The sequence below is a fragment of the Falco biarmicus genome, chromosome 8, assembly GCF_023638135.1.
Source record: "Falco biarmicus isolate bFalBia1 chromosome 8, bFalBia1.pri, whole genome shotgun sequence".
In the NCBI taxonomy this organism is placed as follows: Eukaryota; Metazoa; Chordata; class Aves; order Falconiformes; family Falconidae; genus Falco; species Falco biarmicus.
Window position 1 is genome coordinate 37,757,658 of NC_079295.1, and position 144,179 is coordinate 37,901,836.

General features: G+C 40.7%; 2 protein-coding genes across 2 annotated transcripts; one reads left to right on the plus strand and one right to left on the minus strand.

The window, feature by feature from the left end:
* The first annotated feature begins 5,836 nt into the window (after positions 1–5,836).
* SPOPL (speckle type BTB/POZ protein like) lies at positions 5,837–43,346 on the plus strand. The gene is made up of 11 exons (XM_056348925.1): positions 5,837–6,042; positions 23,107–23,241; positions 23,401–23,522; positions 23,773–23,924; positions 27,845–27,972; positions 32,428–32,605; positions 32,700–32,755; positions 34,356–34,478; positions 36,692–36,834; positions 36,917–36,970; positions 39,082–43,346. Exons 2-11 carry the CDS (start codon positions 23,164–23,166, stop codon positions 39,224–39,226), a joined length of 1,179 nt encoding a protein of 392 aa, XP_056204900.1. The 5' UTR covers positions 5,837–6,042; positions 23,107–23,163; the 3' UTR covers positions 39,227–43,346.
* Positions 43,347–60,635: 17,289 nt separating this feature from the next.
* NXPH2 (neurexophilin 2) lies at positions 60,636–101,396 on the minus strand. Its single transcript, XM_056350016.1, has 2 exons — positions 100,858–101,396; positions 60,636–63,413 (listed from the first exon to the last, which is right to left on the minus strand). Exons 1-2 carry the CDS (start codon positions 100,909–100,911, stop codon positions 62,670–62,672), a joined length of 798 nt encoding a protein of 265 aa, XP_056205991.1. The 5' UTR covers positions 100,912–101,396; the 3' UTR covers positions 60,636–62,669.
* Positions 101,397–144,179: the final 42,783 nt, after the last annotated feature.

Genomic DNA, 144,179 nt, shown 5'->3' on the forward strand with positions numbered 1-144,179 from the left:
CCTCTGAATGCATCTTACCAATTTTACCTTCATTCAGTGAAGAATCTATTGATTCTTCTGTGAATCCACCTGTATTCTCCCTGAGCCAACTGAATCATGTTCAGATGCTGGTTTTATCTGAATTTATAAATGATGATGTTTGGAGCCCACATAAAATTCAGAACTTCATGCTTGTTCTTCCTTCTATGAAAGTGACTTTTAAAAGCATTTTAAAAGTTACTTGGTATTTAAATGAGGAAAATATTATGCATTTGGCTTCATTATCAAATTTATAAGTATAACCCACAAAGCAAAATCCGCTCTTTATTGTTGCTTTCTGGTATAAAAAGAAGTTTCCACACTCTCTGAAACAAAACGTCTGTAGAAGTGTATGCTCCTTTGTGTTTCATTGCTCTTTGGAGGGTGGCAGGGAGTAGAGGAGGAAAGAGTTGGCATTACATTTAAAAATACAGGGGTTGATTTTACTTCTCTTTGGGAAAGGAGAGGAATGCTGATTTGCAAAGAACTTAAAAGAGGCTTTATCACCCTCTAGCAAGATCTGAGAAGAATCTATGAAATTCACCAAAAAAAAAATATATCTTTTCCACTAGAGACTACTATAAAAATTTTACCACATCCAGGAATGTAATTAGTTTCCAAGTTACAGCCTGGGAAACCATATTTCTAAAGAAATCTGAACAAAGCACAATGGCTGTTGTAGTTCTTATTTTTAATTGTATACACAGCCAGCAGTACTGATTCCTCTATTTAGACTGCCTATCTTTTCCCATTATGAAAAAAAAATCTCATTCTACACATGTGCATGGGGGAAAGGGTTGCTTAATTTGAAAGACCTGTAAACATGCCATGACTGCCGCAGGGAACATGAACTTGAAAGCAGTAGTAGCTGCCAGGTATGTGTCTTATTGAGCATATCAAATAATACCACTGGTTTGCACTCTTAGTTGTGATCCTCAATGACACTGCAATGGCAAAGCGAGTAAAGTAGAAAGAACCTGGGACACAGCACACAGTTATACAGTCATAGTTGTGGAGTTCTACTAAATATGAATGAATTCAACAATTTGCACATGCATGAAGGATGAATAAGGAAAAAAAGTGGAAGATTTGTAGGGGTGGATGACTGAGAGGAATCTGGGAATTTTTTGGACAAAACCCTGGTGATAACATATTAAAAGAACACTAAGGAGGAACTAACCAAAGATGGTCAGCAATTTTCAGTCCGCCATTCTGTGGAAAAATTAATGCCATGTAGTGCTGCAACCAGTCTCCAGTGAGTTTTCTCCCTGATATGACACATAGGAAGATAAGATACCTACTCTGAAGTCCCGACTATCTATTTTAAGATGTAACAGTGAATAGAGCAAACACAGAAAGATAAACTCATGGAAAGGAGCATGACAATACAAAGCAAATTCTATTTAATAATTCTTTTTTTAATGCTTTTAACCTATAAGCTTCCCTTGAACTAAAATGTATTGCAAAGCTAACTAAAACTGTCAGAAAGGTTTGCCTGTCTTGTAAAGTTAGAAAACTCAAATGTTTTCACATTTTCCATGAAAATCTTCTAAGTGTTTATTTATTTGTTTTTAATGGAAAAACAAAGGGAAGCTCACACAGAACAGCTGCTGAGCTCAGGCAAAGACTGAAAGTCCCAAGTTCAAGTCTCTGCTAAAATTAACGTTTGTTTATACAAAGTACAAGCAGGGAACGTTCTAAATGAATATCAGCCAGTAGCTTGGTGGTTAAGGTTTTATCTGTGATACGAAAGACAGGAGATAAATACTTACACAAAATCAGGAAAAACAGGCTTGAACAACTCACCCAACACTGGTAGGCTCTTCACTATAGCCACTGGAACACAGTTAATTCATACAATGTCACCCTCCGCCCTCAGAAGAAATTGTACCTTTCCTAAAATCCTTCTGCCAAAACTAGCATATATTTTACAGTGAATAGTGCTGGTTTCAAAACATTGACCTTTTCAAGTGAACACCCATTCTGTTGAAACATTACTGAATAATTTTAGACTTGTATCACTAACTTTTAAGAAATGAGTTGCTTATTGCAGCTTAACAGGTTTTATTATTTTCCTTTTCAGGAAGAAAATCTAGAAGGAAAATATAAAAAGAAGTTAAGGTGGAAAAGTCAATCTAAACTGGGTAATGCCTTAATACCCTGGATTTTCAAATTCTAAAAAGCAATTCAAATTCTGAAGCCACTATATTATAAAAAGACTAAAAACTTCTCTGCTGAAATCCTACATGCTTCTAAAACTGTCTGTAAAATCGTGAGTCATAACAGCTAGATCAGGCTTTGCATTTACTTAATGCAAAATCACCCAAACATCTTGGCAGTACATTTGCAATGTTGTCTGCTTGCTCTTTTAAAAGTAAATAGGGTAGAATAAAATAAGATATTACAGTTTTACCATGATTCCTCCAGAAAGAGCTCTCATTTGGATGACAGGAAAGGAAAACAGAAAGCATGTGACACTAACACAATCTTGGGTAGTTTGCCATCGACTTTTTCTAGCATAAGTTAGTAAAAACAATTAACTTGACTAAATAAGTACATGAAATTAAATTCTTGTCTTGAATTTCTTTCAGAAAGCTTACTTTAGTGATATAATACTGTTGTGAAACTTGAAAACATACTGCAGCAATATGCTTATGCATGTCTGTATGTGCAATGCTTCCTTTCACCAAAAAGATCTCAGAGGGGTTTACAACAAATCTGTAATTCCAATGCATAATTTCACCACTGAAATATGGCTACCTATTGGGTACAGAATGACTTCCACTTGTAACTTCACCTTGCAAATCATTTAAATGCATATTTATATATGCTACTACTTCCCTTAAATCTGTGGGACTGCTCATATGCCTAATACTGAAAACAACCTATTCTACAAATTCTGAGAGTTAACATCATCATGTACAGTAGCTGAATTCAGACAGTTCACCTCATATCACAAAACAAGGGTGAGGAAATCTGGTCAATAACCTAGAATATATTCTGTCTTTCAAATAGAAGCACAGGAAATACGGTGTTCAATATACAGCAGACAGAATTTGTATTTTGAAGGGTTTATCTAATGTGAAAGTCCCTGAAACTTGATCACCCTGGAAAGAGGAAAGACTGTGTTGCCTGCCCAGACTACAGCACTTAAAATCTCCAAATCCTAATCCTTTTATGTTAATATGTTATATTATAGTAGATAATATGTATATATGTATATATAATATAGTATGTTAATATGCTTCCTTATTCTTTCTAGGAGCATCCTTAGGTGAAATTATTTGATAAAGAAACCCCTAAGAATTGTTAGGTAACATGTTTGAAAAAGCCAGCCCTCAAGAAGGGATCCAGATTGACTGTAGTAAAGGCATAGTATCAGGTGGATTAGATGATTGTTGTGAGTCCCTTCTGACTGAAATATTTACTGTGTTGTGTTGTATTGTATTCTATTCTATTCTGAGGATTTCCCAATGAAGGATGGCACCACCACAGTGCAGTGGAATTGTGGCTCTGTCCCAGTGGACACACTACACATCTTCAACAGTGTTTTTCTTCTTTTGGCTTTAATCTCTTTTTAGACAATAAATTTACATAGCATCTTTCCCTGAAAAGCTTTGAAAACTATTGATACCCCCAAGTTTCTGCCAGAAAGTAGCGTAGATTTTAAGAACATATTCCTGTGGGGCCTCCAGCCTAGTTTGAGAAAATACAGTCTAGGGCACTCACCCTGGACCTAGGAAAGTTTTGTCCTTCCTCCGGTCTCTGCCACAACCTTTGTTCCGCAAGTGTGTTTAATCATTTCACCCTGTCTTGTTTTTCTCTAGGATTCTCTATCCTGTCTAATTAGATTACAAACTGTTTGTCTCATATGTTTTGTAAAATGTCTGGCATAAAGGGCCACTTATCTCAATTGACCCACTAAGTGCTGCCATAATGCAAATAATACTGATGCATCCTGACATGACAGTATTTCACCTTAATGTGATACAAAAGGCTGGTACTATACGGTGTGCTTTAATTTAGCACTGAGAGGAGGAATGAACTCAGGGTACAAAAATGGGAATCTAAGGGGGAATAGCAGGGAAATGGACTGAGCAGTAGATTAAAAGTACAGGAGAAGGAATTAAATTTCTGTTAAAACCAGCTGGAGACACAGGATCTGGACAATGCTAGTTGCTTTGCTTGGCAGCCATTCACAAGCCCGTCTGTGACATTTGCCCCCAAATCCCCCCGAGAATATTATGTATCTGAGGGTGAGCAAAAGAACTTTACAGCCCGAGGGATGCATGAGCTGTAATCTCACCTTTTGTCGGCTGACAAATACGCATGTGTTTTTCACAGCTTCTGTTAATGATCCATCTTTGCAGACTTTATCTCTAGAGTGGGATTTAAGCGAGATGGTAGTTAGTTACTACCTAGGAACATTCACTTGGCTCACTGCTTTTCCTAAGTGCTAAATTCTCTATTTAAAGCATAAGATTCTCACTAGACTCTTCAGTTACAACTAAGAACACATCCCTGATTTCCAGTAGCACAGACCGAATTCTGCCTTGTGAATGGACTTCACTACCTATTTGCAACAGCATCTCCAAGCCCTGAACGATTCAGCTCATAATACCAAAAATCCTGATCAGATGATCAGGATGTTCTACTCGCCTCATGCAACCCACAAAGGTATATACTGCGTTTTCTTTTAAGTAATGGGCCATATAAAAGGTAACAGCCCGTCCAATCATCCTGTTCAGCTAAATGGAGTAAGCCCTGGCTGTGGCTGTAAAGCTATTTCCTACAAGGTCTGGTATGAAAAAGACTCCAAACAAACAAAAACCGCTGAGCCATCTGAAAATACAGCGCAATGTTGGACAGGTTCCTGAAATAGGTCTGAGCGAACTAGTAATACCAAAAGCAGTATGGCCCTGTCAGTGCAGTTTTTCTCTGCCGGATGAATTATCCAGGGCTCTGTGCCTCACTGATGCAGTTGTATTGATTTTGAGACCTTGCTAGCTCAGGTACCCTTATGCAGCACAATGCTGTGTATATGTATTCTTAGCGTTCATTCACAAGGGAGGCAATTAAGGTGTCACTGAGTCTTAATTGTCTCCACGGATTATATTTTCCTTAAAGCCCTGGTCCTTAGGAAAACAAAAAGAAAACATGTTGCTCAAGTTTTATTTCCAACCCTCCACGAAGAAGTTTGCGGTACCGTACGTGGAATTTACCATTATAACATCATTTATTTTTAGAAGCAACGAGGGAGATACGTCAATGACTTGGAGAAATTCCTTCCACCTGGGCTAAAGGAAACGGATCTGGCGGGCAGCGCTCGGCAGTGCTGGGCGGCGATGCTGGGGGGCCGGAGTCCCCGGGCCGGGAGCAGGCCTGCGCCTCAGGTGAGGTGCTGAGCGCCCAGCGCCGGCGCTGCACCAGGGGAGCGCCCACGGAGGGCTGCTGCTCGTCGGCTCCCAACACCTGGGAGCAGATGGAGCTCAGGGGTGTCGTTTTCAGGTTAATTTCATCAGGAGAAGAAATAAACACATTTAAAAAAGGGTCCTCAGAAGCCCCAGGTCCGCCCCGCGGCGTGAGGCAGCCGCTCAGCGGGGCTGATGGCCGGGCGCTTGCTTCAGGGGAGCGCCCCCGACCCCCGCGACAGGGCAAACCGCTGGGCGGCAGCGCCCGGCGCCCCCCTCGCCCGGAGGCGCCCCGCCCCAACGGCCGCCCCCGCCGCCCCGCCCCGCGCGCCAGGCCCGGATGGAAGCGGCGCGGCGTGAGGCGTGACCCCTCCCTTCCCGGAAGCGCGGCGGCAGCGGCGGCAGGAGCGGCGGCAGCGGGGCCGGACGGGAGCCGCGAGGTGCCGAGCGTGAGGGAGGGGCGGGCAGCGGGTCTCGGCGCGGGCAGCGATGTGGCTCCGCCACCGCCCGGCCTCGCCGCTTCCGCCTCCCGCCGGGCGCCGGTGACCGTCACACCTTCCTCCGCCCCGGCAGTATGAGCCCCGCCGCGCCGCCCAGCCAGCGCCGCGCTCCGGTACGTACCGCCCCGGGCCGGGGGTGGGGGGGGCCTTTGTTGTGCTGGGCCCTGCCCGACGGGCGGGCGCGGGTCCCCTGCCCGAGGCAGCGGCCTGCGGGGCCCTTCCCTGTGGCGGCGGGCAGGCCGCGGGGCAGCGGCGGGCGGGGGCGAAGCCCCCTCGCCCGGGGAGCCGGCCCGGCGCGCACGCACCGCGGCGGGTTGTGGCGGGGGGCGCTTCCCCGTATGTCATCCGTACGTTGTGGCGGGCCCGCGCCGGGCTGCGGCAGGCGGTGGTGCCACACAGCCCGTCCCGCCCGTCTCCCCGCGCTGCCGCCTGCCCCGGGAAGGCCCCGGGGGGCTGGGGGGTGGCTCCCGGCCCCCCCGGCTCGGCGGGATGCTGCAGCAGCCCGGGAGTAGCGCTGGGGAGCTCGCGCTCGCTGCCTGCGCGCGGCGCGCACCATTTTATACGTGGTCAGGAAGTGGAGTTGGCCGAGGCTGGATTTCACCTGGTGATGTCATCTGCTGAGGGCTGCGTCACAGCAGGGCTGCTGGAGGGCAGAGGTAGTTGAGAGGGAGCATAAAGGACGGGAGAAAAGCAAAACAAAGGAAACGCGGGCGCTCTTGATGAGTTCGCGATGTTTTGTAAACTGCGGTATGCTAAAATCAACAGTTTATTTTAAAACGTAGCTTTATCTGGGGAAGATATTCTTAACTTGTTTTCTGAAGTGGTGTTAAAAGTTACAAGAATAGTATTATGAACAAAAAGCATTGTTTTAGCCTCCTGCCAGGAAGAACAACCTGTGAGACTTCAGCTGGGTCATTCCTTATTCTTATCAGTTCTGCAGAACGCGTTATTTTGATATCCCATATGGTTAGAAGAATTTGTGCCACAGTGATGCTGAAGCTGAGCCTTTTGTATGACTGCCAAGGCATTTTGTTTAACTGTTAAAAAAAAAAAAAAGGTTTAGTTCCTTTTTCTATTTTTACTAAAACGGGTGTTTTTTCTGGAAATAAAAATCCCTTTTCTAGAGGGGTCATTAGCAGTCACTGTCACTTCTGAAAATATTTTACCTGGCTTCTCTGTCTGTCTGAGCCTTCTGGGATGTGTGACTAGGGCAAACATAAATTTTTGCAAAGGATTTCCAGCGTGTGTCTACTGCATAACATTTTTCCCCTGCTCTGTAAGTGGCTATTTGCTCAGGAAAGGGAAAATAATTTTTAAACAATACGCCTTTTGTATATAAAGCTGCAAACATGGCAGGCTTTGATACATCACCAGAAACTACTTTTAACTCTCTTCTGGAAACCTGAGATTTTAAATATCCAGAAATATCCTTGGTGTTATATTGCCTTGAAACAGCTTTCTGCCAAACTTTCAACTTTGGTACGTTGCAGTCTGCTTTTAAACTGTCAGTGAAAATAAAGAATTACATTCTGAACCTGCATAGGCGTTGGAGCTACTTGTTGCTATTAAAAACTTGTCTATGCAATAGACAAATATAAAATGAATTTGAAAAGCCACCAAGTTTTTTCTGGCTTAATCACTGATTCCAACTGTGAATGCATATGGCTTACAGTTCTTGGATGTTCAGTTGAAATTAAAAATTATAAACCTGCTTTTTTTTCCTCTATATGATGTGCTTATCTGTTGAGTTTTGTGACTTTGAAAGCATCTAAACTTAAATTGACAGTGGAGATAATTAAATCATTTGTCATTAACAGCATAAGTTAGTGGAAAAGAAATACCTGAGGATGGTAATAGGCGGTGTAGTTAAGGTTTGTACATAGATCTCATTGACTTATCTTTTTATTCATTCTTCCTTGGTTTTCTGACTGTTTGTTGTTTTCTCACTAATTCATATACAGTCTCCACATCTGAACTGTATCTGTGCACTTATTTCTCCTTACGTCTTATGCTCTTGTAGAAATTATTGTAGTTAGACATTTCTCCTCTTGAATTTGTTTCTAGGTTCTACTCGGAAGTAGGCTTCTGTGTGTCTAGCATTACAAAACTACCCCATCCCATTTGTTTTGGCTTAGTGTTCCCCCCCACCCCCACCCCACTGATAAATGGATATATCTGGGTTTTTTTCTCACTGTTTTTGTGACAGGCTCATATGCTATTGTAGGTATTTCTGTCTCTGTAAAAAGCAGTCTACAGCATGCTGCCCATCCTGCTTCTTGTGTATTTAGTAAAACATAGTTAAGAGTAAGGAAATCCAGATGAGATTGTTCCACTCATTGAAAGCGCTAACCTGGTACTTGTAATCGTAAAATCCTCTGATCTTCAAAATCCTGTGTCCTGGATCAAAACATGAAGGCTTTGAAAAGTGGTGTGTTTTCCAGATTTTTTTTTTTTTAGGTCTTCTTTCACTACTGATGTTAAGCACTTTGCCTTCGTGGGAGTCATAGTGAGTGCTTCCTTGACTGTCTCCATCAAATCAGCTAATATGCCACACAGTCAACTAATGATAAGGCAGCAAAACGATGTACTGATGATATATCAGCTTGCATGAATTACATTGTTTCAGAGGTCTGCTGGCACAGTGAAGCTGGACGGATGTGCAGCCCTCTCCACACTCTGCAGAGATCATCAGACCGAGGAGGAGCAGTTGGGTAGCCAAATGGGCTCAGTGTTTTGTCATCTATGTCCTGGTCCCTGCATCTTGGGGGTAAAATAAAGGCCCTTGTCTCAGTGGTTGTCCAGTGCTGGCTCTGGCACATCCCAGATGTGCTCTCCAAGAGGCTTTCATACCTTGACTCTTGATTCCCTTTCCTCTCTCTTGGGTGTCCTTCCTTGCTTTGATTTCTTGAGAAACTTTTCAGTTCATGTCTTTCTGATTTCTTCTTGTCCCACCCATATCAAAAGGAGTCTGATAGGAACTGTCCCTTCAGATGGAGGTAGGAAATTACCTCCTTCAGTTTGTGCTCAGTAGTTGGAGGAGAATTGTTGTGGCTGTGTGAGAGGTGGAGGTATTTTAATAGCGGTGATTTAGATGCTGTAGTGGTTACTGAGGGAAATGGTTGCTCGCCCTAGTTCAGCGGGCTTCTTTAGTGTGTATACTATGTTACAAGTTATATGTTGTTTTGCCTAAATGTTTCATTTTTTGGTATGTTGCAGCTATTCAATTTGTGTGGTAAGGCTACATTTTAGCAGGAGTATGTATGTTCGCTGTTGGAGTGAGCTTAAACGGAAAACCCTCTCAACTCTCTTCCATCTTACCCAAGTTCAATAGCTTTCTAATGTGGCTTTTGGTAACCTGTTTTAAAAATATTCTTTGTCAGCTGTGAAGGGGCTTTTTAATGTTCTTTACAAGGAATCACTTTGCAAGCATGTATGCATCTGCCAATCTTGTTGTGATCAGTGTTTGCACATAGCATTTAAGAAATGTAGTGGAAAGTGAGATACTCTTTCAGATGAGTCAGAAACTCATTGGCATGGAATAATCTAGAGAGCTCATATGTACAAATGCCCTGAATTAGATTACTTATCCTTGATGCTGCCTTGTATGTCCCATAAGCCATTTATAATTTGATTTTTGTGAAAAATACTACGCTTGCTGCTTTTTGTCGGCTACTTTTTCTTTCTGTGGAAATCATCAAAAACAAATGACAAACCAGATGTAATATGTTATTTCCAGAATTTGGCAGTTGCTTTAGTGAAAAAAGCTGGTTTCTTTTCCATGCTGCTGCTTCAGAGATTCAGGAAGGACTAAGTGATTTCAAAGTGGACTTCACATAAAGTTGACTGCTAGGAGAATGGGGAAAAGAATTTTTTTTTGTTCTCACCTCTGTAAAAGAAGCTGCTTTATGTACTTGGAACCTTCTTTAAGCATTAGAAATGTCTAGTGTTCTGTCCCTTGATTTCGTTGCTACATATATGGAAAGAGGCTGGTAGGTTTTGTGAGCACTTGCAGTATGCTAGTTTACTACTTGTGTGTCTGCGAAGGGCTTTTTTTGAGACATTTTTTTTTTGATTAAACATCAGATCTCGGCTCTATTTGTGAAATGTGATAAGTATGATTTGAAGCTCTAGTTTGATTGTAGTCTTGCTGTAGGATTACTTTGTAATAGACAGCTGCGTAGCCTTTATAATTAGAGGTACCTTACGAGTTGAGTAGTGAACAGTCTGTCAGTTCCATCCACCTTTGTTTCGGTGACATTTGCTCTTTGCACTATATTGTGACTTGACTTCTGAAGTGGTTCAAAGGTGAATTATCATTTGATGTGTAATTTAACTGGTGGCTTTATAGAAAGAAAAAACAGTTGTGTGCCAGGTAGAATGCAACAGAGTAGCTCTTGGCATAGGCAGTGCTGCTGCTGGTGGAGTAAATGTTTCCAGCTGTTGGGAAACTTCCAGAGTTCATGGGGTGGAACCTTTTATTGTTGTACCTGCCTCTGTTATGCAGTGGAGAGGATCACTGGGTGCAACTTGGGAGCCAAACTTTCTCTCAGCCTCCTTCCTGGTTGTTCCTTTAATTTTTATCCCCTCCCAAGAGCTCACTTACCAGTTGGTCAAGTCCCTTGCAAAATCAATTCATAAGTAGGGTTACAAATGGAGGTGAAGGGAATGGGGGGTGGGTGGGGGAAGTGGTGAGTTACACTTGATTTCTTTCAAATGGCTTGTTTTCTTGTTTATTAAATGTTTGGAAAATTAATTAGACTCTAAAAGGGCTTGAGGTTAACTATGTCAGCTGTTGCTTCCTGAAGAACTGAAATTACATGTAGGTGCAGAACTCATTCCTCTGGTGTCATAATTTCTAGTTCTGTTCCATGTTGACTTTTTTGGAAAACTACTTTCCCCAAAAGTTTTAATTTTCCTGGCTTTCTTTATTCATATTCAGTTTCTAGCTGATGGATCTGTTTTCTCCATCAGCGTGGCCTGTAACCTCTGAAGGACAGCTATTTTCAATATATGGAATTTGAGTAAAAAAATCACTGGTTTAAGTTGGAATAAAATCTCAATACAAGTCATTTGTTGCTTTGGGTGCTTAATGTATTAATCTAATGATTCAGATTAGTTAGCTAATAATTTCTTAGAATTCTTGAGAGGAGGCACTTGTTTACTGTCTGCAGCATGTAACACAATAGGGCTCTGAATTACTTAAACTGTAGACATTACCTCAGCAACAAAAGAGCACTCTTTAGTGGTAGTTTTTCTTAAATTTTAAAACAGATGCATTCCTTGTGAACTGAGTTTAATTTCAGTCACTTGTTTACTTATAATTTTACCTTCAGCAGTTTAGATCAGAACTGTTTTGTAATTTAGGTAAAGTGTTTAATGTAGTTCAGCTTCTGGGATGGGGCAGTATGTAATGAAAATATTAAACTTTAACTCCTTTTTATAAGTGTCAAATGTATCAGTGGTCACACTGATATTTACGTATCAAATTGAGTAACTGTTCTTGTAACAGGACAAAATACAGTCCTTCAAACAATGTTGTGACTGTGGTGTGTGTGAAATCAATTGCAGCAATTACTTGTGTACATCTGGATTTGTGCCTATTTTTAGGTGTTTTTTCACACATTTGGAAAGTTTTGCTTATGGTCTGTATGAACTCATTTAAAGACTTGAGTCATATTACTTCAGTTCTTGAAATGTTATACTAGAAACCAAATTGGGTGAAGCTTCTAGCTTCTTTGGGTAGTTTTAAGTTCATATACATTGCTGCACTGACGAAGTCAGTGTGATCATACATTCTACTCCTCTGAAACAACATACGCCAAACAGTGCCAGACCCAAGAGTATGAAATCTAGTTTTGATGTATTTTTTATCTTCCTGCGGAATATATCAAGGTAGATTTTGCTTGTTACTTATGTGCATATAATAAACTTTTAAAATACAAAATGGCAGCAGAAGGATATTTGTTGCGATGGGTGATATAATTTATAAGAAACTAAAACTATACAGAAGAAGTTTACATCAATACATTTTTGCAAGTTTTGCAAAATACACAGGGCAGGTCATTGATCTGAGGAAAAAGACAGACATTAAATAAATCTAGAAGACTTGAATTAATACTGTTACATCCCATGCGAGGCTTCTGATTAGAGGAGCTCCTGTCTGTCTTATGGCAAAAGATGCCTTATCAGTAATGTTATCCTAAAGTGTGTTTGTTGCCTTGTTTAAAAAAACAAACAACAAAACAAAAACAAAAAAGGGGAGGGTGAGGGAAGCATGATATATGTAGAAGTGGAAGAGAGGCAGTAGCCTGCTCAAAACCTGTATGTGGGAAACCTTGTATCCAGAGTTAGTTGCTATGAATAGTTATATTAATAAGATTATCAAGCAAAATAAACTTTTATTCTGTGGTCAGTAGTTTTTAGTATTTTTTCACAGGCCAGGCATCGTTTTTAACGATTTAAATGTCAGTTGTGTTTGGAAATGTGCCTTCCCCTTCAACTGTGAGACTCCGCTCACTGAGTGGTGAGAGGAAAAGTATATGGCAGTAGCATCATCAAATCTTTGACGCTGAGAAATTACAGTGTCAAAGCCTTCGTAGAGGTTTTCATAGTCACTTGTAAAGATGGTCTCATCACGTGGTGTTAGCTGACTTCTTGATTTCCTGATATTAAATTGCATTTCTTCCTTTTGTTTCTTCTTTTCTGTGAAAGTAATTTTCTGTAGCTGTGCTGCAGGCATTGCACTGTGCTGTGTTTAACGAGGCGGCCTCGTCAGGATGATTCACAGTGGGGTCATGTCTCATGTGGGCAGAGGCAAAAAGCAGCAGACTTGCTTCAGCTCTTGGTCTGCCTCGTTTGACAGCATTGAAGGTGAAACCAAATCTGTTTACTTGCCATAGCCAGTGGAGGCCTTTGCAAGCCTAGCTGTGCTAGGGCATCAGCAAAGCAAGGAGGGATGTTTGGTTTATTCAAGTATAGATGTCAGTGGACAATTGCCTGGGCCGGCTGCAGCCCGTGCAGCAGCTTTCTGGAGTCATGGTAATAAGACAGATGCTTGCAGTAGTAGTTCGTGGTGTGGTGGTTTGTGGTGTATGGTGCCAGCAAGAAAGAGACTCTTGAAGGCAGCTGAAGCAGCTTGTGAAAAGAGTTTGGTGTGATAGAACTTACTGCCTTTTATCAACCCCTGTTGCTTTTGTCAAACAAATCTGCGTAACCGTGCCCAGATTAGCCAGGCCACCCGACAGCCCTATGCCAGCCTGTTTGCCTTACTGTTGTTTTTAAACCTTAGTAAAACAGTCTGCCTTTAGAGGAACAAACTGGTGGCATAAGGAGTCTGGGCTGAGGAGGGGAAAAAATGGGATTGAACATCCTGTTCAACAAGGTGTGAGTAAGTTTTTACACATTCACGCCTTGGTAACTAGGGCTTTTTGTAAGGCTTCGTTCTTCCTATTGTTTTGAAAATAGTTTTAGGCCTCAGTTCTAACCATCAAAGAGTTTACACAGGTTTTGTCAAGTGAGCAGGTGACAAATTAACGTTCATGAGCAAGACAGTAGTAGAGGAGCCTGATGTGGATGGAGTAAGCTGCACTGTCCCCTGGTCCCTTTCCCTCTCACCCTGAGTAAGCAGTCCAGGATTGCAAATGGAGCAGTGAGTTCTGCAGTCTCAACTGCTGGAGAAACAGTGGGGCTTGGTGCTGCAAAGCAAGAAGTAGTTGTTGCTGAGTAGTCTTTCTTGTGAGGAATGAAATGGTTCCATGGAGATTGAAAGCAATAGAAATCTTTTTAATGATCAAACTAATTTTGGAGAAGTAACACTTGTGAGGAAAAAAATGTGAATACTACTTTTGGTCTCAGGACTTAGTGTTTCTAATCCATAATTTTCAAAGTTTATGGCTGCTGAGTTTGCTCAACCTCTCTGTCTAGAGAGTTAAGACATACTTCAAGTTCTTTAGTCTTGAGCAAGTAAGACTGTGCTGTAAGTGGGAAAAGTCAGAAACTGCAGAGGTTTGAATTTATTTTGTTATGGAAAAAGGGATCTTAAACATATTATTTTGAAATTGTTCTTAAGTCCAAAAGTATAAGCAAAACAATATCTGGATGTTTTAAAAACAATAGAGTAGGAGAAATGGTGTACTTGTCTTTGAACTTAAGAAACTGGTCTTTATTGGACTGAAGTTGGGAGTGGACTCAAGGATTCTTTTGTATCCCTGTGATTCTATGAACTTTTAGGATTTTCGTTTTTACATCTGTGGGTGTGAACCTGTTTAGCTGCAGTCTAAGACTGAGATGTCAAGTTTTGCTTGCCTTGATGGCTTTCGTCAGGTCTTCATCTAGCTATGCTTTCAGAGATTCCTGCTTCATGTTCACCAAAGCAAGTGAATATGCAGCTCTACCTCTTGACGTACCTGTCTTTCCTTGGATGTTGTCTAATCAGCTCTTGTGGATGAAATTTAATACCCAGTTCACTGAAATTAGTTTAGTTTCAAGACTATTTGGGTGAACTAGCATTGAATGCATTTAGTCCTGGCAGAATTGAGTTTTGCGGTTTGGAAATTGCGTAGGGTTTTTTTTTTCTCAATCTCCTAGCTTGTAAGCACCAATCTTTTCTTGCACGAAGTATTAATACTCTTTGTGACTGGTTTGGTATGAGGCATAAAACAGGCCTGAGTGAGCTGTGCTTCTCTGTTTCCATGAAGGTGCAGCTGTGTGCACAAATGTATCCACATTTTGCCATTATAGGTAACAAGGTAACAAATGGATGATCAAATCCCCCACCTGGTAACATCTGTGAGTATGAGCTTTTGGCTGCTGAAAGCAGTTGTACCATTTCAGTGTGAATTTGCCAGGTGATAACAATCTGCAGAGGTTAATAAGGACAGCATCATGCTGCGGTTGCTCCATACAACTTCTCTGCAGCAAAGGAAAGCACTTGTCTCCAGAGAGTATAGTCTACTGCTTTTCACAAACCTTATGAATTTAAAGAGAAAATCAAAACGGAACACACCAAACTCTAAATCTGCTGGGGAAAGATATTTTTTTGTTACAGTTGAAGTCAACTTTCTGTTGGCTGATATGGATATTTGTTTGATGTGCAAAAACAAAAGCCAAGATTAGCATTTTCAATTTGGTGAACTCTTGATTGTGTGTAACTGAAGTATTTAGGGAAGAAGTGTCTTCATTTAATATACTTTCATATGCCAGTGATTTGTTTGAGTAAGAGTAATGGAGTGAAACTAAAGAGGGGAAAAGATCACTTTGGCTGTATACCAGGAAAAAAACCCTACAGCAAAAGATTATTCAAATAGAATATCTTTCCAAAAGGAATTGTGGTGGCAATACCCATCTTTTGGGTCCCATAAAACTAGACTGGACAATGAAATTGAAATACGCTGTAAGAAATCTTGCATTTCTTCTGAAGGGAAATGTGTAGGTGACTCTTGTAGGGAATCATCTAGGTTATCTAATAAGGAGCACGATGGGCTTCCTATATTACAGAACAATAATGCGAGGATAGTGCTGAGGGATTTTTATTAATAAGCTCGGCTGATGTAAACCAGTTACAGTTCAGGCTCTGCTGGGCACTAAGTTTTCTCTCAGCTGAGGTGAAATTCAATTTATTTTTCAAAGGCTTAGGTTTGGAAAGAAAAATCAGAGAAAAACCTGAAAAGTACATCTACTCAGCTTTACAGTTGTTACAACTAATAGTATAATCTTGCTGATTGAGTTGCTGACTTCAGTGTTATCAGTTATAGCTACATCACCATCCTCCTGAAAAGGTGGGTGTTTCACATGTGTTGGGCTTTGCCTTACTTGGGCTCTTCTGCTGGAGCCACCTCGAGGATGTGCTTTTAAATTCTGGAGTCTTAGCTGCAGCTATTTTGAGATGGCTCTGACCCCAGCTGCCTGCCCCTGTCTCTGCTGGAGTGTATGTCCCTGGAACAGGGGTGATGGGGGATGTATACATAGTTTCTCAGCTGTCACAGTCCAGGGTAGTATTTTTTTCTTGCTGGGGAGAGGGTTATGAGTTGGCTCATGGTGTGGGTGCTGAAGTGTGTGTGTTTCTCCTGGCTGGGCGGTAGCTTCCAGCAGATCTGGGGGATGGCAAGGGTGAGAGCGTGAAGCATGAAGGAACAGCCAGAGCTTATGATTTAAGCCCCAAAGCTGCTTTAGGTTTGTGTAAACTTGGTTGCTGTTGTGTGGTTCCAGAGCAAACGTGTACTTAAATAAGCATTTCTTAATACTGTGTTCTAAAAAACACCCAAACCCTTCCTTTTAACTGTTGCAGACCCTTTGCTGCTTCTTTAAGCGTCATGGGGTTTCCCTGTGCATAGCCCAGCTGCTGTTCCCTTCTGTTTGCCCTGGAAAGGCAGCATTTTGTATGTTGGAAGTACTACAAATAATGTAAAATGTAGTATGTCCTTAACCTGTAGGTTTTCTAACGTAGGAGAGGTAGATATGGCTGCAGTTGTTTAAGTATTAATACTGTCCACTCAAATGTTGCAGTGATAGATAGGGATTAAAATCAGTAAATACTAAACACTGTATTTAAATTTTCTAGATATATCTTGAGTCTGTTTTCAGAGAAGCAAATGATGATATACTGAACAAATTGGAAAACTGGCTAAGCTTAATAGACCTTTCAAATGTCTGTTAATGTGTTGTGTATCATCTAGCAGAAAACTTAGTTTAATAGTTACCTATATAGGAAATATGCAGCAATTCTTTCAAAAAGATCAATTGTGAAGAGATGCAGATCCTGCAAATTAAGAAAACAATCCTACCTTTTAGAAAGTTCAGACTTTTTTCTACTTACTAGTAGAAATCTTACGCATTTTACCAAGCATAATTGGCTTACAAGACAAAATCTTAAACAGAAGAAGATGGTAAAAAAACATCCAGTTGAAGAGAGAAATTTTAAGTAGGAGATTCAGTGAGGAAGGTAATGTCTCTTCTGTGGGTTTGAGCAGCATTCAAGCCATAGGAGTTTCATGCTATTGGATAAGCATGACCAGCGATGATGGGTGGCTGTTACACAGATCTTCCGTGACCAAGGAGAAAGGGGCATGGCTTTCCTGGCTCTCAGACAGTTTGGCCTTCCTAAATTGATGCTACCTACAACTGTGTGTCACCTGGAACATTGCTTCAGATGGGGTGGATGCAAAAATAACTGTCTTAGGCCTTAAAATGTCTTTCACTTCAGACTTAATTATTTTGGTTTGTTTGTTTTCCTCCATCTTCAGCTTCATAAATGTGTTATTCTCACTTACCCAAAAGTGATTTGTCTCAGTAATTTAGAAACCCAAACTGATTCCTTGAATAAAAAACAATGATATGTAGTATTATGTATAATACTTATTACATAGTTTTATATAAGTAATACGTACTTTATTCACTGGTGATCATTTAATGAGAGGAATGAAATCACTGGCTCTAACTAGAGATGTTTATATTGAGCAGGTTTTTGGAGGCTAATTTTGAGTGGTAGACCTATTCACTTTAGATTTATATATTTTTTTAAAACCCAGAGTTTTGGCTGTAGATTTAGACAAACTATATTTAGTTTCTGAATTACGTATTTACTAGGAATATAAAGTTGGCAGAACAGGGTGTTATTTGCCAGTCAGCATTTGGAAAGTGATCTTTTATTTCAGCCAGTGATGAAATATCGATACTTCAGAGGAAAAAAAGTTGATTCATAACAGCTTTGCATTTCTTGAAGTGTTCAGCCCTGTTCAGGACAAGACTGTCACCATTCAAATGGAATATGACATGCATGTGGGATTTGTTGGTCTGGGCATTTGTTAGGCTTTCCTTAGAGACAGCTAAATAGTATTATCGTTCACTCTTACTAAGTTTCTTTTACATTAACTATTAAATGCTTGAAGTGGTTTGTTGGATAGAGATGTTTGATGTTTCAGCCAGGACAGGCTCTGTACTCTCTTTCTGGGGCATTGTGGAAACTGTGCTGTCATGGTTTGAAAGTGCACCGTGACGTTACTGTTAAATGTTGCTTTGTCATTCAGGTTCTGGACAGGATGCGAGAAGTCTGCACCGCACCAGGCTCCTGTTTAGTTATAGCGTTTGATGAGGTGTTGGAAGACCTATCATGTGCCAGAATATGGACAACCTGGGAGGGAAAAACTGATCCTGGAGGTTCAAGCCACAGGAAGAAGGGATAGAAGAGGGTCAGCAGGAACTGATCATCCAGTTCACAATGTTCTGTCTTGCTCTTGAGGGGGTCACTGATTTGCTTGGTGAACTGATCTGTGGGTTAGGTTCTGGCAGGCTGGATTTGACTTGCAGGGTGTGTTGTATACCCTGCAGAAGACCATTCATTTAGCCATTCCTGCCAGTAATTTGTTGACTGTAATACCTTACTGAAATACAAAGATAAAACATGGCTGTGGTCACTGGCTAACATGCACACCTGCTTATATGCACCTGTTACATTATTATTACTCTGAAAGAACTGTTACGATATAGTTGTTACACCAAGCTTCTGCTCTTAGATGTGAAAACTGGCAAAAGATCATACTAACACTTCGGGTGATTCTTCAAATAGGTTTATGGAGTGTTTTGCAGGTTTATTATTGGGGGAGTAGAAAATGCTGTTTGTGTGTTCATATGCATATGGTACTACTTTAATGAGCTAGCTATTTTTTCAGTGAAAAAGTTGAGGTGATTCCAACACAAGATGTAAGAGACTGGGAATATGTCCTTGTCTAGCTCTAAGAGGTTGAAAAGTATCTAGAATAATGTTGTCAAACATTCGGTTTCTGGGAAGGGAAACAATATGATGAAATTCACATGTTACATTGATGTGTGAAGTAGCTTTGAATATTAAGATATCTTAAAGTTAAGAAAATAGAGAGCTGATACAGCTTTTGATGAAATTCAGTGTAAATACGTTTTATGGGGGCTAGCCCATGCTTTCTTTACAGTCTATCTGCAGGTAGTGGTAATCAACTTCAGATGGCTTGAAGTTTACCACAAGTATTTGTTTGACTAGGAGAGTACTTCAGTTGATTCCTAAATGTACTTAACATTAATTTTTTTTTTTTTTTTTATCTCTGCCTCTTGCCCATTACTGCTCTGCAAGTAGCACTCAACTCTGTGAAGATCCTGATTTAAGAGAGACTGGTCTGTTTGGCAGAGTGATTAGCAGGTGAAACCAGTGTGTTCCTTAAGAGATCTGTAGAAGTAGTGATAAGCTCATCATGTTTGGAGTCTGGGAGTACTGGTTAGGTAAAATACCTTTGAGCTTTTCTTCTGTCTTTTGAAGTAAGACAATGAAAGCAAACTTGCAGAGAGTAAAATCATCACTGACTGCTGCACCACATTCAGTATGGGTATTTCACTTCATTAAAAGAATCAAACAAACAACAAAGGTACTTAACACCCTTTAAAAATAATCTCATTTCCCTTTTGAAAGCCAGAAACTTCTTTTGCCTCATCCATTAAAACTTGTTTTACTGTTCTCAGTGCATGTTTCCTCTGATGGTCAGTGACTTCTGCCTGGCAAAGTGGCCACACTGACTGGTTTGTTAAGCCATGTCCAGACAGGTATGGCTGTGCCTGAAAACTCTGAGGTGTTGCAGGATAATGTTCCATCACCTCTGCTGCTTTGTTCATGATAGCCTGTGGAGGAATAAATGCAGGTTCTAGCATGAAAATCGTCCCTCTAAGTTATTTTGTCCTGCAGATAACAGGCCTGTCTTCCTGCTTTTGATTTAATTCTGCCCAGTCATTCTCAGACTGGTTTTGTGAACTGCAGCTCCCTCTGTTCCCAACCATTTGATCTAATAGGCTGTGGTGAGGGTTTGGTGCTTGAAAAACCTTTCTGTCAGAGCTGATGACAGCGGCTACTTGGTGATTCATAAACATTTTCTCCAAAGTAGTATTTAGTTTTCTCCCTAAACAGAGCACAGTACATAGCTGCACACTCACCCTTGGTTCTGTGTCTGTCTTCTCACCTTCAGTCTACCCTTGCGAGGTCTGCTTGGCCCTGGCAACCGTCAGTGGCCACAGGAAGCAGGCAGGGCATGCAGTGGCCCACTCAGGCTGGGTGTCAGGCCGGGGGCTTCCTTCCTCATATACTTGTGTACTTCAGGATAGCATCTTTGAAGCTTGTGTTCTTTCACCTTGTAGTTTTGGTAAATATTCCCGTGTCCCCACCCAAATCCCGATTAATGGATTAAGTGAGGGGTGGGACGCAGTACTGCTAAACTGCTTCCCTGCTGTTCTCTGTCTTTTGCTATATGTCTGAGCAGAGCATCTAATGCTTTGTTTATTCATTCTTCATTGTTCAGTTTGCTGTTGGTTGGTTTCTTGCTTTTTAAAAAAATATGCATCCAGACATATTAAAAAATAAAAAGGACTGTTCCTCAACACAGGCTTCCAGTATGATATCAAGTATTTAAAGTTACTGCTTTTCTCCCAGTTTTCTCAATCTAAAAATTTGATTGGTTTAGTAAATTCATGCCCAAAAGAGTGAGGTATAAATCTGCTCCTCAAAGGTGTGTCAAGAGCTCATGAAAATCAGTTGTCTGGTCCTAATGCTGTAATGGCAAACTTTACAAAAAGCTGAAGCTGTTCAGAAGGATCTGAAAAGTATACTTGTGTAAAATCATGGCTTCTGTCACAATCTGAGATAATTAAAAGCCATCCAGCAGGTGGAAGCAGCCTCTGAAGTACAAATGCCCTGGGTAGAACAGGTACAGAGACAAGTCAACAGACGGACCTGAAAATAACTACCTTTGCTTAGAGTTAAATTCTCAGTGAATCAAACTGATTTTTAGCTGTGAGACGGGGGGAGCAGCTGACTACAGGTAGTTGGCCTAAGGTCACTGGACACTTTCTGAAGAGGATACTATACAGCAGTTATTTGCAGCCTTTTTCTGTTTAGAGGCCCCTTCAGAGCAAACTTGGCTCGGATCTGCTGTTCCTTCATAGTTACCAGGAGCTGACTGCTCTAATGGACTGAAAGAACCAAGGAACAGGTTAGAGGTGAGACAGTTTTGTGCATCTCATGCAAATGATAGAATAAGGAGTGGGCTGTATTTCTTGGTTTTCACTTTGGAGAACTGAAGAAGAGCAAACAGGTTCAGTAAGGCTGAGGTAAGCTGTTCCAACACTTCCAGGATATGGTTCTTTGTACAGTCCATCATGTGTTTGGGAAACAGCTTCAGTTGTTATCATTGAACAGGATATGCTTCCAGAAATAATGGTAATATAAGTACTAATATTTGCTTTATAAAAGATGGATGTTCACAGGTATCCTTCCTAGGAATTTTACTCAGGGTGGTTCTGTACAGAGAATTAAAACAAACTGTAATCCTGTAAACCAAATCCATGTAAAGACAGCTTCCACAATCCATGTGATTCCTACTTAAAAAAAACACAGGGCAAACAAGTTCCATTATCTTCAAATGTAGAGTGATTGTTTGTTACTAGTTTTCATTTATGGAAAGTACTAATTAAGTATTGAATATTGCCATAAATGATTACAAGTTTCATTTGGGAAAAGTTACTTAGGAGAGACAGCTGAAGTGTATTTGTGATTACACTTTCATGTCCCAATGATCCATATCTTGAAGGAGAACTTATTCAATGATTATTTTTTTTATCTTGTCATAGTAGATCTGCTAATAAAGATCTGTTAACGGGTTTGATTGTATAGCATCTGTGTTCTCATCTGATAAAAACTGAGAAATACTTTTATTTTCAAGGTTTTATACTTTTGTGATTCAGAGCAGTTCCCATGTCAGCAGGCTTTAATGTGGAAGCTAATTCATATTGCGAGTGAGAAACCTACCAGAAAGGCAGGAGTGAAAGCATCTACCAAGGATCATAGCAAGTCACAGAAAAATTGTCCTTTCCATAGGAATAATAAACTTGTTCACATAGTTACTGAGTTGCATGTGGTCTTGCAGTGATGTCTTACCAATGTTTGCATAAAACCTTGTTCCTACATGTTCCCTATCCTGAAGGCAGAGTTCCAACATGATTAGTGATGTGCAATCATATCTTCTGAGTAGGACAATTTAACACTGTTCTATCAGAAGTAAAAAGACCTATATAGTGAAACACTCGGATGTTGCAGGGAGATTGTAGTTTTCTGATGTCACTTTAGTGATAGCAGGAGATGTTTCTGTACTAGGAGAAAACGTTGCCTGGCAGGAGCAATTGTGACTTTCATCTGGTTTGATCAGGGTTCGTTTCACTTTTTAAGCAACTTAATGGAGCTGCTTAAGTGATAAGCTGTGCTCCTGGGAGGAACCTGTCTGAAGGTGACAGCAAACCCTCCCTAAAGGAGAGTCAGCCCAGTAACCTAGAGCTACCCTCTGACAGGCCCACCTTCTTTCACTAGCTGTGTACAAAGGCTAGTGTGAGTAGGCTGACTAATTTCATGTCTTAGCTGGATGTGATTAATCTGGGCATGTGACTCAGTTTCTGATGGGCAGGAGAAATTGTAGTGCTCTGTTAAGTGATAATGGCAAAATGGCTTTATGGGCTATTAAAAAGTTCTTCAGAGTTGGTGAGTTGACTTAAACTGTTTTTCAGCTTTGTGCTTCAACAGGAAACAGGCACACAGTTGTGGTGATTTATAGTTCTTCAGTTGAATCTGTTGGTGTTGAAGATACAAGGCAGCCGAAAGATGTGTGAAGAAAATACTACTTCAAATGCAAATTTCTTACCCTCCCTTGAGAAATCCCAGGGTTGTTTGAATGTATTCTGCTCCCAGGTGCCTAGGTGCTCTTTTAGGACTGAATTATGCCTGTGTGGGCAACTAATACCTTGGTACTAATAACTGAGTGCTTACAAGGCTCTAGTTACTCTTCAAATCAAAGAAGATTCTGAAGAAAGTTATAACATGACTGGAGCGATCAAGGTGGTGATTTGCAAAGGTGATGTTGAATTAATGTCTTTAGTGGTATTGTACGATGCATAAGTGCTTGCTTTTATAAAGTGTTGCATGAAGATTCAGCCTGCAGATTTTTAGTACAAGTGGTCATTAATGTGTGACACCTAGCCTGTCTAAATAGCAAAGGCATCATCCTGTTTTCAAGTTTAATTTTCAGATGCATTGTTTAGTAAACACAGTAATATGGATATGAAAATATTTTTCACCTCACACTTAAAAAGGATGAACAAAATATATTAATTACTTTTTTTAGGAGAATTACTGAAGTTTGAATTGCTATCTTGATACTATAAACCTGCAATAAGTGGCAATGTCAAGGGTTCCTACCCCACCTCCTCCTGGGGAGATGTCCAGTGGACCTGTGGCTGAAAGCTGGTGTTACACACAGGTAATTGCATAAATTCTAATGGCTTTATTTTTTTAGTCAATTATAATTTTTAAAAAAATAGCTAAAATTGAGTTGTGCTTATAGTCCAGCTAGTTCTCATATTTAATGCTTTGATATGTAAGTTAAATTTTAGTGACTTTTTCTACATTTTTTGTTCAGGTTAAAGTAGTAAAATTTTCCTACATGTGGACCATTAATAACTTCAGTTTTTGTCGAGAAGAAATGGGTGAAGTTTTAAAGAGCTCTACCTTTTCATCAGGGCCAAATGACAAAATGAAGTGGTAAGGTCTTTATTCTAGCAACTGCTTTGTTTGTTTTTCACTCACAAAAGCTGGAAAGTTAAATTGCAAACAAATATTAAAACTCAGACATTATTGAAGTTTTGCAATAGGTATGGGTTTGTTCTAATTTCCAAGTTTCAATAGTCCTAACTGAAACATTCGTTTCAATAGCATGTATCATTGGATCTTATAAAAATATTTCTGAATTTGTTCTGGGTAAAATTTAAAGTACAATTTCTGTTTCTTTCAGGTGCCTGAGAGTGAATCCAAAGGGATTAGATGATGAAAGTAAAGACTACCTGTCATTATATTTGCTTTTAGTCAGTTGTCCAAAAAGTGAAGTCAGAGCAAAATTCAAATTTTCCCTGCTGAATGCAAAAAGAGAAGAAACAAAAGCAATGGGTAAGGGAATCTTAATGTATTTCATGTGGATTTGTAAGAATATCCCAAAGAAAATCTGCGTTGTAATTTTTTATAGTTGCGAACAGAAATTAGTATTGAGATAAACTTTAAAATATCTTTTTTATATCCTTTTAGAAACTTAATTAAAAGCCTTGTTCACGATTCATACATTTCTGATCACTGAGCGATGTTAATTCTATCCTGAGCAGTATAAATTACAGCGCATTATTAACTGCTGTCACTCCAGATTCTTGTCACTTAGCATTTCTAGCAGATTATTCCTGCTTCCTGTTAGTACGGGTGTATTTTCTTGTTTCTAGCTACAGTGGAAGTAAGTGTTTGATTTCCATAATTAATTAGGATAAACATGCAGGGTTGTTGGGTTTTTTTAGACACTCCTTTACAATGTTTTGGTCTATTTAATCTGATTTACACTGTAATCAGCTCAAAAACATGAGTGATGTACCCAAGGAATTAGAAGACTTTGAACTAACTGGTAGCTTGATTTAATTGCCTTCTTGGTATGAAAAATGTATGGCTCTTAGTCTCAAACTTGTAAGCACCACCTTCATTGGAAACACATTTTTGGGAAAGCTGGAATCATCATGAAAACACATAATTTAATGCTGGTCTGCACCAAGTTTTTGCTGTTGCTAGTCCTTTATAAGAAGAATCTGTGTACTTTTCTTCCCTCCTCCTACTCCAGGACTTAAAAGATCTTACAGGGTCTGTTCTGTTGCAAGTTCTGAATTTCTTGGAGACATCTGCAGATCTCCACTACTCATACCCAAAGTTCATGCTACTTTCTCCTTACATAACTAGGCCCACTTGTAATCTTTGCAGTAAATCCACAAAACTGAGTTCAAATAAAAATTAAATAATTGGACTTCTCAGGTGGAAAGTAAATTAAAGAAATTGCACTCTGTATATCCTCTTCTGCTGATGGAGCTGGTTGCTTCAGCCCATGCAAATCACCTGGTTCTGGAGCTTATATGAACAAAGGTACACTTCTATACATTTGGTGGATCATGGCTTTTGGCTTTGAGATAGTATTCCAGTCCACTACTGGACTGGTGTATGTAATGAAGTGAAACGGCAGTGTGTGCATCAAAAAATATTTTGAGATAATCACAGTATCACAGAATTATTGAGGTTGCAAGGGACCTCTGGAGGCTGTCCAGTCCAAACCCCGTGCTGAAAGCAGGTCAGTTAGAGTAGTTTGCTTAGGATCTGTCATGCTTTGAATATCTGCGAGGATGGAGGCTCCAGAACTTATCTGGGCAACCTGTTCTATACTTCTGACTGTCTTTTGCCTTAGGGGTTTATTGCTGACTCTTGTTCATTTGCTGTCTGCTAGGACCCCAACTGCCAGTCACCTGTTTCTTCCTGGTCAGTAGGTCTAGCAGCAGACACCAAGCATGATATTACTTGCATGGGGCTGCCGTCTAATCCCGACCCATAAACTCTCAACTGGTTTATCTGTTGCAAGTAGAGCTCTGTGCATTCCTGCAGTTGTCGTGGAAGGGGTAGCTCCCTTCCCTCACCTTCCTGGCATGGCTTCCCTAAAGAGCTTGTACCTGTCCACTGCAGCACTGCGGTCACTTGAGCCATCCCACCGTGTCTCTGTGAGGCCAGGGAGATTGTATCCCTGCAGCTGCACTCAGACCTGTAGTTCCTTCTGTTTCTTCCTCATGCTGTATACATGAGTTTACAGGCATTTCAGAGAGGCACTCCTGAAGAGTATTTGCCAAGTGTTACCTTAAATGCTAAAAATCATAAGGTCTTAAAACACCAAAATCCAGTGGGTAGATGCATCTGCAGCTTTTGCAGTAGTAGCTGTCCTGTATTTGGCACAACAGGAACATTAAACATCTTTTCGTTTTGGGAAATTACCAACAGAAATCTTGATTCTTGGGCTTCCCAGCCATTTGCCATCTGCTTCTGGAGATGCTGTGTTTTTATTTATACAGTATAATGATGCCTGACTTAAGATGTCCTTTGTAAATTGATAATTCATGCATAGACAACTGCTTCAAGTGGTGAAGCTGTGTATAAAACAGGTAACAAACTAACATTTTAACATTATTAGGAGGAAAATATGTGTAGGCTTTTATGCTGCTTTATTTTTGTGGTTTTGTGTACTGAAATTACTACTGATCACCTAATTTCAGAGCGTTCACACTGGTTGTTGCTGATACAGTAAAATCAAAGTCTGCAGAATAAAGAATTGGGCTGAATATAGAGAACACATTTTTGAACCTTTTTAAAATTATTTTGATTTTTCATTCTATTTCTTAAGGTGTGTGAGTTTTTGGCAAGTTGGTAAAAATGTGAAAACACTAATCCAGATGCCAAAAAACCCTAAACAATATATATATATTTTAAATTAAAAAAATGTGAACAGTATTTTACATTTGTTCTGTTGCCCTCAAAGCCCACGCTGCACTTCAGTAAGTGCATTTTAGCTTTGCTTCTGTGCTCTGCGTCGTTTTTTTTGTTTGAATATGTGAGTGTAATAAGGTGACAAGGGTAGAGACACCTCATGCATTCTCCGTTCCTGGGTGGTGGTTCATTGTGTTAAACCCACCCACCCCCAGTCAAAACCTGTACAACATTTTGCTTAATTCTAGTGAAAAACTTATGAATATCATTTTTCCAGCTATTGGCAGTGAGGACAACGTATTTTACATGTAACATACAGAGTGTGTTGCATGGTCAAGTCTGTTTCAGTGATGCTACCAGTTTATCTAGTGTAGAGAACACACTTTCCTGATGCCTAACTTGGGCATTGTAGAAGGAATGATATTTTTAATATGTTCTGTAATGAAAAATACTTGGCTTTTATAACATACTTTGGACTTTAACTTCTAATTTGCTCTCCAGAGGGCTAAAGTATCTATACAGCAAATGAAATGGTGACATCTTTCTCACCCAGCTTTTTTGGAATGAAAGGAAAGCTCCATCTTAGAGAACTCTTCTTGAAATTACCCGCCCTCCCCTCCAGTCTTATTTCAGAAGTATTCTTGCTCTCTTCATTTTGAAGACTCTTTCTAAACATAATTCAGAGTATGATTTATTCTACTTACATTCTCAAAGCTATTCCCAAATAACTTCTTTCCCATGTTTTAGTTCCATGTAAAAGTATATGGTGCTCTTTACTGTGGTTCGGTTTGTGGAACAAGTGGCCACCTTTCAGTGGACCTGCCATGTAAAACAGCTAATCTTACTGAATTAGTTGTGTTTGCACTAATACGACCTTGGAGAACCCTTTGTGGGCTATGAACCTTAGAGCTGGAAGAAAAGGGTTGTGTGATCACATCAAATCTGATGGATTAAAAAAAAATAATTCTCCTAACTATGGTTAAAAGGTAAATATAAATATCTTTCTATGGCCAAAAAAATAGTTTATGTGAAAGCTTTTATTTCTGTTTTGCTTTTTTAATGCTTTTACTGTATTTCAAAATAATTTCAACCTGTGAAACAAGATTTTCTGTTTCAAGAAGAAGTCAAAACAGATTATGACAACTGCAGAAGTGTTGTCAGAATGCATTTGTGATGACAAACTCATTGTAATGGTACTTCCCTGTGAACAATTTCTGTTTTGACACATTGGCATTCTTAAACACCAACTGAAAAACTCCTCTCTTGCTGGATAGTGCCTAAGATAACATTTAAGGAGATGATATAGTCTGAATTGCAAATTGTGCTCTACTGTCAAGTGTTCTATGAAATAACACCATTACAACATTTTAAAAAGTTTTAATTTTGTGGGGTTTCTAAGAGTGTGACACATGATCCAAATGTGTTAAATTGATTCATTTCTTGATTAACACTTAGCCTTAATATAGACTTTAGGTGGTGTTTTGTGTTAAGATTTTTATTTAACTTGCTTTATTTGTGCATAACTATTTTTTTATCAGAAAGCCAAAGAGCATATCGATTTGTGCAAGGCAAGGACTGGGGTTTTAAGAAATTTATCCGAAGAGATTTTTTACTAGATGAAGCTAATGGTCTTCTACCAGATGACAAGCTTACATTATTTTGTGAGGTGGGTATAGGTTCTTAAGTAGTAAACTTTCAAATAAAATGTTTTCCGCTCTAGTAGATAGATGTTTATGTTGATTCAAGCAGTAATATGCTATAAAAATTGTCTTCTGTAAACTATAAATATATTAAAGTACATATTTGCTTTGGCTGTATTGTATTTGTTTGGTTTTTTGGATACATGTTACTAAAGTGTAGTGTAGAAGAAGTCTGAATTGATCATTTATAAACTGTTGGGCTTCTCCATGAATCTACCAGATTAAATTAGAATTGACTGTAGAAATACTTAGTAAAAGGTGGCTGATACATGCTGTCTATAAAAGTACGGTTTTACTGAGGTCACTTTTATTTGAAGTTGTATTTGGAATTATAGGATTGTTTTTCAATATATAAGCAAAAGGAAATGTCTACATGCTGGTTCTCTTAATTTAAAAAAAAAACAAACCTATTTGTCAGTCTGTATTCCTATAATATCATAATTGACATCTTTAACCATTGAACAGGCCTTTCCAGTAAATTAAACACTTCATTTTTATAATAATTGTTAAACATTTTGTTTTTTGAACAAATGCAAGTATCCTGTAGAAGGACTGCTTAATACTGAGAATTGATGTTGAGAGCTGTGGTGTAAATGTAACTTGATGGTGCATTATGGGTCACTTCTACTATATCAGTTACATTGCTAACCTAAATTGTCATATTAAAATTCAGAGAAAAGCTTACTCAGTGTTTAAAAATGGAAACAGAGGAAGTTGCAGTTTAAGTACAGTGTATATTAAATATACATTGACTGGTTATCTTTGGTGCCATAAAGTGATTAGTGACTTAGGAGGATGATAGATGCTCTAACTGCTCCTATGTTTGCTTTGATCTGTGTATTTACAGGAAACGTGTAAAATTGTTTTGGCAAGATTATAATTTAATTATATGTCATTATGCTGTGTAGGAAGAATAATTGAAATGTGGCCCCTGAGACTAGATATTGCAAGTATAGTGCATCTTATTTTCACTTAGACAAGTTAAATTAGCTGTATGATAAATTTGTTATGAGTACAGTTATTTGGATGATAAAAACAGATGTAACAAGTGTGTTATTCTTCTGTAAAGATACTTTTGAGTATTTTCTCATTTTAAGTTTTCTTTGTAATGAATACTTTGATATAACTGAACACTTAAAAATTGTTTGGTTTTGGAAAGAGGTCGCTATCTAATCTTAGAGATAAAGTTTTTAAAAAAATAAATGGAACAAATACTGAATTTTCCAGAAGAAATATTGGTTACGCTTTGATGGTAATCTTTAAATATAACTGTGTTTCCCTACAATGCTTCTCCGTGTTTTAATGTGAGTGGCTTTTGTGAAGTGTTTGACCTACCCTGATTATAAATGCTGAAGGAGGTGCAACATTTGAATGTGCACAGTGAACATGTTAAAATAACTCCTGGCGTGTTTCAAGCTAAAGCAAAAAAAAAAAAAAATTGGAAATAAACATATTTTTTAAATGTTGTTATTTGGATGTGTTCTAGCTCTTCAGCTGTCATTAGAAATAACAGATGTTGGCTGAAGGACCTGTTTCTATAGACAAATCTGAAGTTTTTGTCCTTATAGAACTTAAGTGTAAGTTCTAATTTCTGTGTTTGCCTTCCTACTTGTACCCTGCTTGAAAGGCTGACTTACCACTTCTTTAAAACTATATTGCACTTGGCTTGATTAAACTTGCCAGATAGAGCAAGTATTTAGTAAAGGTCACTGAGTACCAACTGTGCTGTTTGGCTCTTCTTTTCTCCCTGTTGGGTTGCAGGAGGATTATTTGGCCTTCCTTGGCAGCAAAGATACTCCTTCTGTGTTGCTAAACGTTCTTAAGATCAGTTGGATGTGTTCTTGGCTTGGAAGGTGAATGGTTGTTAAATACTTCTTGCAAAGTCAGATGTTGCCACCACCAAGTGACCTATTGATTTAATACAACTTTGTACTTTTATTTCTTTAAGAAAACTGATCTCTTTCACTCATTCTCACTTTCCATATGATTTGAAATTACTGAAGCCTTGCAATTATTTTCATTTGCTGATAGAACAGACAATTCTCTGCAGGATTGTTTTTCCTAGTGAGTACTTTCACAGATCTCTTACTTAGCTTAGGCTGAGTAGTCTAGGGTATCACTTACAGCATCTTTACTATTGGATCACCAGAGATTCAAACCCAAGAAAACGATAGACGTTATCAATGTTAACTGTCATCACACACAACTTGTTCAGGTTCTAGTTTATAGATTTTTATATACCTTTACACGTGAGGGTAGGCAATGCAAACAGGACCTGTGCCCCTAGAGTATGTATGCTGTGCAGAAGCTTCATGTTGGATTGATTCCTAAGTAAATCAGACCTTGTAGGGTACCTGGAAGTCTTGGCTAGACTGCTGTTAGTTTTAGCATCTTCATTCCTGCAGTTTAGTGAAGAAATACCTTCACTCTTGTGAGTGATTTTTATGAACACAGCTCTAAGGTGCCTGAAGTGTAAGGATTTGTGTCAAGTGTTGAGACAATCGTAAACCAGTCACTTTTAGCCGAGGATGAGTTTTCAGTTTGTATGTAGGATAAACTTGATTGGATTTCAGCTTGATTTAAATAAAAAACCTACTCGTTAAGCTTACTGTCAGGACAAGTGAGATGAAATATCAAACCCCTGTGTTTGTATTCAGAATCTTTAAATCGTTATTATCTATAGACAATACATGCCAGGCCACTTAGATGCAGGAGACTTGAACTAAAATCTTGCTTGGCTTATATCCTTAAAGGATGTCTCAACAAATGGTTGTGTTGCACAACTGTCTATATATTAGCCATTCTGAAATAGAAGCTGGGAACATCAGAGATCAGTTTAAGTACTTGTAAAGAATGTGTAGATGAACTTCCTAGGCACTGCCTGTAGCTAACAAGAGGCTGCTCTGCAGACAGCTTGGGTCGTGAAGTTTTAAGAAGCAGAGTTCTCCGTTGGCAACAGAAGACAACTTTGCTAAGCTAAAACTTTGTTGTGTGTATGTATATCTCCTGAAATCACTCTGTGTGTATGAAAACTGTGAAATAGAGTACACAACAGCTCTATAGATTTTTTTTTCAGTGCTGTAAATAGCTAGTCTTACTGTGAAAGTGAAATTTCAGTGCTTTGGGGTATATATATATATTTTTCCCCCTTAAAAGGTGGAAGAACATAAAGGATTTTATTATAATCACAAGGGGGTATGGGATGAAACAGGGCACTAAGCAATGATTCAAATCCCCAAGCTTCTGTCTTAATTGGATCGTCCCCCTCTTCTGATCTGGAGCTTGGTTTGCAGTGCTCCAACTTCTGTGAAGCTTAGCTATGCTATTTTTGCTTTATGCCAGATTTATTCCAGATGCTGTGCCTCAGGAAATCAAACAAAGCACTGATCTTAACAGTGTCAGCATTTCTCTTGAATATATAATCCTAATTTTCTGTATTTGGGAGATGCAGTTATCAAGATCTTGTAGTATGGCTCTTCCTTATGAAGGTTTTATTCTCAGGCATGTGATCTCAGACAGCAGAAGTGAAACTTGCTGGATTCTTCTGTTTTCACAACGTACTGATTAAAATGACTTAGTATGTAAAGATACATGAAAAAAAGAATGCTACTGTCTTTATGTAAAAGACTTGATGGAAAATAATAGCAGTATATTCACTTCAAATGCGCATATTTTGCAGTTTTCTTAACTAGTTCTGTACGAAAATTATATCCTGTGACCATGTGTTTCATTATTGAAGTTACCTACTACATCTTGTATTTCATTGGCTATTATTTCTAAAATAATGGCTTTTAATCTCGTTTGGAAGACAATCACTTGTGATTCCTGCCTCAGTTGGACACAGTAAAATGAAATAATGAAGGAACTATGTTACTTGCACTTAATTTGCATTATCACATTGCACGTTAAATATAAACTTACTGTAATTAAAATTAGAAATATCATACTATTCAAACTTTATGTGGATCTTCACATTTTCAGTGACCTTGTGATCCTGATGATCTGTTTAGGATTTTGTAGTGTATATATTTTAATTACACATGCAAAGAACGTTAAAGTGTTAAATTTATCTCTGAAATAGCATTAACTTGCTTTTTGATCCCACTGGTATCCCAAAACCCATATCTGTCCTTGACTTACTTACTCTGGCATTTCTGTCAGGTGGCATGTGGTGTTGTGCTCTCTCTTTTTGTTTTGGTTGGATAAATACACAATATTAGAGTCTGTATGTAAAGCTGTGTTTGTTTTATGATACTTAAACCAATGCTTTACAGTTTGCTTTTATGGCTCTGGCCTAATGCCAGAAACTGCTGTTTTTTGCTTTGCTTTGGAATTGCTGAAGTTCTAGCAATAGGTACTGTAATTTATTTATTGTTAGCATTCAGTTATGAAGGAGTTGTCTTGCTGTGATTTTCTGTTAGGTAAGCGTGGTCCAAGACTCAGTAAATATATCAGGACAGTCTAATACAAACACTTTGAAGGTACCTGAATGTCGACTAGCAGAAGATTTAGGGAATCTCTGGGAAACAACAAGATTTACAGATTGCAGTTTTTATGTAGGAGGACAAGAATTCAAAGCTCATAAATCTGTCCTTGCAGGTACTTTCTACTTTTGTATTGCTATTATTTTGTAATTTAAATTGCTAAAAGTTTAAAATTTGATTATATTTAATATTTACCTTTCTTGATACAGCACGATCTCCGGTTTTTAATGCAATGTTTGAGCATGAAATGGAGGAAAGCAAAAAGGTAAGCCTGACAGAAAACTTTACCTGTAAATATTTGTACCTTATGAAAAAGGGGAAAGTTGCAGAGATCTTCAAGTATTGCCAGTTGAGGAAGATGAGTACTGCATGGTGGTGCATGAGTGGAGGAGGTACTACTCCTGAACACTCTCCTGTTGAGTTCTGGGGGAGTTTCTTTGCGTAGAAAAAGCAGATAGGGCTGACCATGCAGATGTTCTGGAGGGAGGATTTGTTCTTTCAGGTACTATCTGCCCGAGATCAGTGTTGGTTGGTTGTTTTTTTTTTTTAACATTAGCTACTGATGTAGTTGACCTAGTAATCTCTTCCCCTTTGTGCTTTTATTCCTTCACGTAAGCTGATTGACTTGATTAAGATTTTGCTGTAGTGCATTAAAACATTTTATATGGTAGCTATGACACAAACAATAGGTGAATTATGACTCAAACTAAGCCCCGAGGCAGTGAAGCTCTCCTCATTCACAGTTCCTGCAGGCACTTGACCTGTATAAGTGTTCTGGAAGGGTAGTTACTTAATCAGCAGAGAGCTGCTTCTGCTTTTATGAGGGGTTGTTTGTGTATTTCATGAAGAATAATATCTAAAATGGGTTGGTTACAGGCAGAATCCATGAAAAAGCAAGGGACTGATCAGCTCCCTCAAGGACTGTAGTAGGTGATCATCACTTAGTTACGGAGGCTGCAATGGTGCCACTTGTGTGAACAAATAAATCAGAGAAATATGGTGCTGTAGCACAACAGTGTTTCACTGACGTGGTGTTTTTCTCCGCTGCACTTCTCTAGTCTGGAAACTTTCACAGGTAGAATTGGAATATTGGAAGCATTTTATCGAGATTTTTGGACTGAAAGAAACTTGGACGTGTCACAGCTTCAGTAGTGCAGCCCTACTCCTAAATGCTGTATGTGGTTCAGTGGACAGGGAACCAGAACGTTTACATCTCATGGGCTGATAGATAGCCTGTGAGTTTTGTACTCCGTTCAAAAGTCTGTTGCTTGCTTGTATATCTTTGACATTATTTCCTACTTCATTAGTTGCTTATAGGGAATACTATTAGAGCATGGGTGAAGCACACAATACCACAGTTCTATCAGGACAGTCTTCAGCTACACAATGTCAGCTAGATGTGCTGCTTTGTTTGCTTTTTGGATTCTGAGAACAAAACAGGCTGTGTTGACTCAATTTAAGTCAAGCCAAAAATGGCTCACTTTGTCTGCTGCTCTGACTTGTGATGTTCCAAACACATCATTGTCAAGCTGGAAACTCTGCACCACTTTTAAATATTTCTGAAACTGTGCCTTGAGTTTTATGTACAGCCTGTGCAATAGAGTCCAGAATTAGACATTTCTAGAAAAAAAAGCAGCAATAACTTTTTATTGTTGAGGCTTTTCCAACAGATTTCTGCCTGACTTTAAGAGCTACTGATTTTGATTACTTTTTGCTTAATATGGTTGAATGTTAACTTAAATGTGTAAGAATTTTTGTATGATGGATGGCAAATGCTCGTAGTGTCCGTGCAGATGATACTTGATATGTTCACTTTAAAGTTGTAGCTAAACCAGAGGCTTTTATTGATTATTCTTCTTCACCAGAATCGTGTAGAAATAAATGATGTAGACCCTGAAGTTTTTAAAGAAATGATGAGATTCATTTACACAGGAAAAGCACCAAACCTTGAAAAAATGGCTGACAATTTGTTGGCAGCTGCAGACAAAGTAAGTAACGGACTCCGGTTCTCAAACCTAATCTTTGTAACATTCTTCTAAAATAAAAGTATCTTTTCAGTTTGATATATATTTTGATATTAATATGAAAACCAGATCTCATCAGAAATGGAGAAAGATGGGAGAGAACAGACTTATCTTTAGCAGTAGAAGTCTTATAAATATTTCTTGATCAGAAGTTTCAGATATTAATTATACTTACTATCCAAATTTTTTTATCAGCAATATGATTTGGAAAATTGGTCTCAAATGAAATGTATTCTAGATCTTCGTATTCTTAAAGAGGATTTATACAAGTGTTTGAATTAACTCTGCTCCCTAAAATACTGCTGCTTCAGACATTTTTTGTCTTCCTTACAAATATAGTAATTCTAATCTTTCATAGCTTCTGTATTGGGCTCTTTTCTATTCTTTAAATTGTTGCTCTGTGAAATATTTTTTTTACTATTTTTGAGGTGAGGGGACTTATAACAGCACAGAAATTAAGGTGAGATTATTCCCTTTCATAGCATCATTTACAGTTTTTCTTACACTTTAAAAACTTGACCCATACCTTGGTTTTATTCTTCACTGCTTTAAAACTTGGGTAGAAATTTTAGTTAACTTTCCTCAGAGGGCACACAGTTGTCTTTCCCTGAGGAGGCGTAAGTAGTTTAGAATCTGGAAAATACTAATTTCAGTTTGTGTAATTGGAAACTTTTTTCACTCTCAGTTGAGTGTGGCAATTTGTTAAACTAACTTTGCAATTTCTGCATTGGCTGTGCAGTCATATCCGTAAAACATTAGTGATAAAACCAGCCTATTCTCATAATCAATCTCAATTAAGTCATTTAAGGTAGTGTAAGTCATCCCAGTAGTTAATTTCAAGAAACACTTATTTCTTTTCTGGCAGCTTAATGTGTTCTGTTTTTTGGTGTTTTTTTTGTTTTCATCATCTCTTGACCTGATGCTGCCCTTTGACTTACCACTCTTTTCACCTGTCACTGCCAGCATCTCACCTTCCAAAGCTGATGGTCTTTTGTTAAGTTTCAGTACACTCAAGCAGGAAGGGGAAATGGTGGTGTTTTATGAATGATGGCCTTTATTTAGGGCATAATTGATAAATGTAGAGAATATTATAATGTACAGTTGCATGCTTGTCCACAATACCAGAAAACAAAAATGGTGATCTAGGAGGTCCCTGTAGCTTTTTGTAACAGTAAAAAACTGCTAGAAAATTTTTGCTATTTGTTCTGAATGTGAAATAATAGTAATCTAAGAAATGAGTGTTCTGCATATTACCAAAGGCATTACACTGCTGAATTACCTGGTGGGTACAGATTGTTGCAATTTATATGTATTTACTGTAAGTAGAGGTAACCTGAGGAATACTGTAGTAATAAAATGGAAGTAAAAATGCATAGGTCTAGATAGATGTTAGCCTAATAAATTGAGTTTTCTTAAGTGGTGTTTCTTTGTTGCATGAACAGTTGCTAACACAAACGTGTGACTGGCAATTTGAATATATGCCACTTATGTGGCTGAAATTCTTTTTGGACTTGAAAACTGTATCTGAAAGATGCTAAACTAAATGGGATGAGTAAGATCTCAGTAGAAATGTATACAGCTGAATGAAACCTGTTCAGACCATGGCATGCCTCAAGAAAGCACAGTTTATTCACGCAAATATAATGTGGGAATGCAATTACTCAGTTTTCTGGTAGGCTGTGTCAAGGGTATGGAAGAAATTAAGAAATTCAGATGGGGATGGGGCTAAACTTGGAACAAGGTAGTTTCAAACAGGCTAATGTATTTTCCCTTGGACAGTTTAACAAATACTTTCCATTGTATAATTTCTTGTCTCTTGCTTAGAGATGTAACCCCATCTAATGATGATTTTGATAAAGAGCCCATGTCTGTTCCTTGCTCTTTTTTCCCTTACCAAACTGAAGGAAAAAGAAAACTTCTGAATAAGTTGGTTTTGTTGTTTTATTAAAAGTTCTCTTAGTAAGCATTTGCTCAGTTTGTGTCAAACCTAATGCATTTCTTACCCTTTGAGGACTCATCAGTGCAGCATATTGAATTTTGAATTACCTGTTTGGAAGCAGTTTGTTAAGTGTGGGAGGCACCAAGCATTTTCATGACTGGATCTGTGTTAAGCTGTAGAGATAACGGTAGAAAGAACGAGTTTGAAGAATGATTAGTGTAGTTTTTTCTTTTATCAGTATGCACTGGAACGGCTGAAGGTCATGTGTGAGGAAGCACTGTGTAGTAACCTCTCGGTAGAAAATGTTGCTGACATTCTTATCCTCGCAGATTTGCACAGCGCTGAACAGTTAAAAGCACAAGCAATAGACTTTATTAACAGGCAAGTAATATTTGAGACTCTAAATATATTTGTATTTATGCTTTGTGTACCTTTTCAATATTAGCACAGTTCTCTCTTACAGGTGCAGTGTTCTTAGACAACTTGGGTGTAAAGATGGGAAAAACTGGAATAGCAAGTAAGTTTCCCTACCTCACAATGTTCTGTGCAAACAATGCTAAACAGACTGCAGATCTTAAGAACTGTTGATTCATTTCCACACTGCTGAGGGCAGTCACTGATCGGAAGTAGGCTTCAGCAGATGCTAACCCGGTTGTGATTGTGACTTCCTCCTTAAACGACAGGGACAGTTAACTGCCCTTCGGTGTGAGATCGTAACCGTAGCTGGCTTTCCTTCCTTTCCTAGGGACACAGCAGTGCTGTGAGGTGGTGTCAGCAACCTTTATGAAGGAAACCATTCTCTTGACTAACCAGGTTTGTGGCTGGAGGAGTGACAACCCCAGTGTGGTTTCCAGACTTCCTTAGGTCAATCTGAGCCTGCAGCCTTTCCAAAGAAAGGAGGGCAGTTGCTCTTTTTGCCTTAGGCAACATGTTTGTGCACCTTCCCCCATGCCAGTGCTAGTATTGAGGCCACACAACTGGTCAGTCAGGTCCCTCTGATCTGGCTGAGTCCGTAAGTGCTCATGCCTACACTGGAAATAGGTTGAGAATATGTGGGACTGTAGGACAGATTGCAGCATATGTTTAGAACAGCTCAAGTGAATCATGGAATAGAAGACAGCCAGCTTCAGAATAGCCAGTGGTAGGCTGGAACAGTAAAAGAATAGCAGAGCACTTATTACTTACGGTCAGAATCTCCAGAGAAGTTATAAGCTGTGTTGTACCAGTTAATACTAGTGTTTCTGCTTCTTTTTTTTTTAAAAAAAAAGGCCAGAAACATCTTCACAGGCCTATTGATTAAGCATTACATGGACAAGGAAGTGGGTGGTGGAAGGTAAATAGTAAAATGCCAGTAGGAAAATTAAAAAAGATAAGTCAGAATGCACAATAATGTAAACTAGTTGACATGTTCCTTCTCAAGTGATTTGGAATTTACTGAGCTGAATTCTGCCTTTGGTAATTGGTAGTGAAGATGCTGGTCATTTTAACTTCAGCTAAAGCATCTGCAATAAACCAAAGAAGTAATGTGAGAGGGCCTGGTTTAATTTACTGGCTCTGGGCACCGGGGAGTATGAACTTTGGTTTTGTTTCTTCAGGCACTTACCTTTACTGACTTGCAGCAGAAGATTAAAGGCTTGCATTAGAAATCTGCAAAAGGTTTTTTTAGAGATCGTATAGTGTAGAGGTCAGCTGTTAACTTTATGCTTGACAGTGGTCCTGAAGCAGTGTGAAGGTGCTCATGAGAGGCTTTTGAAATTGCAGGGCCGTGGAAACTTGGGCTTGAGGCATAAGCTGTTGGTTCCAAATTACAAATTGATCCTGTGTCAATGTGGGATGCATCCCAACCAGTGTAATATTCTTCATGTACAGAATGGATTTTATGGTTTTATTCTACATTATTTCATAAGAAAGTAAATACATAGTCTTTAATCACCTGGATGTCAGTGTTCTACTTGCTGAAATCTGTTGTTCCTTCTGTGTTAGTTCAAAATCAACAGTGGCCATTGAAAGTCATTCTAAATGTAGTCCGTTATCTTGTACTGAAGAAAGAGTAAATGTTCTCAAGTATGCTCTACTGGTACTGTAACTGCGAGCTCCCAGTAAAGGGTTCTGTAGTTAGCCAGCTAATCTGTCTTTGTGGCTTTTCTAGTGCATGAACTACATCATTTTTGCTGCAGTTTCAGCTGATTCATCTTATCATCCTTCTCTCTCCCCAAACTGAGCATGCCCTTCTAGGTAATGAGGTTACCGTGTCTTCCCTTGCCTTTTGTCTCTGCACTAGACCTCACTTCTAATTTCCCTCTTATTTTTATTGGTTTTCCTGAGCAATTTCAAGGCAGTTATCTTTACACGGTGCCCAGTATTGGACACTATTTGCTACCTGAGGTCTTGCTGGTACAGAGTAGAGCAGAGTAAGTACCCTGTGTCCTACATGTGATGATATTAATATAACCAAATTGCAATTTGCTGCCTTTGAATGGCAATTTTACTGGCATTCATAAAGCCTAGTGTCTGATAGTGCTCAACTGCTCTTCTGCAGTAGATCTGCCTTGCCTGCTCTTCTCCACTGTGCATTTGTGCATTTGGTTTGTAAAATTGTGTGACCATTCTTAATACTTCTGTTTTCAGCCAAGCAACAGACATAATGGAAACAGCAGGTTGGAAGTCCATGATCCACTCCCACCCTCACTTAGTAGCAGAGGCCTTTCGCGCACTAGCATCTGCACAGTGTCCACAGTTTGGCATTCCACGCAAACGGCTAAAACAGTCATGAAATCTTCCATGAACTTTAGAGAAATTGAATTGACTCTACTCCTCCATGTCCAGAGGTGTTTTCACAAACCATAACAAGAGTTTTTGTTATCCTTGTCCACAGAACAGAAGCTGAAAAAGCCTATTGTTTGCTTTTCAGATGGATAATTTATGGTTTAATCCTCAGCTTTAAATTAGACTGATTACTCTAATTCACTGAAAGGCCTTAAATTATCTTCAATGACTCTCTAGTCCATATAGTTTAATGTATCTTGATTTTTTTATTATTATTTTTAAATGTGCCTTGTCTTTTTGACTAGGCTCTGCAGGATTGCACTAGCTCCATAATGCAGTAAAGTTGATAACTGAAGATTAATTTTTGAAAGGGATCTTCCATTATTTTCAGAAGAAAAGAAAATGATTATAGTTTGGTCCTGTGCTAACTGGAAGGTTTTAACTAGCCTCTCATTAGAAGCACTTGAACCAGAGGCACATCATGTACCCTAGACAAGTGCTAAATATAGGGAGAGCCTGTTTACCTTCAGCAGATGCCTATAGGCTATTTATGGCAATATACTGCTTTGAACATAATTTATTTTTCATTGTGGGGGCAAATATGCAATGGTTTGGCCCAAAAATGTATTTTCATTACAGTTTGTAATGCTTATTGTGTGTGTGTCAAAGCTGTCCAAATGGTAAAAAGAAACACAGAATAAACCTCTTGCTTGTGTTTCTTTACGGTCCATCATTAGTTTACATTTAATGCAGAACTGACCGAGAGGTAAAGAGTTCAATGTGAAAACAGAATAGTGTTGTGTATGGAAAAAATATCCCACGTGTATGGTTTCATAGAAAAGTAAAGGATGCATAGAATGACCAAATGTAAATTGAAGAAATGGGCCAAATGGATTCTGAATATGCACTTTTAACGTGTAACTTTTGTATGTTGTGTGGTACATATATATTTTGCTTTTGATGATAATGAGGTACAGGTAATTGTGGCTTAACTTTTTAGATACATTTTAAGATGCCCACAGCCACATGGGATTTAGTTTTGTTAGAAAGAAAGGCATGTCTTTTTAAGACTCAATTGAAGGTGGCTATTGCAAGCTTTCATATTTAACTAACAGAATATTTTTCGCTTATTTGAAAAAGGCATGTGAATGGTAAAATTTTGAAGGGATTTTTTCCCATCTTGACGGATGTGCACAGCTTCCATTAACACCTAAGGAGGTTATGTGCACATCAAGAGGAATATTTCCCCAAAATGTCAGATGGTATTTGCAAGCAGAGACTTGCTCAGTCTTGCATTTCAGTTATTGTGCTAGCATTGTGGATGGTATTGAAATTCTGCATAATGTGAAAAGGATGAAACATTTGTAAACTGCTTGTCATGGGCCAGTTCCTTATTATATAAATCTTAGCTTTAATATCAACATCCTCAGTGTTTGATAGCTTTGTTTACAATTGGGAGGAAAATTCTGCAGTAGTGCACACTCTAAATGTTTCCTGAGTTATTGCATTGAGTTTACTGTAATAGTGATAATATGCTATATTTCTTTTCTGGGAAGACTTGGGTTTAGCAGTGGGGAATGGGAGGAGATCTCACCTAATTTATAAACATATTTGCATAAGGGTTTTAGTTTCTCTATTAAAAGGAGTTATGCAGGGAGGAGAGAGGAAGAATTTCAGATTTACCATCTTAAAAATCTATCTCCATCCTCATTTCATTAAGATTCACCTAAATTTGCGCTGAACAAAATTTTTAGAGGAAAGAGTGTATAGTTTTATACTTTGGCATCTAGTAAACCATTAGCAAAGATAAATTGGAAAAAACGCCCGGTCCAAGTTTGAAGAATAAAGTAACCTCTAAATGTGCATTTTCTTCTTACCTTCTAACTAAATCTTTGATGGATAAAGTGTAAAATCAGAAACTTTAATAGTATGTAAGGCATCAAATTATATATTTACAAAGATTTATCCTTTTATCAATTTTTAAATATTTATCTAAAATAAGGTCTCGTAAGCATTCTTCACAATAAGATGTAAAGATAATTGTTCCCTCCAAAATAGTGATGTTTTTGCTGCACTGTGTAATGCGTTAGAACTATATATCCTCATACTTATCACTGGTAAAACTTGCAGCTCTGACATACGAAGTGACTTGAATATTTAATGCTGTAATGATTGTCCAGTTCAGCTTGTTCTAAAGTAACAACATACAGTAGTCAAATGGAAAGCTTAGACTTCCATGAAAACTTTTCTTTTAGAAGCTTAATAGCACACTTTGTACCAAAAAATGTCAGACACTGTGCTGTACTATTGTCTTCATCATAGAGTGTCCACTTCTCAAGTCAGGCAGTGTATACCATGCATTAACAGGAAAAAAACCCCACCAACCCAACAAGAATGACAATTGATTTGTTTAGATTTGATTTTATTTATTATGTATGTTTTCAAGGTTTGTCAGCTCTTAAGAAAAAGGTAAAATGGTTGCCATATTCTTAAGTGAGTGCACTAATTTATTCACTGCTTCTATTCTTTAATAACTACATGCAGTGTTCTCACTGGAACGGGATAGCTGGTAATTGCAACCTTCTCCTTTGGATTCAGTAGCTTTTTTTATTCTCCACATCTCAAGAGCTTGCCCTTTAAACCTCAGTTGCCAGTTCTAAGTGCAGCAGATATAAGACTATCTCATACAACGGACAGGTTTTTTTTCAGGCTGAAATCTTAGCGGGGGTTTCTTAGTTTTCTATACAGATTAGGAATATAATGTATGAAGGTGCCATGTTTTGGCTTGCCAACACTACTCCCTCAGATACGTGTGAACCACCGCTTCCATACTTCTCTGGGGAGAACCCTGCATGTGTCCTGTGTGTGCGTGCGCGTGTGTATGACTGTGTGGTGTTTTTTGTCAAGAATGACTTTGACTTTCTAAAAATAAGGACTCAAATTTGCTGTTAAAATGCTACTATGTATTATATATATATCTTATTTTTTTTTCCCGTTTGAACCTCTCCTAAGGAGATACTTTGGGTGGAAGATGCTTCAATAAATCCTTATCTCCTAGTCCATTTACTGCATGCAGAAGTATGAACACATTGTGCCTTTTAGGAAACTGTTGTAATGATGAAGAGAAGATTTAACAGGATACAAGATCTTTTTAAAAGGGATTTTTAAAGGTGAAGGAGAATGCTATTTGATACACAGTTGAGATGGAAAAGTTACAAATTACCCATGTGAGCTCTCTTGCATGTTGATTCTTGCTTCCTAAATTCAGTTTCACTGAGGTAAAAACTACACACAAAATAAGCATTACAGATACAAGTTAAGTAATGGTATATTTTTGTGAAAATGTGAAAATATTTGCTGTTACAAAATAAGTGTATGTCAAAATGTGATAATCATGGACACAAAGTTAGTTTTACAAGTTACTCTAGTTCTGATGTTTTTCTAAACGTTGAGTACTTAGTATAAAATTCACCTTTGCACAGAAGGTCAGTAGAAGATCTACATGGAGATTATGTTCCTTTTAAATGCTCGTGGTAAGATTTCTCCCTTGGGAGAATAAAACTATGTGCAGTATTTGAAACTGTGTTTCATAAAAGACAGTGAATTGCAAATGTGAGGTATTGCTACCTGAAATATTGTTGAATTTTACAGTTGGTTAAAATTTCTAAGCTTAATTGATTTATTTTTTTGTAATTGACAAGTGGAATGTTAACTGTCCTCTTTGTCTGGTGTTGATAGCATATTTAGTGCAGAGTTTAGCTCCTTAGCTAACAAGATACTGACTTAATCTCATAACCTGGCTTCTGCTTACAGTAAATGGACTACGTTTGTAAAGGGAATTCACTATTTCAAGTGTTTTGCAAGGAACTTCACTGTATTTGTAACCTGGTTTTTGAAGGCTTAAGATCAATGAGTCCTATTTTAGAAATTAAACCAGTGAAATAACTTAGACCTGTTTTGGGGTGGAAATGATTAAAGAGAATTCAGATATGTAAACAGTTGTATCAAACCATCCAGCCTTTTTTATCAGCTGATGTTAATGGTGAAATACTTTTTGTACCTTGTTGCTGAAAATATTTTTGCATTTCAGCACATCAAGTTACAATAAAGTTGTTACTTATACAGAATGTGTCTGTGTGGCTTGTATATGTTTGGTTTTTTTTTTTTCCCCCTGTATATGTTCCCAATGGCTACCTTAACCTTTCTCAAAGGAGAGAAGCATTTTATTAGCACTGTCAATCAGTCTAGTGTAAAATATGCTGCTGTCCTTCTGGAAACCTTTCCTGGGGAGGATCATATTGCAGTCTTGCTCTGATCTCCATAACTTTGTTATTTTTTCCATTTTGACACTCAAATAACTTAGACCTCCGAACAGCTTGTAACTTGCCTGAGAAATGACTGCCTTTATACAGACTGTCAGAACCGATGCTCAGTGGGAAGAAGAGTTGATCCTGTGGTAATGAAGATGGGCCTCATGGTTTCCAAGAGATTTGGTTTCTTTTTCCATTTACCATTGCAAACCGTCTTGTTTTTTTTTTTTTTTCTTGTCAAGGAGTATAGGCTTATTGTGACCACAGAAATGTTGCTTGCATTTGTTATGGGAGCAGTGGTATGTAAGAATAATCTGTCTGGGCAGTTCGTGGGGTGTAATATGCTTACCGATACCTTGCGAAGACAAGTAGCGCTACTGATAGGCTGCTCTGTATTTGACTTTGGATGCACCAAACTCCAGAAAACCATGATGCCAAGGTAAGTTTATAAACATGATGCAGGTCATTTGAACACACGCAGTTACCTGTCTTGTGTTATTTAGGCTACGGCAAGAATGTGGCACAGTCAACCACTGCAGTTCTTCCTAGGATGACTTGGGTAACAAATAAGGATACCTCGCTGTCGTCACAGGGCGGTCTTGAGTATCTCAGCACAGCACGTTGCTGTTTTGTGTGTAGGTACATGCAAAATTCTCAATGTTTGCTTAAAACATACATCCCTTAAGTTTCTCTGTAATGATTCAGCTCAAAGTTCCTTGTGGGGCTTATATGAACAATGGCATGACTTACACCTTCCCAGACAGTTTAGTAACCTCCAAGGTAAACGTGACTGGTTACCACTGTGAATGGTAATGAAAATTATTTATTCAATCCCTGAAATCTGAAGCTCAGTTCAAGAATTTGGAGAAGAATTATTAAACTTCACTAATTTGTTGGGTTTTTTTAGAAGGCTGTATTTTTATCCTTCGTCTTCATGAAGTAATTTTTCTTCTGTTTATCTTGTCATCATACGAAAGTTTTCTTTGTTATTCAGCAAAACGGGTTCAATTAGCATTGATTGAAAAAAGCAACTATTTTCCTTCTAAAATGAAGTCTAATAGTCCTTTGTGTGGAAACCAGGCACACAAATAAAGCTTTTCCTCCTTTTAGTTGAATGTTTCTGCTAAAAGGTTTTATGGTCTTAATTTATCTGAATCTTGGTTTAACTAAGATATTACTAGTAACAACTTTAGCAGCTTTCTGAGAATTCTCATTTGAAGTCCAACATACATCCTTCCCTTTTCTTTAGAAGCGGAAAGGAACCTTGGTTGGTAAGATATGCTGTTAGAGTAAAAAGCATCTCTCGCTGTACAGAACTGCCCCTGCCATACGCTGAAGGCATAGTTTGATGTCCTACCGAGTAGTGCCAGCTTAAGCAGTCCCTGTCACTGCCACTAGAAGTATTTCACAGCGCAGCCTGAGCCATCACAGGTGAGAAATACAGATTCAAGTGTGTCCCTGAGCCACTTCTCCAGACATCACAGCTGTTACGAACTAATCATGACATCTTAACTTTATCATGAGAAATACTGATTTTTTTTCTAAGATCTTACCTAACTTACTGTTTTATTAAGTAATTCAGTACACGTAGCTATGTTTATATGGAAGAATAAACCTTGTAATATTAGTGGTTTTCTATTTTTGGATTACTTTTGTTATAATTACTGTTTAAGTTAGCATTACCCATTCCACTACTTGCCACATTTATTAAGTAAATTACATTAATGATCAAACCGCCTCCATTTTATACACAAAACTTTGCACCTAACATTGTGATGGTATGGTAATGGAGGAAGCGCTGTTAATAGCTGTTAAAATTAGTTGAAATTTTGAACAGTTTTATCTTTCTGCAAACTTCTTGGTACTTTTTCCACTAGGGGAACGTGGTTTTATTGCCAATTTTGAAGATTCCTTCTTTATTCTCTGAGAAAGCTGGAAGAAATACAAGTGCAGGAGTCAGCTGAAGCATTTCAGATGCATGATGCAAAGGACGTGCTTTTTCCACTACCAGCACTGCACCTAGGCAAAACCCCCCAACACCCAGACTTCAGCTCTTGACTGTTCAGGAGTGGCTTCAAATGGAGATGGCATTCCAGTGGTTGTCAAATAGGTTGTATTTTAAAGAGTATGTGAAGTTGATGCTTTAAGTGGAACACTGGGTTTCTCCAAAGCCAAGTATAAATAACAGAAATGAGCTTGTGATTTGAGACTCAGGAGGGGAAGAATTTTTTTACAGACCTCCCTTGTCCTTGGCTTGTAGAGAGACTATGAAGAGTGGTTTGACTTCTCAGTTAAAGTATTTTGAAGGAGACTTAGAGCTGTAGCAGCATGTGGTGATCATCTCATAAAGCAGAGAGCGGACTGGACTCCTTTAGAAAACATTACCTGACAGTAATGTTTTGTCTTGCATTCTTAGCAGAATTTGGAGCTTAATAATATTTTTGTGCAGGTACGCCCTTGATTGAAATACAGTGTATATAATGAGTGAAGATCTGTGCTTTGCCAAACTTAGGTATGTTTCATGTGTTGGCAGTGATGTCATGTAGAAAATAAATTGTACTATGTCAAACTTTGTGGCGCTGATCAGAATGGAGGCAATTTGTGCTGCATTTTAAGCAGTTATGGTTTTTTGACTACCCACGTTTTTCACTGCATAGTTGACTGAGCTATTTTGATTAATAAAGGTAAAATTTGAAGCATATGCAAAAAAATTCTAATAGGGTGACTTCTTAAAGCATGGAAGCTTTAACTGCAGGCTAGCCTCCTATTTTAACCTTAATTGCCAAGTAAACTATTTACATCTTTCATCAAGTTGGTAACTTTCTGTAAGCTTTAAAATTTTATGCATTATGTACATTATTTTCTAACACAGCTGTGTTTATCAAGTTTTGAAGTTGTACGACAAACCACCTACTTGCTACCGAAGTATGCAACTAAAATGTTTATCTACGGTGGTCGGCAAAGACTAAATCTTGCTAGGGTAGTCGCACCATCCCCAGGTGAAGACCTGTGATGTTCTCCGTAAAGCCCACACCATATGTTTTAAGAGGAGGGGGGTGAGGAAAGTCTATGAAATTTTGCATCTTGTCCCATCTTGCAGATGGGCTGTTCCTTTCAGACACGTGGGAGTTCTTACACAACCAAGTCTTTGTTTCTCCCCTACAGCAGGACTGTGTTCTATTACAATGGATCAAAAGCCTGTAGCAGTACAGCTTACCTGGGGAGGGTTATCCCAGGGCAACAAATAGAGGGACATAAAATTTGTTTGTCTCTTTCCCTGCTGCTGTTGCAAGGACTGGGATGGGTGCAGGGTGTGCTCACCAAGGCTGAGGTTGCTGAAAGCACAGCTGAAGTTAACCAGAGCTGTTTGATTTAATGGCTATGTGCAGACGAGCTTCTAAGTTTGTCTTACATCTTTGCAATTGCTTTGTAGTTACTCACACTCTTCGCTGTAACCATTAGGACAAATAATGTCAGAACTTGTTGCATGTTTATTGGCTTTTCTGGTCAAAGTGAATTTGAGGCATAGGTGTGGAGCAGTGTGGATGTCTTTTCCAATGTAACTTTTTATTCAAATGCCTCTTTTCTGGTTTGTTTTTTGGAATGTGTGCTGGCACCTCTCAAATAATATAAATAAATACAAAATACCTAATGAATCTGCAAATGCTTTATAATGAAACTTCAGCAAGTTCAGTTTCCCTGATTTACAAAAATGTAGACACAAATGTCTTTTAACAAAAAATGTATCATTTCAGATGTAGTTAGTTTGTTATGCAATTATATAAGGGTTAAATTTTATTCAAGATTAGGAAAATATGAAGTCTTTTACCAGTAATGCTAGAATAGCTGGCATCTACTTTTGACAAGCTGACAGACCAGAGAGCTGAAACTTAATGAATCTTAATGCTTTCTGTCATGTACTTCAATTTTCTCAAATTATTTCTCCAATTAGTTCTAGTCTTTGTAAAGGAATGATTAATGATAATTACTACATTCTTATGCTTTGCATATGCAGGCTTCGGTGTTACACAAATTTACATATTTTTTATTTTTTTTTTAGTATGTGGGCAAGCCAGGTTTGTTATTTCTTTGGGGTGCTGGGGTTTTCCAGACTTTCAGTTCTGTATTTTTGGTTGAACAGGGAGAATATAGTAGATGCATGAGGTAGGCTTACTATGCTTTTTCCATAAGAAATAATGTGGGCGTAACACAGTTCTTGGTTCTTTTCTATAAAGCAGTTTCTTCCCAGCTACCCTTTAGTGGATAGGTAGGGAGTGCAGGGATGCAAAGCTATCATCGGGAGCCTTAACTCATCCTTGAGTTGCATCAGCTTTGGAAAGTTAGATTTGCAAGACTGTAAAACCAGTTCAATTCTGGAGGGCATCTGCTTTTCCAGGGTTTGTTTTGTTTTTTGCCATTTGGGTGGGGTTTTTTTCTTCTCATTTTTAGAGTCTTCACATGCCGTCTTCATGTTGTCGTTCAATTTTATCCTACTCTTAACATGCACGCATAGAGAGATTTATCAAAATGTTACCATCGTATTAGTTTTGTGTTTAAAATCACTAGCATGAGGTTTTCAAAGCCAGTGTGGTGGGTTTTTTTGACTGCATAGGAACTCAAGCTTTTCGTGCTGCTCTGCAGGTATCTAACCTTTGACTCTTAAAGGAAAAAACAGTTTTGGTTTCTGCTTAATTAGTCTTGTCTCTTCTGATACAAATGCTCATCTGGAGGAAAGAGCTGAGATCAAACAGAAGTATGTTCGCAGTAGTAGAAAAAAGGGCAGTAGGATAAAACTTTGTAAGAGATTGGCAGGAAGTAAAGATTCAGTTTGAAGAAATAGAACTTAATATTTGGCAGAATAATCGGCTGAAAGAGATTTGTGCAAAGGAGGTGCCTTAAAGCTACTAATACAGAAAAATACCTTGAGGCTATAATGAACACCATGCAAGATGGAACCTTGCAGAAATGAAGTCAGCATGACTGGTTTACAGACTGGTATCACGCTGAGGTCTGAAGCGACATGGTAAATGTTTGTGTTCCGCTTTTGTTCTTGCCCAAATCACCGTTTGGTTCTAGGTCTTTGCAGCATTTTTCCATGGCTGGGAGAACATGGAGACAGACAACATTCAGGGGATAAAAATCACAAGGAGTCATTTGCATGGTCTGTCCTCTTTCGCAGGGTTGAGAAAAAACGTGTGGATTTAAACAACCACAAGCTGCAAGGTGAACACCACGAGGCAGTTACAGCAGAGGGCTGCCGTAGCCCACATCAGTTAAGGGGCTGAGGGCATGGGATCGTAGGGACTGCCCCACCTCTGCCGCTCTCCTGCCTGCGGGTTAGAGGACGGATATTGCAGATGTTTATTAGGATACTCCGTGGTTGGGTAGAACTTGTAAAAGCTTTTTGAATATATGCTAGGTTGGCTTCTGCTCATAAACTGGTTCAAGTCTCTTGAACTGGTGGTGGTTGCTGATGGTGACCACTGGAATTGGCAGGAATGTAGGAATCGGTCTGTCCAAGCTCTGGGAACCTGCAAGAGTTGCAGGGTCTGCACGTCTGCAGTCGGCATCAATTTGGGTAGCTATAAAAAGGCTACTTCTTTATACATATTCTATTAAAGAAATGGACTGCTTGCCATTTCAACTATTTTTAATCAACAGCTATTTCATTTTAGCTGTCTTGCCACTTGTTTAGTTAAATATATGGTGTTTACTGAGGCAGTGTGCCTCTGTTATATTCACCTCTGAATATTCTGTGCAAATTTTAATTGAACTACTTAAGCAGAATATTGAAACTGGCTCTCTGGAAGAATTATCCTGAAAATATAAATGTTAGTATGGATGTTCAGGAAGTGTTGAGATGGGGGCCAAGCAACCAAGGTACATATTTAGCAGGTGGCTGCAGTTTTCCAGTAAGGTGATACTCTGGGCAGTTAGAAGAAGCAGGTAAAAAGTACAGGTATTTTATGACTTTTAAGAGGAGAAATGTTAAAGGTCTGGTTTGGGGGGGACTTCAAAAAAGTATATCAAATCATCAGCTGTTGAGGATACTCCACGTGGTATAAAACTGAGAGGATTTCTAAGTTGGGCTCACTTTGTGCAATAATTAATTTTCTCATGTTCTTGGTCATAGTCATTCTATGAGCACTCACTGTATGTACTTTAAGTCAGTGCTATCAGCAAGTCCATAATCTTCCCTTGTTGCTTGTTTGCAGAGAGCAAGCTAAATATTTATTCCCAATTCCTCCAGACAGAAATGTGTAGAGGAAGGTGCTGTTGCACTGAGACTGTCTTTAACTATAATCCTTGTTTGTGTTTTAGCATGAATTACAAAAATGAAAGTAAGTTTTCCTGGCATGAATGTTTTTCTTCATTCTTTAAAAACAAGCACACAAACCAGGGCTGGCAGAGACCACGTTGGTAATAAAAATGAGCTTATTTAGCTGTATGTAGAGTTTCCTATCACAGAAACATCGATAGTGCTGGCATAGTTTTGTAAAGTTTACTTGCTGCTTATAAGGCTAAACTTTGAGTGTCAGACCTGGCTTCTATTCCTGCAGACAAAAAGGTTTAGATAAGGGAAATGCCAGTTCTGCGGAGGAGGAAAGCAAAGGGCCTGGCTGTCTGGGTAGAGCTGAAGCATCACTGCTCATCTGCTAACGTCCTTCTACGCTGTTGTCAAAGCTGTTTTATCAGCAATTTTAGCTTAAATGGGGAAGGTGAAGTGAAGGAGGGCATTTGTGTTGTCCACACCAGTGCTCTCCAGCAGGGCTGTGGGAACGAGTGGCTGAGCAGTAAATACTGTATTGGAGCCCTGATCAGTGGTGATTTTCATGGTGCGTATACACCTTGTATCTGGTCTTCAGCTGCTTCAGCTGTCATGTCAGCGCCTTTTTTGCACCTGTAGAAACACTTGTGTTTTTCCTGATCAGTTCTTCGAATGTAATACAAATGTATTTGAGCATGCTGCATCATTGGAGTTTGCAGCTGAACATACCATTGGCTTGATTACAAGCTCCATGCATTTCAGATGAATTTCCCTGAAGTACACTTCGAGTGCGTGCACATGCACACCCAGCAAAAAAGTCCACTGGAGTTTGTTAAGAGGTTGCTCATGCTTTGTTCTTGTCTGTGAGCACTTGTAGGTGGGAATGCCTTCTGCAAACCAGAAAAAGAGCACGGCAATTGCAGCTTGTTTATGTTGTGGGGTTTTTTCTTTTGCGTTTTTGTCAAATATTTGAAATGGAGGACTTGCCAAATAATCAGTGAGCGAGAGTGTGCACTGGTGACGAGTGCTTTTATTTGGAGCTGGCAGGACTTGATGCCACCTTTCCATTGCCAGCCAAGCACTCTTCTTTCCCGTTTCACCTTGAATTTTTTTTTTTTTCTCCCACTCTCCTGGGTAGCAGCTGCTAAGGGAGTGGGTGAAGAGAAATGACGTTATAAAATGGGATTCTGGCTCTGTTGTGAGTGCTGTGGTCAGTAGCCTGTTTCTGAGTAGGTGTATGGCAGAGCAGCCGTGGCTGTGCTTGGGAAGATCTGCAGGAAGAATTCCCAAGGGAGCAGGACCTTTCCTTGGTCCTTGCCCAGGAACTGGGCGTTGATGAGATGTGTGCCCTTCTGGAGCCCAATAAAGGGATTTGAACAAACACACATGAAAGACCCTGCATGTCAAAAATGATATGCACTAAGCCAGCTGAGAAACATTTTTTAATGTTAAAGAACGATTACTTGTTGTTCCTTAAATATGTTGCTACGTTAGCATGCTAGACATCAATATTATTGTCTTCCTAGTTTTCAAAAATAACAAAAGTTACAGAATCTGTTCATTAGATTTACCTTACTTGAAAATCATCAAAGAACCTTTTTTCCTTAAAAATTGCAAGTAGTACATGTTCGAAAATGTAGAAGTGAGGAAAATTCCAAAAGTCAAATCAGCCGGAGGGGATTTTTCCTTGATAAAAAAAAAAGTGAGTATGTGTGAAGGGAAGGAAAGCCGCTCTTAAAACTTCCCACTTACAGCTGTCTGTACTGGTTCATCATTTGTAATGCTCGTTAAAGCTTTCTTAATCATCTCATTCAAATGTCCTGAGTGCAGGAAAATTATTTGAGCAATCTCAAATTTTGAGGGTATGGCCAACTTTTGAGATGCTTAAAACTGTTCAGACTTCCAATCAATGACAATTCTGAACCTGTTGCAACAGCTTTGAAAGCCCTATCGTGCGTTTTACCAACCGTAGTCCCTTGTCTTTGGAAAATGCTGGGTTAGGTGTTAACCAAGCATGTATACGGCTGCTTTCCGTTCGGGAAACGGGCTCTGTGTTGACTCCAGGCCGTTCATAAATCCCTGAGCGTGCTGCACGCTATTCCTGCACTTCACATCTGGCAATGTAAGCAGTACATGTGCAACTCCCTCCAGCCGGGACAGCTCACCTACTTTCTTCCTCCGTGGCAGCGATGCCCTGTGTACCACCTGGGTGTAGTATCCTCTGGGTGGGGTGTAGGAAGAAAGCTGTGCACTTGGCGTTATGTCTGCTACCAAGCTCTCGCTAAAATAACTCTGTGAGTCGGACGGACAGAATGACTGTCCGGCATCTTTTGTTCTTTGCCTGCCTGCTCTTGGGAAGTGTATCCCAGGAGTCATCTCGTATTCTGTGATCATCTGAAGAGCTGCTATTTGTAGAGGTTTCTGCACATTCATGGGGAATCCTCCTTTAGACTTGTTAGGAGGTTTCAGATTGCTAATGTAAGGCACTGCTGATATGGGTTGCCGAATTACCGCTGGGTACATAAGCCAGGGGAGCCAGGCAGGCATGCTGATGGTACAATTTGTTTTCTGAAAACCTTAGTTCAATAGAACATTTCCCTTATTACAAAAACGCACCAGCCAAATACACGTACATCTTTTGAGCTTCAGCATTACGCTTGTGTATCCTGCAGGAGATTAAAACATCAGTCATATTCTCCATATTTCATAGTCCTCTAGAAGCCCCCGGGAAGGTGCCCATGTCTGGTGACACTTATGTCCTGCCAATAAAACAACCCTCTAGAAGAAAGTCTGTGTGGGCCATGCAGCAAGATGTCAAATTAATTGTACTGAAATAATGAGTTAGCACCAAATGCTAATTAAATATTGATGAAAGTCATACTTTCAATTATCTTCATTATGGTGCAATGTTTTATGTAGACATGAAATGCTGGGAATGCGGGCATATATTATCATTAGACTTGTCATATGAAAAATATTAGTTATGTCTCTTCTCTAAAATCCATTTTAAATGCACTGGAGGTCCATGTATAGTAACTTTCTGACATAGTAGATTTTTATTAGGGTTTTTTTGTGTTTATCCTTTTGCTCTCCCCTTCCATTAAAAACCCTGTGAAGCAATCATCTTTAATGGAGAGGCTTTGTAAATACGGGCTGTGCCGCTGCTAGCTGTGGTCTGCCCCCGCAGCTCCTCTCCAGCCAGCACGCTAACATGTGGCCACTGAGATGGGTCTTGCTATGATACTTTTTAACAAGTTTTTGAACTTACTAGCTAAAGTCCTTTCAGTCTTTTTGGTTCCTGAGGAAGTAAGGGATTAGTTTCATCTTATGGATGGAAGGTTTCTGAGCATTTATTCTAATTTATACGGTCCTTCTCTGTTATCTTCTTTACAAGGTTTTCTTTGCTCACCTGAAGTGAGGTGGTGGAGGCTGCAGGAGCTCGTGACGGGTATCTCACCGCAGTCAGGCTACAGGAGCAGAGCTGGAAGGGACAACCTCGAGCTCAGAGAGGACAGCAGCTGTAAGGCACCACAGCAGAGAGAGGGATCTGAGAGCGTGAGCCTTACAGCAGGAGGTTGAGTTGAGGCAGGGGGGCATGGGTAGGTAAGATGTAACCCAGGGTGCTGTGCTTTCAGGAAAAGGGGATGGGAAGAGCTGTTCCTCTCCTCGTGTGCGTTAGCACAGGGGAAAAGGCTTTTAAGCCTAAGAAATTAGAGGACTTTTTTTGGAAGAACTTCATTACGCAAAAACAGAAGTCCAGGACTACATGTTGCTAGGACCTAATTGCCTGGAGAGTAGAGACTAATTAGACGACACGAGTCCCAGGAACAGTCCTAGCAGTATATTGTTTTATATGCAGTTGCCTTTGGGGAAGATGGAAAAACTTAGCACAGGATGCACAGGTCAAACATGCACGGTCGCATGCAGTCTTGTTACTCTCAAGTTCCTTTGAGCTCTTCTAGAAAGACAAAAACTTACTTCCAGAATCTTCCTCGAAAATGCTGTCCTAAAAGTTTTCTAAGCAGCAGTAGGGATTTCTTTTTGATCAGGAGACAGAAGGTATGAACCGAGGTGAAAATGAATCCTTTCTGGAGACTTTGTGGAAGGGAGAAAGCTTGTACAAGGTGCTTGAGTGGGCCGCCTTTCCCAGCTGGGCTGGAGGAGAGGTCTGCTTGCTGTCTTTGAGAGTCACGTAACGGTAAATCTGTGCTGGTCAGGGGGGAAAAGCCCCCCCACCCTTTTAGTGCTGTTCTATTGTCTCTTGGCCGTAGCTGGCAATCTTTGCAGCAGGTGAAGGTTAAGGATGCTTACAGCAATGCCAGCGTGAGGGGCTGGTGTGTGCCTGCATCTGGCAAAATACACCCAGTCCCCAAGAGCGTGAATGCTCCTTGTCACTTCTAAGAGGACTGGCTTTGAGCAGGGGGTGGGTGGGTGACGTAAGATTAGAAAGGAGGGTGCAGCCTTAGTGCCACTGTCTAAGTATAAATTGTTCCTAAAAGATAACTCTGATATTATTCACTGCAGACTATATGTGAATATCCAGGGAGAGGCATTTTAAAATGACGGGTGGTGAAGCGTGGCAGAGCAAAAGGCGCACTTGAGCTGAAGAATAGCTATTACCCAGCAGAGCAGAACCGCAGTACCAGCTGCCGAGAGGGTAATTCAGTGCTCATCATGATTTTCAACCTCACTCTAAACCTATTGCTTTGGAAGCATCCCTCATCTAAGGACAAAGTTTCCCCAGACCATCAGAAAAGAATCTCTCCACATCCCGAGCATGTGAAATTAATGACTGAATATTATGCTGAGAGCCATTTAATTAAAAACACTTTCATTAATAATGCAGTTGGAGAGTGTATGTGTGTTATGTAATTAAAGATAGTACATCAGTAAATGATACTATGCAAAACCAATTCAAAAAATTTAAATGAGTCGGTGTAACATAAGGAACTTAATTCAAGTGGGAATAAAAGTCAATGTGAAATAAGCTCGGTTTTTCCTGGAAGCTGCAATTAATCTGCTTCTGGCAACACAATTCTATACTCGTATTTCAAATAAGGGGCTCTGCTTGTTTTAAAGATAACCGGAGTGGTGAATCAAAATTTCCTTCTCTACTCCTTTTCCAAATAAAGTAAGTATGTCTTGATGCACCGACGAGCTTGGCTGACCCGGTGGGTCTGGGCTGCCTTGCACGCTGTTCGTCTGTGGTGCCCATTTCCCTTTGAGCAACCAGGTTGGGCTTGGCTGTGGCAAAACACTGTGGATCTGGTATTTATGGTATATTTACTTTAAAGCCAGGAGAAGGAAGTGGAAGAGGGGAGGGTATTCCCTTAGGACAGAGCGACCGCCCTGTATGGCATCTCCTCCAGGAGACTGGTGGGCATGGAAACCTCTTGTTTTCCCCGAGTACTTCAGCTAATCCAAATCTTCAGTGATTGAAGTCAGAAACACTACAGTTAAATATATCTGACATGAGAAGTGGATTGGAATTAAGTAGTCTTAAGCACTATATAATAAATAGGCTTGCTTGTCATCTTCAGTACGGCAACTTGAAATATTTTTAATCCTTTGGTTTACCTGCTCAAAAATCTGTATTGAATATTCCATACTGGGAGCCCTGGTTAGCAGCGCCAGCCTGCTCGGCATCGCCTGCCGGTGCGGCGCGTGCTTCAGGTACTCCTTAAAAGCAAATGTGGTGGATGGAGGTGTGTGACTGTGGGATTAGAACAGAGTGAAGGCTCCTCGCTGAGCAGTTCTCATACTAAGCTGAAGCACGCGTGCCCACGTTCAAGTTAAATCAGCTTGACACATTTTGAAAACATGAACTGTTTGGTTTTTTGTTTTTTTGTTTTTTTTTTTTTAAAGAACAGACTACGAGGAAACAATGTGAATTGTTGTTGGGCAAGTAGTAGATGACGCTGCTGTTGCTGTGTCCCTGGGGAAATGCCCGGAGCTGGCTCCTGCAGCAGGCTCTCCTGGTCCACGCCAGCACCCCATCCCTGCACCTGTGGGAGTCAGCGGGTGCTGTGGGGAGCAGCACCCACGTACTGCCCCGTGTGTGAGCAGGGGCGTTTTGTCTGGCTTGGAGAGCCCCAAATCCTTTCCTGTGAGGAGGTACCCTAGAAGAGCTCAGGGTGGGTTGCGTTTCACCAGGGGCTTTTGAAATGTGGACGGAAGGGGATGTAATTGCTGCCCACCCATCTAAAAACCTCATAATTGGGATGTTTATCTAGACCTGGCTGTCATGGCTGCTTAGGTGTTTACCACTTTAGTCACAGGGACAAAACCTAGGCTCGGAGCAATGCAAGATACCTACGGTGATGTTTCCGAGTCCCAGCTGGAGGCAAGGGAGAGTGGTTTGCTTTGGGCTTGCCTGGGACTGTCTGAGCTCTAGACTCTGAAAAATTGATGTATACGAGGGACATATATAGAGTCTGGGCACCTGAAATGCGCCCTGCGTCAGGTTCTGCACCCATCACCCTCTCCCCTGATGTGGCTGGGTGCTAGCACTGTGGATCCATTTAATCACCTCCATTTGGGAGCTGGCAGCATCTGTAGGATTTCTAGAAAAGATCTCAAGTCTTGTTTCCTGGGAAGTAACGTCGGCTATAACAGAAGATACAAACCTGACCAATACTAGAAGATCTAAGCAAACATCTTAGTGACTTTAAGTGGTGGTGGTGGGGTTTGGCCATTTTTTATTTCAGGGCTAATTTAAATAACCTCCAAGTCTCATATTTCACTATTCTCTTTCTTGCCGATTTGGAACCAATTATAATGTATCACCTTCCAGGAAGATCACCAGCTTATGTGGAGCTGTTAAGATAAGGTAGCCAAAGCTTAATTGACTGCATAATGATGAAAGAGCCATGTACTGTCTGGGAATGAGGCAAGAGAATAGAGAAAACGGGATTTGCATCCGAGGGGGCTAAAATGTAGAGCTGCCAAGGGCAGATGCGCAGGGTGATGACTGAAGCACGAGATGCTAGTCTGGGATCAGGCTGCTAAGAAAACTGCCTTGTTTCCCAATGGCAGTTCAAGGTCAGAGGGGCAGGATGAGCGGTGGAATGTCAGACGTTTCAGAGGCAGCTTTTGCACAGTTGTGGCCAAACGGCGTTGTGGCAGTGCTTGCCTGCCGCAGTCAGCTTGTGTCCCGTGGTGTCCTGGGCTCAACCTCTGGGCAGGAGTCCCCAGCCCTGCCTGCTGCCGAGCCAAGGGACCGTGGTCCTCCTGTGTGCCGGCCCGGCGCTTCCCGCATCGCTCCTTTCCCTGTGGCTGGGAAAGGCAGCTGAGCCTTTTGGCTTAAGCAGAGAAATGCTTAGCGTAGTTCAGCTTCCCGTGGCTGGGTGAGGAATCATGGATATGTGTTTTTCATGGGACTCTTTAATGTATTTTCTTCACCCTAACTAGTGGGTTTTTTTCTCTGCTTTAATCTGAGGGCAGAACCAGGGAGAAGTGTCAGTAATGCAGCCAACTGTGTCAAACAGTTTCAGTACCATCAAACGGGAAGGTGCTGATACCTTTTGTGGTCTTGTTTTAGAGTTCTGCCACTCTTTATGTAGGTAGAAATTTTTTTCTTTGCAGTAAACTGTTTCACCCTGAATGTAATTGCTTTTTAATTGAGCTGCAGCTGGTGCTGGGTTTGTGCTGAGTTGGAGACTTAATTACATCTTTGGAAAAGCATTTTTTTTTTGTCATTTACACCCCGCCCCCCCCTTAAAATTTAGTCTGAGTGAGGCTCTTCCTTGAGAGTACCAGCAACTGGAGGCTTGCTGCTGAAAACCTGCAGATATTTTGGAGAGCTGGGATGTGGCGGATGGCAGCAGTCCTGGTAGGCAGGTGCTGCCACACCGTGCCGCTGGCAGCATCCCGTGCAGTATCCGTCATTTCTGATGGCACATCTGAGCAGGCTTTGCAGACCCGTGCTCAGTGACCCTCCAAGTGAGGCGTGGCCTGATGGAAGTGGGATGTTTCATGACAACTCAACTCTTCTGTAAAACCAGTCCCTTGGATCCCTCTGTTGTGGAGCCAGCGTGTTCCTTGCACGTGCACTGAGCTGGGCTACGTAGGCAATAGGGAGCTGCCTGGTGAGATGTGGTTTAACTTCACTGGCTCCAGAGACCTGAATCCACCAGGGCTGTGACATAAACCTGCGATGTTTGTTTTTGTAGACCTGTTGAGGGGGTTACTCTAGCTCCTGGACTTTTGTCTAACATGGTACAGGTGATAGCCTGTAAGTACAGCTTAGTGCCAGTTGCCAATATGTGAGAACTGTCACTTTATTTGCTAGTTTTAAAACAAAAAAGGAAGCAGCTTCCAACGGATGCTTGCAAGAGAGATGGAATGGTAAAGTCTAGTTTTTCAGATGAGACACGCTGCAGCTAAAAATCTACTTGATTGATGTGTGTTTTATTGAGCTACTTAGTATATTGTGACTTGTTAACATCTCTTCAACTGTGCATATTTGAATAGGGACAGTGGTAATGACAAATCATTATTATACTATAAATAAAACATTACCCAGATTATGCTGGTCAACAGAGCATAAAACAAATAGCAAATTCTAATGTCCTTGAATTACATTTTAAAAAAAAAAAAAAAGGCAGCACAGGATTCAGATTCGCATTGAACACCTTTGCCCAGTTGTTGCAACCGGAAAAACTCTCATAGCAAGATTATTCAGGGCTTTGCTCTTCCAGTACTGCCTAGAAAACTTCCCCTAAAAAGAAAATGTAGCACCCCCAGGGAGCTCAGAGCAAACAATGCTCAGCTTTTGGCTTTTTTCGGTCTTGCTCGCTGCCGTAGTACAGCATGGCTGGTTGATGTAAGAGCTTGGGAATTGCCGGGCGAGCGGGGAGCCCCGGGTCCCAGTGCAATATCACCAGCGCCATGATGATGGAGAGGCTGCGGAGCTCATGGCAGGATCTGACCACTGGCTAGCGCTATGAGATGGAAAGGCCGAGGATCCAAAGGATGAAATTCTTGAGGGGAAAAGGAAAAGGAAAAAAACCAAACAGTGTTACTTCCCTGTTCAAGTTGAAATGATGACAAGAGAAAAATACTGACTGCTGGTTCCCGCAGCACCGTACGGTGTGCTGTCTGGAGGAGAAAATCTGATGCTTATTTGTATAATGGATTAGCTTTTTATTGGGATTTTTTTAATATGTATATCCATGGGATGGGGAGAACAACGGCAAGTGTATTTAAGGAGCTTAAAAACGTATTTGCATTGATATAAATGCATACGAAACTATAATGTTGAGATTTGGATTGAAGTATGTCTATTTTAGATTAAGGTGCTGTGGTCATAAGTCATTATTGCCCATTTGGGGCACTTTCAAGAAACAGTATTTCATCTTCAAAATTTTTTATTTTAAAATCTTTTGAATAAGAGTCCTGAGAGGAAACACCATGGAAATTTGAAATTTGTCTAAAAATAGTCAGCTTTTACACAGGACTTTTTTTTTTTTTAAATATGGCCTGTTCTGTGTGAAATTATATCAAATTTAGTTCTCTTTACATGGCCAGTGTGAAATTTGACCTAACAAAGTGTGTCACTTTGGGTCATTGAATTGTATTTGGCTTACCTTGCTAGGTGTAAATAACTTATTAATCTGTTTTTTGATTGTGCTAAGACTGTAAACAGTTTTTTTTTTTTGCAGTGACTTTCTCAAAACTGATCTGAGAAAAGCCCAGCATAATGCTTTCAAGCTAATTTTTAACATATTGTGACTGGAACAAGCGCAGTGGCAAGTTCTGTGGCATGGTGGGTTTGGGTGCCGAGCGTCCCTCCTGCTCCAGGGGGTGGGCAGGAGGAGGGTGCTGCGAGCTTCTCCCATCGCCCCGGCATCAAAGCATGGGAATGCTGGTCAGACGCTGGTGCCAGGGGTTAGTTTCCCCCTGGGAAAACACTCGGACCGTGTTAAAGCAGCCGCTGAGTCTCCTTGGGCTTTTGCTGAGCCGTCCCATGTCGGCCAGGCATGGAGTGAGCCAGGCGGCTTCTCCATTGTTAGGTTTGGGGGCAGGGAAGCTCCTTGGTGGGACTTACTGGTGAGAGATGGCAGCTCTTCCCACTGCTCTGCCAGTTGGAGCTGTGTCCAGGGCAGGATGGGTATGGTCTGGCTTAACCCTCTCCTCCTCCTGCCGTCACAGGCTCCGTTCCTCCGCTGCTCCCCGTACCCAGCGCTGCAGCCATGGCGTGCTGGCACCAGCCCCAGCATCGCTCAAAGAGCCCGAGTGTTGTTTTAAGCCAAAAGCTGCCGGCTGGATGCATGTCTTCGCAGTGTCCAAGAAGCTCAGGTGCTAAACCTGTTGAAATACTTGTCCCTTGATTCATAACAGCTTTTCCATCTGAATCCCCAGGTGGCCCAGGCTCCGAGTGTTTCCAGAGCAACGTTTGGTAGCTCAAGGCCCTGGTTTGTCTTCCTGAGGTCTGGAAACCTCAGCCTGGGCCCTGGCTGGGCCTGGCGCCTGTTGTGCTGAGGAACTGAGCGAAGGCAGGATCGGCAGCAGGCTGCGCGTCTCCCAGCATCTTCCTGCTTGCAAACGTTTTCTAATTTGGAGTAACCTCTTTACTTTAAATGCACCTTGCGTAATTATTAAACAGTTTATGATTCTCAAAACATGTACTTCATTTCTCAGATATCGTGAAACTCCCTTGAACCTGTCCTGCCTGGGCTTGTAGCACACCTCAACATGGTGCGTGCTTAAATATCTCCTAGAAAAAACAAATTCCAGCTGAGGAAAAACGTTCAGTGGTGTGTTGCAGTGCCTTCGTTTTACTTTGTGTCTTTATATAGACAACATTTAAAAAAACCAACCAATATGCTACAAGCAAGTGCCAGATTTAGCAAACTCTCTTTATTTACATACAAATACATGTACACATATATTCTGTATATGTACACATATTTAAGTGTATATACATACATGATTTCCACATACTCTACAATAAATAGCATGTAGGGTTTTCTTTTAATTGCCTACAGTGCTGAGTAAAAATACATGGCAATAAAATCATGGCTTACAGCTAAGTTACAAAAGCACCAACCACTGAACTCATAGCAATAAATCCAAGCTTATATACAGCCAGAACGAGGACACGCTATACAGAATACAAAGTAGACCATCTTGTAGGAATCAACAGTAATAGACAAACTAAAAAACATCATTTAGACCAGGAGAGACTCTGTGTAAAATAAGATGAGGGAAAATATTTAGATTATTGATCAAACTAAACCACACATTAGAATTTGTCACCTAAAAAGAAAAACAAATTAGCCAGTTACTTGTATATTTTTAACAAGAGTAATTTTTTTGTATGACTCTTCACCAAGGAAATCAGAATTAATCTCATGAGTGAGTCCTTCTGAGCAATCATGGTCATTTGTCTGGGTGCACACCCCTGGAACAGAGTATTTTAATAGTACTTTGCTTAAGCTGTAACTTCCTGGACCCTGCACGTAAGTTTGATTGGAGGCAATATAAAGCACTTCCTCAGCCAGCTTCTCCCATGGGACCTGCGACATCAAACTGTCACAAAGGACTGTGACAGCAAATGGGCGGCAGCAGCAGCAGAATCAATACCCAACGAAAGCGTGGGGCGTTGATGCTTGAAGCGGCGGTGCTGGAGCTAACCACCGTGGGCTGTGGTGGGAGCGGCATCTGTCCTCTCGAAGCCAAACCCCAGCTGGACCCTCTGTTGTTACAAGTAAGGGTGGTGGAGGGTTCCTATTCTGTGCCTAGGGGAGAGGCTGGCTGAATATTTTAATATTGATAGTAGTTGTTGAAATCTGCTTTATGAGGCGAAGCTGCACAGATTTGTAGATTTTTGTTCTCTTTATCATTGCTTCTGTTTTGACTTCAGGTGTGCAATGCAGTACTGAGGAGGACAACCAGGTGCCGTTAAGCAGAAAGCCTGTTGTTCAGGTAGCATCCTTATGCTGGCACGTGTTTTTCTTGCTGCAATACAGTGCTAAGAGGGCTAGATAGCAAAATAATTACTTGCTTTTGCTGAAGCTAGACCGTGCTAAAATTCTCAGACTTAAACAGAGATTATCTTTTTTCCAAGGTATATATATTCTCTATCACTGTAAAACTAGTACCAGTGTATACGTAAACATTTGAGAAAAATCAAAACCAGTGGTGACCACAGAAGGAAGAAACGTACACCAAACCTGCTCACCTGGTGGGGCTAATGAACTAAAGCTCATCAATGTCTAATTACATCATTGCATATCCACGGGTAAGAAGTCTGAAGGAAGAACTACTCACTCCTCACTTCAATGAATACGTACAACTACTACAAGTCAAAAATGCAGATTCCTTTTTTTATTTCTGTCCTAGATATAGCACTTTCTCTTCGTGTTTGGACTTGATTCCTTGAGCCCTGTGTGTCTAACATTTTTTAGGAAACTAGTGGAAGAGCTGTTTTATTTGGATTTCGTATATAAGCACCTGGGATTCCACTTCATCATTTGTTCTTTAGATTGTCATCTAAAGTTCCCAGTAAGAAATAGGATCCTGCTAAGTGCTGCCGAATTCAAGTAAGACAACCTCTCTGCCATTGAGTCTAGTGTAAAAAAACCCTGATTTTCAAGATTGATGTTCATTACAGACATAATTTTGTTTGATTTTTGTTATGCATCTGCCTAGTAGTTCCCTTATTGATGACAAGAGCGCTAAAATGCAATGGTCTCAAATGAAAATGATCATTACAGAAATAGTTTGATTATTTACGATACAGCACAAACACAGCTACAGTTTTTAAAGACTTTTTAACCTGATAGGAAAACATATTCTTCTCCAAAAGGTTAATGGAAATGCTTATTTTTGTGACTGATGCTGTATCTCTACCATTACCCACGATCATATCAGCCAGAGGACAAGTATGGAGTCTCACTATGGTAATTATAATCAGGACAGACCTTTTGCACCAGTTTGTAGTCTACACTGTAAAAAGCAATGTAAATGCAGATGACTTTAAATGGTTTGGAACACAACCAGGAGACATGGCTTTGGGTCTGCTCTTGATAGCAGATCTTTGAAGGGTCAAAATTGCACAAGGCAGTTTTTTTAGCGCGGTCTGTTTTTTCGTACTCGATTCGGCAATTGAAGGACTTGGATTCCTTGGTCTCCAGTGTTGACTGTGGGGATGATTCAAACTCAACCACCTTGGAAGGTGGCACCAGGCTTACAGAAACATTGCCCAGACCTGTGGAGTTATGTCGGAAATAAACACTGAAGGTCCCGTTGCCGTGATCAACGATTTTCCCTGTGATCAGGAGGTTCAGCTTAACAGTTTTGATGTTAGAGTGGAAGTCGCCCCATCCAAACATTTTCTTGAATTTCCCAGTTTTTACTATAGGTCTACGTTTAGTTCGTGCGAGAGATTCCTGAACCTCCGTGATGTTGGACAACCAATCCCAAAAGTTTTCTATGCTGTCTGAGTAGGACACTTGGCCGTGTTTCAGTACTGGAGATGGCTTAACAAACAGGCGTAAAGGATTGATGATCCTGGAATGGACCACGTTGTCAACCAGTGTCTCTGCAGCATCCTTGTCTTCCCAATCCAGCACGTCTGTGGCTTGTACGACTTGATTAGCGTCACAAAATACCTGTTTCAAAACAGAAGGAAAGAGTTGTATAAAGTGTGAAAATAAAACAGTCAAGATACAAAAGGAGCCATTAATATTTATTCTCACACCAATAGGGTCTGAACCAGTCCAGTCATGTGGACTACTCTAGTGCGTAATTGCTGCCCCACGAAAGCTCAAGGACTTTACTCAAAATGGCTTGTAGAGAATGCAAAAAGCTCAGTGGAAGCCATCCACTGGGACAAATGGGTAAACCTCTGGTCAGGGGCTGTGATGTGCGAGGGCAGACGGGCACCCTTTGCTCACGGGTGTGTTAGATGAAAACATGCTGAAGTAAGCTGGGAAACCTGAAGAGCAAAGTGGCACCACTGCTAAAAGACGGAGTGAAATAGAGTAGCAGAATTTTCCATTCCCCTTTGTTTTTTTGCCCCACTTAACCTCCCAACTGGTTTAGGCTTGAAAACCCTGTCTTACCTAGCTGCTTCTGGTGGTGTAATTGTGCACCAAAATGTTTATTACACATTTGCCTTTTCGGGTGTTGTCTTTTCCTTTTTTTCCACACTTGGCACACCCATTTGTGCTGTTAGTTTGAGATGGATGATGAAAATGACCATATTTTTGGTGTGTTGGTTTCAGTAGCTAAACTGCCTTCCTAGAAGGCCCAGCCTTCAAGAAGTGCTGAGTGATCCCAGCTGTGCAGCCCATCTCATTTTTCAGAAACATGGCTAGGCTGAGCTAAGTCTAATGCAAAATAGGCTGTAATCAGAAAGCAAGTAACTACTTCTGGTAGTGACAGAATGGTGTTAGTTTCAGAATCAAACGCGCAGGTCTCAGTAAGTAGCAATTTCCAATTTAATGTGGAGAAGCCCATGTGCATTCTAACTGTATGCTCAGAGATGTCCCGTTGAAAATGCAGAACTTGAGTGTATGCGCAAGGTCAGAAGCAGGATCCCTGTTTCAACAGACTAGAAATGATCATCTAACTTTTTCTTGCTAGGTCCTTTAAAGCTTGAATGTAAGTTTTAGAGAACGTGTTTTTAGGGTTTGTTCTGTTCAGGACTGTCTTATGCTATCACCCTAATGTACAAAGAAAAACTTTTCCAGCTGCAATTATTCTTATAAAATGTGTGAACAGAAAGGTGCTTAAAGTGGAAAGAATAACGAGCGGTGCTGTGCTGCCCTCCCACCCAGCAAAAACCAGCTGCTGCCTCTTCCTCCTGGCAAAACGCTGCTCCCGCTTCACCATCGAGCTTGCGGTGCCAGGACCCGGGTGGTCGGCTCCCAGCATTACTGCCATGCAGGATGATGTGTTGACTACCCAGGAGGCAACCGCAGCCAGGCTACGGGGAGGGAGTTTGCCTAAAGCAGCTGAAACACCAGGCACTGACACTGAATTCATGGGGTGGGATTCTGTGCTGCTTGTCTCACTAGGGAAACTGCAGCGCTGGGCTTGCTTTTCCCTCTGCTACTGCTCCCAAAGGCGTCTTTCATGCCCTAGCAGTACTTAGTTTCTACAATATTCAATTGTTACTTCTGTAGTTTTTGATTTTTCGTTTCCTCATCTGGCAAAGATCAGAAACTCTAAAGCCTTTATCTTCCAGCGATAGGCTCCAAACGCGAACCCAAACCCACTCACCGCATCTTCTTCCTCATTAACCCTAATGTGGTAATTAAGATCCAATGTTGAAAGGTGGCCACCACGGCAACGGGCACACCTCGAATGTTGAAAGGCAGCCACGGCTATCGCTAAATCAATCGGCAGCTGGATGGGAATGTAGTGGTCAGGTGTGTCTCTGCAGAAATACGTTAGTTTCTTTTTCAGATTAGAAAGAGGGGGAAAAAAGACAGCAGTGATCAGTCTCAGCCCGAGACCTTGCACGTCAGCTCCCTGCCTCCACGCTACATTTTTTATGGCTGAGCTATGAACCCAGAAAAATAGGAGAATCTAATGGAAACAGTGACAGATGTTTATCTGTACCAGCACAAATAGCGCTGTCATAACGATGCTGGGGGAAGCATCGTTTCCGCTGTGATGGAAAGCTCCTGGTGAAGCAATGTCATGTTTATGCATGGTTCTTCAGCCACTTCTGAGCCTGCTCGCAAGCTCAAAATCAGCTGGGTGATGCTAGGAACAGCTGGCCATCGCCACTGCCAGACATACAGCTCCCCTGCTGCGGAGAAGTCACTCTGTTCAGATGAAACAAGAACTGATGCACACATTCACCCATCCTTCACCCCAAAACTGACCTGAGGCCTTCAGAATCACAAAAAAAAGAGGCTTTGCTGCTGCGTTTCTAGATCCTAGCTGGGACCGGGGGCCTGGCAGTGCTGAAATAGCAGAAACTTTTCTCTGTGTTTGCATGGCTAAATGCTGTGCTGCTGGAAATGCCAAGGACCGTTCAAAACCGTGGGCACCTATAGTCAGTATTGCTGTTAGCCACTGAGCCTGGGGCAAATGGCGACTGGAAATTTTAAGGAGAAATCCATAGAAATCAAGCTGGTTCACAGGGGGTTCTGACTTTTCTTGTGTCTGCACCCAGCTCTGCCTGTCCTCTGGCAAGGGCACAGGAGCGCACACACACACAATTGTCCTTCTGGGCTACTTTTCTTTTGCAATGTTTATTGAAATCCGTGCAATGGCTCTTTGGCTTTTCTCCCCTCTCCTTTTATGAAGAGATCTAGAGGGCATTGAGTCATGTGTTACTGGTAATACTCAACGTATGTCTCTTCAGGGGGCTTTCACTCCAAATGAGATAGCAGAGCATTGCATTCTGAACTGCTTTTTTCAGAAGGCTCTGATATAAAAAGAAGAAATATGTAGGTATAACGTTCGGGATGGCTGAAGGGTGGGAAACAAACGCACGCTGGAACTGGGTGGCTGATTGCATTGATAAGGTATTAGGGCACAACTATTTCAAAACCACGATGGTGGAACTGCAGAGTTGCATCATGCTAAACTACTACTTTTAATTATCTATGTGTTATACCGAACGAGGTGGACTCACAAGATAATGAAATGTCCCGGAGCTACAGTGATGTGAACTATTTGCGTGGTGACGAAACAACTTTCATAATATGGGAACATGAAATCATTAATATGTTGAATTATAAAGTTGTAATATTCCTGTTTATGGCTTCGACAGCAATCACTAGCCACTGTTGAAAGTTGTATCCTACGCTCAACCTGAGCAATTTTTTCCTCCTCCTCTTTGAAATGGTTTGCAGACTGTAGGATGCTCGTCTTGTGCAGCCTTAATTCTTGACTCTGCTTCATCCTACCGCTGTCTTGTTTCACTGACTTCATTATAGGAACGGGATCCAGAGGCTGACAGCATTGCCAGCTCAGTCGGTTGCAGGGAAGGGGACTTTACAGGCTCCGGGTAGTACATTTGTTGTGTTTTGCAAATGTTCAGTGAAATGGTACCTAACAAAGAACCACCTGGTTCTGCTCAGTGCCCAGCGCAGGAGCAGGAATGAGGGTGCATTGTTCAGAAATGTGAATAATATTTGTGCTTTTTTAATGTAAAACCTTTTTTGTGCACGTGCAGATTTGATTTTTTTTTCTTTTTGTATTTTGAATAAAGCTGTCTGCAACATAAGAGAATTGAACTCCAACGCTTCATTTTTCTCTGTACCTTGCAAAGGCCCTTTCCTTGATGACAGCTTTTTGCTATTAGCAAGGATGGGCCGATGCTCTTTGTTCAGCTGTTTATTCATGTTGGTTAGCAATTTCCGGGCAATAAAAAAATCTGTATTAAAAGAATGCAGCACATGCTGGAAAAAAATTACTTCCTCAGCATCTTTCTATTTCACTATAATGCTTCTCTATAGTGGAAAATATTGCTAGCATGGTATTTGAAAAATACTAGCTTAGGGAAGTTAGTGTATACATTTAAATGGATGGCTATTGCTGTAGTTCTTCTCTGCTGCACCTGCATTTTCCCATTCCCTCCAAACCATCAATTTCCAAACAGAAGAAATCACCTAATCTTTTTGCATATTGCAGAGGCTGTAAAATGTCACCCCGTTACCCTAAAGTTTCCATTCGGCTGTAGATATTTTCCAGTAAAAAGCATAATCCTGGACCTGTTGAGAAGTACGGGATCCATGACGTGCCTTGTTGTTTCCTTTTGCTACGTTAACCACAAGCACAGCTCAAACCAAGGATGCTGGCGTTTATATTTATGGAGTTTTAAACTTCAAACCATTGGTTCTTCCTGCACGCTCCTCTGAAAGATGCTGATGGCCCTTCAAAACCTTTCTCTTCCATGGGTGATCCTGACCGTGGTAGGACAGAATAAGCTTAAATAACGTTCCCTGTGAAGTATTTTTGAGAAATGAGCCTGCCTTGATGAGACACCGGTGTCACTAAATGTGATATTTTCTCTAATTGCCCAAATAAATTTGGGTTCATCTGGAAGTTGCTCCCGTGCCTTTCTCTGTGGGCAAGGCACTAAATAAAAGCAGGTGTACCTGTGCAGGAGTTAATTGTTTTGATGCTTTGAGAATTTTATCCAGGTTATTCATCAATCACCAGCAATCATTTCTATAGCTTCACCCCTGCCAGGAATCATTTAAAAACTCTCGGCAATTAGCTGAAATAAATAGGTCTGGTGGGATAAACAGCTCTGAAGCACCATGTAGCCACTCCCTGGTGCTGCTGTGAGCCTTTTATCCCACCAGTGGGGCGGAAGGGGTGGCAGGAGCGAGGTAGTACCCAGTAACCTCCTCCAGCCCCCAGTTTCACCAGTGAAAAACTCATACTGGGGGAGGCTTCCAGTGGTCTCGCTTTCTGCTACTTCTATCCCTCAGGCTGTATCTCATGGGTTTATGTTTGTGTCACCGCTGCAGCAGCCCAGGATACTTCTCTGGCTTCCTTGTGCTAATTTCAGCTCCTTACAAGCTGTGTGCTGCACGGATAACGCAGCATCATTGAGCAGCTGCACAAAAACCTCAGTCTGAAGGGGGGGGGGGCAGGGGGGGCAAGAGAAATAGCTCTGCTTTGTCTGTTTGAAAATTCAACGATTTCAACACATTTATCAAATTTTAAATAATTTATGCCTTGACAGCCCTTACCAATTTTGCAAAGCACACACATTAACCGGATACAATGATCTCATATTAGCTTTTTCAGCATCTTGCACTGGAGCTCAGAAAGATTAATAAAAACTCAGCCCATCATCAATTAAATGGAAAAACATAAAATTGTGTTCCATTATAGCCTTTTTTTTTTTTTTTTCCCAGAAAATGATGACAGGTTCTAATAATTCATCACAACAAGCTGAGCTTGAACTTTACTGATTATTAAATACGTTTTTCCCAAAGGCAGAGGCCATGATGGGTTTTATGGCAGCAGATGTGATCGCTGTCAGGAATGCTTCAAGGAATTCAGGAATTAAGCAACATCTTCTTTCAGCAGGACTGTATAAGAGCCGTGTTTGTTCCATCTAGTCACAGCCTTATTTTTCAGGATAAGCCCGTTTGCTTTCATAATTGTAAGGTGGATTAACTTTCATTTAGCACTGCAGCTTTTCCTGGGAATGAAAGCTGTGAATTAACAACTTGGGGTACCACACACAAAAATCCTTAAGGATGCCTCGATCTTCAGCTGCCCAAACACAAGCTCAGGTTTTTGCTTGGAAACTCTTGGGGTTTGATCCCTTCTCCCAAGCTTTTGGATTTCCCTTGAGGAAACAAAATGGTGCAGGTCAGCCTGCCCCAAGAAACAAGGCATTGCTTTGCACTGAATCAAAAAGAGTTTCATTTCCAGACAGGTCCTGGCACTTGCATTGATTCTGGCTCCCCCTGACCTTGCAGTCAGCTGCAGCCCCCAGCCCCCTCGTGCCAGGGTGAATTAGATGGCAGTAGCTGCAGCAGGTGAAAATGGGGTGTGCTCTGCTTTTAGGCAGCGTGCAACATCCTGCCACGGTTTGGAGTTTGTGGCTTTTCTCAGAAGGTGTATTTTAAATAAGATAAATACAGAGGAGTTGATATAAGCTACTTATGAGAAATTGTTTTTGTAAGGTAAAAAGTGTCTGTGAATACCTGAAGGCCTGACAGCAGGGTAGGTGGCTCTCATACTGGGAAAATAACGAGCTCCAAAGAAATACGACTTCTGTATTTTATTTCAGTTGTGAAGAAAGTGGAACAATGACTTGAGATATTTGAGATGAAGGTGCTGCTAAAACATATTTGGCTGTTTGCTTTACTTCCTGAGCTGAATTCTTCTGCCGTGGTTATGGTGCAGTTGATGAAGGACCCTGAGGTGCTCAGGGTGACTGTCCCCTTCCCGGTGGGTGGCCAACTCCCAGCCAGCCCAGGGGGCTGCAGGCTGCCGAGGATGCTCCTGGTGATGCCACCTGCGTGGCAGCCCAGGCTGACCCGTGAGGGGTCTGTGAGCCTTCCATGTGGCACTAAGCTGGTGGGAGGGAACAGGGATTTACTTTTGCCAAACTTCAAGAAATGAAAGAAATGACAAAAGACATCTAGACATCTCAGCTGGAGGTTGAGAGCAGAGTCTTTGTGTCCTACATGGCTCTGAAGCAGCGCTTGCAGTTTGCAGCCTGGAAGAAAGGAGAGGTGCGAGCAGCACATGGGCAAAAGCAGGACCTGAATATTACTGAAGGTCCTGCCCATTAGCTTGATTAGTTGAACAGCCCCAGTTTCATTATGCATTTGTCAAAAGCTGGGAATTAATTATTTCTCCATGTAAATGAAGAGGCTACACAGAAATTGCCGTCACCATTTACCCATGCTAATGGGGACAGTGGGATTTGAGTATTTGGAAGAGCGGCTGAACCTTGTAATGGAGAGTGCCCTTGCTCTCCAGGCACCCGAAACACTTTCCTACAGTTGTACAACCTCTCCCTTGCTAAACTGTAAATAAATAAATACAGCTCGTTGTTGTGCCTGGCTTTCTCTCTCCTGTGGGTAATGACAGACACTTTGAAATACTCTGGTGCAAAGATAAAATTATATTGGAAACTCAGAGTTCACCTCCTTGATTTCTGTCTCATTTTAAAATGGATCCTCAAGAAAGGCTATGGGGTTCTGCCTGCTGATCGCAGCAAAGATATCCTTTATGGGGGGAACTGCAGAGCAGGGAGTGTGTTGTCAGAAGCACTGCTGATCTCTAGCTGGACGGTGGCAGTGTACCCCGACTTCTCAAAATCCCTCTATCATGTGAGGGAGGCTGCAATTTGTAAAGTTTTAAAGGATCAAACAGCTGTTGCTACTTTCTTTCACTCAGGAAAGGTGGACAGAAATCCCCTGTTCAATAGCTAATATAATTGAATTGCTTTAACAATTTTGTCCTGTCTCCTGTAGTTGAAACGAAAATGACAAGCTGCTTCAGCAGACAAAAAAAGCCTTCATGATCGAACCTTACAGCCCATTAAATTTTCTGCTTGTAAATGTATCCCACAAAGAAATTCCCCCCCTGCAGAGGGATGCTGTACTAGAAGGGGAGTGATCGTTGCTGTACCGCTACATCCTGCCATCAGTGACTGGTGATGGGGCTTCCTCCAAAGCCATCGTGCTTCAGCATCACCGGGAAAGCACCCAAGCGGTGCAAGTGGAAAATGACAGAAAGAAAATGAGGAATGGCAGACTAAAACTATTTATCAATATATTAATTGTGAATATTAATACTTTCTGACATATCATTGTCTGAAAGTCAACTAATCCTGCTAAACACAAGTACACACTTAAAATACCTGAAAAAGAAGTGACAATAAGGGTAAGGTTGAAGCTTTCACTGATGTTTTAGCCTTTCACCTTTCAGGAGTTTCAGACTGTCACAGAAGGCAAGTCAGAAAACACAAATTGGAAACATGAAAGCCAATATGCGACTCAGCACTATTTTTCCATCCTATAACATGGCAAATTCCTCTTCTGCTCTCACGGCAGGTGCGCAGGAAGCTAATGAAGTGTGGTTCACGGCACACCGCTGAAAGGTGCTTTGCCATTTTTCCTCAAAAGATCTGAGAGAGGAAGATCTCTATCTACATCTGTACATACCTAAAGGCTAGGCAAGGTGACAGGTAGAAATCTTTAATGAGAGTATGAGATGATAACATCCAAATAACCCACAGACAAAAATATGAATCTAAAATGCAGGGTATGTTGGGAGAAGTTCCAATTCAGGAGATGATTTCATTGCATATTTTTCAACAAAAGATACTTCAAACTCAGTAGAATATTTTACAGGGGGAAAAATCACTTTAAAATTCTCCAATTTGTGTGAGAAAGCGAAAAAGTATTTTACTGAAGCAGCACTTTAGTAAAGAAAAAAAATTGGGAGGAAGAAGAAGCAGACAAGAAAAGAGTGAAAATTTAAAATAAAGCCTGCAAAGATTTCCTTTTTGAAAAATATATTTGTGGAAAGCATGTGCCATCTTTCCCACAAACCCGACAAGTAGTTTTAGCTTATCTGAAGTGTTCTCTCTCACCTCAATTGGATAAATTGCTTAGAGCATAGATAGTTTTTAAATTATATCCATGCATTGAATTGATCTACCTTTTTGCTGAGAGAACAGAAAATTTGTTCTGAGAAATGCTTCTTGCCAAAAAATGTACACCAGTTCTATTCTGGAAGACTTCACTTCTTTCTACCTGTTTGTTTTTTCCCCCCCTAAATTTAAAAAAGAGATCTTCCAGATGAAAAATAGGTATCTTATTTGTATGTTTGTAGAGGAACAACTCTTATAAACTTGTCTGATATTATCAAGTAGTTTTTCTCTTTGCTGTATGTGAGGCATCCAGCTCCTCTTGAAGGGTGGAGAAGTAACATATATGTAAGCCATTCCGTGAATGATCTGAAAAAAACTGTTGTACAAAAATACCTAATTAAGTTATGATAGATATAAAATGCTTAGGTTTATATATATATATATGAAAATGTATTAAATTTTAGAGAATATTTTTTGGTGCATAACAGGACAGGCAAGGAAATGCTGTCGTGGAGTGGGGCAGTGACCTATCCAACTGGCTAACCGTGTCTTGAACCGTGTTAGAGATCAACTGTCCTTCAGCAAGTACAATAAAAAGGTCATTGAGTCTATGCCATACTAATGGAATAATCTCGATAGGGGGGACTTCTGAAGGACTTCTGCAGACAGATGGCTAAAAGCTGAAACTCTGACTTCAAAAATCAATGTGCATTTATTTCAAGAACAGTTTCTAAGCCCTGTAACTGGAAGGGGTAAGATGAAACCTGAGCTGAGCCTGTGGGTTCCTGTTTGGCAATGGCTTGTGTCTTCTGGCTGTCCGAGCGCGTGTCAAGGCTGTGGTGTGAGGGACGTTGCTTTTGGCAGGGGTCTTCAAGCAGGTACCTCTAGGTTTTTGTTTCTGCTCTACACACAACCCTCTCCCTAGACCTGGTATGACCATGGTGCCCGATGCAAATGAGATCAAGGTAATTGTCCATCTTTAAGAAGAAAACGCAATTCATGTTCTGACAACACATATAAAGGAACTGATTTTCAGGTGGTTTTTGAGTCAATGGCTACATTTCCTTGACATTTAAGCTGCACCCTTGGTATCTATTTTGCACTAAGCTTCACTGGTGCTATGGACATGTATTGTCTTATGAGACTGAAAATGGTGCTTTTGGGATGAAGAGCTGGCATTTAGTTATTTTTAGAAGACATTCCTGTTCTCCTGGAAAGCTTGTGAGATGTCCCAGATGTTTTAAATCTCGCCATCCCACTTGCAGACGCTGCTCATAGAATCATAGAATCATTTAGGTTGGAAAAGACCTTTGAGATCACCGAGTCCAACGATAAACCTTACGCTACGAAGTCCACCACTCAACCACGTCCCTAAGAACAGTAGCATCTTGCATGACCAAAATCTGAGCAAGCCTCCTTTTACTGCAAATTGAAACATGAAAACTCAACTCCTTCGCCAAGACAGCACCTGCTGACCATCCGTCTGTTGAACTTTACAGTTAATAATTTTCCCTTCTGCTTATTTCTTTAATGCCTGGGAGATTTCGCTTTACGTTTGCTAAGATCAGTTCATTAAAATACTAATTTCAAGCTGTAATTATCTGTTGGTGAGCACTGCCGCTTGAACCAGCGGTAGCACTCTGTCGTGGCTTAACCCCAGCCGGCGTCTAAGTGCCATGCTCGCACACCCCTTGGTGAGATGAGGAGGAGAACTGGGAAAAAGGTAAAATCTGTCATTGAGATAAGAAGAGTTTAATAATTGTAATTAAATAAAATATACTACTATTACTACTACTACTACTACTAATGATGATAATACTAAAAGGAAAAGGGAGACCACAAAAAGAGAGAGAGAAATAAAACCTAAGGAAGAGGAGTGATGCACAGTGCAGTTGCTCACTGCCCGCTGACCGATGCCCAGCCGGTCCCCGAGCTGGCAGCCCCCGGCCAACCCCCCCAGTTCATACCCTGGCCATGACGGTCTGTGGGATGGAACATCCCTCTGGCTGGGTCGGGGCAGCTGTCCTGGCCACGCTCCCTCCCGGCTTCTCGTGCCCCTCCTGGCTGGCAGAGGTGGGACACTGAAAGTCCTTGACTCAGGGTGAGCACCGCTCAGCAACAGCTACAACCCAGCGTGGTGTTATCCCCATCCCAAACCCAAACACAGCCTGTGCCAGCCACTGGGAAGAAAATTAACTCTATCCCGGCTGAAACCAGGACACGCTGATACGGTCTCATGCCAGGAGAGTTCACAGTTGCTTGGGTCCCTTGGCATTCCTGGCAGGCGTCACTGCGCACTTGGCTAGAGGCAGGCTGGCAAGGATTTTTTGGGGGGAATGTTTTAAGAATCACAGTTAACCACCGAGACTATTTTATGTGGTAGGGAAAGCACATTAACAGAAAACTGCTGTATCCATTAGAAATGAACCTGATCTTACTGAAGTTGTCATCGAGGTTTTGTGTGCCTTGTAAATTTTAAATTAAAAATCAATTATGGAACAGCCCTTAATCTCCTCTTCAGAGCTGATTCATATTTGGATACCAGCTCTGAGACCCTGCGTGACCTCCCTCCCCGCTAAGTACGACACAGCAAAGGCTGATTTTTCTATCTTCCTACTCACGTGCCATTATTCAATTTTTTACTGCATTATGAAGAAGAGTTTTAATAATCGAGCCAGATTAAATGCATAAAAGGATGCTTCTGACAAGTTAGAAACAGAGAAGCTGTGCATTTCTAGCAGATTTCAAGCTCTGTATTATCACAAAGCGTAAGAGATGATTAACAAAGAAAAATATTACAGTTATCTACTCCCTTTGAGAGTCTAACTAATGAACCTCTAACAGCTGCTGTTGAAAAATCAGTAACACTATCACTATCAATTTCAAGACAAAGCACAGCTGACAGATGTTTGAAGTGATAAATCAGGCTGCACGAGGATTAAAATAACAAGCCCCAAATGGCCTTTAAAAGACAAAGGTGCTGCAGCAAACTATTTTCAGCCACTTTGGATACTGTCAAAAGTTAGATCACTGATACAATTATCTTGCAAAACAGTAATGTTATGAAAAAATCTAACAATGGTGATACTTGAGCCAAGTTTTGAAAAGAACAGGTTTTATAGTCATTTGTGGTTTTAATGGCAGAACTGAGAATGCCGTGCTGCCCTGAATATTACTTCTGGGAACGAGTTATGAAAAGTATGCGCTGGGCTGAAGCATAAAATGTAACTGAATTGCATTCTTGTACATTTTAATTAATCCTATTTTAAAGCAAGAAGTTACATTTTAATAGGCAATGAACACCATTATTTAAATAAGGCGTAAGAATTTTACATTGCTTCACTGCAGGCTGCGTTTCCTAACAACCTGTCACTGATGGGATGGAGATAAAGAGCCCATTCCTGGGAGGTACCGGGTGCTTGCAGACTCTGCTGCCTTTAATGGGAGACAATTGGAGCGAGGGGAGAGCGAGCCAAAACAAATTTCAAGTTTCTGAACTTTATCTCCGCTTTCACTGTGAAGTGCACCTTGTCAGAGCGTGCGTAACTCTCTGCTGGGGCAGAGAGGAAACGCTCAGTTCAAAAAATAGAAAAATGCAGATATTTTCCTGGTACGGCTCCTGGTTTAGGTGGGGTGCTGCGGGAGGGGTGGTAGGATGGGCAGCGATGCCGTGCGGTGCCAAGCTGGTGGGAGGTGATACCCACGCGGAGCTGCCACCTCCCTGGCTGAGCATCACGCTCACACCACGGTTTAAGCACAGTTTAGGGACACCACAGAGATCAGCAGGCAGAGCTCCCAGTGTGAAAGAGCTGCCACAAGCGCTTTCTGTGTGCTGATACCTTGGGAGAGCTGTGGTCAGCCCACGTCCCTGGGCAGCAGCCCTCTGCTGAAGAACCTGTTAACTGGGGCTATTCGGTGACTCTTGGTGATTCCTCCTGAATCCTCCTAGTTGAAGAACGTGTGTGGATGTATCCAAGAGTCCATCAGCTGGGCAGGGATTTGAGGGTGTTGGCTGGTAATCTCACGTTCAAAGCTTTCTTCCAGAAAAACACATTTTGTTGTTTACTTCAAGCATGACGTTCCTTCCAGGAATTCCTACTTCCCACGTGCACTGTTAGCGCCCGGGGAGGGGGACAGTCAGCCCCAAGCCAGCGCAAACTGTGGGAGCTGCTCGGTACATTCTTGGCATGTCCCTAAGAAAAATATTTCTGCTTAAAAGCTTTGCGATAGAAACACGTGGGAATTACAGGAATACACTGGATTGCTGCTGATATAGAGGAAAAAAGTGAGCTAGCGCTCTGCAAGAAGTGTGACATGTTGGGGGTTAGGTGACACCTGGCAGGGATTTGGGATGAAGGCAGGGCTGAAGTCCCTCTTCCTCCTCACCAGGCAGCCGGGTGGAAGCTGGGGCTGTGCTGGGAGCTGCGTGCCCGGTGCCTGCCAGGGGAGCACGTGCTGCCGCACAGCTTTGCTCCTCCCCGCAGTATGCATGGAAGACCATGGCAGTTTTCTAAATTAAATTAAAATCTTTTTCCTTTTCAAACCACTTAGCATGAGGTAGCACACTGGGGCACTTTGAGATATTTTATTGCTGCCTACACACATGCATGCATGCTGCTTTCTTAAATGAATTACTCTTTTAAAGAAGGAAGAATCACTGACTGAGCTGCCTTATTATTAAGTTTTAAGGTGAAACAATATTAGCCTTTGCCTAGCAGCAGCCAGCCATGCCTGCAGCCATTGTGTGCTGTATAATGGTATAGTAACAGTGACATCATACTGTAAGGTCCTATAGAAACCCAATTTTGATCCCTTTTAATTTATTCAGCCATGTTTTCTGTCCTCAAGGAGAGGGAAACCAGAATTCCTTTCAGCCTGAACTTGTTTGCACTTTGAGGATTTGGAGAACAGTTTGAGATTAGTTGGTCACATCTTTGCTAAATTAAAAGCTTTCTAAAATAGAAACATTTTCCTTAGCATTTTTTTTTTTTAGCTATTTATCAGTATAAAAACCAGGTTGTTTTGAGTCATTTTTAAAACAGACAAACAAACTGCAATTGGTCCCATTCGAGACCAGTGCTAGGTACATGAAATGTTAATTATAAAATGAAATTATTGATATGTTTGAGAACCTTTAAAAATTACAAGGTCTGAATCTGAAATCCAGTCACCATGTAAGTTTTAACAGGGCTTAATCAGAAGTTAGTTAGTCATCTGTCCTGATATAATAAATCCATGATTTGGTTTAAAAAAGGAGAAGCGGTGAGTTCAATATCTAGTTCAACTAGAAGAGTGTCACATGTGCCTGGCTTGTTCCCTTTCAGTAATTTACGGAGATATTTAATATCTAAGACCTTTCAGAAAGAAAGGCTTACATCAGATGAAAACGCTACATTCTAGCACAATAGGAGTTAATACAAATTGCTGTCATTTGCATATAAAAATATAATTTCAAACCTATTTGCTCCACATATGCTGTATCTGTATCAAACAAAAAGGGAATGCGTTCAACACATCTTTACATCTTTCAATCTTTCTTTTACTGTGAATTACTGCGCACATAACCACAAGTATTAACTTGGTCTCATCCCATGATTTATTTGATGTATTTCAATTGGCATATAAAGAATAACATTTTCAGGTTATATAAAAGAACTGTACTAGCAGGGTGCTTGCAGTTGGTGGAACAAACATTAAAGGCAGACAAATCACCTGCGGGAGGACTGGGGGTGGGGGAAATAGGACTCTAGCACATTGCTTTCAAGGCATATGTCTAAAACATAACCCTAGAAAATGTACAGTCCTAGAAACAAGACAGTAGGAAGCGTTCTCTTCAGATGCATACTAAAGGTGTTTTGGAGGAAAAGCTGTATAAAAGCAGAACCTTAACAAGCCCTCCCTGTGTTAGCATGAATAGTGCAAAGTGAAATGCAAATATCAGTGGAGAAGTGCTGTAACAGCCAAAGGATCCCAAACCTTTGACTGCAAAACCTTGAAAAGTCTGAATATGAGGTCAGTTTAGACAAGCATTCAGTGAGAAATCTCAGCTCTGTTAACTTGTTTGTCTTCACTCACAGCAGACTTTCTTTTCCCCAGAAGTTTAGGTGATGTCTACGTTACCCACATTCCTCTAACAGCCCCTTTGACTCTCTTCCCTGCTCCTGGACTTGACTATGCATGGTAACAAAACCAAAGTGTTCCTTTTGCACCTTGGTATTAAAATTTCTTTGGGGATTCTTCTTTTTTTCGTTCCCCACTGTCTTGACCTCCTTGGCAGATAATGAATTTGCTTCCAAAATGGATTTTGCCAATTTAAAATCTACTCTGAAAACAGCCATTCTGCAGTAATCAGTTTTCCCTACTTTTTAAAAAGGAGAACAAACCATTCAGAAGGATCCATAATTGCAAGGAAGACTTACAGGTCACTGCTTAATTCATGCACTGTCTGAAAAGGTTTAGTATAAATTTTTTTTTTCATTAAAAAGCCAAATTCTGAGTCTGTATAATAAACTAACCACAATTTATAAGTGAGTTTGGGACTGAATGTTAACAAGTGCCATGAGTAATCTCGAACCCCGAAGAAATCAGGGTTAGGAAGAACAGGTTTTTAAAGCAAGAGATATGAGAAGTAAGCTGATAAGCAGAAGGTACAAGAACTGGTGATACGTAAGTGAAGCCAGGCTTCTTAAAAAGTCATGCATTCCTTCTTGTTTCTAATGCAGGTTTTCATACAGATTGTGGAGATCAAAGAAGGAAATAAATCCAAATGTAACTGCTGCCTAGACCAAAGTTGGTAATAAGCATATGACAGACAAAAAAGCAACTCTGCTGTAAATGTTTTAAACTGCCTCCTGTGGATACAAAAGGTGGTTCTACAGGGACAGGAAGAAATCCCTTGTATTAAAATTGAATGTGCTGCCCTACGTGATCAATTACAAAGATTTGCTGAAGTCTATAAATATGTATGTGCATGACTGAATCGGTAATAAAACTGCGATTTTATAAATCTCTGAGTCTCTACGATGAGGCCAATAAACTGTGTTACATCAAATAACATTACAACTTCTGATCTGTATGAAAGTGCCAGTTGCTCCTGATGAACCGTTTCAGGAAGGGCTTCTTGGTTTGCCCCACCTGCTCACGATGCTGCAGGGATAAGGATGTGAGGACCACAGCCCCATGCCAGTTCCCCATGTGCCTGCACCACCTGCCATTAAACTTAGTCGGGACCAGGCATGACCATCAAATTAGACAGAGTATGTGCGTGGTAGTGTGCTACAGATTTTAGTTCAGAAATCTGTAAATAAATCTGGTTTCCCTGTTCTTCTTGGCTGGGGTTGAAGCAGGGAACCTTCCAGCTCCTGTTTGAGGTGCAGCAGCTCCTTCTGTCCACAAGCCAGGCGCAGAGGAGAGCAGGACGGCTGGGCTCGCAGTGAGAAACAAGGATTATCACTTACACTCAGAGAACAGGAAGCCTGAATACATTACTTCACTGAACAGAGAGCTGATGTTTCCAAATCGTGTTCCAGAAAAGAAAATCTTGGCAGATCTCCTTCCAGTCAGCAAAGGGCAACACCTTATTAATGTAGATAAGATGTATGTGGCTCATGTTAGATGTTGCTTAGGGCTCTGCTGGCTTTCAGCAAAAAATCTGGGTAGTTGAATATGGATCAAAATGTTTAAACAATTCTGATGTGCACTTCATTGCTGCTCAGTACTTGGGAAGAGAGGTCTTCTCAAGGGTGCCAACAGCATGCTTCACTTAGCTGCTTCTTCTCCCTTTGCCTTCATGGTCATTACAAAGGATAAACGTAGCACAGATTGGAGGGAGGAAGAGAGGTCGCTACACTGCTGCATTGCTCCTCTCTCTGGTTTGGGATGCTGCTTGCCTGGCCCCGTAGCCAGACTGTGATGCTGCTACCACTGTCCCTCTATTCTTAAGGTGCGAGCGCTGCTCCTGCTTCCCTGGTCATTGTATTTGTCCGTGGTACCATCCTGCCGGGTGCTGTACGTTGGGAGCACGTCCCTAATTACTTTGCATTAAAGACAGCCAGTCTTCTCTTCTGTGTCCTGGCTTGTCCTGGAAACCCTCTCCTTCCCCGCTATCGGAGAACGGGTGGTCAGGCATGCACGCACAGAGCCAAGAGCATTGCATTTGGAAGAATGTTAGTACTGAAAGGTTAGATAAAGTCTGATGTTCTACATTGAAAGATGTACCTGATTTCCTACATGGTAAGTCCAAAGCTAAATGTACTATACATCTGGGTCATTCTTTGTAATAAATATGTTGCATTTTGCATGACTGTAGGAAGAAAAGATTCCCTACCACAAGTCAGCCCCATGCAGCCATCCACGAGTTTCAATAACAAGCAACTGCAAACCATGTTGGCTGCAGATTTAAATTCTCCTGTCTGATAGCTACAGGCTACATGCAAATAACTGATATGTGTGATTGTGACAAAAGTGAGTTATAACACCAGGTAGTCCTGAGAGACTATGCTCTGTTGCAGGTCAGGAATGGCTAACCACTGCCTTTGGGTTTCAATATTTATATATATTACGTGATAAATGAATGAACAAGATACATGTGTTTTTTAATGCTCCACCCATGACTTCAACCTCTCGAAGGACCAGCGTTCTGAATATAGCATCTCTTATTTTTTGCTGTGGCTAATACTACAGTTCTACCTTGGTATACAGTCTGGGAATTTATAAAACAACCTTGTCAGCTGTGCTACACAAAATACTTCTTAGAGAACCATTCCTTTTCTGATTTCCTTCATGTCTACATTATTTACAGAGCAAACAAACAGAGGGAATCAAATCACACAACCTACAAAAAGAGTGAAAAACAGGGCCTCACTTGCTCCCAGTAGTGAAGAAATGTAGCGTTAAGACTTGAAACTCATTTCCAATTTTCTGCGTTCCTAACACTGTCTCTAAACAGTGCATTATCTCACATACCAGATGTGCGGCAGTATCTAGGTACAACAGGGTGCGATAAGTATGGAATTTCAGCCCTATTTCTTCTTTTATGTTTTAAGTCAGATCCTTACTCTGATTTTAATTTAGTTTTTTGTCTTGTTTTCTGTGTGCTTTGGGGGGTGGGAGACAAGTGGGGAGTTTGGCATTCAATTATAGAAATGGAAAAAGAAATCATCTGGGACTCAAAATACCTTAAGTTAAGAACACAAGAGAAATCAACATCCAAACCTCTGATTTTATTTAAATGGTGTAAAACCAGAGTATAGAAACAACTTATGCTGATTTGATTAACTCCTCTTAAGTGGAATTTGCCCCCGAGACAGCAGTCTCTTGGCTGACACAACAAGCTGCAGCTGGAACTGAAATAAAGCGGAGACGTCTTGAAAGTTATTTGAACTGCTGTCAAATGCTATTCTGAAAATACTATTTGGATATTAAGTAATTGGACATATTTCAATAAATACCTCGGTTGCTTTTGTGTTACTATGAGGTTCACTACTACTACTACTACTACTACCACTACTACTACTGCTATGTTCTGTCTCAGCTGAGAGATGGTGACCTTGTAAAGCAGTTAGATGGTGTTGCAAGAGCATGTTTTTCATGTATAAGTAGTCCTCCTGAAAATAGAGGACATAAAACTTTGCAGCAGGATGAATATAAAACTTGGATTACAGCATGCTAATCTTCTGGTATGTTAGTAGTATTTGGGAGCTGGAAGGTGGGAGTTTGAGCTCAAGGGAAAAGAAACCACAGTGGGGGAACACGAGCTTTATTCTTCAAGGCACATTTTTGTCTTGCTGTTTCTCCAGGAAGATTCCTTTGCCTGCAAGGAGTCATCAAGTGGATTCAAAGGAAACTTCTTGCTGGTTTCCGTGGGCTTTGACTGGTCCTCTATGCCTGATCATCACCTTGGTGCTCATGGCCCTGTAGGTGCGAAGATGGTTTCTGTGGAAGTTGAAAAGGTTTGGTTCTTTGCAGGATCAAATGGCTGCACACCTTTAAAGAAGCCAAGCATGATGCGCAGTGCTTCCAGTCACCACAAATGAATGAGCTAATTAAATTATTTTTTTTGCTTGGTATACTGCATAGTCCAATTAAGAATGCTAAGCCAATCATCTTGAAATAAATCAACCATATTGTTACATAATTCTTTTTAATAAACAGAGATATCATCATATGAACTAGGTTCTAAGGGTGCCAGATGCTCCTAAAAAGGGAGTCTAATTTATTTCATTGATTTTAAGTAGCAACCCATTCATGTGTGATAGCTTTTATCATCCAAAATGCTAATTTTTATCTGAGTTTAAAGTAGTTTTCTGTCTTTCTCATACATAAATGAGAGCACAGAGGAGCTAAATAAGGACCTTCCTTAATTCCCCATCACACAATCACATAAAACTGTTATCCCAAAACGCTGAATAAACGTCCCTTTTAACATAGTTAATAGGATTGCAATAGAAAAGAGGCCAAAAACCTCTCTTAAAATTATTGTACCCAACATGAAGAAAAAACGTACGACCTCCAAGAAGAAAGGTTTTTTCTGAAGAAAGAGCACATGCTGGAGGGTTAGGAGTCTGTAATGAGAAAAGGGGGATGAATTGGATTTATTGCCAGCCCACGGTGCTGCCCAGTAATTGTGCTCAACCCTGGAGGAGAGCAGAGCGTGCCACAGCTGGGGGGAACTGCAACACGCTTGGAGTCTCAGACAGACTGGGAAACCTAGTTCCCTTTGTGAAAAAAAAAAAAAAAAAAGCAAGAAAAAAAAAAAGCTTCCAGGCTTTAGTTGGATTAACATTTTAAGGATACTGTTGAAGGAGATGGGAAGTAGAGATGTTCCTTTCAAATACTGTCAATGACGTAGACTCCCCCAGAGGAAAGCATAAGGCGTACATCTAACCCGGTAATCAAGCAAGACTGTTTTTAGCTTTCTGCCCTTGCTTTATGCTTTTTTCTCCCCTAGAGAAGATTACACAAAACAAAAAATGTTTTGGCTGGTTTTTGATAGCTTCATTGGAGGGTTGAATGAGTCATACAGATGTCAAGGTGTGCAAAGGAGCTTTAGTGGATAGTCCTCTTCTAACCCACCAGCAACTGCTTCCCGAAGAAATTGCTACTGAACATTCATAATCTGCACCCCTCAAAGATGCAGGCCATTGGAACATAAAGGAGAAGAAAGAAATGGGATAACTGAATATTTTTGGTGCACCTGTACCTACTACTCTGATTCATTCCTGTTTATTTTGGACCTCAACAAAACAGCTTTTGCTTTGTACTTGTACCTGGACAGTGATTATTGAAAGCTCTTTCTCTGGATGAAAGTTGAAGGAAACCCCCCTGTGGTTTCCATTTGGACATTAGAGGGTTGATGTGTTTTGCTGTCACATTCTATTTTTAAATGCATGACACGGCACAGGTGTTCAGACTCCAAATCCTTAGCTAAATCTGTCATGTCTCTGCAGCTTGTCAGTACATCAGCTAACAAACCGAGGGGAGAATGAAGTTCCCATATAGTAGAAAACGGCAAATGCTTGACAGTAGTTCACAATAATTTCTCTCCATAGCTGAAAAATATCACTACACTTAATAAATTTTCAGGTGTTATAATTGCCTTGAGGTTCATTTGCCTATCTAGATTTTCTTGATTTAATAATTTACTTACAAGCCCTAAACATGTAGGACACAAACTAACAGATGATTAAAAATGTAAATTGTTTTTGAAGGAGCAAAACTTGTTAGTCTGCCTTGAAATGCAGGCTGGCAGTTTTACCTCTGTGCTTGCTATCCGTAAAAGACTGGCTGAATTCAGAAAGATGAGATTTAAAAAAATTACAAATCATCTTCCTGTGTCTGCTTTAAGCATCTATTTATGCATATATTTCAGCATATATAGTTTTAAGCTATATCTGTGGGTATTGCTAAAATGTAACACAGCAAAGAATATATTTTAAGCAAGCTGGTCTTGAGTTTTTACTCCAAAAATGAGGTTAGCCCACACTAATGCTGTTCTCAAAATTTTTGCTGCATATTACACATTGCTGATGCAGACTTGAGGGAAAAGTATACCATGTGGAAACTATATAGGGATAGAGAAAGATGGAGGAATGAAGCAGTTCTTACAGAACTGGTGCTCCAGTCACCAAGAGAGTGCACCTTGCTGCTCCCCTCTGGAGCATACTCACATGCAAGGAACGTTTCCTTCTGCCTCTACAAGGCCATTCTCTGTTGCAGTGCTGGAGGACCAAACTCAGGACCTAACCTTGCAAGTCAAGCTTAGATCTCCTAAAGAGACCTGAAGTGAACCATCATGTCCTTCTAGTCAATGTACAGGAAAAAAAGGTGAATGACAACTATTCCTTTGCAGATGATTATTTACATTTTGGCTTAATGATCTTTTAGCACCTGTCGCTAAACGAAAACAGTGGTGTCTATCTCTGTGATATAGTGTTGAACCCCAAGGGATGCACTTGATTCTTGCACAACTAAGTGCAACTAATTCAAGACCCCTGAAGTTTTGATTCTATTCCCTACGTAATCCTTACTATCTGGCACAGAAGGGAATTGAGTCAGGGATCCCCTGAGTAATCTGAACCCATAGGTAGTCCACAGGGACGAATAGGTATCATTCAAGGGTACTGAAAGAGCTGGCTGATGTTCTTATGAGGCTCTTCACTATCAAGTTGGAAAAGTTTTGGAGATGGGGGAGGTCCCTGATGACCAGGAAAAACCCAAATGTAGCAACCGTTTTCAAAAAAGGCTAAAAACAATCTGGGAGATTACCAGCTGCTCAGACTCACTTCAGCCCCTGGGGAAATCACAGAGAAAATCCTTTCTAAAGTCATATCTGGGCACATGAAGGGGAAGATGATGACTGGTAATAGCCAGCATAGATTTACTGTGGATTTACTAAATTTACCATGTTTGACTAAACTGATTGCCAAATATTTATCAAAAAACTAGATCTGTGGGTGAGAAGAGAGCAGAGGAATGTCATCTACTTTACCGAAGCTTTTGACGCAGTCTCCCAGGCATCTCTGTCTCTAAGTCGGGATGTTGCTGCCTTGCGAGTGGACTGCTGTTTGGGTGAAAAAGCAGCCGGACTTGGGCTCAGAAGGTAGTGGTTAATGAATTGTACTCTGTCTGAAGGTCAGTAACAATGGAGTCCTGTTCTTCTTTAAGACTATAGACTGAATTCACACAGTGATTTTGTAGGCTTAAATTTTCATAATCACTGTCCTTATTGAAAAGTTTTGACGTAGTTTGCTGGAAAAGAGAGTATAAATAAAAGTAACACCCCCTACCCTCCCAACTAATCTTCCCAAAGAACATGATTTAAACAATTTTGTTTGCTTCAAATTTCATTATAAAGTTATTTTTAAAATATGTTGTCAAAAGTTGTAGCTGTTGGGTTTGAAGAATCTGAAGGAGGGGTGTTATTAAACATGCAGATTTTACACATTAAGGAAAATATAACTTTCGATTCAACAGGCAGTGCTGGGTGCTGAGTATTTAAGTCAGCTCCTTCCTCTCACTATTAGCAGTGTGCTTCTACCCCTCAGGGCCAATATTTGTGCCAGCAGTGCAACATCACCAGGGGGGCGGACTTCCTTCACCAGGTTAAGCAAACATGGGTAGCAGAAGAGACACTGCTACTGCCTTCCTCCACTCTTCCAGTACACTATCTTTCCTTCATCAGAGAAATGCTTGTGCCAAAATGCAGGATACGATCCATTTTTAGAAAAAAAAAAAAAAATCCTAGCAGCTTTATTTTTTAAATATGATGACTCAAAGTTGGTTATCTGAGCTACAGGCTTGGAATGGCAACACGTAAATTCATTTAGCAATTAATTTCCCTTGTTTCAAATGTACACATTCCTTGAAACAGAAGTCGTATTTGCATGGTGTGGTAGACTTCAAGGACAGCTTTCATTTGCTAACTTCGCAGGACATCGTCTTACAGATATATATACTGAATGTGTCATAGGATCAGATGTTCTTCCTTGCTCGGTAATACAGCTAGACACAGACTGCGTCCTATTTGAGTGGTCCATAAGACAGTGAACTTCTTGAATAAATGACCTAAAAGTGTTTTGAAGAAAACGGAGGGGTTTTTTTTGCCTGATAAGACTTAAAAGTATCCCAGTGCAGACATACGATTAGAACCATGTCAAAGAAGAATGTATCTCAAAACAATTTTTGAGAATTGTATTTACATCTACGAGGATAAAAAAAGATTAATTGTGATCTACTGACTTAATCTTTCACCCTGCAGATGGATGCAGTATTGCAGACCCCACTGCTTCCACACCACAGAGAGGACTCAATCAGCTGGCCCCAAAATTGAGAATGCAATCAGAAAATGAGCAACCAGATTGGAAAAAGACACACATTTATGTACTTTCATGAGTTACATCAATCACTTGCACTTATTTACACTGTCTTACAGAACATTAGTAAATGCATAGAACATTAATATATTTTTACAGCAGTGTAATTTATAAAAGGAAAAAATAGGTACATCTCTGATGCTTCTACTATTAAATTTTGGCTGAGGGAGACGAGACTGTTAAACTACTCACCTTGCATACACTACTTAAAATTGACAAAGTACAGCCTAGGAAAGTTATTCCGGATCTTATCCTCCAGGGTCAATAATTCTATACTTGGAGCCTTCTCTGAACTGATTTGTCTGTATTTCAGATAGGAACACACCTTGATGTTTCTAACCAAATTGATGAATTTCTCCCACACATTTATTGTTCTTATTTCTGACTACTGCAAGAAAAACTAGCACCTTGTCTGGCTCTTAATGGGAAGTTTATCTATTAAAGATGATGACTTGTATGAGAAACAGGTGGTGGTTCCAAATAAAAGGACTGTTTTACAACTACTCCAAATGGATTTCTTCAAGGAGTAGGAAATATGAAGCAATATCAGGTTTATGTCAAAAGAACATGTGATTTTTTTTTTTTTTGTAGCATCTTTCAACAGAAGCTTTCCTTACACTGACAGCTACAAAGGTTGTCGCTGCTTGCAAAGAAACGCGTCCCTCAGGAATTTGTGGGGTATTTCTTTAATCAGAAATTAGAGACTGAGAAAACTACTTTGGTATACAATCTGTTTATGCGTAATTCCTGCTGTTATTTTTCTTTTCAGCTACTACTGTATTTCTCAGAGCACCAATGTGTGCTCAGCCCTGTACACAAAACAGAAGGCACCCTTGAAGAGCTTGCAATGGAAGTAATATGTCAGGGAGACTGGTAATGTTTCTAGCTAGATACAAGAATGTTCTCCCTGAGCTCTGCGCTGATCAAAGTCTCATAACTGTACTTGTCCTACCTTTTGGTGTTATGCTTGTTAACTTGTGCATAGTTCTAATACAGTCATGTAGTTCACATTTTCAGAATATACACACAGCGTCCCATCCTCATGGGCTAACTGCCGACATATGAAAAAGAAAAACAAACCTGCCTAGATAGCATGCCCAGAGGTGGATAAAAAAAATGGCTGTGAAAGCATTGCAGTTTGAAGCAGAAAGAATTTTCCAAGAGAATTATTCAGAACATAATATCTTCCTCCTGTACACAGCTCATTTTCTTCATCTGCAACACTGCCAAGCTCTCTGAGAGTCCTCTATCCTTCGGTGGTGTCTTTTAACCCTAACAAGTTGAGTCAGCGCTGTGGATATCTTTCCATTAAGATGTTCTATGAAAATCAACAGGACAGAGGGAAGAAAAAAAGATGTAAGCTACTACAAACAAACATGACCGATAGAAAAGATCAATGAAGAGGCAAAACTTGCTGTGACATAATGCTAACATGGTAGCTCCTTGAGAAAAAGGTCCCCAGGAACAGGCAAATAATGCCATCTATAGCGAAGTGTCTCAAGAGTGATAGAAAAGAAGATAGCTAAGCATAACAGGAAGGAATTAAGAAAACTTTGTGTATTATATTAGGAAAAACCTACATCACAGGAAGATATTGATAGCTTTTCCTGGTAGCCATCTGCTAAAGAAAAGAACAAAAGAGCAGGGAGAGCTTGAGAGACGGTAAGTACGCTTTTTCCACAGGTATATAAGAGATGCTTAGGTCCTAAACCCCTAACCTCTAAAACCACCGTGAGGGACATACGACCCAAGTAGCCCTTACATTTTAAAAACACAAATTCCCCTGATTTTGCTTTGGATCATGCCTCGCTAAGCTCCTGATCCACGTACGGGCTGTCTTGGGATACAAGTCAAGGCATTCCTTCATTGATTTCTGATGAAGGATCCAGTCCAGGATGTGGTTTTCATGCACCTTTGACTAAGGTCCCAGAAAGAAGAAAAAATGCTTGCAACGATGCCTCCACTGCTTTTTATTTTAATTTAGTTTCTAGTTTCTTTAATCCAGTCTCTCCTTGCAGAAGCAACTACATCTTTTAGTAGGTGTGAGAGAAAAGTCGCTTTCCTGCTTGCACTGAATTTGAACATATATGTCCCACCTCCCACCAAAAAAAACAACAACAAAAACCCCACAAATTTGTACTTATTCTCTCTCTTCCTCCAAAAGGTAGATCCAGGCAGCTTTCAGTCCCTTTGAGGGCAGGGAATGAGCACCCTCCTGTAGAATACTGTCTACCTTGATAAATACGATACTGTCCTGAAAGATGCAGTCTCACTTTCTCTCCTGCTGCACTAATTAGGGGATAAGCTCCGACTTATCTGCACAGAGAGAATGGAGATATTATCACCTATTTATTCATTAGTCATTAAAAGCTGCTCTACCTGAGGCTAACCAGCTTCCCTTAAAAACGCCTGCTAGCCTACTTGAAAGAAGGCATCCCTGCAACCCAGAGGAAGACTGAAGTTTCTGAGAGGGATACATTTGAAGCTGCTGCTCCGTTCTTCTTGGACCTTGCTAGGTGTCTCCCTTGCTTCTGCATGGGGAGCTTGTCTCGTCCTCAGGCACCATGTGCAAACCAGTTGTTTAATTCCAAGCTGTGATATAAAGAACTTCTGTACTATCTTTTAATGACTTTGAATTTTCCAGAAATGTAGAAAAATTCCTGGCCACGTTTAATTAAGATGTTTTTCTCAACTGAAGAAATAAGAAAAAAAACCCCACCTTTATTTGTGTAGGTTTTCTTGCCCAGCTAAAATTGATTACTATTTCTTTTCCAGTTGAGTATTTTGAAGATGAGCCTGAACCAAATTAATTATACGGTAGCCCATGTTTTCATTACAGCCAAGGGTAGATTAAGATGTCTTTTGTAGCCTCTACGTGTCTATATAATAACAACCAAAACCCCGAAATGTGACCACCCAGGAAGTCTTGGTGAACTTCTGATTGGAGTGCAGGTGTGTTTTGGCTTTCGGACACATTTCTGCTTCAAATATTATTTTAGCCCATTTCCTAAGAAAATCAAGCTCCCTATGATGCTGTAGCCCATTAGCTGTACATCAGTCCCACTCATATAATTGTTCAACCATTCTGTGCATTGCAGTTGGATCTGACAGAGCTGCTGACCTCAAGGATAATTAGATTCCTATTAAATAATTGTAGTGGGTAAGAAAGAAATTGGGACATCGGGCACATATTCATAGCAGAGCAGGCTTTAGTAATACCTGCTCACAGACCAGTTTATCTCAATATTCCCGAAATGCACAGAAGGATATTGATATCACTGGTATCGAATAAGTCGGTTAAGTCACCATTGGTTTGCGTTATCAGGACTAGTTTTATTATCTAAATAGAACATAAAGTTGAATCTCCTTCACAGTTACAAGCTTTATTGACATCAATTAAAAATAAATCTAGGAGATAATAGGAACTGGAAAAGACAATCCAATCCATCAAAACCCAAGAAAGATACAATACCTATTACATTTGTATTTTTCACCACATTAATATTGTTATTCCACAAAAAATATAACTGTGCTGTTCATTGAAAGAATATTGCAAACTCACCAGAAGGCAAATTTCTGCAGAATGGAGTTCTTAGTCATCATAAATACAAAGCAAGCTATTTTAAATTCACTCCTTCCCCATTGTTCAATATTGAGTATTAAAACCTGCAACGCTGAACCTTCAGTCTAAGCAAGCTGAGTAACAGATCCCATCCAACATCCACAAAAAGGTTTTGTTAAATAAAATGTGGAGTTTAAATTCCCTAGTTACAGCACTGTTAGGCTGTCCATTGCTGATAATACATAGGTCATGCATATCTGAATAAAAGGATTATGGGGTAAATACCATAAAATGGATCTGACTATGAGGTATGTCATGTTTTCATTCTTACATTTAGAGGCATTTATTTTAAATCAAATAGGTCCTAACTCAACAATTAATTTATTCTCCTGTCAGACACTCAACTGCCTCGGTATTAAGTTAGTTTCAGTTAGGTGCCAGGAACTAGATACTGAATGTTGGTGAGAAGAAAAATACGAAGAGGCTTGAAAAGTGAGATGGGTGAGGATGGCTTTCCCTCTTTTTAAGAACTTTAAGGAAAAACATCAGCTGTGATTTCACCAGAGCTGTTGTAGAAAAAAATATCTGAGATTTTGAGTTCCAGAGGGAAGGAGAAAAAGTGTAAAGAAACAAAACCCCTTCTGTGCCCCCAGAAAAGCAGCTGTATCTCTTGGTCTTCATCTAAATTTTACACACCAGAGCTCACTGCCACAGCAAGACCTTGATAGGAAGAGGGTGTCAGAAGGGAAAAATATGCTTTTTAGAAGAATAGTGTAGCATCTATAGCATCTGTAGTTCTGTAAAACTTACTTGTTTAATAAAAAAAAAAGTATGACAGCCCCCACATCATTTCTTCATTTTCTTTTGCTTTAACATTAGATATCCACTCAGATATTGCCTTGTAACAAATGAGTTTAAAAATGGACAGGTTTAAATGGAAACACTCTAGAAGTACATTATACAACCTAGGGCTCAAAGCCGATAAAGCCTTTGGGTTGATCTACTACCAGAGAGCTTGGACAGACAGCTGTCAGCAAGGGGTACACTAATGGCTATTAACAGATTCTGGAAAGGTAACTCCATCTATTTAATGTTTCCTGTACAAATGCAGTATGTTTTGCTTTAAGTAAAAAAAAAATAAAATTGAAAGCTGGTCAGTAGAAAGGAAGGTTGTCTTTCTACCTGCTCCTGTACCTTGGATCAGGTAGGCATCTCCAGGAGGAACAGAAAAGCAAGGAAGCTGCTGCTTCTCCTGGAGGAACTGAGCATCCTCTGCTTGAAAGAAACTTCAGGAGGATGAAGCAAGGAGGGAGGGAGGAAAAGAGGTGGCAAGCAGCAGCTCATGGCAGAGTGCAGCTCAGAGAAGCTCCCTGAAGGGCCAGAGCCTTCCTTGCAGCAGAGAGCAGACCCAAGCCATGGGAACATGAAGACTGATGGATTTGTCATTAAGCACAGAAGACTGTGCAGTTTGATTAAAAAATGGTTGTTTCCAGTACTCGTAGACTAATTCAATGACTGTAAACTACACAGCAGAAGCAGAATCTGGCATGCAACTGCAGCTGTATCACAGGATTTGTCCCAGCCTGACAAGGAGCTTAACATCAGTATTTTCCTTGCCTTGAATGATGAGAGAATTGAAAGTAGCCAATGGACAAAATTTAATCTGCTTTAAAAGCAAGTGAGGTGCAATTTAGTGAGTGATTCTCAAGTAAGTGGCCCAGGCTAACACACCTGATAACACTTCAGTGGTACCACAGGGACAGAAGTAACATTATCTGCTACGAATCTTTCCATAAAGCTGATTAGCATTTTGTTAGTTTAATGAGTGGAAAACAACACAAGCTTTAGCCTTCTCCCTGGCACAGTTTGCTCAAGAAACTGAAGGACTGGGCTTTGCTTCTCCCTTGCTCCACATTATGTCACTGCGAAAATGTCTCTGTCGCTGGTCAATTAAGATCAGATTCAGTGGCCCTTTTCAGCTGCTACAGTGCTTGATCTTATAAAAAAAAAAGTTTGAAGGCTTGACTGTAATTTAAAAGACAAAAATTTCATCTTTGAATTATTTAAGACATTGCTTCCCAACTTCTTCTATTCTATTGTTTCTGAATATCTTAGAGAGATTTTTATTTGCTTTTAAACCAAGGAGGCTCCAAACTAAAAGCATATTTTAAGAATCCATAACAGAATAAAGTACAAGAAGAATATTTTATAATTATCCCCAAATTAAACATTAAAATGCATAAAATAAGGATTTTAGTTTCTCACATGCAATACTAACTTTCTGACACACATCTACATGACCTAAAACCAGTAGTTGTACAGTTGTTTCTCCTGCATTTAAACCTGGAGGCTGTTCAGACATATGTAGATTTAAACCTTGCCAGTCTGGTCTCTCGGCAAGATTTAGTGGCATTGGCTTGTGCTGCCACATTTGGCTTCCAGACTGGAGTTGGGTTGAACTCTGTGAACCAAGCAAGGAGTACAGTGGAGTTTCCATGTGCTTATGTAGACCGTTGCCTTGTCATGCAACCTCTGTCCTGTAGGATATGAAATAAATATATTTTGTCCTAAAAATATATTGAAATGTATTGTAAAGATGCTCAAAAAGGTTCTTTTTATATTTTATGTTTTCCTCCTCACTTAAGGGTAGGGATAAAATTATTTCTTTGTCATTCACATAATCTCTTTAGTACAAACCTTGAATTTCCTCAACTTCCAAATACGTGGCTCTGAGATGACCAGAACCCACATATTATTTATTTTACTTTAAATACATACTCTTAATTATATGTTTTCTTGTCTTTTGGAGACAAAAGAACCCAAACTACTGCATTATTGCATTAAAAACATAGATATATTAGAATTTTATCTGAGGAAAGCATGTGGTACAGCACTGAAATTTAATTCGAAAATGTGTACACTGCCACCTGAAAAGTAATGGGTTAAAATCCTAAGTGATAAACTATATGAATCAGCATATGGTCATTCACCAGGGCTGCAAACACCTCACAGAAGCCAGCTTCTCCTCTGACAAAGCTCATCCTTGCCTCTGTCTTTGTATCAAGATAGGCCAGTGAAGGAGAGGGTCAGCTCCACAGAATATGCATCTGGTCCACTGGAGATGAAGTTGAGAAATGTGCCCTGAGGCTCTATTTTGTCACATTGAGCCAGCCTTTGTTCCTTTGGTTTCCCAAAATAATGACGGCACATGTGTAACACATCTAGACTATACAGTACCATAAAGTCCAACTACAGAGTACTGTAAAATTACTGTTATGCACCTATTCCTGTACTGCAATTTCTGAAGGTTTCTTCTTCTAACAACCACCCAACTGCTTGGAGTACGGAGAAAGTTCAACTTGGGAATACCTTGTATGATTAGGGCTGCTGTCGGAGGAACACTCACACTCTCAGCCAAAGGCTCGAGAACAAATCACTGGCCATGAGACCATCTAAGCCCCATGGGGAACAGCACTTGCAACTTTACAAACACATGTAATAAACAACAGGAAGCAATCAGCAGGTGCTTGTAAGAAGAAAAGAGCCAGGCAGCCTCTGAGGAAAAAAAATCCTCAAGGTCCCACGTTTTCCCCTCCTGGGATGCTAAGCCTTGTGGTTCCCCATCCCTCTTTGCGGGATGAAAACAGTAGCAGGACCCAGAACTGCTCACGGCAATCACCAGGTTCTTGCACTTGTACAGCCAAAGAGACAGACTGAGTGAGAGCTCAGATCTTCCTTCTTTGCTTGGTTGGAAAAATCCTACTTCCAAATACTCTCCAGTGGGAAGAATAACAGCAGAAGGGACCCACCACGGCCTCTAACATGCAGAATTTGGTGTTACTGTGGGAATATTCCTTGTCACTGTCAATCTGTCCATCCCCCTCCTCCTGCAATAACTGCCCAGGCTCAATCCACCTGCCCACAGAGCTGTTTTATTTCCATCATCTTCCTCTTTCTCATATGCAACCTCTTACTCCCTCCACAAAGTCCCAGTGCTTCCTTTTTTTTTCTTCAGGTCATCCTCAAGCACAGCCAATTCCTTCTCCATCAGAACCATACAAAGCCCTTAAATCTACATCATAACAGAACAAATATAGAAGCACTTCTATGCACAGTGTTTTATTTTCCTAGATAATAGGTACAGTAAGATGAAATTAAGGTTGTGTTTATCCCCATGATTCATGGTATTATAAATACCTGGTCATCACCAAAAAAAGTCAGGAAATTCTCAACTGATCATAAACATGAACCAAACATGATGGATCTAGAGAAGCAGAATTTGGGCATTTAGAGTAGCCTCAGCTCTGCACTGTAATGACACAATAACCATAATTGGTCCCAATGCACATAAAAACTGATTTTTGAGACATTAGATTCTTAGTTTTATTTTTTATTTCTCCCTATTCTTTCATTTTCGCTTCCCTGCTAATAATAGCTTCTATTACTACCAATCGTTTGGAACAAAGAGAAAACCTATCTCAAGAACTACAGCTCTTAAATTCTACCTTAAATTACAGTCAAGTCGTTCAAATTCTGTATTTACCGTAAGCACTGCCATTCCAGGGAGAGCAAAGCATCATACCAGCATTGAAATATCTGCTGCAAGGACAAAACTACTTAAGTCTTAACTGCAGATCCATCTTCATAGCCCTTTATTTCCTCTCTACTCTTAATTTGTTTCCTTGAACCTCTTAACTGCGACTGAGCTTACAGCTGAGACAGAACACGAGCCCACAAGAAGATTCCCTACAGAGAAGGCATTGTCTTCCAAATCCTGACCTGCAGACATCATAGGTTTTGTGTAAGATTCATCCAGAAATTCATCCCACCCCCATCCTATCCCCTGCTCACCTGGCAGAGTGCTGACAACTCCCGTATTTCCACATGGGACCCGTAGCTTTTCCAGCACCCCAAGTGCCTGGTATGTGGAGTCTGGGAGCAGGTAAACATTACGGCTCCAGCCCATGCTCCGTGCTGCGAGGAGTCCTGCCAGAAGGTGCAGACTCCTGGGCTGCAGCCTTATGCTGAGGATCCTCCATCACTTCATTTAGTGTAGGGTGTATCCCAAGAGCATGACTCGACCATGTTGCATGACTCTTCTGCACAGATGCCAGCACATTTTCAGCGCTGTGACTGTACAGTAAAAGTTTCTGAAGTATGAACCACAAGGAAACAACTGATAGTTTAGACGTATATTGATAATCAGAGAAAACCTGCAAGTGTGAGAAGCGCTAAATTGGGGGAAATGCACTCTAAAAGGGTGAAATGTGATTCTCATGGACTTAACAGTAGTGATGCTCTGCTGGAAGCAGAACCTACCTAGCAGGTCCATCCATCATTTTCATTAACTCTGATTCTTCAGCTACCTAAACAAACTACATAAACTACAGCTACAAACATGGGGGGAAACTGAGAATGAAAATGGAATGGGAACAATGAAGGAAGTCAGGGAAATACACACAAACATTTTTAAGATTTAAACTGAAAGGCCAAAGCTGCCCCAAAATAGGATGTTTGGAAATCAAGTTCAGGATGAATTTATAATAGTCACATGAATAGGAACATTCACTTTCCTCTTTTCCAGTTCTGCAAGACTTGATCCAGTAAAAATTCAGGGCCAGTATTTTTGCTTTATAACGGGTAAATGAGCACTAGAAGACAGATTAACATAGCAAATGCACCATCATGCGAGGTACTCATCGCAGCAAAACTCCTCCTTTTCACCTTGCTGCATTTTGTTTTGATACATTGACAAGTATGTGTGAAAGACTCAATGTGACAGTGTCCCCTGAGCACCAGAACAGTTTGCTCTGTTTCTGAGGAAGGTGCAACCCACACCTATGGAATTACAGCTTTTGTCTTAAAACCATTCAGGGTAGACTAGCACTGGTCTTTTCTTATTGCAACTATTTACCAGAAATGCCCAAGAATTACCATGTCTTACTCAGCGTTTGAGCCATGTAGTTTTACACCGCACCCACAGACCACAGGCACCACAGTGACAGTTACTACCCTGTGCTCATTTCCCACCCCGTGCCACAACAAGCAGCCTTTGCTTCTCATACATTTTTGTTTGCTAAGCATTGATTAAAGGTACAACTTTCAACAGCGTAGGAGGAATTTGGTGCACCTAGAGCAGATGTGCACCTCTCTGACACCCTGAATGTCCAGACCAGCAAGTGGTTTCTGCTGCTCCCTTTTGACTCCCATATCCCGGGTTCCTTTCTTGCCGAAACCAAGGCTCAGGAAGCAAAACAGAAAGGTGGGACCGATCAGCGCATCCCAGTTTAGTGTTTGGGCTCAACTGATCTGTTTCAGTTCCCTGTCCATCAGACTGCGCTACCAGTAAAGAGAAGCACTTACAGCACATCTCTGACATGTAGCTCTCAAAACAGTTTACTCTGGCAGAAAATTACTTCCCATGTTACAGATGGGAAGATGTAGATTTGGATTTTACCTGCCATGTGCTAGGGAAGCCCGAGGTATCTAGCAGTCTACTGGACATCAGTCAAACAGACTTGCTGTACAGATTTTAAATAGGTTCTATAGCCTTTCTGTGCCCCAGTCAACCTACAAATAAACAAAAATACCAGTTACCAGTTCCACAGAACTAGGTCAAAAGATGTGATGTAAGGACAAGTTGAGTTTAGTGTTGTGTGGGAGCCTCCTATGTAAACTAAACCTAGCCCTATCTGCCTTTAAGACATAACTCCTCATTCAGGATAATAAATTCCCAAAATGCTGAAACCAGCATTTGTTGAGCTGTCTTCAACTTCAAACTGCCTGCATTCCTTGGGTTACTTATATTACTTTATTACACAAGAACAAGATGTAGGTTTACAATGCCTACAGCATCAAGAAAAATACCAAAATAAACCAAATGAAATGTTGGCCCCAATATATTTCATGACAAAGTTCTCCCTGAAATTAAGGGGGATGGAATTTCATCTGTGTGCTTCAAGATGACCAGAGGGAAGCATTTACCTTTCCAAAACAGACTTGAGAGTTTTGCAAGTTGCCCGTTTCTGATTCTCACTGCAAGGGCATGTTACGCAGACTACATTTACAAGGCTACGAAGACAAAATTAAAGTAGCCAGGAGGAACACACCTCTGTGTTTCTGTGCCTCACATGGTATACATATTTAAATGGAAATGCAGCTTTATTTCAGTTCTCAAGCTATTTCTGCTTATGAAGCAGTATCTGGTACAATAATTTACAAGTTATAAATACTCTTTTCAGCTCGAGTTGTGAAGAACCTTAAATTTTGAGTTTAAAAAAAAATAAAAACCTGTAAAAATTCTGGCTTCATTGACAAACTGTTTTTCATTATTGTTAAAAATTTCAGTCCTTGAGAAGTCCAAGATGAAGAAATTGTCATTGAATTTCATTCATAAGAAATGCTATACGTAAGTCTGGGTAGAGAAAAAAATCTTAAAATATCATATTCGTCTTTTTTCCTAATTATTTCTCCATCTATACAAACACTATTGGGAAAAAAAGAACTGCTTTTGGGGTTTGTGAAATAATTGAATCCTATGGTGATGTTAAAGAGAGCTTCTTGATAGGAACGCTGATGCAACTTTATGTAGCACTCGAAAATACTGCTGTAATCCCCTCTTAATTTCAGACTGCAAAGATACAAGAATAAACAAACAGTTAAGGTGCCCGATTGCTCTGCAGAACTACAGGGCCTGTCTGTGAGTGTTTGTCTGTAACTATACCTTGCCAAGACAAAGGGAAAGTACCAGCTATCCATAGCTGAAGCAAACTCTGCTTCTTGATCCAAAACCAATATACAACCCCCTTTATCTTCCCTCTTTCTTTCTTAAAGGAAAGGCGGAAATGTCATAAATTTTGAAGATGCCATATAAGCTATTTTAAACAATGTTATGAAACATGACATTTCAAAGGTGCAAATTAATAACACAAAAAGAAAATGATGGATACTGATGGCATTTTTTATTAAACAAAATTTCTTTAAAATGACAAGTAATATTCCCAGGGAAGTAGCTGCAGCCCCCTCCCTCTAAGACATTTAAAGCTAACTCAACAAAAAACATTAGCAGGCATAATATAAACCCTATAATCCCAATACTTCAGTCTTTTCAATTTCCTACATGCAGAACTCCATTATTCATAAAGAGATAACTAACAGGGCATTCAGCAATTATGTGACAATTGAAAAAGCTTACTGAAAATTAATAGTAAAGCAAGAGTACCTACTAATGATAATACAACACAATAAAAAAATTTTTGGTCTTCTTATCAATAACAGCACAGACATGTACTGACTGTGCATTGCAAATTAGTGTTTTGATCTATATTGACAATATAAGGTAAACCCAACTTTATAAATAAATACATTTATACAGAAGCAAGTTAGCCCTTAGCCTGAACTCAACAGCAGGCTGTTTAATATACCCAAATGTGCAAAGTAGTTTAAGAAATATACGCGTGCTTATCCTGCATGCATACTGGTACACAATCTATTAATCAAAATAACAATCCAGGAACATGCTACAAAAATTCATCTATATTCTTATTAAGTTAGTACTAAACATGAACTTCTGATTGAATAATATTAGACATAGCATTTAAACAATCACCTAACTAACGCTGCTTTCAGAAATTCAGTGAGATTGCCTGTCATAATCTTTAGCAACTCCTCAAATTTGTGAAGTTTTACAGTTTTTATCCTACATTTACGTATCTTGAAGAAGCAGGTAAGTAGATAGTATTTGAAAGCCAAGCAAGTGTTTTTAAGTCAAATCTAATTTGAAAAAGTACTTCTATCTTCACTAAAATACAGTGTCAAAATATTTTGCATTCTAATGTCTCTGATTTCATAAAAAATTAATATTGCACCATCAGGAAGGGTTTGATGGTAGCATTTCTTGGTTACTAGAATGTTGCTGTACTGCAACGCTGAAAGACACAATTTTTTCTTTCTTGGCTGAAATGCTGAGCCTTTAGTGTTGTATTAATATTAACCACATTGATCTTTGGTTTAACACACACACACACAAAAAAGTCAAGAATTAGTACCACCACTGCCTGCCTGCTAAAACTGCTAATTAGATTCCAGGAAGCCACCAGTCCCTCCAAATACCAGCCAGAGAACAAAGAATAACACAGAGACTTGCATTCAATGCATAACCAGCAGCATGAAATATTTCTCAACTCAATCTGTAATAAGCTGTAACTTTAACCAGATGTTAACCAGATGTTCTGGTAACAGTATGCCAAAATGTATTTACACAACTTGTTAGTAAGAGATTAGTATTAAAAATCATACCTAAAATGCCTCTAAAATCTCATACATTCTCATTTTGCTTCAATTAATTTAAACTAATTTATGTAAGCTGTAAAACTAGTTGACTACAAAACTCTGCTGGTTTGTATACAAAGAATGCAGAAAAAAATGAATACTCCTGGGTGAGCTGAGTGCCACAAGCATCTGAACACCTGCACTGGCTCCGCATGATTTTTGTTTGATTCAAGGCAGCAATTTAGGGTTTTTTTAAGCAGCCTTCACTCAAGGCACGTAAAACCACAGCAAGCAACTTCCCAACATCATCCGTAAAAGATTGTGTAACAGACCTGATCCCTGTTGATACAAGTTTCAATCAATCCCTTTGATATCTGTTTAAAAAAAATAAACAGGAGGGCCTGAGTGAGGTTGTAGGTGTGAGGAGGGAGGGTTTTTATTTCGTTCCCTTCTGCTCAGCAACTTTGTAATCCATTTACCGCTGTCCTTTCCCATCTCTCACCCCTGCGCCTTGTTTAGCTGGAAACTGGGCTGCAAGAATGTGAAGAATGTAAACAGGCTTTTATTGTCCAAAAGGATAGGAGTGTGAAAGAAATGTGTGCCTTATCGCAGGACTGCAGCTCGCGACTTCATTGCTATGATAAAGTGCTGGAGCAAAAAACATTACACGACAAGCACAATCCAAAACCGGATTAGAATTTGACATAAGCTTCCTCAAAAACTAATCAATCAACTCACGCTGTAATATTAGACTCCAGTTCTTAAGGAGGGTGTTTAATCCTTTCAAGGTTTATTACACACTCCCTATTGACTACAGTGACAAACTTTCAGATGCAAGGCAATTGGGGAAGAGAGGCATAACTTTTGCCGCACGAATCGGGGGTAATTATGGGAGTAAAACCAAAACTTCCCCACACACAATAATGTCGATATAATACTTTAATAATATTTGCTCAAGTGAAGATTGCCAAACTCCTTTGCAAATACCGGGCTTTTTCCCCTCCCTGACCACATTAGCAGGAGCTTAGGCCGCTCGTTTGCCCGGCCGCGCCCCGGGGCAAGGCGGCGGCGGCGGCGGGGAGCGCCCCCCGCACCCACCCACCGGCTGCGCTGCGCTCCCCTGCGCTCCTCGGCCGCCTGCGTCCCGCATCCCGCATCCTCATCCCACCTGCACCCCGCGCTGCCCCGCTGCCCCCACAGCAATGCGTAGCCCAACACAGCCGTGTGCGGCAGTTTATTAGCAAAATGAAGCAAGCGCCCTCGCAAGCCAAACTGCCGGGGGGGCTTTCAAAGCGCAGGTGGCTCTGCTTGCGCAGCCGGCTGCGGCGTGCGCACGGGAGGAGGCACTGGCGGACGGCAGAAAACTTTCCCGGAACGGACAGTGGCACCCGCCCGCCCGCGGGACACGGCTCCCGGCACGTCCCCCGGGCCGGCTCCCGGCTCGTGTCCCGCCCCCCGGGCCGGCTCCCGGCTCGTCCCCCCCGGGCTGGTTCCCGGCTCGTCCCCCTCGGCGCGTCCCCCCTCGGGCCCGGCCCCCGGGGCCGCTCGCTGCCCGGGTACCTGCGTGCCCCGCCACCCCGAGCCCCCGCGGAGCAGCAAACGCGCGGGAGCCCACAGACCCCCTTAAATAAGACCCGAACCACCCGAACCGACCCAGGAACCGGCGGCGGCGGCGGGCGCGGCGCGGGCTGCTCCAGTCAGCCCTGCCTCAGCCTGCGGAGCGGACCGCGCCTGCCGCTCGCCCCGCGGGAAGGGCGCCGGGGCCCCCGGGTCCTGCGGCGGGGCCCGGGGGCGCGGGGCAGGGCACTTACGAGGTGGAGGACGCCCTGGACCACGACGAGGGGCAGGGGCCGCAGGTGCACCATCCTGGCTGCCGGTCTAGGAGGCGACTCCCCTCGCGCGGGTCTCGCACATCTCCGCTCCGGGGAGGAGAGGGGGGCAGGACTGAGCGCAGGGACACGCCGCCCCGCTTGTCCCCCCTCACGGGGCGCTGGCAGGCAGCGGCCAGACCCCGGCACTGCCGCGCCGCTCCGCTCCGCGCCGCTCGGCTCCGCGGGCGGCCATGGCGGGCGGGAGGCGGGAAGAAAGCGGCGGGAGGGCGGGAGGCGGCGGCGGCGCTGCCGGGCCGGGTGGCCGCGGCACCCCCCGCGGGGCGGAGGGGGGACCCCTCACAGCCCGCCGCTGACCGGCGTGGCGGCGGCATGCCGGCGGCCGGAGCCCCCTACCCCGCCGCCTGCCATGGTGCTGCCGGGGCGAAGGAGCCGCCCGGCCGAGCGAAGTTGAGGAGAGCTGTTGCGAGGGGCGGCGCGTCCCCGCCGGGCGCTGAGGAGACCCCGCTGCCCCGGGCGGGGCGGCCCTTCCCGGCAAGTTTAAAGACGCGGCGGCCCCTCCTCCGCCCGCCGCCACCCCCCGCCGCCCTGCCCGGAGGGGAATGGCGCTCGGCGGGGCCACAGCCCGGCAGCGCCGCGGGGTTCGCGCCCCTGCCCGTGCCTTCCCTCAGGGAGCTGCCGCCCGGCCCTGCCGCCGGCCTCCCGCCCTGGTGTAAAAGCAGAGACACAGGTGGAGATTCACCCCACACTCGCCGCCCGGGGCCGCTTTCGTGGGGAGCCGCCGCGGGTGGGTCTGGCTCCCTCAGCCGGGCGGGCGGGCGGGCAGCCGCGGCCCGTGTGGGCGCCCTGGGCGTGCTGCGGCCCAGCCGCGAGTGAGGGGCACAGCGGGGCCGCCGGGCCCTGCAGCCCGCCACGGCACCCGCCCGCCCTCGGGCTGCCCTGGGGCACCAGCCAGCTGCGGACGCAGTCCCCTCCAGCGGGTGCAGGGACAGGGTCAGGTTCAAGTGGGCTCCTTGTGTGGGGTCTGAGCGGGGAAGAGCCACCGCGGAGCAAGCTGAGGCGCGGGTAATGGCCTCTGGGCAAGCTGGCAGCCCAGAGGGCGGGGGAATCCGTCTTCAAAGAAGTCACTCAGAGTTCCATCCATTTTAACAACGTGAATTAATTAATACACTCTAGACCCATTTTTGAGATGGGCATGAGAAGCCTGAAACTTTTGTTCATGTGCTTTCCAGCTGCAGGAGTGATGACGACCCTGTAAGACGGCAGCCTCTGAGAGGGAAATGCGGTTCTGAGTGCAGGAGGAGGCCGGGTGGGCCAGAACAGCCAGCCATGGCCAGCACACCTGCCTCCACACAGCCAGGACTGGTGCTGTGGCACCCTTACCGTAACGGATACACCTGCATCGGGTCTGGCGGTGCCGGCATTTGCAAATCGGTAATGCACATGTGATGTGATGGGCAAGCTCTCTGCCACTGGGCTGAAGCGGAGGTAGTGGTTTCCATTTCCAACCCCTGTCTGCCATTTGCAGATCAGTTTCCTCTTAATTGTCAGTTGCTCCATCTCATCTTCTTACCAGCTCTGTGTTCGGGTTACATTTTGACTACCTTTGTGTTTTCGATTGCTAAAATCCTTGCCAGTTTGAACAGTCTTGCAACCCGTTCATTGCACTTGAGGGCAGCCATGATTTTACCAGATAACGATTGTGGTTATTCAATTGTTACATCCTACTGGTTCCTTTCCTAGCTCTGCTGCCATGTGTCTCATGGAATGTATCATGTGGATGCAATCGAGCCACAAATTGCGTTCTCTCATTTGGGTTCAGAAAAGATGCTTGATCTATAGCAAAGCAAACTACATATGAACTGAACAACTCTAAAATGGGTTCATTTGCAGATTCAGAGAAACAGAACTGAATATTGACTTAGTCAATACATTATAATGTAATTCATGCAGTTACTTTTTGTAGCAGTATTTAAAAGTTCTTAAAGTGTTTATCTTAGTGGTCTTGAACCTGTTGTGCTATCATTTGAATTTATTTTTAATATAGAATGATCCGCACGAAATAGGTTAGGATTTACCTATTAGAATTTAAGTCCAAAAGTTTTCTTCACATCCTGGATAAAAAATAGTTAAACGCTGCTATGCGTATGTTTAGTATCGAAACCCTGTATTTTCTATGGCACTGAAATTGCGGTTTTGCACATGTAAATGAACCAGTTGTTGGCTTAACGGTGAGGAAGCCCAGCTGGGCTGGGCAAGGCTTTTGTCCCGAGCACCCTGTGCTGGGCTGAGCGGGGCAGGCAGGGTGTGTCCGGCACGGCGGCGGTCCGGTGCCGGTGCCGGGGCCTTATAATCAATGGAAACATCTTGAGCGCGACCTACTGGTCGCAGGCGGTACTGCCGCCGGGGCCGCGCGAAGGTTTTATTTCCTCGTGACGAATTGCATTATGCAGCTGGGTGAAAAGACTGTTATGCAATTAGTTAGAATTATGAAGACTAAATTCGGATGAAGTATTTAGATAGATCTTTTTTTAAAATGAAAAGCTGTGCTCTATAAATTCAAGGAAAGCTGAATTTCTGTAATTGGCTTTTAATGGAACAATAGTGTTTAAACTAAAGTACTGTAGTTCTATCCTATTAAACACAAACAGACTCGATTTAAATGACATTAACTTTGTCACACAAGCTATCAGAAGCTGGCCTTAAATCATACTTTTTCCAGATTAACTAGCAGTAAATATTTGTAAAGTGCTTTGAAGATGAAAAGCACTGTGCGCAGTAAGTGATAAGTATTATTGTTATTTGTATTACTTCCCAGAAAAGTCACAGTAGTATTGGTTAAGAACAGAATGTAAGGCTTGAGCTTTGCATTCCCTTGCTTTGGCGTGTTACCATGATCTTCAAACGTCATTTAAATAGGGAAGAGAAAATTTTCTGGCCTAATTTTAAGGCACAATAACAAATAGTTGGTTAATCTCAGGAAATAACAGTTGTATGCTGCAGGAAGTAATCCTAATCTCTCTAGAAATGGATTGATGAGCCAGCTGTGGAAAAATTAAACTAAGAATTCAAGGTCCTACTAAACCATCTTGGCTGCTACAAGACAGTGAAAAATATCTGATTAACACATGATCTCTAATGCTTGTGCACAAAGTCAATAGTAACTTTTATCCCTTTATCAAGTGACTTATAAGCACGAAGAAGTAAAACCTGTAGTTAGCATCAAACCCATCTGTCATTCAAGCGCAATTCCATTCCCAAATCTCATTCCTCTGAGTTAATTTAAAATACTGACATCAACCTTTGCTCTTCTTAGCCCTAAGACTCCTGTTTCCAAATATTAGGAACGCTGGACTGGAAAGAGCAGCCGGTGTCATTCAGTCCATCTCTTTTGACTGCAGACAGCGCAGTGTAGGTTCTTTTTGGAAATTCTTCAACGTCGATTATTAAATTAACTAGTTAGGATTGGGGGGAGTCCCACGCCGCATTAGGAAGCTGTTCCAGAAATTCACTCCTCTGGCAGTTGAAAACCTAACTGCTGGATTCCACATTTACTGTGTTTGATACCTGGTTTTATACACACTTGTTCTTTTACAGTCACTGCTTTATCTTAATGAGCTCCTTTTCCTCCTTCTGACAACGCATAGCCCAAAAAATTTATAAGGTGCAGATTGCCTCTCAAATTTTATTAATTATGTGAGCCAGGCAGTCTCTCTCAGGCAATAGAACTCCATTTCCTGTGTCAGTCTAGTAAAACTTTTCTTTTGTCTATTCCCATTGGAATTAATCTTTTTTGAATGTGGGTGAATATCCAAATTTAGAAGTTAGTAGCCTTGTGGAACATTATTAATGCCTAATCTATCTCTGTTGGAAATATACTCTCTGATCCATGGTGTTACTGTATTTTCCTTTTCAAGAATATATCATCACAACCACATTTTCTCTCTATCATTCCAGTTGCTCCAATATGTTATCCAGATCCTTCACACTGCTGACTGCCTACCGGTTCTGTGTCAGCACCATATTTCAATAGCAAGGTCCTAAATTTTATGCTGGAATTGCTAATTAATTTATTGAATAGTAGTGGTCCCAAGGCCAATCTTTGATGAACCTATTATTTAGTTCCTTCCAGACCTTGAATACAACCTGTTAAACCATACCTTACCCTCTTCACAACTTTTTCCTAATCATCTTCTCCAGCCCATCTAATTTTTTCCCACATGACATCCAATCACGTTTTGATTGAACTCCTGATAGATAACTCTATTTCATTTGTCTAGAAAATTAGTTACCTAATCAAAGGCAGGTAATGAAATATTCATCATAGTAGAATGATAGATTATTCTAAAAAAGAAACCATACCAAAACAAAACGCGAACATTGTTTCCAAGACTTTTTTCCTCCTTCAGATTGCTTTCAGCAGCTTTGCATATTTCTAAAGCTCATGTTTGCTGATACTGTGTTTCTGTTCCTTTCCGTAGTCTCAGGGGTAAGAACTGCATTTGCTGTTCTACATGTATACCATCCCTGATTTTACAGATTTATTACAAATATCTTCTACCTGACCTGCAGTTTCCCGTGTTGGTTATTTCAGAATTCTGGAGTGAAGATTGTCTGCCACTGCTTCTGCATCTACGCTTGTCTGAATATATCAACCTTTGGACTTCAGTATTACCATGGGTGTTATAACTTTCACTTCCATTTTCTCTTGCCCTTCGTGTTAGTTATATTTGCCCTAATATTCAGCGTCTTCATTCATATCGAAACCTAAAGCAGGAGATTCATTTGAGGGCACACCTAGACTATCTTTAGTTCTTTTTTCATCCCAAAGAGAAAGTGTCTTCATTTTCTTTCTCTCCGTATACTTTTGTATGAGTCTGAAGAATCTTGGCTACTTTTTCATGTGAATTTTTATGATTCTTACTTTATCACATTTTCTGACCTCTAATAAACACATTAACTTTGGTTATCAATATCTTTGCCATTTTTTGTGGTCTGTGCTTATCTTTAAATATTAATTTTTATCTAGTCATGCCTAGCACACTTGACACTGAGACATTAGGAACTTAAGTTGCAAGCATATTTTTATTTATCCATTAATTTCATTTGAACTATGTGAAGTTTTTTTAAAGATTGTGACAAGTTGATTTTCTGCGATTGGTTTCTCTAAGTATCCTAGCTACACAAATAAGCCTGTTTCAGCTTCCCATTTTTTTGTTATTCCAATACCTAATTGTTTTCATCTAGTCCATGCATATTAGTACCATTGTTTCCCCAAGCAGGATTTGGCAAGCTGACATATTCTGCATCAGTACTCCCAGGTCCTCCTGTTCTTCAGAATCCATGCATCGCTGCCAGAACATTTTAGTTTGTTCTCTTGCTATATGTAATACTTTCACACAATTTTAAAATCTTAATTGTGTTACTTTGTTCTCTAAAGCTGCATTAACAGCAGCACTTTCTGTCTCTGCTATCCATCCTTTTATCTTCTTGGGGTTTTTTGTTCATTGTTCCCTCATTTATCTGAGGTGCTCAGTTAAGTTGACCTGTAAGCTTGGCTTGAAACAGGTTGCCTCTCCACTGGAATTTTTGATCACATTGGTTAATTTGGCTTCCACACACAGTCTTTTTCTCAGTGCAGCTAGTGTACTGGATTTCTCTGTGGTCACTCTGAATAGAGAGTAATACTCGCTACTGCTATTTACTACTCCTGCACTCTAGTTCAGATCCTCAGAGGAGTTCATTACACATTTATATTTAATGATTGGTTTTAGAAGGTTATGTGGGACCACATGGTTATGTGGTTATGAGGTTTTAGAAGGTAATGAGGAATTGAGCTATTTTTCTTCTGTACCCTTTAACTTGATTTTGCTCTTGAAAACCATTTGAAAGAGAGATTAGTCACCAGTACTTACTAACTCCTTTTGAGTTCCTAGAGTTTACATATATTAAGAGAGGTTTAAAAATCCAAGCAAGTGAATTATAACTGTTTACCAATAAGAACAGACACAAAGGCACCTCCAGATCTAATTCTATGGACAAATAGAACCTTTCAATCAAGCAAAACTTTTAGTAGACATGCTGGCAATACAGGAAGAAGACTGGTGAAAGCAGATACTAATTAAAACTGAGAGGTATGCAGCAGTGGTAACAATACATTTTAAACCTTTTTGTGAATAAAAAGAGGCATCTTCAAATCAGTAATCGTTAGTCAAAGTCTAATGCTGGGCAAAATACTTGAGCAAATATTAAAGTAATTGATATAACAAGACCTAGAAGACAGTTTGGTGGCTGATCTTCCTGTTTTTACAAAAAGACTAGACCAAACTTAACATTCCAGCATTATTTTTTTTCCTGATTACATATATTTTCATTAATAATAATATTTTATTATGTGAGGAAGAATTTGCAGGTTTTCAGCTGTAAAAGTCACAAGAAATGCATGTTATTTGTGTGCTGGGTTTTGTTTTGTTTTGGGCTTTTTTGATTATGTATTTATTTATGTATTTAGTTTTGTGAATCAAATGTTTTTTGGTGTTGAGCAGTTCTCATTTAGGGAAGCACTGCAGCCTGTATTGAAGTCCTTTTCAAGAAAGCATTTCAGCATCTGCCAGACTTCACTGACTTTAGTCACCTGTAAACATTTTCAAACAGAGAAACTTTAACGAGCCATACGAGTGACTGTGTCAGGTGATCACATTATCTATTTACTCTACTGTATCCCTATGACATATGTTCCTATGTCAAAGTGCAGGGGATACTCTAGGCATAGATTAATTCTGATATAAGATAGTGCTTTACACTTGGTAGAAATTTAAAATTGTTTAAATTATCTGCATTTTTTATTTTAAAATCTACTAGATATAATATGATTTACTAGAATCATTAAACTTCCAAAGTTTATAAACTATGGCTAGACACGTCAAAACAGGAACATGGAAAATATTTTGGAAGATATCATAATGAGAAAAAGTAATGATGAAAAATCTGCTTTAAAGGAAAATGAGTTCTCTGTAACTAGGTAAAAAGAGCTATTAAATAAAATTGAGTTTAGCAGTCATGCTAGCTAGAGTTACTGCAACACTAAATATTCACATAGTGCAATCACAGCATTTGAGGGCAGAGTGTCCTGGCATTAATACTCTCAGGTGGCTGGTTTTTTTCCCTACCTTCAGAATCTTTAATATATTTTCCTCATCATAAATGGATATATTGTTTCATTAGTTATTTTTTTGCAAAGGAATATTTTATCATTTAGAATGGACCCTGGTGTGAGATTTATTTATGCTGTGGCTACCTTGCTTACTTTAGCTCTAAGTTCTAAAATTGTTTTATCTTCGAAGATCTTTTTTTGAGCATTTTAATTTTTTAACTATTCTTTTCCATAGGATATGAATAAACTAAATCAGCACACATGTACCATGTGGTTTATGTTTGACCCAGGAGACAAGCAAATCTTCATTATGACAAAAAATATTTGCTGTGTAATTCTGCTAAAAAATATCCAACTTAATATTACGAGGAAAAAAAAAGTACAGAGCCATGCTCTGTGATGATGACTGACTTCAGAGATTAGAATTTGCTATTTCATTCATTTAGTATTGAAAAAAGTTTCAGTGAACACTTCCAAATCCACTTCACTTCCACTTTTATTACACTTCTAAGTCACAATCTCTTTCATAAAAAGATGTAATTTTTTTACTGTCAACTTTCATATGAGGAGTGATAAGAAAAAATCTGTATAGATCATGCACAATTACTCAGTATCAAGGTGAACTCTGGCTAGTTCTAAGAGACAACACAAATATAATATTTTAAATGTTTTTTAGAGTTTTAGCAAGTCAGGGATATAAGTAGCTTAAAGAGATGATAACATGCCCAAGTTAACTTTTTCAAAGATAGAGAAAAACATCTCTCTTTTTCCCTCAAAGAGGTCCCATGTAGTTTTTTAAAGTATCATTTTTCTGACCAAATTGACCAAAATGGGTATCTCTTTATTTACATAATTTCCAACTTAAGCAGTGACTTGAATCTCTGATCAAGACATTGTGCTCTGCATTTTTTTTCTTTTTTTAATTTTCCCTCTGTTGTTTTAAACATCTACTCCTTTTACAGATGCGGTAGCCCCTGGAGCAAGCATCAACCCACTACATTCACTTTTAAATTGTGACCCAGCTGGGTTCATAGCTGCTGGGGGAGGAGGGAGGTACCTTGAGAAGGGCAGTACAGGACTGGGGAAATCAACACAACCCTCCTGTTTTATTTTAGAGCCCAGACCAGAACCACTAAGGAGCTTTGGATGAAGCTATGTTTTGACCCTCTGGAGAAACAGCTTCCCTCAGTGGACGAAGAGAATAAGAAAGGCAGAATCTAATTTCCAGCACGGTTATTTTGGAGAAGTGGCAAAGCCTGCTGTGAAGGTGCTCAGTTTGTTCCACATTGAAATAAATCAGAGGGCCTAAGGAGTCTTCCCTGAAACAAGGTATTTTATTTTGTTGCTTTTTGTTTTTCATTTGCTGGGATTTTGTTTGAAAAATCCGTGACCTCTGGAGACCAGGTGCTTGAAATTCAAACAAAAGTGGAGAAAAAAAGAAGCCTGGCTGGAAGAAATTGTTTGTTTGCTGGACCAGAAGCCCAGGGCCACAGCCATGGGTTTGCAATTAAGTTTGCCACATATTACAGTCAATGACGTTTAGCTTTGCCTCTTGCTTTGAAAAACCTGTCTCAATAAGCTGTCTAAAAATGGTATATTGAGACCAGTTGGCTTATCAAAGGATAGGAGCAATAATTTATGAGTGACCTATTAACATTTCCTGTACAAGGTCACACAGCAATTTGTTCTGTGTTGACCTCGGATTTTACTCTACCATCTAGCTCAGGGGATAGATACTTGCATGAAAACTGTAATACAGCAGTGAATATTATGTTACCTTTGAGAGATCTGGAACAGACTAAGATTCCTGTTCTAGAAAGTGCGGAGCAATTAGTTTCGATGGTCTTGAGGAGGAGCTTAAAATTACGTCACTGGATATCATAAATATCATTAGGTCTGATACTGCTGGACTGAAAAGGAGATATTATCCCTCTGCTCACAGGGAGACAAAGCTGTAAACCTGGTGTGACTGGAAGATGAGGAACCAAGTGTTCTTGCTGGTAACTGAAGAGGTTTTCTTTCACTTACAGTTGAAAGAGGCATACATGTGTCTTGTTACATTCATTTTTATCCACCAAGTCTTTAGCAAATGTCACAACTCATTTTTCTTGCTTGCAGAGTTCTGTCAACTTTCTATGGTTGTAAGACTAAGTTGAAAAGACCCATGAAAGCCTCTGCCATCTTTAAAAGTCTCAGAATTAGATAAAGATTTGACAGATTAATTTTTCTTTTCCTTTCAGAGTGGAATCAGGAGGGAGGAAGAAACGAAAATGCCCAGGTGGATGAGAAAGTTAGGTTTCTCAAATCAGAAGACATTTTTCACAAGTGTTACCCAAATTACAACCTTAACAGCTGCCTTTGATCTGATGATTAGTGGAGGTAAGTACTACTGTAACTTTTTAATCAGCAAATTTCATCAATAAAGTAATGAATCCAGGGAAATATGCTTTGTAGGATTAATAATTCATAAAAGATAGCTTGGGATTTCATGCAATCATGCAGTTCCTTCTTTATTCTCAGATCACATAAGGCACATTGTAGCCAGATTGTGAAAAGTTTAGTGTAGCAAGTAGAAATCTCAATAGTGTGTTCAGTATTGGAAGGCCTACAGTGCAAAACTCATTTTAGGAGTCAAAACCATTCGTACAAACAGATAATGCTCCGTGCTTTGCTGTCGGTATCAATGCTTCCAGTCATTTCAAAGCAATAGTGGACATAGGTTTAGGAAGGTGTTATCTGACATATATAGACTCCTTTAAAATTACTTCAGAAAACTTCTAAGCAATCAGGAATTTCTGTTTATTATTTGCGATTTCCACAAGCTTGCAGCATTTGTAACAGTTTTCTAGAAACACTTACCATAGTTAATTTTCTAGGACAACCAATATTCAAGATGAAATCTGTCGATACTAGTGCTTAATACAATGTGTTTGGCAAGACAAACCTTACCGTAAGGACTGAAAGGACACTGGGGCATTAAAAAAATGAAAAATTGTTACAGTGAGGTGGCTTACATCTGCTGTATTTGCCATTTTCCGTCTCTTCACAGGGGTTGAAGTGGCTTTGAAAATGCTTAACTACTTTTACTGCAGGCTTCTTCTCCCCTCTGTGTGTGTGAATATGCAGACCCAAGCTTAGGCCAAATGGTCTAGTTCAGTGTCTGACCTGTAATCCTGAGGTTAATTTATTCCTCTTTAGTGATCAAGAAGAACTGGGAAAAAAATGCTAATGATAAGTTGGTTTACATTTACAGTATTGGAATATTGGAACACTTTTAAAGGTCTGCCAACTGAGAAAAGGTGGAAAACACCAATTTAGCTATTCCACTTAATAAAGCAGTGGGTTTATGCAGTTAGATGTGATTACACAGTAAGACATGGAAATTTTTTCATCTCACAAAAGAGGCAGAGTGCCACAGGTAAGGCTATTATATTAATTGTGCCTTTTTGTTTCTTCCTGTGTTTACCCTGCAGTGTCACATCTGGTGCATGTTGCATAGGCTGCTTATACACAGCAACATTTCCTATGGTGATGCCTTCCCAGAGCGTGCAGGTTCTTATCGATGAGGCCTGACAGTGGTTTATCCTGCAATTGCTCACCAGGGCAGAGACAGTTAGCTACTGCCTCTTTTCCTTCCACTTGTGACTGCCTAATGAGACTCAAAATATGATCAGTCACTCTGCAGTATGTGTTCAGTATTAAAAGAAAATCACTGACTGTAGGCAGGAGGTCATTCAGCATTGCCACTAACAGCTTTTGATATTTCTGCATTAAAACCCAAGCCAAACATTATAGGCACTGAACCATCTGCAGGCATAAGTAGGCTTATTGTTGCTTAACTTCTTAGTGCAAACGAAGAGTCTGTTATGTACTTATATCTGCTTTTGTGTGATCAGTGCTCCTAAACAATGAATCCTCTGCTGCTTTCACTGCTGTGTCAGAGTTGAATGAGATGCAAAGAGGTTCCTTTATTTTATTAAGTGTGTGTTGTTGCTCTCTGCGCCCTCGCAGCAACATGATCTGACAATAAAAGAGACAGCTTTTCATAAGATAATGACAATAGTTTTTTCCAGAACAGCCTGTCATACCTGTAACCCTCCTCCCAGCAGTTCAGCTGTCTGTGATCCAAGACCCAGCTTGCACACAGCATGCTTGTGTAACGCTGGCTTAGACTTCTGAGAAACCTGCTAAACCGATAGAAAGAGCTGCAAAGCCTGCATAGAGCCATGCAAAACAAAAAAAGGTGAAACTGCAGAGATAAGGTTGATGAGAAGGGTATGGTTGGCAGTTCAAGGATTCAAAAGGAAAAACAAACATGGAAAGGCACATGATCCTAAGTAGAAAACAAGGAGGCCAAGGATGGCAACTCTGCGGCACTGAGAATCAGCCTGTCCCAAGGACAAAAAAAGAAAAGCTCACATGATTTGCCTGCCAGGCAAATGTTCATTGGATGTCATCTACGGAGTGGTGAACTTCTCAACCATTGGATTGGTAGCTCGTTAATCCTACCAATCATTTGTGTGTATTTGACTAATTAATTGGTCTGTATTTTTACATGGTGTGTACCCTACTTCCAGAATCTCTTTGTGCATGTTAGAAGTTGCCTGAAGTGACCCAGAGCAGGAGCGTTACATACACAAGAATTTGCCTGCAGGGGAAACCACATCAAATCATGCCTTCTCTTTGCCTGAGTGTGGCTTATATCCTCAGCTGATCATGTGCCCACATTTTTCTTTCTCTGTCCTAATTCCTGCTTCTCCTTCAGGGTGAGGCCAGGTTATTAAAAAAACCCTTCAGACCTTTTCTGCTTAGGCTTTTGAAGTTCAACTGTAGTTTCACCAGTCAGAGCTTCACCCGTGCATCACAGATGGCTTCTGTAGCTGTACTGCCTCTTCGCAATCTAGGTCTGATTTTCATGACTTGGCTTCAGTTCCAAAGCATTGGTGCATACAAGGAAAGAACAAGGAGGACAGATACTTATCTGAAACTTTTCTGGCAGTCTTAGAACTGAGAAATTGTTTTATAAACAGTGACGTGAAACAGTTTTGTGGGAACTTACATAAAGTCAAGGGCTGCCTAATGCAGGCAATATTAGAAAATACGCTATGAAAGACTGGATGAAATCTGAGACATTTTATTTAGCAGTAAAATTATGAAGGATTAAACAGAGTGAAGTATTTTCTCTTTAATGGTGGAGCAGTTCTAAACTTCTAGCTGTGGTGATGCTGGTTATATAGTGCATAACGTGTGAACTGTTTCTACCTCCAGCAGCCTACCACATAAACCAGATTTCCAATAATTTGCCAAAGTTAATGGTTGCCTGGGGCTTCTGTGTTTGTAACGGAGACTTCATCAGAACAGCATGTACTACTGAATCTGGTTGGATTGCTGAACTCAAGGCTGCTTCATTGCCATAATCTTCCACTGATGGCATTTGGCACAGCTGTGGAACCTTGCTGAAGAGGTGGTACACAGTTTACGTTATTAACCTAGAAAAATTACGAGGACAGCAGAGCTAAGGGATGCTTAGAAATTAGCAGTCACATAATCTGTCTCGGGTGAGCCCCCCCGCAACATAATATCAGCATGTCTGAGAAAAAATTCAGGGAACTTTTTAATGATATAAAACTGCTTTTGCTGAAGGTTTGAAGGAAGTCTGGGAGATACAGTCACAGCAGGCTGCCAGAGAGCATTTTGTCCCAGGTGGGTATACAAGACAAGACTAAATCCTTTTCAGACACTGAATCAATCAAGAAAAACGGTACATATGGTAGCCTGGAAAAGCTGAAGGCGAAAACTAGAAGTTGCACATCCACATGAACACAGACAAAATTCAGTATCCAGATTCTTTGTATCCATACACTTATCTAGAAATTCATTCTTTTTCTAATTTGTAGACCCTATTTTTGCTTCCTAATAGTGGGGGTAAGGAGTGAGATTGTGGTTCCCCATAGATTTCGATTTGTTGTTTTCTAACTGCATTTAGGTGTCAATTAACCTAAACATTTGAAGCTGTCTAGATCAGGTATTATTAGCCGCAACTCAATGGCTGTTCTGTTAGCTGGAGGCAGCACAATTATATTCTTGCCTCTGCTAAACTGTGCCTTAATTTCTTGCATGTTTCTAGGTATGGAACTATTTCCCATGTATGACTCAATTGAAGTCAAAATCTGCTTGTTTTTTATGGTATCATAGTTCATTCATACATAAAATATTATTTTTGTATCTATATTATGATATGATACACACACATATATATAGATAGATCACTATATATAGATAGATCTATCTATCTATATCTTTTATATGTATGTGAAGAATCTTCTGCTATGCAAACTCACCCACCCTGCTTTGACAAATACTATACTACTATTAAACCTCTGTTGTGTTAGCCATCTATAACACTGAATGTAATCTTTAATTTTCTAAGTCTACAGAACAACGTATTTCTGAAAGCAGACAAATTAGAGCTCCAGTTCTAGTGGAGCAAATTTTGTGTTCCTTTTGTGCTGAGATACGTTACAACAGAGGTTAAACTGGGCTATAATGTGAGGAGACAGAAAGCTGGCTTGTACTTTAGGGACAGCTGGTGAATTCTGGCATGCCTGCTCATGCACTATTAGCACTATTTAAATATATAATGACATTAGATCCTGTTGCCCCTCTTTTAACCTTATGTTTTTAAGTGCTACTTCAGAGAAGATTCCTCCCTCCCGCCCATATTATGATACATCAAATTTATTAAGACCTGAAGAAATAGAGGAGGAAACACTGGGAAAAGGAAGTCAGGGAGAACATAGAGATTAATGATCATACGGAAAAAGAAGTCATAAAAAAAGAAGTCAGAGGACGAGAAGAGTATTTATCAGAGATAAAGAACTGTGTCATCAGTTGCCATGCTGAATATAAGGTGTGCTTAGAAACTTGAGAAGCAATTGTTGCGAGTAGAATACATTAGGGCAGAGTTAGAAGCTGAAGAAAAGGAAAATCTGTTAGCCTGTGTTTACAGTATTAGGTTGATGCAGACCTTTTACTGCCATTCATCACTATAATTGTTACCATTTAAATTGTCATTACCTTGGGCGGTCTTTAAATCCCATCATCATTTTACTCCATTAATACTATTCATATTTTTACATACTTCTTTGCAGTTCATCTGTTTCAACTCAAAGCAGGCAGAATTTCAAAGGCATATTGAAATTTGGACTTTCTGAGATGGTCTGTAGCAATAACTGCCTGGTGATGCTCTTCAGGAATGAGCAGCTGTTTTCAACTTCTGCTCCTTGACAGATGGACTTCTAGAGACTAAATAATCCAAGGAGCTGCAAGGAGAAGCTTGGGGGAGCACATGCTCCTCCTGACAGGCACTGTCAGTGGGAGCTGGGTAGGGAGAGGCCATGATCTGGGTGCCCAGACCTCAGAGGCTTGAAGAACCCTGTGGCTCTAGCACATGAACCCACCAGGAGCATAGGTTTCATAGTGTTTCCATTGATGCTGTGCACTCCGGCTATCATACCTCTGGTGTGGGAACCATCCAAACTACCCTTACAAGCCCAAACCAAATGGACTTGCTGCTTTAAAAACATGCTTTCAAATGTTAGAAGGTGCTCCTGAGGCATTGTTTTATTAAGATCAATTGTGTGTGGTATGTTGTAATATAAAAACTATATTGTTTGACAGAAGGGTTTTCTTTCACTAGAGTACTGAAGCAGCTGCTACTTGCAGCATGGAGAAAGTGGAATTTTAGCTGCTGCTGAAGGACAGAAGGTGGCTAATGAGGTCATTCCAGGTAAGAAAAAAACGTTAACAATCCAAACCAGATTTTTGTTCCCTTAACGTTTATTTTGAAATGGCCAAGTCATTCTGGCTGTAGCACCAACATGACACTGAGGGTGCATGAGCTGGTTGTTGACTCTTGGCACTTTTATAAAATTACCAGTCAAATAGACTGTTAAGCTGCTATATTGTCAGAAAGTGAAAAAGATATATCCAGGCTCCGTTAATAGGGGTAGGAGAAAGAAGGGTGCCTATACACTGTGAAAACTGTTATAAACACACCCTAAACTTCCTAACCTGAAAGAACCATGTCATATGAATTGAAATAAGCCTTTCCATAGAAGGGCAAGAAAAAATGCACTTTTGTTGTCCACAGCATTTGATATAATTGCTTACTCCTAGGAGCAAACCATGGACTACAAGTGCAAATAGCAGTGCTCATAATCTCAGACCCATTTTGGTTTTGAAAATGCAAAGAATTAGAATTGAGAATGACTGAAATCTATACAAGCTACATACTTGAGTTTTGTTTCTGTTAAAATTATCATATGAAAACCACAGAGTAGTAAAATTTTGGAATTCATTATTTTAAATTTGTTAGGTGTATACTCATAGATATACTGCGGTTGCCTTTTATACAGGTAGGAAGGGAAGAAATTGTTACGTATGTGTGTATATTGTTTGATAGCAGGAAAACATCTTGCGTGGTCAAGAATTCTGAAGAGGCAGGATAGAAGAGCTGGTTCTGTTGCTCGAAATGATGCCCTGAACTGTAGATACAGGGTTGGAATTCTAAATTTACAAACCTTTGAGTATCTGTACCAAGAGATTTCATTCAGCTTATCTCTGCTTTCCAGAAATCTTTTAACTTCTGCAAAACATTAGTTCGAAAAAAACCCAACCCAACAAAAAACCCACAGCACAAAAACTGCAAACCCAAACAACAGACCAAGAATCAAGGAAAACTTCACTCTTTGACTCAGCCCCTGAAGGGCTTCTAAGAGACATGCCTACAGTATTTTGCCGTGAGAGAATACTTCGGGATGTGGGTTTACAGACAGCTGCTCGTTTCTGCCTGAAAGTTCCTTTCCTCAGTCGCGTGTTGCACAGAGCCGGTACGGGCTACGCAGCCACATGCTGCCATCTACTGCCAAAAGGCGCCATAGGTACCCCGGAACAAACCTAACAAATGCCATCAAATTTCTTTTCATAACTTTGCCTTTTAAATGATACGCTGTAGAAGACAACTCAGTAATTGAAATACAAAGTTGAGCAAAAAAAATCCCATCTGTTCAGAATCAAAAAATTGCAATGAAAATGAGTGAAACAAGTGTTATAAATCAGAATAGTATGAAAGTCATCAATATGCAGTACGTAAAATTCGTGTTTCACGTTAAAGGGAAGATAAACCATTTCTTTATGAATAAGTTTCATCTTTTGGTGGGTTGACCCTGGCTGGAGGCCAGGTGCCCATCATGGCTGCTCTCACTCCCCTCCTCAACTGGACAGGGCAGAGAAATTATAATGAAAGGCTCATGGGTCGAGATAAGGACAGGGAGAGATCACTCCCAATTACTGTCATGGGCAAAACAGAGTCGACTTAGAGAAAAATTAATTTATTGCCAATCAAATCAGAGTAGGGTAATGAGAAATGAAAACTAAATCTTAAACCATATTCCCCCTACCCCCCCCTCTTCCTGGGCTCAACATCACTCCAGATTTTCTCTACCTGCTCCCACCCAAGCAGCACAGGAAGATGGGGAATGAGGGTTACAGTCACTTCATCACATGTCGTCTTGGACTCTTCTTTCCCCTCCAGGGGAAGGCTCCTTACACTTCCCCTGCTTCAGTGTGGGGTTCCTTCCACAGGAGACAGCCCTCCACGAACTGCTCCAACATGAGTCCTTCCCATGGGCTGCAGTTCTTCATGCACTGCCCCAGCAGGGCGCACTCCCGTGGGTCACAAGGCCTGCCAGCAAACCTGCTCCAGCCAGGGCTCCTCCCTTCACAGGGCCACAGGTTCTGCCAGGAGCCTGCTCCAGCATGGGCTTCCCACAGGGCCACAGCCTCCTTCAGGCATCCCTCTGCCCCGTCGTGGGGTCTTCCGTGGGCTTCAGGTGGATATCTGCTCCACCGTGGACCTCCAGGGGCAGAGGGGGACAGCCTGCCTCAGCGTGGTCTTCACCCCAGGCTGCCAGGGAATCTCTGCTCCAGCACCTGGAGCACCTGCTGCCCTCCTCCTGCACCGACTTGGGTGTCTGCGGAGTTGTTGCACTCCCTCCGTCTGGCTGCGTTGCCATTCTGTAGTTTTTCCCTGCCTTCTTAAATATGTTGTTCCAGAGTCACTACCAACGTCGCTGATGGGCTTAGCCTTGGCCAGCAGCAGATTCATCTTGGAGCTGGCTGGCATTGCCTCCATTGGACATAGAGGAAGCTCTAGCACCTTCTCACAGAAGCTGCCCCTGTAGCACCACAGCTACCAAAACCTTGCCACCCAAACCCAATCCATCTCTTTCCCCACATGCTGAAAACAAGAGAAACATGCAGCATTTCCCTCAAGTAAGATACTTGAGAATGAAATGGCTCTACAGATCTGAAAGCTAAAGACTGTGCAGCCAAAGGGGACTGTTGGGTGAACGTGTGCAGTAAACAGTACTTAGCGTGAAAGAGATTCAGTTGCAAAAATGACATTTGTAATCCCTTCTGAACCTATCTGACTTCACATACTTGAATGAGTAATGTGTCTTACCACTTTTAACTCTCTCACTCAGTCTCTTGGGACCATGTCTGTAAGGCATGAGGGCTTGTATATGTGCAGTCAACACATCACCTGGGGAGAACGTATAAGCAAAAAGCATTCTTCAGTGATTTTAATGAATTGTTCTGAAAACTGTTTGTCAATGCATGATCTGTTTTGGTTTCCCAGAATGCTATACAACACACTAAGAGGGGCGGCAGGGGGAAAGATACTGTGGTTCTATGAAAGTTGCCGGCTAAATTTTCCTAAATAATTTGCATATGAATGAAGAAATATATGCAATTCTTCCTGCATTCTGATGAAAAAGAGACCCACATACAAAATCCTGACAACTTGGTCATATATCTGGCTGTTGACCATAGAGTAAAATAATTCTATTTTTGACCAAGCTTACCATCTGCTGTTAGTGAGTTGATGTATTTGCATTTGCAGAAGAGGTTATGGAGCTGGTGCCAGGGGGGGTTCCTCCCTTTTTGGTGTCTTTCTCTTCCATCCTTGTTCGACTAAAGAAGAAGAACAATTCCTGTATGATTTCTTATATATTCCCATGGAAACTCAAGGCTACTATGATGGACCAGTTATCCATGGCTGTGTCCTGAACCAGCTTGTGGAGTATAATTGCACAGGACATATGCAGCGGTCAGCAAGCTAACTTGGCTACTACCCCTGTGGATTTCTTTCTATGTGTTTCTGTTTGGAGGTTAAAGAATTTGGCTCAGTGATGTCTAAATGGTGGCAACCTGCTGCCCTCAGACAGCAGAAGTGCATGAACTACCACGGCGCAAAAAGACCAAGCAACCAACAGCCTATTTTCCTTCTCCACCACTTTGGTTCATGGCTTTTCCTACTAGAATTTGACTGTGGGAGTGCCCTGTATAAAGTTCATCACTCTATTCAGACTTTCAGGATAAGGATGAGGGCATGGGAGTATCTGTCCCTACTCTTTGAGTGAAGTCCAAAATCAGACGGCACCTGTTTTCTAGATCTGGATGGGCTACAATCCAAGTTATTTGAAATGTCATGAACAGCTGATCTTGAAGCAAGGACTGTCAAAACACTCATGTTTTACAATCTGAAGTCCAAACAAATAATAATGTTCTGATATACTGAAGCAACAGAAAACTTCCTTTTTTTTTTCCCCTGTTGTTTTGTCTTGAAATGCTGTTGTGAACAGTATCAAATACTGCTGCTTTCAAATTTCCAGTGTATGTTCTGGTTCAGCCATAAAATCAAGCCTTGACTCTGAACCTGCCCTACACCTGAATCCAGATCTGATTACTGCCTCCTGAGGCTATCTCTAATGAAAAAAATGGTAGGAGGTGAGATATGAAAAAGATACAAGCTTGTTCTAAATTAACCTCCAACTAAAGAACATTCTGAAAGAAGCTAAAACCAAAACCTTGTAAGGATACATACATATTTTATGAGTCTTCTGTATGGCAAGATTTGTGTCAGTCTTGCCATAAGGTACAGATCAGCCAGATACAGAAACATACAAGGTTTTAATGCTGTGACCAGCCCTAAATAATTTAAACACAACTTTGTCCTGTATTAGGACCTGTGCTCTCTCATGCTAAATATTCCCTCAGTTTTTGTACATGGCCTCATGGGAAAAAAAGGACATGCAATGGTACTGAAGATTTTATAGAAGTGTTGCTATCCTTTCTGATTTGTGTAGGCAGTCTCTTTGGATCCTGGGTTGGGGGGCTATCTCTGGTAAGAAAGCAAGTTCCTTCTAGCTTTTAATCAGCTTTTAAGCTGAGGGTTTGGCTAAATTTATGGGGCAGAGTATTTTATTGATAGAAGAGCTTGCTAGACCTCTTTGGCAACACTCTCTTTTTCACTTAAAGACCTTGGTGTAAATCTTTTTAATGGTTCAGCTACAAAAAATTTCAAAGAATCTTTCCCCACTTCTTACCATTGCACTATCATCTGTGTAAATCATCTTGCTTACTCATTCTCTTAGCTACTTTAGATTGTTAGTCTTAATGACAGGATTGCAGTAAAAGTGGAAAAAAAGTATTTTAAACTGTCATTAGTCCATAAAACTTTGATCATTTATAGTAAGTGGGAATTAATCTTGGACTTTTAAGAGAAGGGAGAGGTCAGTCAGACCATCCCTACTCAGCATGCACCCATGTGATAAAGCACAACTCAAGGGAAAAATAGAAGGTGGAAATCTAAGTATTAAATGTTCTGAGACTTGAATACAGTTAGTCTGTAAGTTATAAAATACGATATGATAAGAACAAGTACTGAGGGCTTTTTCCTTGAACTTTTCCTGTACTTTACTTCAATGTTGCATATTTTAGAGTAAAAGTTGTTTTAGTGGCACAAAGTTTGATTGCAGTAAATCATTGTCACCATTCAGCAGTTCCTGACATGTAAATGCCATGCTTATTGTAGTACCGAAAAAGGACTTTTTGTTATATATTCTGTATTTGCATTTGTTTTTAATAACTGTGACCATGTGTGGGAAACTTTTCCAGAGTAAATCATAGAATTATAGAATGGTTTGGGTTGGAAGGGACCTTAAAGACCATCTAGTTCCAACCCCCTGCCCCAGGCAGGGACACCTTCCACCAGCCCAGGCTGCTCCCAGCCCCATCCAGCCTGGCCTGGAGCACTGCCAGGGATGGGGCATCCACAGCTGCTCACCACCCTCACAGTAAAGAATTTCTTCCTTATATCTAATCTAAACCTATCCTTTTCCAGCTTAAAGCCATTCCCCTTGTCCTATCATTTCATGCTCTTTTTCAAGGCTCGTCTCCAGCTTTGAGTGTCCAGTGCAGAGAAATCTTCCAATATCATTAGCATTTTTATAGTTAAATCTTTATAAAAGGTTTTACTGAGACAAAAAATTTTCCTTGGGACTTTGTGCTATATTAATATGAACCTCAACCATATCCTCTGTGTTTGCCAAGCTTTATTGGTATTGATAAACTGGAATGCATGACCAGACCTTACATATTCTAAACCCAGGCTTTTGATGTAATTTTAAAGATATATCATTTGACAGATTAAGAGTCAGTCACTTGAAATGTCAATACTTTGCATATGAATTCTCTTTGAACTTTAAGATGAATTTTGGATTATCTGAAAATACAAGTACTGCTGAAGTGTGCAGATTTCATTCAAAACATTTATTTAAAAAACTCCACAGAGTTCAAAGTGCTGCATAAGTATATGGGAATTTGTCTCTTAAAACAGACAGAGATGTATTGTGATCATTAATGAATATAAGTTGTTTTGTGCACATAAGCATTGGGCTAGTAATGCGTGTGGGTTTTGTTGGGTTTCTTTGTTTGAATATATGTATTTTATAGCACATCTGAAGATTCCTTCCTGCCATTCTGTCAAGCATCATTCCAGTTCACTCAGGGACTTCCCTCCCCAGCTCTTTCCAAACTTATGCAAAACCCATTTAGACTCTATTTTTATTGTGCTTAGTTTCAATAAAACCAGATAATTGTGGTAAGAATTTGATCAAAATCTGACTGTCCATTTTAAATGAGTAGAATATAAAAAATACACTGTTCTGCCTCCTACATAGAATAGTCAGGCTGATTTTAGAATACCCTTGCACTTTGCGTAGTTGGTGGATTTGTGAAGTAGTGCGGTGTGCTATTTCGTTGTTCTGAACTCATGCTTTTGTTTTGCTGTTCCTCTTACATGAAAAACAACAAGCTTTAACAGGAGTAACCATCTATGCAAATGGAACAAAATAGCACATGGACTACTTTCCTTAAACATGCTTACATCTTTCAGGCAAATGCAAAAATTGTTCTGAGCAGAAATTGTACAGGGTGTGTACTGTGCTGAAGAGGTTTGCCACATTTTCTCTTTCCCTGGTAATTTATATAAACTCAGGTTGCATAAAAGAAGAGGTAAACACTGGGTAAATATCTTTATTGAATTTCAACCTCGATTATGAATAATGATTTTGAAGTCATAGAACTCAGCTTACAATATATGCATTTCAGAAGGGCTTGTTCCTAGCTTGCTTTGTTTAGCAGCCTTGCAAATAGGTTTTTATTATTGATTTTTGTTGTTGTGTTTTCCTACAAGATTTACTAGATGTACTGGAGGTGTCCTTTGTACAATTTCATTTTCTTTTATTGGTTCCCTTAGGACATCATTATCCTTTGAATAAGCACAGAAAAACTCTGTTCTCCTCCTGTTTGGATTTCTTCCATACTCTTTATTTCTATTTGAACAACAACATTGGTCAGGGAATTCAGAATTAAGACTGTGTTTCACATTCTCTTCCTTGCCTAACTGTGTTGCAACTAATATTGTCCTCAGGGTATTTAATAAAATGAAACAGGAATGCATCCTGACAAAACAGTAGGGCCATGTGTAAGCGGCTGGAATGCATAAGATCACGTATTATGTGAAAGTGTTCTTAAACTCAAAGGAGCTGATAAGAAAAGGTTTGCAGTCAGAATTAGTCTGAGAAAGAAGAATAGGTCAGAATTAAAATAAAGGATCCATAAAGTAGGAGAAAACTCTTTTGAAGTTTATTAGTCTTGTGGATCTCTTCTTCTTTTCTGCCCCTGTCTATCTCCTGCTTTCCATTTGTTAAGAAAATGCCTTTAAAATGAAGTTATAACCCAGTGGTGCAAGCAATTTTGCTTCAGTCATGGCAAAGAGAACAGAAATAAGTCTTTTAGCTTGTTTATTGCATAGGGATGGATGGTTTCTGCTGTGGTTTCAGGAAAAAGAGATATTTAATGGAACATTTTCTACTGACCCTAAGTCAAAGAATTAAAAAAAAAAATAAAAAAGAGAACACAAAAATCTTTAAATTAAAAAGCTCAGTGAGAAGATTTTTTCATCCTCATTGTATTTGTTCTCTAAAGGTTTGACTGCTGGAAAGGGAAAAAAACAATCAAAATTTCAGCTGGAGTAGGAATGAGAGAGAAAAGCGTCAGGCCTTTCCAAAAAAACCCAAACGCAAGCTGAAATGCATCCTCTTAGTGCAGGTTGTAAGGGATAAATTCTGCCTTAATTGCAAGGATGCAAAAAGTCAGAAAACTGCAGAGCTGCTTGAAGTTGATGCATCGCATCATGTAATAGCAGTCAGAATGTGCTGTTGCAAAGGGTCTTTTCTTTGTTTTTCATTTTATTGTTTTTTAATGTAAACCCAATTTACCTCTATTTAATTGTATGCTGCTAGTCCTGGTGTAAGCCATGAACTCTTCACTCTACTAGAAGCACCACAGAAAGACTGAAGTGAGAAGCACTTTCAGTAAAACTATTCCCGTTCCTCTGTTTTGGTATCATGTCAAACCCTTAATGTTTACTTCTTTATTATGCATTTGAGTTTGAATGAGCAGCTTAGTGAGGTTCCATCTGCTCAGTTCTGGTAGAGTCCAGGAGGATGTGAAGGATTGGGTTACAGTGTTTGAATAGCAGTAGATAACTCCAGTACTGTGGCCAACGCTCCTTTCCCTCACTTCATAGCTCTGCAGATCAACTGGCATTAATGCAAGCATTCACAGCTGCACATGGAATATTACAGAAAACATGATGGCTCCATGTTTGCTTGCATATGCTCATTTGCCTACAAATAGGTATAGAGTCTTGTTCTGGTTTTCTTTTTTTTTCTTTTATATTTTCTCTCTTGAGAAAGTTTACAAGCACGGCAAAAGCTATTTTGGTCAGCGTACAGGACTGTTATTTCTGTTTCCATTTGTTTGCATTAAATAAAACCTTTTTAAGTGTTTTCTAAAGACTCACTATGGAGGTCAGACTAATGAATTTGTAGTTCCCAAGTTATTCCATTCAACTTTTTAAAACACAACAGCGTATTTTATCTTTTCAAGACTGAATTTCTCAGATTTATTAGACAAATCAGGTTATCAGACTTTCTTTATTAATGATGACTGTTGGGCATATTCAAGTTGAGAACATCAAGCTTTACTTTTACTTTGGATTCAGTTGCATCTGTTCCTCAACCTCATTGCAGTTAGCTGTTTCGTCTGTACTGAAAGCTTGAGAGTAGTCACCTTGGTAAGTATTCAGTGACTAACTTTGGTGTCTCAATCTAAAAGCCTAAACTGGGAACACAGTTGTCCCATATGATTTAGTGGCAGGATCTAGAATTTTGAAGTTTTAGTCACAGGTAGATTACTTTTAATTTATGCCTGACCACAGTTTATTGCATCCCTGATCCCTATCTCCCTGTTCTCTTACATATTGCTGAAGAACACTTACGTTCTAAATTTTGCTGCAGATTCTCATTCTGTGTTTGATAGCTTTCACCTTTTTCTCTTGGATCTTGAGATCACATTTGATCCTGAAAAGGAAGTAGCTTTCTTTGCTGAATGTTCTTATTTTCATTTTTATTCCCTGTAGCCTCTGCATATTTATAACACCTTTCTGGGGTAGATTTAGCTCAGTGTGAAACTCGTTTTTACCAGCTTTTAATCTTTACTTGAAACACAAGTGCCAGGTATATTTTGAATTTAAAAACCTTCTAAACCTAAAAGATATTTTTGGCCCAGTAATAGCTAGTATTTTCAAAAGGTTAAGCTGCATGGAAAATGTGACAAGATGTACTTATAAAATTAGTGATGAATCTAGCCTGTATAAATTCAGGTTTTTGATGTACATTTTAAATATATCACATTATACAATTTTAAATCAATCGTCTATGTTGGCATATACAACTGGCAGAGATGACAGGCAGCTGCTGGGTCCAGATCTTGTTTGTGATTCTGCAGCCTTTACAGAAATGTCATGGCTGGATATGGTATTTTGTTGTATTAACACCGATGTAAATTTCAAAGAACCCTTCTTCCACTGAAAGAAGGCATGAAGAATATCTCAAAATAAAGTTGATTTTACTATTTTGGACCAGATTCAGACTTAACTGCTGTGATACCTGCCTGAGTCTTCAGCTAGTCTGAAACAGTCAGTGTTGTGACCTACAATATTGAGGGATCTTGGTTGCTACCAACCCAACGATCCTCTACGTGCTACTTTTATTCTGGCAGCTTAATTCAGTTCTTCCTCGGTGAGGAGGATCACAGTCCTCTTTCCTCCCTCTCTGCTCCTGAAGGACAGAGCCACCACCGTGGCCATCAGTGGGGAATCACTGCCCTTGTATGGTCCTAAGGCACTGCAGGTATGTGAGTGCTGGCTTTAACAGAGAAACAGGAATTCAAGTGACAGTTACCTGATTTCATCCTTTGACTAACTTGGCTTTGTCTCATAACACAAGGAGAGCCAGCAAAGTGTAGTTTTGCAGCACGCTGGGACACAATCTAATTTTGGATGGATTCTGTGTACTGCTGCAGGGAGCTACTGAATTGTTGTGCTATCCCTAGTTATATTATTTTGCTTGAGGATGTGCTCAGATTCTGCTTAAACAATAATTAAATTTCATTTGTAGGGGATGACTGAACGTGTAGAAAGACAGATAAAATAATCAAGAACACAATTATTCACAAAATCAATAGAAATTCTAATAATCTTATAAAGTAGCACTTCATTTCTTTCATAAAACTGCTGGGTTGTTTGTATTTCACATTTTTCTTATGTACAGGTCAATTCAATTTGAGGTAATTAAATACACTTTTTCATTCTTATTTGCCTTCAAAGGCTACTGTACGTCACCAATTTATATAAACCACACACACATATTTTTAACTTTCCATACTTGAACAAAGTGTTTTCTATTGAGATTTACAGGGTCACACCCGTGTATATTACTGAATAATAGCCAATTTGTTGTTCTAATCTGTTATGTGCTTTACACTTTTGATTGACCTACAACCCAAATAAGTTAATCTTACTTAAAGATACTCTTGCTGGAAGATTAGAGGCTTGTGTTAAGAAATCAGATTTTTTTCCTATAACTCACAAATGCCTGACAGTCTTTAGAGGAAGTATCACTATTCTAATCTTTTGAGACTTTTTAAACACTGAACTTTATTTAGAATTGTAACACCTCCATATATAGGAAAATCTAAACCAGAGAAGCTCTTAAGTTAGCAATATTAAACCTCCATAGTTTCACTGCAGTAGAACAGATTAAAACTTATCTTTATGGATGTGCTAATGGCACTTAATTATCAGATACCTGCTGATATTGTCTTCATTCACTGAAAGTGAATGTCTAAATGGATTATAGAATATATAAATATTTTCAGGCCATCTATTCATCTATGAATTCATTTCTTTCCACAGGTCTGCTTGCCAGACGAAAACAGGCACAAAAATAAAAGCACATAATGTGATTTCTGCATTTTAATTATGTATCCAATTATAAAACACAGACTTATACAAAGATGAACATATACAAATATATGTATTTTTTTAAAATGAGTTATTAAGCGCCAACTTCTTTAATGAAATGTTGGGGTATGAAGATGAGCAGAATGAATAGTCCAACTAAGGCAATAGACTGTAGCACTGCTGTTACTGTCAGTCACAAGTTTAAAATACTCCTGATCACAAGCCTTTCTGTCAGCAACCTTGAATTAAATTCCACAAAGATCCTAATTAATACAGAAATATACAGTAACCTCGTGAAATTGGAGGTTTGTTACTGTACAAGGGACTTGCTAAATCTTACATTAATTTAAAGATGAACACCCAAAGTTAATAGCTGCAAGTTAGTGTCCATATTGTTATTCATATTATATTATATGCACTAAAATTATTTATTTTGCCAGGGTAAAAAGTAAGACAAACAAAATGAGCCCCAACAAAACTGGATGCATTTATATATTATTTCCTAGATTTCTAACAAGCATCGAAGAGCCATCTGCAGAGGGCTCAGGCACCTTAGAATATTGAATGCTTCAATTTCCTCTCTGTTACTACATCACAGTGCTCAAGGCCACTTCAGTGCCTATTTGTCATGCTTGTAAGCACCTGAAATCTGATTTTTCTTACTCACTGTGCAGCATACACAAACACCAATATAGAAAGATCCATAATGGGATTCTAAGGTTTAGTCAACGTGACACTTAATCAGTACCATGAAACTTTTTTTAGCTATACTTTCATATACAATCAAAACAAGAGATACTATCTTAATTTTCCAGGTGAGACAGAGCTATTAGAAACTGAAACCTATCCTTAAATGTTGAGGCAAATGGAGCTGTAGGTTTCATTTCTGCCCAAAATAGGAGCATAATGGAGTACCAATCTTGAAAAAAATTGTGACTCGGACATTATCTAATGTAATATTCCAATTCTGCGTGACAGATTGACTTGTCAGAGATTCACAAGAAAGCTCAAACCATGTACCATATGTCATCAAGTAGCCACACAGAAGGGGTTTTATTATTTTTCCCTGGTCAGCACGGAGCTCTCCCTTTTTCTTCTAGGCCTGTATGTTGTTCAGCTGCTCTGCTGACATTTGGTTGTGGAACAGCAGTTGTGCGTTCAGGGACCCTCTCAGTGGAGATTGCAGAATATGCTCTTTTGAGTGAAGTTGCTGAAAAGTGTATTTCAATTCTATGTCTTTGGACTGGAAAAAGGAACAGACATACTGAGCAGATCATCTTGGTTCCTGACTCCTCTTCTCCGTGACCTGGTTGCATGGCTGGTGCCTGTTCAGCAGGGATGGAATATACATCTATCAGTATCTTTATGGAAGTAAGCTGGGGGCAGCCACACAGAGGTCATACACTCTGTTCATCACTTCTTAGCTTATGTTCTCCCCTATACATTATTCTTCATTAATTTGATCATGTTCTCAATTTGGAATACACAAAGCTGGTCTCTTACAGTCCTGCTCATTTCAACGCTGGTCAGTTTTAGTGCACTGTTGGTCTAGAAGTACGTACACTGAAGCGTGTCAGGATGTATTTAGTTGTTAAATGCTCGTATGTATTGTCATTTTTATTCAGCATCTGAGTACTGGCAAATTTTTTGTCGATAAAAAGCTTAAGTTCATTTTCAAAGACCCAAGTCTTGTTGAAATTGAAATTAATTTGGGTATTGACAGGTAAGTTCCAGCAATTCCTGACTGTACAGTTTTAGAAGCTGTTTCCCCACCTGCATGTCTTTTCTTGTGGCAGAGTAAATGGCTAGCAGAGCTGGCAAAAGGAACTGGATCTTTAACCACCACAACTAACAGTCTGATGGGTCCTTTGAAACTGCTGTTGATCTTAATCTAGTTTAAGCTATTGTATCAGTTCAGGAACACTGGTACCTCCAAGATTTAACCTGTTTTTGCTGGTAGAGACAGTAACTTTCAGCAGATGGAGGTGGTGGGCCACAAATTCAAAATCACTGGTGCAGGAATTGCTCAACCTTGTCTTTGAACAGCTTTCATTTTCTGCAGTACTTAAACCCTTAAGCTTTCTTTTTCCTTTTCCTTTTTTTTTTTTTTTTTTTTTTTTTTTTTTTTACATTTGGCATCTGTTAAACTACTTATGAAAGAGAACCAGATCTGGAGGGTAATGGAGTGAAATTATTAGCCTTTTAGAATCAGATGATAATTAAGCCAACATGAGAAGATTACTAACTATAAATAATGCCAGTGAAAATAAGTTTGCTAATTCTTATTTACATTATGGCTACTTTACTTTTGGACCCCTTTACACTCTTTGAGGACATAAGATCTTTAAAGTCCATAATGGAAATGAGAATGGGCCTTTTAAACAGTTTTAATTAAAGAGTTTAACCAGCTTAATTAAAGCATTTCAAAAGCTGTGGTGTTTTCCTAACAGCAGTGATTTGTTAAGTCATTTTTCCTATGTATTTCCCACCCTGGGGAGAGCTGGGCCACACGAATATAGGTGAATACACCAAGATGTGAGCGAGAAATAGTTTCTGCACAGAAGAGGATCTGCTTACTTGTAATATGTTAGTGACAGCTGAAATGTGCCATCAATAGATTGTCTCATGTAATGAAGAACACTGCAATGTTACGGCATTTGCTGGAATGTAAAGGCACATCATAACATTCATTATATTTCTGCTTCATCTCATTACAGATGGTAAAATAAGCAGTAACATGTTTTATGTAGCAGAAAAGTAGCCTTTGATTTTTATCCTGATTCTAGCTGGATTCAGCTATATTTAGTGCAGTGCAGGAAATGCCGTGGATCGCTTTTGTTGGCTGTTTCTCTTTGGGTTTGTATTGCTGGCCACTGCTGGTGCTTCAGTGCTCCTGATCTACACTTGGCTAGTCTGGGGTTGGTGCTTAACACCTAGCTGGTATAGATACTGAGCGTTCCAGACTGCCTCTCACATCAGCCAGAAACTCTCACTTACCCTGTTATCTTCCACAGCACCTGTTATTAAAGCCTGTCTTTTCCACTCAACATTTTCTTTGAGCAGTGTGGCAAATAAAAACAACCAGTTGCAGTGGTAACAAAACAACACACAGCAGGGCCTTACCACCCTGCAGCCTGGCTCCTGTTGCCCATGTATATATCATGAATCAGTTTGTTCTACCTCTTACCACGATGCTAAAAATTCTATCGTGCATTTCTGATATGCTCATTACTATATATCCATGTGTTTATCATACACTCAGGCTGCAATCACTAGTAGAACCACTTGTTCTTTAAATGTTACCCTTGAAAATTTCAAGGTTTCCTAACTTCTTCTTATACTACCGCAGGTGTCTTCGGTAGACTTCTATTAGTTAATAAGATACAGATACCCTGTGTCGCTGTTACCTAGTTTGGCATTCACAATCTTAACTCCCTCTCCATCATTTCATTTCCACAGACGCAGTAAAGGCTATGTATTTCTCTACACAAAGTATTCTTTTAAGTTACAATTTTTAACAGATTTTCCACCCACCCCGATGTTTCAGATGGAACTCGGGGAAGTTCTAACAGTTGTAGAAAATAGTGCTGAAAGGGGTCTTGATGAAATATGCATCCTGTGTGAGGTTTACTTTTACTTTTCTTGCAAAGGCTTGTCATGTTTGTGATATGTGACACTTCAAAAATAATTTTCTGCTTGCCATTCTCCATCATGTGTTTGTGCGGTGGATTATTCCTATCCATGTGGAGTACTACATACACTTCTATATTGATATGCATCTTTTTAAGAACACTTATTCTTCTTTCTGAATTAATCTCTAGTTCTAATTCTACCCTCCAAAGCTATCAGCTGTAGATTTAAATCTTAACCCATCACCCAAACAAATCATTAAAGCCTTTTTACTAATTCAGGCCCAGAATAGACATGAGAGGTCCTTCTGATAGAAATAGACCCCTGCCTCTGAATTTCTATTCTTGGAAATCTCCTTTATAGGCATGTTCAGTCCCTCCTTTCTCCAGGAATCCTTTTCGCTCTCCCATTGATATGTATACCTGGATGCCCCTCATTCTCATCTGGAATAATAGATGCTGGCACAGCCCTGAAATATAGATTTTTTCTGTGGGGTCCTTGCATTTTTCAAGTTTTTCTTATTATTCTGTTCTACAGTCTCCCTTTCCAGAGAACCATAAGCTCATCGTTTCATGGAATCATAGGAAAAATTAGACTGAAAAGGACCTCTTGGGTTATTCAATACATCTTCCATTTTCAAAGCAAGGCTGACTTCAAAGTTAAGACCAGACTGCTCAGGGCCTTTGCTCTTCAGGTTCTGAAACTCTCCAAGGAGAAGGCTTCCACAGCCTCCCTAGACAACGTGTTCCAGTGCTTAATCATGTTCATGGTGAGTAACATTTTTCCTTAAGTGAAAACGTAAATAAATTACTCTGTTGCAACTTGTGATTACTGCTGCTTGCCCTTTCATTGTGTGCCTTTTAGAAAAGCCTGGCTCCACCTTCCCCTTTAGCTGTTGCAGGACTGCTGTTAGATTTCTACCTAGCTTGTTTTCTCATCTCCGCTTTAACCACCGCTCTTCCCGTAGCCTGTCCTAGGTGTCATGTTCCAGCCCTCTTACTATCCTAGTGGCTCTCTGCAGTGATTATCATTGCTAAAATTGCATCTTACCTTTGATTCTAATCTAAAGGATTAATTTGACTGAGAATATAAAGTGAGATGATCCTCCCACCCCTTATTTTTTACTGTTTGGTAAAGATGTTATCCTCTTCTCATCCTGCATTTTTTCTCCTGATACAGTGTTGGTATTTTAGATAAAAATGAGCTCTGAGGGTTTGTTTTCTCTACTTCTTTGTCCGGAGACTTCATTACGTTTTGCTGCTTTTCATACCAAAGATGTTATTTCCCTAGGAAAACTTAGCTTTGTGACACCCTTTCAGGATAGAGCACAGCTGTCTGATCTTATCTGGGCCTGACAGATGCCTACCCTTTCTGCCAAGCTCAATTCTCTTCTTGAAAGAATTACCTTCTTCTGTAATCTTTGCATTTAAAAATGATCTGCATACATATGCTTGGAAAGTAGGGTTTATTTTAATAATGTGAAGGAAAGACGATCAGATGTTAGAAAGAGATGCTATAACAAGTAGAATTACTTTTATCACTTACTTATTTCATCACCCATTTCAGTGTAATTGTCTTATTTATATTGGCATCTCCTTTGGAAGAACCGATAGCAATTTCCAAATGTTTAATTAAAACCTCACAATGCTACTGTGATGCGAACGTAGTAAATGGATGTGAGAAGATAAGGCCTTTCTAAAGCCACTAGTATCTTCAGTGTTTTGTTACACTAACGTATTATCTAGCACAAAATAGGGGACACTTTCTTTGGTGCATCATAGTCTACTTGTATCAAATCCATGCAAGAGCTAGACTTCTTTGGTACTTTGGGGAGTTATTTGTTTGCTTTGTTGTTGTTGTTTTAACATAAATTATTAACCTCATCTGGCTTCAGAGATGGTCCAAAAAATTCCAGTGACCCAGTGATATGACTGAGGGGTCAGGAGAGAGAAGCTGGAGCAAGAACTGCCCCTAACTGGCCTTCTGCTGGGGAAAATGTGCAGACATCCATCCTGATTTTCAATTAGGCATAATTTAGGTACCATACCATACAATTGTATGAGGACTTTTCCTAGTTGCCTAAATAATGATAAATATCTAAATATTCATTAAAACAACAACGAAAAACCTTTTAGTTCCCCAGCTCTTGCGCAGTGGCACCATAGTTCTTGCAGACCTGGACAGCTTGGGAGTCTCAAAATAAGACACCAAATACGTGTTGTATGCACTCCTGGCAGGAGAATGAGGGAGGGTTACAATGATCAGAGCATTTGTAAAGGTAAGTGTTGACCAGGACTTGAACTGGGATTTCTCTTGGCATCGCAGAGAATATCCTCCTCGGTGGGCTGCTGCTTACTCTTCTGTATCAATGCCCTCTCTTTCTCCTTCCTCTCCTGCAGAAGCTGGTATTCGTTACTGTGCAACTTCAAAAGTGGGATGAATTTCTGAAATTTCTGAAACTCTCTATGGTGTTGTAATAGCTAAAAGATTTCAACTGAAACTGGGCTGCCTGGCTATGTATGTACATCCAAATGTTGAAAAAGTTTTTGTAGAAATACACTCAGAGCAGCCGGCTAACTTCTCACCGCTAAGTAATGGGCCTTTTTCCTTAGCTTTCACGAAACTCTACAGCATTCTTTATCCCAGTAGTAATTTTCTCAACCTCCCCCACAATCCCCATGTTGACTCTTTAGAAACACATTTCTTCAACCTTCAAAGGATTCCTGGTATAATATATCCCCCAGATCTTTTGCCTTGGCAGTATGCTGTTTTAGCTAATTTTATATAAACTCTTTCTCTTAGTCTTGTATTATCCACTAGCTTTTACTATCAATCAAGATGTTACTACTTTCTTTTGAAAAGTGGTATCGACAGCTGTTTTAGGTTCCATATTTTTTTGTGAGATTGTCTCAACATAATGTCCAGTGTCTTGGTGTGCAAAAACCTAAAACACAGAAACAGCTTTTTTTTGTGGAAGGAAGTTGAAAGTCTGTTTTGACAGAATCTGGTAAGCAATGGCATCGATCATTTTTGTGTCTTGGATTTTCAGTAGACTCTTAATTTATGGTTAACTTTTTATGGCTTCTGTGAAATGGCTTATTCAGTCTCATATGGTGTATATGTAAGGGGGGAGTATGTGACCATGTAAGATTAAGTACAATGCACAAAGATTTATTATTTACTACTTGCCTTTCAGAAAGGGCCACAGATTGTGGCAGTGTTAGTGAGAAACATTTTGATGATGAGAAAGTTTTTTCAAAGGGTAAATCTGGCAGAGTTTTATGAAGTTTTTAACAAGTTTTCTCACTTGACTGAGCAGCTTTTCCTTTTGCAGTGATATCCCATTTGCTGCCTTAGGTACCATGAATCCTTCCGGTCATAAACACGTAACATCCAAAGAAAAGTGTCTATGAGGAGACAGGGCACTGAGTGCTCACACTATGGGCTCTTTCGCTCATGTACTGACTTGTTTAGTCTGATGTTGGAAACTGCTGAACTTCCACTGGTAAATCAACCTCTTCACTTCTTCTCCCTCTATCCATCCTCCATCCTTTCCCTCCCTCCAGCTCCCCTGTATTTGGCACTTACAATGTTGTGGAGGCCCTGAGCAGAGGAACCTTCTTGTTCATTTTTCCAAGCTTTCTACCTGCTTTCCTCTTCTACCGCCAATGTACGCCAAGTGGCCTAGGTGAGATGCATAGCTCGCAGATTGAGCTCTGCAATTTCATCAAAGCACCTAGGACACATCTTTAGTGCTGTATGAGAAATCTGAGCCTCAGTGCATCGAACTTTAGTAGTGGCAGTAGATGAAGGGCATAAGTGGCTTGTGTTGGCTGGATAGCCCAACCTGAAATACTAGGGTAGATGCTTAGTATGACTTTCTCATAGCTGAAGAGAGGGAGGCCTTACAGAATCAGAATGCTGCCTCGAAAATGTAACTGGTCCACGGCTAATGGTTTAAAAGTCACTGGTCTTATGCAACCATTTTGGCAACCCTGTAGTATGTACATACATACATATGCTGCTGAAATCTTGTGTAGATAAATTTGAAAAAGGTAAAGAGAAAGATTAAATATCTGTATTTTCACTGAGATGGCTAGAGAAGAGAACTACCACCTTAGCGTTCATAGTTTATTGTTTAAATTACTAACAAAAATACTGAGTATTTTAGCAAATATAACCACATTTTGCAAACAAATACAGGTTTTTTGTAAAGAAGCAGATTTTCCAAGAAGGTATTAGAAAGGAAACTTCCATTTTGTAGAACAAAAGTGAAAACAGTAGCTAACATATGAAAGTACACTGACTTACATTATGATTAATGCATAAAAAACCAAGAACTATGCTCAAATGCTTCCTTAAACTTAACTATTAAAATCAAACAACATGATTTATTAGTTTTGCTTGGTGTTGGTTTTATACTGTGACGTAGCAGGCTAAGTACAATGATTTATACAAAGTACTATGCTTGGAATATTTTAACAATCATTTAATAGGATCTAAGAGCAAATGGTGTGTATCTTACTGTTTCTGATTTAATCATGCATCATGTAAATTGAACAGCCAAGTGTTTACAGGAAAACAAAGATGGGATTGGCATTAGGCATGCCTCTGTTCATACAGAACAGAATGCACTTACAAATATGTCAAAAAATCAATGTCTTCAGCAGAACAAGAGGATGCTTGGCACCTCTGGAAAAACTCACATCATTCCGATGCCTGGCCATCAAGTAAGGTACTTGCTTTTAAGACACTCTCAAAATTTTGGCTTATAAATATATATTTGCGCATGCCACAAACAATGCCTATCCATGAAATGATTAAAAAAAATATCTAACTGATAAGACACACAAACTCATACAGTAAAAATCAAATAAAATACCTAATGACGAGTGAGCTCTTTATATGTGAAATCTGAGCACTCAATTCATCTGTGTCTCTAGAAATTAAATTCTTTTTCCCCAGGTTTATAGAAAACCCATTACACAGTAACAGCTCAATCCTGTACCTTGGTTTGCTCCTGAGGGCAGAGAAGTTTAACATTATAAATAAACTTCAGCAAACTAAAGGATCTGTCCCCAATTCTCCCCATTTAAATACATAGTGTAACATATACATAAATGCAGGCTTGGGGTCTGTTCCTCAGAGAAATCACTGTCGTAATTGTTTTGCATAGATATTACCTGTCAATACCATGAATATTTGGGCCACAGTGCTCTGGGGCCCAATTTCTGCCACAATCAATCAGTGTTACTGAAATTCCAACATTATTTAGTAATTGAAACCCTGAGCATCATACCAGAATCTTCAAGCCCAGCTGAATTCGACAGTTTATCCTGAGTAAGGAGAGAGGAATTTAATGCTACACTGAGCCACATTAAACAGGAGAGATGGCCAAGTCTTAACAGCCTGCTCCTGCTTTTGTCATTGAAAAGCATTTTGTGTAAACGTTATACAAAACCAGGGAGATAAAAACCCATTTAAAGTGAGAACACCAAATTCCTGTAGGATTGTGTAAATTATTCATGAGTTTCAAGTCATGAGCTTTCAGCTAATACTATGCTGCAGAACTGGACCTCACTTTTTATACTAATTTCCTTTAATAACTAAGTATAGAGATATCCTATTAAATCCAAATATGCTGCACTTGCCAAGAACTACACTTAAAACTTTTAAAACTGCAAGTCACAAAATTCTGAGAACTTGAAATAATTAACTTTATTATTAACTTTATTGTCTTTCTTATGAATCGCATCCAGAGGATACTTAATGCAAAATTTTCCTAAAATTGCTTCAAGCTGCATTATTTTTTGCCATTTTAGGGCATCATACTGAACAATACAGATAAATGAATAATTAGTATTTACTGTCTGTAAAGCAGGACAGATGCTTCGGTTTAATGTGTTCATAAGAATGTAGAGCTTAACTGTAGGATCAGCTTTAAGTATAAAGCAAGTGACCTTTTTAAATACAAACTTTTTCAAATTAATTTAAAAAATAGCCAGGAAGACATGTCTGTAGAAATCTATACCCACATGCACATGCTGGCATAATACAAAAATTAAAAAGCACTTTGTATAAAGCTGTAAAGAGTTCCAGCTTCACGAATCAATGCCAAAGCAAAACAAAAATCATAATCTGGCAGCAAAGTTCCCTATAAAAAAAAAAAAAAAAGAAAAAGAAAAAAAAAGAAAGAAACCTTCTAAACCCAGACAAACTCTTCTCAGTCCAGGAAAATACAGCCTGCAGCTTTCAATAAGTGAATAGACTTGACATGATGATGTGGATTTGCTGGAGCTTTGCTTCAGTGTTTTTCTTGATGAGGATTTAAACAAGTTGATCATGGGTTCTGTAGGTACAACAGATTTTTCCTCAACGTGATAAAGGAAAGGTGGTCAGTGTGCGGTGGGGAGGAGAGAAGGAGAACTAAAGACGTGAAGTTGCATGAGCAGTATACCAAGATCTTGTTCTTGCCAAGTTCTTCGCAGTAAATGCCAGAATTTGCTTTACACTTATTTAGGGGGAGAAAATTCTATACAGAAATTAAAGTGAGCAACGCAGTGCTGCTTCTTCAGTCCTCACATTTGGCTACAGCAGCAAGGCTGGCCAGGAGAACTGAACAGATGGCATCAGGGGAGGAAAAAGGAGACAAGTATTCTTTGCAGCACTTCTCAGTGGTACAGCTACCAAGGTTTTAACGAATACAGAGTGCCTCCTGAAGTTACAAGTTAAGATTAATTAATGCCTAATTAAATATATTATAAATTACTATAAAAACCATTGCAAATGTAAACTAGCTATATATTTTTTAAAAATCCACTATTACTGGGGTTTAAGATTTTAGCCTGCTGCTTCACTAATGTTCAAAACTGAAAACATAACATGCATATTTGCTTTTTTTAGACTTACTTCTACCAAAAAAAACCCCAATGCAAGTTAATAAACTGAGGAGAGATAAATGACATCAGTGATGTACCGGCACAATTTGGGAATGACCTGGGTGACAGGTAAGTGTAGAGAGCCCTTGGGAAACCCTCCCTACCCCGCGCTCACCCCACATATTTAGCAATATCCCATGTTATTTAAAGCACTGGCAAGACTCGCACCATTAATAAGAAAAGAGCATTGCTTACGCAGAACTTCTCCACTTTCCTCTCCTCTCCTGGCTACGTCCCGTGTTGATGCGCTGCTGTGCCTATGTGCACAGTGAACGGTGGCCCTTTCATGGGAAGTTTTCTGACTTTCTGTGAATGCCTTGAAATAACCTTCCAGCATCACCCAAACCTCTCAAGCATGTCAGCTGTCGGTCTCGGACCCCCACCCCAAGAATTAGCATGCAGCTGGGGGAGTGGGCGGCAGCGCTGTGTGCAGCCCAAGCAGGGCTGAAGGCATATGGCACGCCGTGTTTGTGACAGCTTCCCCTGACAGGCCACACTGTGTGTTTGGAAGTTCAAGTTTCATCGTGTGACACAGGTTTAGGAGACCTCAGGCTCAGGGCTTGGCTGCTTCGGTTTAACGTTTCTGGCACTAAAATAGCCGCCGCACCAGGTGCGACTGCCCCAAAGGGCGCTCAATTCCATGTGCAAAATGCCCCGAATAAACCTGTCACAACGTGAAACGATGCGCACAGGCTTGAAAAGTCTCTCCCGTAGGGCTGCGGTACTGAGGTGTCACCATACAGCAGGGGTGCGGCGCCGGTACCCGGGGCGGTGGCGCAGGTAGCGCAGGGGGGCTCGGCCGGTTCAGTGTCCGCTTCGGGCAGGAGCCGCCGGCGGCCTCTCTCCGTCCAGGGGCTGCAGTAGGGATAAAACCCACAGGTTAGGGGGCACCGGGGCGGCCCGGAGCCCCGGCCAGCCCCCGCCCGCGGCGCAGAGCGCCAGGCGGCCGCGCTTACCCGCTCCCGCCGCTCGCCCAGGCAGAAGGTGCAGATGGGCCGCGGCGCGGCGGCGGCGGGCGGCGGGCAGGGCAGCGGGCCGGGCAGCGGGCCGGGCAGCGGGCCGGGCGGGCAGGGCAGCGGGCCGGGCGGGCAGGGCTGGGCGGCCGCCGTGCCCTCCGCCTGCCGGCGGTGCAGCCGCAGCACGTTGGCCAGGTGCGAGATGTAGCTGGCGGCCAGGCGCAGCGTCTCCACCTTGGAGAGCCGGCGGTCGGCCGGCCGCGTGGGGATGAGCCGGCGGAGGGCGCCGAAGGCCGTGTTGACGCTGTGCGTGCGGTCCCGCTCGCGGGCGTTGGCCGCCGCCCGCCGCCCCCCGCCGCCGCCCCGCGCCCCCCGCCGCCGCCTCCCGCCGCCCGGCCGCCGCTGCGCCGCGCCCGCCGCCCCCCCGCCGGCCTTCATGGCGCCCGCCGCCGCCCCGCCGCCCCGGGACTTTTATGAGCGGCAGGTGCCGCATCGCCGCGGCCGCCGCGGCCCCGTGCCCCGCGACGGGCCGTGCTTGGCGCGGCCGCTGCTTTTAGCCGGGGGCCGGCCGCCGCCGCACCTGTCGCCGCGGCCCCAGGGCTCGGCCCGGCACCGGCGCCCGTCGAACCCCCGCGCTCCTCCGCCTGCCCGGCGCCTGCAGGCGGTACCCGCGGGGAGCACGGGCTCCCACCGCTCAGCCGTGCGGCACCGGCCCGGCGGTGCGGGGCGGTGCGGGTGCGCACGGGGCAGCGCGAGCGGGCTGGCGGAGCCGGAGCGGGTTCCAGCGGCAAACGCCGCTTCATCCTCCGCTCAGAACCTGCACCTGCCTCAACCATTTACCTATGGAAAGGTCATCAGGAGCACTAGTCGATTACACCTTTTCTCTCCATAAAAATCTGACAGCCTGTCTGCGCCCAGGAACTCACGAAAGGTCATGGTGCAGGTTTTCTCCAATGAATCATCTCTACCTGATTGAGCAGCCTTGACTGACTTTTTTTTTATGGTCCCAGAAGCTTATTTGCGGTCATGATGTTGTCTAAATGTTAATCCTTCTTCCCAAATCGGGGCTGGATTAGCAGAGTCATGTCTCTTTAATCATGGGCACGCACGCTGGGGATAGACAGCTGCTTTGACATATTCGGCTGGCAGTCATGCCCGCCCGAAATACAACCGGCAGGCAGGGCCACATCCACGCACTGCATTCATGTGCTGGGATGGCAGAGCACTGGTTTGTTTGTTGCAGTCGCCCTTTGGGCAGAAGGTGTAGGCAAAAATGAACAAGCAGGTCTGTCTGTCAGCCACTTGCAGCTGCACCCCACCTTGGCGTACTAATGAGCAAAAATTCTTGAGTGTGATTTATATTGGGATAGAGAGAAGAAAATGTTTTTGGTTTCCCATCCGACCATGTTTATGAGGTTTTTGTGATTTATGTAATGAAGTATCAGTGCAATGTACTTAGCTCCAGGTTGAGATGCTTTGATAGCAAAGGCTGCAGAAATACGAGGCCAGATGGGCAGGCAAGCACTGTGCCATTGATCCAAAGGAGTGCCTTGGGGGTGCAGAGCAGGATGTGGCCCTTCATCATCACATGCTGGGGAAAGCCTTGTTCAAAATCATGCAAGTGGTAGTTTTCCCTAGAGTACGTGAATATAACCGTATCCGACTTTTGTAGTCCTAAAAGCTCCATCTTCTGCCTGCTTAACCTTTCAAAAAATAAATGATCTAGAAAGTTCTGAAGTTGAATTTCAATACTTAGAAGTGCTGCTTTTAGTTTCCTGAGAAATGAAGTTCCCGGGTAAGCTTGCACTGTCTTCCATGAGGGTTCCTCCCATTTAGTCAGATACAGTATTTCTAGAGTGAAATTCTAGCTTGGTTGAAGTGAATGACAAAACTCCCGTTGACTTTAATGGAGGAAGGATTTCACCATTGATATGTTCTGGTTGCTGAGCAGTGTAGATAATTGATTGTTTGTCACACTCAGTCATTTGCTTACCAGTGTTTTCCTGTCCTTAGTATTTCAGTTTCTTTAGGTTTTTTTTAGTACTGGAAGTGAAACAAAACAGAACAAAACCCCCTCAACCAAAAGAACCCTGAGAAAAAAACTACTACTAGTGTTACCAAAATCAGAATTTATGGCTTATTGATAAACTAGAAGCATGAGAAAAGTGATGCTTAGGAAGAAAATGATGCTGTGTCTGCAGAGAAAAACAAAACAATTTTCACTGACATTGCAGCAATAGGTAATTCAGAGGGTAAGGACAAAGGGGTGGCCGAATGGTTCTTGTTCTGTTTTCAAGGCAGTTTGAAAAAGTAGAGCAAGAAATGTTTTTTTCAGATAAGGAGACTTATGAAAAAGGCCAAAATGATGGTGACTTTAATTACTAGGCTATTGATTGGGATAACATTTATGTGAGTGCTAGGGGGAGCATATTCCTCAAGGAAGGTGCAGTAATGCAGGATTGCTGTTATTTTACAATTTGCTGAATTGCTAATAGCAAGCAAGAATGGGACTGCATGAATGTAAAGCAGAACAGTGGGCACTATTTCCTGTGTGATGATAAGATTTTGCATGAAGTTTGCCTTCTTGCTACACGGAGAAAGATATCTGATATCCATTGTAAGAAAGCATTCAACCATATTCAAAAGACTGGAAATACATAGTATCTGAATGATACAGTTGCAGTCTAGTGGCAGGTATTTCTTTCATTTGCCTTTATTTTTTTTATTTAGTGGCTCAGAATGTCTGTGGTCACAGCCAAGAAGCCTTCCAAATGTATACCATTTAATAGAAACTATAACCCAAAATTGTTTCCACTTGTAAAAAGAAAGATATTTAGAGACAAAAATGCCTTTAAAAAACAGAACTTGAATGTTTACGGCATCATTCTGCACCTGCAGGTCACATCGACTTCAGTTAGATTCTCTTGTTTATTCAAGAGCAGAAATACAGCATAATATTGCATAATGAATTGGCTGGATGGTCGCACTTGAAGAGTCGTGATCAACAGCTCGATGTCCAAGTGGAGACCAGTGATGAGTGACATTCCTCAGGGGTCCATATTGGGCTGGTGCTGTTCAATGCCTTTGTCAGTGACAATGGACACTGGGATGGAGTGCACCCTCAGCAAGTTTGCTGATGACACCAAGCTGAGTGGTGCAGTTGACATGCTGGAGGAAGGGGTGCAGTCCAGAGGGATCTTGACAGGCTTGAGAGGTGGGCCCGTGTGAATCTCATGAAATTCAACAAGGCCAAGTGCAAGGTCCTGCACATGGATCACAGCAAGCCCCAGTATCAATACAGGCTGGGCAGAGAATGGATTGGGAGCAGCCCTGAGGAAAAGGACTTGGGGGTGCTGGCAGATAAGAAGCTCAACATAACCCAACAATGTGTGCTTGCAGCCCAGAAAGCCGACAGTATCCTGGGCTGCATCAAAAAAAGCATGGCCAGCAGGTCAAAGGGGGTGATTCTCCCCCTCTATTCTGCTCGCGTGAGACCCCACCTGGAGTACTGTGTTCTGCTCTGGGGCCCGCAACACAAGAAGGACGTGGACCTGTTGGGGTGAGTCCAGAGGAGACCACGAAGATGATCAGGGGGCTGGAGCACCTCTCCTGGGAAGACAGGCTGAGAGAGTTGGGGCTGTTCAGCCTGGAGAAGGCTCCAGGGAGACCTTACAGCGGCTTCCAGTGCCTACAGGGGCTTGTAAGAAAGATGGAGGCAGACTTTTTATTAAGACCTGTAGCAATGGGTTGGTGGTTTTAAATTTAAAAAGGGTAGATTTAGATTAGATATTTGGAAGAAACTCTTTACTGTGAGGGCGGCGAGGCGGTGGGCCAGGCTGCCCAGAGCAGCTGTGGGTGCCCCATCCCTGGCAGTGCTCCAGGCCAGGCTGGATGGGGCTGGGAGCAGCCTGGGCTGGGGGGGGGGGGCGGGTCCCTGCCCGGGGCAGGGTCTGGAACTGGGTGGTCTTTAAGGTCCGTTCAGACCCAGACCCTTCTATGATTCTATGATAATCCCACAGACAATTTTTTTTTTCAGTAACAGGTGGTATATGTTTCTGCCTCACACCATGGTGCTCTTCTTGACGCGTGCCATGTTTTTGAAGGACTATACTCTTTATTGTTTGTCTTCTCCATCAAAGTCATTAAACATACATACATATATATATATATATTTATTTCCTTATATAATATTGCTCCCACATTTGAGAAGGAATGTATGTGTTGTGGGCAAAAGTAGCACAGATCTGTTGTACAAATTTCCAAGCCACTGATTACGCATTGTGACCTACTGGTTTGTGTTTTGGCAAGCACTGAAAACACGGATCAGCCATCCGCGTGCGGGGATAACTCAAGTGGCTACTGGGCTGCTGTCCTCACAGGGGAGGAATATTGACCAACCCTGAACTTGGGTATTGCTGTGAGTGCACGTGTGAGCTGTTGTGCCTTGCGAAGAGGCACCAGGCATGCAAGCTGTGCAAGCTTGTCTGGAGCAATCCACAATGCTCCTGTTCATGTGTATAGACGTTAATAACCAGGATACTTCTTATGCAGTGCTTAGCTGATAAAGCAAGTCCATGGCATATTTCAGTCACATTTGACAGATTCAAGGGAGAGCCTGGAGGACTCTAACAAAGAGAAGCAAATAAAGGATGTTGATGGCTGGAAGTGTCCACACAGTTGAGAAAACATTTGACAAAATGTTATTCATTATGCATCTGTCTGTGACTTTGGCTGACTGTGACAACTACTTCTGTCCTTCACAACAAACCTGGATGATGGAGTTGTCGTTTTTATTGCAGTTCTTAATAAATGTGACTGCCATAAAATACACGTTGATTGAAGAATCTTTTAAATGGCTTTTTACCCTATACAGGTTCTGTAAGAGAATGATTTTAAGGAGAGAAAATTGAGTAGTCAAAATATGGAACAGTACAAGAGATTTTTTTGGAGAAGGAGGACTTGCACAGAGCACATTAAATGAGAAAAGGTTAAACATGAGGTGGATTTAAAGCTTCATGTGTTTAAGTCATGTCAGGTGGGATGGTGAACCTTCTGGATTTTAATAAATATCCTCCACACATTTTGAACTAGCAGTCTGCTACCGCAGCACAATTTCCCGGGTAGGGGAGGAGCAGGACCAGCTCTGCTCTGGACTGCTGGTAGTTGATTAATGTGGGATCTAACAAGTCCCTTCTTGATATTCTACCCAGCCAGATTTAGCATGACACTTATCTCTTCACTTGCAATCTCTTCACTTACAATCTCTGTTCTTCATCTGAATTGATCTGTGCCATGATTCTCCGGTGTGTTAATGAGTTTTCTGTGTGGTGGAGTGCTAGAGGCCTTGTTAAACTCCAGAGACACTCTGCCTACTGCATTTTATTTATACGCCCACTCTGTTCCTCTTGACAAAAAGAAGCTGAGTTGTTTATCTTAAGTTTTTGTCAAAAAATTTGTCTTACAGTAATTTTCTCTGCTCTGGCTGCCCACAGAGGCAAATCTGAATATATTATTCACCTGTTATTTCAAAATCGTTTAAACTTGCCAAATCTAAGTGGTGTTTTACACGATTCTGCTGATACTCTCAAAGTTGTTATTAACTGCCTCAGAAGTAATTTCTGATTGTGGTTGCTTTCAGCAGAATGATGACAAGGCATATTCTTTTCTCTGTCAAATTGAAACAATATAAGGACAGTATACCTGCCCTCAGAAACAAAATGTTTTGCAAGCAGTATTTGTGCAGTCTTTTTTGTTCACGAAAGCTGAATGCAGCCAGAGCTCCCCCACCCTGCTCCTTTATTTCATTGCCTGTTAAATCTAGCCTAATCAAGCTTGATTGGTGCTTGGGA

What these genes read in the sequence shown, in the direction of transcription:
- NXPH2 (XM_056350016.1), bottom strand. Translation starts at nt 100,911, where the DNA reads ATGGTGCACCTGCGGCCCCTGCCCCTCGTCGTGGTCCAGGGCGTCCTC. An exon ending in TCCAGGGCGTCCTCCACCTC is followed by an intron (nt 63,414 to 100,857) that starts GTAAGTGCCCTG and finishes GTTTTGAAACAG; the next exon opens with GTATTTTGTGACGCTAATCA.
- SPOPL (XM_056348925.1), top strand. Translation starts at nt 23,164, where the DNA reads ATGTCAAGGGTTCCTACCCCACCTCCTCCTGGGGAGATGTCCAGTGGA. An exon ending in CCAAATGACAAAATGAAGTG is followed by an intron (nt 23,523 to 23,772) that starts GTAAGGTCTTTA and finishes TGTTTCTTTCAG; the next exon opens with GTGCCTGAGAGTGAATCCAA. An exon ending in AGAAGAAACAAAAGCAATGG is followed by an intron (nt 23,925 to 27,844) that starts GTAAGGGAATCT and finishes TTTTTTTATCAG; the next exon opens with AAAGCCAAAGAGCATATCGA.